The 144,179-nt window shown below is 47.5% G+C and overlaps 2 protein-coding genes across 2 annotated transcripts; both read right to left on the reverse strand.

Moving 5' to 3' along the window:
- Nucleotides 1-6,390: 6,390 nt before the first annotated feature.
- On the reverse strand, nucleotides 6,391-9,713 carry LOC141173620 (uncharacterized). The gene is made up of 2 exons (XM_073657920.1): nucleotides 8,985-9,713; nucleotides 6,391-6,496 (listed from the first exon to the last, which is right to left on the reverse strand). The coding sequence occupies exons 1-2, from the start codon at nucleotides 9,711-9,713 to the stop codon at nucleotides 6,482-6,484; spliced, it is 744 nt and encodes a 247-aa protein (XP_073514021.1). The 3' UTR covers nucleotides 6,391-6,481.
- Nucleotides 9,714-15,720: 6,007 nt separating this feature from the next.
- LOC141174599 (4-galactosyl-N-acetylglucosaminide 3-alpha-L-fucosyltransferase FUT6-like) lies at nucleotides 15,721-99,732 on the reverse strand. Its single transcript, XM_073659539.1, has 2 exons — nucleotides 99,671-99,732; nucleotides 15,721-16,837 (listed from the first exon to the last, which is right to left on the reverse strand). The coding sequence occupies exon 2, from the start codon at nucleotides 16,774-16,776 to the stop codon at nucleotides 15,721-15,723; it is 1,056 nt and encodes a 351-aa protein (XP_073515640.1). The 5' UTR covers nucleotides 16,777-16,837; nucleotides 99,671-99,732.
- Nucleotides 99,733-144,179: the final 44,447 nt, after the last annotated feature.

A 144,179-nucleotide genomic window follows, 5' to 3' on the forward strand; every position in this document is an offset into this window, starting at 1 on the left:
ACCGGCATGGGACACAGCCCTCGTACCCCGATCTTTGGGACGAGAGGTAGGTTGCAGACAAGGAATGTCTCAACCCGGCCAAGGACCTGGATCAAGAAGGCCCGGGAGCTTTAGAGTGTGGCTCCCTAGCAAATGGGTCCCGGGGAGGATGCAGACGGAGCGGAGCACGCCACCTGTCCTCGCCTACCTGATCTATTCAGAGGGATTCCGGCTGTAAGAGGGGTACCGGCCCCCGACACCCGACCTTGTACTCTACGTCCAGGACGGGAAAGCCCGGTTAGGCCCTGAGGATCCCGCCGGGCATCGGATGGAGAGGAATTGCCACTCGAGCCCTACACCTGAGCGGAGCTCAGAGGGAGACCCGGCCTATCTACACACGCACAGACGGGAAAGGGTAAAGTCTGTAGTGCAGGAACACTCTGGTGTAGGGTCGCTACCGAACACTGGACTTCCTCGGAGGTAGTCGGACCCCTGTCCCTGGTGGCCGCAGGACTCCGCGAGGAGCAGGTAGTCACCTTCCCGCTAACATCTCTGAGTGAGTAAAGCCTTGGAAGTTCACCCCTATGGCCTCCGGACTGTTCATTACGTGCCATACCACGCGACGCGGTGCCCGTACTCCCCGCGCTTCTGCTACCCCCCTTCATCCTGTTTGCCTGCCCTGAGGCCTTGCTCCGCCTGTGGGGAGCAGTAATAACTTTAGCCGCCATGACATCGAGCCTCAGTGGACTGCTAGCGGCGCTGGTGGCCCTTCACCAGACACCACAGGTGGCGTAGTCGTTAATTCAGCCACTCAACCCGGAATAGCCCACACCATCTCTTTCTAATGTGATGGCCCTGAGCAAGGGTCAGGCCCGGGCCACGGCTGCATCCCATCTCTTCAACGCAGGGCCCGACACCGAGTCCCCCAACACCCAGGGTAAAACACGGGCTTTCTGAGTAGAGGCGTCACAAATGCGCACTGAGCGATCTGTAGTAGATCACTCAGTGCGCATAGGCTGACATGGTTCTCAGTAGGGCGAGCCCTATTTAGACAGTACGATGCACTGCTGAGAGTTCTTCTGCACTGCACAAAATATCATTTCAGTTGGTGAATTACGTGATCAGTAGACTTTTTACTCTGAAAGAGTATAGTAAAATGAGTGTTCTTAGGAATGTTTCATAGTTTCATGGTTTTAGCCTAACATGTCGATCCAGTTGAAGGCAAAAAAAACATGTAGTAGACACTAATAGCTCCATATAGGGGAATAATTTCTTCTCGACTACACATGCGGCAATTAGACTAGTTTCCTGTATCAATGCCCCATCACAGATTCTAATGGCCATAACGCATAATATATGTTTCGAGAAAAGTATCCACCCTCTTTGAACTTTTGTAGTAAATGAACCATGACAACATTATGTGGCGAAGAGTTCCATAGTCTTACTCCTCTTACAGTAAAGAATGGCCATCTATGATGATTGACCCTTCTTTCCTCTAGACGTATAGAGGATAGTGTTGCTATCACAGAACTAGGTGTAAAAAGATCCTTTTAGAGATTTCTGTACTGTCCCACATATATTTGTACATTGTAATAAGTTCACCTCTAAACCTTCATTTTTCCAAACAGAATAACCCCAAGTTTAATACACCGGAGACCAAAAAAATGTACACAGTATTCTAAGTGTGACCGCACTAGTGACTTGTATAGAGGAAAAACTATGCTCTTGTCATGAGATTCTAGGTCTCTTTTAATGCATCCCATTATTTTATTTGCCTTGGCAGCAGATGCCTGGCACTAGTCACTAAAGTGTAGTTTGCTGTCCACCCATACACCCAAGTCTTTTTCAGTGACAGTTTTACCCAGTGTTTTACAATTTAGCACATAATTGTCAATTTTATTTCCTCTGCCCAAGTGCATAACCTTACATTTATTTATATTAAACTTCAATTGCCATTTCTCAGCCCAAGCCTCCAGCTTACATAAATCCCTCTGTAATATTAAATTATGCTCCTCTGTGTTGATTAGCCTGCATTGTTTAATATCATCTGCAAATATTGAAATTCTACCTTATATGTCCCCTAGAATAAATATGTTAAAAAGAAGAGGGCCCAATACTGACTACTGTGGTACACCCATTATTGTTTATTTCACGATAATCTTATAGATTTTTAATAAGGTTCGACAAAGTTTTGAGATACAAAAAACAAAACAAAGGCAATGGTAAGTAATATATTAAATGCCAAAATGGTAAAGCCGGTATTAGGCTGTATCACACTCATAATAGACAATAACCCTTTCACATAGCTTTCCCTTTTGCTCTATATTAGCATAATAGGCACTGTACCAACTATAATGTCTTCAAGGAACAGGCTCATAGCCTCTATCAAAGATTTAGGGATCGCGGATATCCCCATCAGGTATTGGACAAAGCATACAGTAATGCAAGCAGTAGTGATAGACGCTCCCTCCTAAATAACAATAGTAGGAAACAGGGAATGGAGATGTCAAGGATCATTGGTACCTTTGATAGCCAGTCCCAGAAAGTCTATCAAGTTTTGAGAAGACACTGGGGCATACTACTAGCAAATCCAAACCTGAGGGGACTAATTCCATCCTCTCCACGCATTACCTTTAGAACATGCAGAATGATTGGTGATCGCTTAGTACATATCCTCTGTCAGAGGACACCAAAAAGAACAACTTGGCTTGATAGGAGACCATGCGGTCATTTCCGTTGTGGGAATTGTTGCCATTGTGGATGGATGGAGTCATGCAAAGCTTTTGGGAGTGTGTCGACTGGTAAAACATTCTCTATAAGAGACTTTTCAAATTATAAAACCTCAGGAGTGGTCTACAAGTCCAACTGTATCTGCCCTTTAGACTATGTGGGTAAGACCATGAGGGAATTTCGCAGGAGGGTAGGGGAGCATTTAGGTGACATCCGAAATAAACGCGACACCCCAGTGGCACATCACATGAAGGAAGTTCACAAAGACCGTCGAGGCGAGATATCTTTTTGTATAGTGGAAGTGTTCAGACCTAAAATCAGAGGAGGTAACCTAGACAGAGCAATCTTAAGAAAATAATCAGATTAGATCTTTAACTCCTGGCCCCGAAGGAGTTAAATGAATATCTGTCATACACGTGTTTTCTCTAACCCCCTTTGTTACCCTGCCCACGGTCCCTCCTCTCCTCCCTCTCCATTATCCTCTTTGGTTGGGTTTCTCCGTTCTGAACAGTGTTTTTGGCTAGTATCGTCCTGTGTTTTGCCATCCTCATTTATTCCACTTTATAAGTGGTTGCTCTATTATGGCTCTTTATGCAAGAAATGCCCAGAGTGAATCATTGTGCTGAAAGGCACCTATCCTCCCGACTTTCTTTGTATATACATCAGAAAACGCTTATTTTAGTGTTATACATATCCTAGTTAACAAAAATAACCCCCTCCCAAACCCCCCCCCTTTTCCCTATATATATCCCAGTACCCATTCCTAATAAGGAGCATTAACTCATGTTTACAATATATAAGAATATCTTTTGTTTATAGGAGCCAATTTATACAGTACTTTTGTCGCTTTATCATGTGGACACGTATCGGAAGAATAGTTATGTATTATCAGATTTTTAGTTGTATTAGATAAGGACATACAGATATTTGGCATTCAAAAGTATTTAGTGTCATACTAGATCCTTTATCCTATTATAAGATCATTGGTATTTCTTTTTGTCCAGTCTGTGTTTCATAAGTTGCTGGAAAAAAGATTTTTTGACATCCTTTCCCCTGCCTGTCTGCGCTCCATGGTAGAACGCATGTTACTTTTCCACCGCCCTCATTTGCCTCTGCATCATTTCCTGGTGCGTTTGTGTGCTTCGGGTTGGAGAGCACATAATATCAGTCTGGCGGAGGAATACCTCCAGCTCTCTATAATCTACACCACTTGCGCCGCCCCGCTGGCGTGCGCTCCACGCTGGAATGCACACATCATGGGAGGGCGTGATTGCTTTCCTGCGCTTCAGGCTGAAGCGCATATCTATCACTTCCGGCATGGCACGCCGGTATATGCGCGCAGTGAGAGAAAAAACTCTTGTGTTTACACACCGGACATGCACACTTTAACTTTTGGGGACAGGGGAGTCCATTGACTATATGGACAAGTTCTCCTTTAGGGGTGTATAAGAATAATCTACCTACTAACAAGGAGGATATTTAAACATGGCCTTTGGTATAGCTCCAGAGCCAGTTATCCTGCAACAGCTTTCATCATGCAGCTCCATCTTCTATGAATACATAATATCTACATCTGCCTCCTGATGAACCAAACACAGTTGGGGAAACGCGTCGAGGCGCTATTATGATACAAGATAAGTCTATCAATTTTCTTTTTTCAGAATGTTTATATCTCCTATATATTTTTATTAGAAATAGGAGCTACTATGTATTAGAACAGGCAGTCACCTTTATATTGTGTTTAGATCACTTGGTAGGGTACAACAGGGATAGACAGGGACAGCCGCCGTTGAGTGGGAGCGCCAAGCACGCAACAATAGGGTGCCAACCCCCACGTTAGGCAGGATTTAAATAGTGGCTTATCAGGGCTATTTAAGGCCATCATATTACTCTGGGAGTTGTATTGTCTTCGATTAAGACAACATAATATTTTAATACACGGGATTTTTTGGTGTATTTTTTAATCAATGAAATAAAAGTTTATTGTTTTAGAGGTAATATATGTTCACTATATTAGTATAATAGGGTTACTTTTGCGCAAGTGATGTTATCTTTGATCAATATTCATTATTATTGTAAACCATTGTAATGTCACCTACAGTATATTATTTCTGCTTTATAATGGATTAATGGTCACTGTTCATGATTTGTTTTTTGCACTTTGAAAAGATCATATTTTTCTCTATGTGATATCTGACCAGGACATGATATATATTATTTATAAAATCATTTATTGGATTTGATTATAGGATGGGATTGTTGGCTTATCATGGCCACAATACTGTGCATTTGTGTACCTTTTTAGATGATTTTAAATGTACCGTATTTTTCGGACTGTAAGACACACTTTTTTCCTTCAAAATTTTGGAGGAAAGTGGGGGGCTGCGTCTTATAGTCCAGATGTACAGCCCGGCTGTGGATAGTAGGAGCGGGGACAGGAGACAGGAGCTGCCTGCGGTGGCTGACACTGTGCAAAAAAAATTAATATTCATTGCTCCCCACACCCATGGGTGTGGGAAGCACCGGATATTCATTCTCCTTAATAGCGTGCACAGTGTCAGCCGCAGTCACCGACTTCCTGCAGCTGCTGCGGCTAAAAAACAAACGGAGAACAAAAGAGTAATTAGCAATAAAACAAAATCTTTATTAGTGATTCATAGTCACAGTGATAAAAGGATATATGAAAGAAATAATAACAAAACAAGGGGATCAGGAACAGACAGTGCCAGAAGCAGGACAACCCCTGGCAATAAAATTACTGAGCAATCCAAAGTGCAAAAATGCAGATAAATATACAGGCAGAGGGACACTCCATAGGTATATAATTACCAATAAAGGTAATGGATAAATATCACAGTTCACCCATTAAGGAATAAAAAGTCAATATGACTCAACCATAGTATGTGCAAAAATCGCTGAGTAGCGACAATAAAGCAAAGATCCAAATTAAGGGTAAGTTATATGGCTGCCCTATGCCACACGATGTTAAGTAAGGAAGTATACAAAAAGTACCCGGACCTAGTTAAAATCACTCACCCAATGGCAAGGTGTCCGGGAAACAGGAAGCTCACAGGGTGCCTGGGGAGCCACAGAACGTACTACAGGTGAAAGCGCGCCCCGACGCGCGTTTCGCTCTTCTTTATCAAGAGGCGCTGTGTGTATGCCCGACAGGACCTGATTATATACGCCCACCCTTGGTCACGTGATGCAAAAGAGGGAAACACATTGGTATGTAGCGGTGCGTGTACCCGGAGCCACGCCCCCCGCCGCCCGCGTCACAGCCGTCAGGTCACGAGCGCGCACCAGGCAGCGCGCCTAGGAAGCGCTCCCGGGGGCGCGCCAGGGACAGAAGACAGCCGGACACGGGCACGGGTCAGCCAGGAGCCGGGAGACAGGCACCCCACCAATGTGAAAAAGAAGATAGATATAAGAAATACAGACAGAGGATGGTGAGCAAATACAAAATAGTAAAATACACCTTAAATAAGACAAGATGCTCTCAGACACAAATGAATGAGTAAGATAACTTAATCGAGCATAATTATAATAAAGATCCATAAATTAACTCTAGATAATTACAATAAGTGCCCAATAAGGGTAAATATATATAAGTCCAGAGATATATGTGGAGACAAGTCGACATAGGACCATTTCCCACAAGGATCAGAAGATGATAATCGAAGGGCTCTTGCGAAATGCTCCATGTTATCCGCCATAAAATGCCTTGAACAGAGAATTGAGGAAGGTCCATATGGCGCACACAAACAATGAGTTAATAGCCACGAGTCTAAAAAGGTAGAGAACAACAAAGTTAAAAGCAAATAATAAAAACAGACTAAAAACTAGAGCACGGACTTTAGATCAAGAAAAATAAACACTGAGGGAGAGAACAAGCCAAGCAAAAAAGGGCCCAATCACAAAAATGAGGAGAAGCTCAAATTTTCATTAAGGCCACGCGGTGCCAAGGTGTCCAGGGTGCTAATCCACCTGGCCTCTTTTTGTGCAAGGCAAAGTTTGTAGTCACCCCCTCGAGAGCCCAGATGTACCGCATCTATTCCCCGCACCAAAAGGCTGCGTGGGTCACAATTGTGAACTTGTTTAAAATGTCGCGGTAAAGTCCTGAGCTCACGGGGGTCCGACACAGATTTAGCTGCGCCAATGTCCCGCACATGCTCCCGCACCCGGATCCTCAATTCCCTTGTCGTGAGACCTACATAGATTTTCTGACAACTACACGTGGCATAGTAAACCACGTGTGTTGTACCACAGGAAATGTATCTGAGGATCCGGTAAGTGCGGGAGCCATCTGAGCTCGCAAAAGACGAACTGCGAAGGACATTGGCGCAGGCCCTGCAATGGCCACATGGATAGGACCCAACCCTGGGACCGCGCGACCCGAAAGGATTAGCTACAGGTGGGACATAGTGACTTGAAGTAACCAGATCACCCAGATTTCTGGCACGTCTGGCAGTCATGAGTGGGAATTGTCCCACCACATCCCTCAGGGAGGGCTCCGCACCAAGAACATTCCAATGTCGTGAGAGGACCCGCCTCATAGAAACCCACTCATGATTATAAGTGGAAATGAAGCGGGTCCTCTCAGGAGGCCCGGAGAGAGGTGATCTCGGAAGAGGATATAGTAGAGAACTGCGGGGGGTGCTGCGGGCCCTACCGTAGCCACGGCCGATGCAGCGGTTACTGTAGCCTCTCTGTTTAAAACGTTGTGTCAGAGCTGCTGCCTGCTTTTCAAAGTTGGCTTCCGTCGAGCAAATGCGCTTAATCCTAAGGAATTGTCCGACCGGGACGGCCCTAATAGTAGAGGAAGTATGACCAGAGGCCGCATGCACCAAAGAGTTCACCGTTGTGGGCTTCCTGTAGACGTCCGTCTGGATGAGGGAGTGTGAGTCCACCACCAGAGTGACGTCCAGGAAGTCCAAGCGTGTAAGGCTATAAGTGTAAGTCAATTTGATGCCCCACTCATTGGTGTTAAGCCGCCCCATAAAGTCATCAAGCTCCTCCGCCGAACCCCGCCAGAAAAATAGGACATCATCGATATACCTGAGCCATGCCACGACCCGGTCTGCGCCCCGCACACCATCGCCCCCAAAAATATCCCTCTCCCACGTGCCAAGGAAGAGGTTTGCATACGATGGTGCACAGGCCGCCCCCATGGCCGTCCCACGTCGCTGCAGGTATATCGTGTCCTTGAAAAGAAAATAATTATGGCAAAGGATAAAGCGGAGGAGCTCGAGAATAAATTCCCGTGAAGGGCCGCTCAGGTCGGAACCCCCAAGGAAAAGCTCGACGGAAGTCACACCAAGATCGTGATCAATGCAGGTATACAGACTCTCCACATCGGCCGTGACCATGATAGTGCCAGGTTCCAGAGAGATGCCATCAACCCTAGTAAGGACGTCCGTCGTGTCCCGCACATAGGACGGGAGGGTCCCCACCAGTGGTCTTAAATGACTATCAACATATTGTGAGATAGGACCACATAAACCACCCAGGCCGGACACGATCGGACGTCCAGGAGGGTTAATGGCATCCTTATGTACTTTGGGGAGTAAGTAAAAAGTAGCTGTTTTAGGGGAACGTACAGTCAGAGCCTCCACAGTTCTCTTATCTATAATACCTCTCTCACAGGCCCGGGCCAGAATACCCTGCAAGGTGGCGGAGAAGGAGGCAGTGGGATTGTATGACAGCCTAGAGTAAGTCTCCTTATCTCTCAGCTGTCGCAGGGCCTCCCTCTCATATTTGTGGTGGGGCCACAGGACGATATTCCCTCCCTTGTCCGCCGGCTTAATGACTGTGTCCTTAAGAGTTTGAAGTTGTCGAATCGCTTGGCGTTGGGCGGAGGTTAAATTGTCAAACTTTCTCCGTGTGGAGAGTTTTTTGAAATCCTCCGCCACTAGATTAACGAAAATTTCTACTGCTGGACAAATAGACAAGGGAGGAAACCTCGTTGACTTAGGATTCCTAACCTGTGGTAACCCACCTGAGGGAGGGTTAGTTTGTTCAGATAAAAGATCCTCCAGATGTTGTAAAGCCTCCTCCTCCGTCACCGCTGGGACATGATCACCATCCGGCCTAAAATGGAGTTTTTTTAGAATCAATTTCCGAGCAAACAGGTGGAGGTCCTTGAGGGCCGTAAAATAGTCAAAAGAGTTAGTAGGAGAAAATGACAGGCCCATAGCAAGGACCTCCATCTGTGTCTCGGTTAGGATATGATTGGTAAGGTTCATGACACAGAGCCCCCCACAGGGATCACCAACCTGAAAAGGAACCGTCCGTTTCCTCCTATTATTCGGTCTCGTCTGAACACTTCCAGTAGGTCGAGTCACAGAACCCCCCTGAGAATCCGCGCCAACAACTGGTACCTGGCCCTCACTAGAGGTTCCCGAGGCAATCGAGGTGGACCTAGATCGTGTAAAAGAATTATTGCGGGATCTTGATCTTAGATTTTCCACCGGTGATCTCCACCGGTACACTCTATGAGTGGACATATCCAATGTATCACGTTGAAATTTTTTTATTTTCATAGCTTGAATTTCTTTGACAAGTTTCTGACAGTCCGCATCAATTTCCTCCTGGAGTTTCTTAAGGTCATCACTCGACAAATCCTTCTTAAGCTGTACTTGTAGAACATCAATCTCAGATTCTAACTCACGAAGGGATTTTTCACTTTGCTCCCTAAGGAGACCCAGGAAACCAAGTGAACAGTTGTTAGCCAAGGATTCCCAGTTAGTTTTGAAGAGGTCATCTTCAATTTTGAAAGAGGGGAAAATCTGTATCCTCAGGCCTCTCGGAATCAGAGATTTCTCAATATATTTAGTGAGGAAAGCATGGTTCCACCAGGTACGGCATCTCCGCTTAATTAAGGCCTTAAAGCTGGCAATTCTCTCCCTCAGTGTCTGATCTGTGTCCGGCACCACCAGACCCCCATTGCTGGATAACTCATCTAACTGCGCAAGCCAAGTGGTATCTCGTGCACGAAAGTCCATTATGGGCCAAATGAAAACTGTAAAAATACAGAAAAGCATATATGAGACAAAAACTGGCCAATTATATACAAAAATGCAAAACCCGGTGCTAAGACAAGTAGTCAAGCACCGAGTTCAAATTGCCTACTCGTGTCCAATGTAGAAAACAAACGGAGAACAAAAGAGTAATTAGCAATAAAACAAAATCTTTATTAGTGATTCATAGTCACAGTGATAAAAGGATATATGAAAGAAATAATAACAAAACAAGGGGATCAGGAACAGACAGTGCCAGAAGCAGGACAACCCCTGGCAATAAAATTACTGAGCAATCCAAAGTGCAAAAATGCAGATAAATATACAGGCAGAGGGACACTCCATAGGTATATAATTACCAATAAAGGTAATGGATAAATATCACAGTTCACCCATTAAGGAATAAAAAGTCAATATGACTCAACCATAGTATGTGCAAAAATCGCTGAGTAGCGACAATAAAGCAAAGATCCAAATTAAGGGTAAGTTATATGGCTGCCCTATGCCACACGATGTTAAGTAAGGAAGTATACAAAAAGTACCCGGACCTAGTTAAAATCACTCACCCAATGGCAAGGTGTCCGGGAAACAGGAAGCTCACAGGGTGCCTGGGGAGCCACAGAACGTACTACAGGTGAAAGCGCGCCCCGACGCGCGTTTCGCTCTTCTTTATCAAGAGGCGCTGTGTGTATGCCCGACAGGACCTGATTATATACGCCCACCCTTGGTCACGTGATGCAAAAGAGGGAAACACATTGGTATGTAGCGGTGCGTGTACCCGGAGCCACGCCCCCCGCCGCCCGCGTCACAGCCGTCAGGTCACGAGCGCGCACCAGGCAGCGCGCCTAGGAAGCGCTCCCGGGGGCGCGCCAGTGACAGAAGACAGCCGGACACGGGCACGGGTCAGCCAGGAGCCGGGAGACAGGCACCCCACCAATGTGAAAAAGAAGATAGATATAAGAAATACAGACAGAGGATGGTGAGCAAATACAAAATAGTAAAATACACCTTAAATAAGACAAGATGCTCTCAGACACAAATGAATGAGTAAGATAACTTAATGGAGCATAATTATAATAAAGATCCATCAATTAACTCTAGATAATTACAATAAGTGCCCAATAAGGGTAAATATATATAAGTCCAGAGATATATGTGGAGACAAGTCGACATAGGACCATTTCCCACAAGGATCAGAAGATGATAATCGAAGGGCTCTTGCGAAATGCTCCATGTTATCCGCCATAAAATGCCTTGAACAGAGAATTGAGGAAGGTCCATATGGCGCACACAAACAATGAGTTAATAGCCACGAGTCTAAAAAGGTAGAGAACAACAAAGTTAAAAGCAAATAATAAAAACAGACTAAAAACTAGAGCACGGACTTTAGATCAAGAAAAATAAACACTGAGGGAGAGAACAAGCCAAGCAAAAAAGGGCCCAATCACAAAAATGAGGAGAAGCTCAAATTTTCATTAAGGCCACGCGGTGCCAAGGTGTCCAGGGTGCTAATCCACCTGGCCTCTTTTTGTGCAAGGCAAAGTTTGTAGTCACCCCCTCGAGAGCCCAGATGTACCGCATCTATTCCCCGCACCAAAAGGCTGCGTGGGTCACAATTGTGAACTTGTTTAAAATGTCGCGGTAAAGTCCTGAGCTCACGGGGGTCCGACACAGATTTAGCTGCGCCAATGTCCCGCACATGCTCCCGCACCCGGATCCTCAATTCCCTTGTCGTGAGACCTACATAGATTTTCTGACAACTACACGTGGCATAGTAAACCACGTGTGTTGTACCACAGGAAATGTATCTGAGGATCCGGTAAGTGCGGGAGCCATCTGAGCTCGCAAAAGACGAACTGCGAACTCTCTACTATATCCTCTTCCGAGATCACCTCTCTCCGGGCCTCCTGAGAGGACCCGCTTCATTTCCACTTATAATCATGAGTGGGTTTCTATGAGGCGGGTCCTCTCACGACATTGGAATGTTCTTGGTGCGGAGCCCTCCCTGAGGGATGTGGTGGGACAATTCCCACTCATGACTGCCAGACGTGCCAGAAATCTGGGTGATCTGGTTACTTCAAGTCACTATGTCCCACCTGTAGCTAATCCTTTCGGGTCGCGCGGTCCCAGGGTTGGGTCCTATCCATGTGGCCATTGCAGGGCCTGCGCCAATGTCCTTCGCAGTTCGTCTTTTGCGAGCTCAGATGGCTCCCGCACTTACCGGATCCTCAGATACATTTCCTGTGGTACAACACACGTGGTTTACTATGCCACGTGTAGTTGTCAGAAAATCTATGTAGGTCTCACGACAAGGGAATTGAGGATCCGGGTGCGGGAGCATGTGCGGGACATTGGCGCAGCTAAATCTGTGTCGGACCCCCGTGAGCTCAGGACTTTACCGCGACATTTTAAACAAGTTCACAATTGTGACCCACGCAGCCTTTTGGTGCGGGGAATAGATGCGGTACATCTGGGCTCTCGAGGGGGTGACTACAAACTTTGCCTTGCACAAAAAGAGGCCAGGTGGATTAGCACCCTGGACACCTTGGCACCGCGTGGCCTTAATGAAAATTTGAGCTTCTCCTCATTTTTGTGATTGGGCCCTTTTTTGCTTGGCTTGTTCTCTCCCTCAGTGTTTATTTTTCTTGATCTAAAGTCCGTGCTCTAGTTTTTAGTCTGTTTTTATTATTTGCTTTTAACTTTGTTGTTCTCTACCTTTTTAGACTCGTGGCTATTAACTCATTGTTTGTGTGCGCCATATGGACCTTCCTCAATTCTCTGTTCAAGGCATTTTATGGCGGATAACATGGAGCATTTCGCAAGAGCCCTTCGATTATCATCTTCTGATCCTTGTGGGAAATGGTCCTATGTCGACTTGTCTCCACATATATCTCTGGACTTATATATATTTACCCTTATTGGGCACTTATTGTAATTATCTAGAGTTAATTGATGGATCTTTATTATAATTATGCTCCATTAAGTTATCTTACTCATTCATTTGTGTCTGAGAGCATCTTGTCTTATTTAAGGTGTATTTTACTATTTTGTATTTGCTCACCATCCTCTGTCTGTATTTCTTATATCTATCTTCTTTTTCACATTGGTGGGGTGCCTGTCTCCCGGCTCCTGGCTGACCCGTGCCCGTGTCCGGCTGTCTTCTGTCCCTGGCGCGCCCCCGGGAGCGCTTCCTAGGCGCGCTGCCTGGTGCGCGCTCGTGACCTGACGGCTGTGACGCGGGCGGCGGGGGGCGTGGCTCCGGGTACACGCACCGCTACATACCAATGTGTTTCCCTCTTTTGCATCACGTGACCAAGGGTGGGCGTATATAATCAGGTCCTGTCGGGCATACACACAGCGCCTCTTGATAAAGAAGAGCGAAACGCGCGTCGGGGCGCGCTTTCACCTGTAGTACGTTCTGTGGCTCCCCAGGCACCCTGTGAGCTTCCTGTTTCCCGGACACCTTGCCATTGGGTGAGTGATTTTAACTAGGTCCGGGTACTTTTTGTATACTTCCTTACTTAACATCGTGTGGCATAGGGCAGCCATATAACTTACCCTTAATTTGGATCTTTGCTTTATTGTCGCTACTCAGCGATTTTTGCACATACTATGGTTGAGTCATATTGACTTTTTATTCCTTAATGGGTGAACTGTGATATTTATCCATTACCTTTATTGGTAATTATATACCTATGGAGTGTCCCTCTGCCTGTATATTTATCTGCATTTTTGCACTTTGGATTGCTCAGTAATTTTATTGCCAGGGGTTGTCCTGCTTCTGGCACTGTCTGTTCCTGATCCCCTTGTTTTGTTATTATTTCTTTCATATATCCTTTTATCACTGTGACTATGAATCACTAATAAAGATTTTGTTTTATTGCTAATTACTCTTTTGTTCTCCGTTTGTTTTCTACATTGGACACGAGTAGGCAATTTGAACTCGGTGCTTGACTACTTGTCTTAGCGCCGGGTTTTGCATTTTTGTATATAATTGGCCAGTTTTTGTCTCATAGCTGCTGCGGCTAACAGTATGCCTGCTATTAAAGAGATTGAACATGGGCGTGGGGAGAAGTGAATATTCATTCTCTTTAGTAACGGGCACATGTGATCACCCGGCCGCTGCAGGAGCGGCGGCTGACACTGTGAACACTATTAAAGGGGTTGTCTGGTCAAAAGTGATAAGTCTGCAGTCACTCTGTGTGACTGCAGACTTATGAATCCCCTCAGCACACACACTGTACATACCCCCAGCCAGGAGAATGAATATTCACTACTGCCCATGCCCATAGTCCGGGCATGGGGAGCAGTGAATCTTCCGGCAGCTGACTTCAGCGTGTGAGGGTGCATGGCAGTGATGCTGTCAGCAGAACAGGATGCAGTGCTGGAGCAGAGGGGAGGTGAGTAGAATTCTTTATTTTTTTATGTGAGCAGCATGATGGGGTTGCCATGCATACCTGGATGGGGGTGCCATGCATACCAGGATGGGGATCAGGGTACCATGCATATAAGGATGGGGGTGCCATTCATACCAGGATGGGGGTGCCATGCATTCCAGGATGGGGGTTCCATGAATACCAGGATGGGGGTGCCATGCATACCAGGATGGGGGTGCCATGCATGCAAGGATGGGGATGGGGGTGCCATGCATACCAGGATGGGGGCATATATATACCAGGATGAGGGATATTAGCACAGAATTGGAGGACATTACCCCTATAACAGTGTCAGCAGCAGACCCCCTCCCCCATAACAATGCATCATGACCAAATCTTTTGCTTCAATTTTTTTTTAGATTTTCCTCCTCTAAAACCTAGATGCGTCTTATGGTCTGGTACGTCTTCCAAAAAATATAGTAAGTCTTTTTGTGATTTGTTAACAAAATAATATTTTTGGTATCCTCCTCTTGCTCTATACACTTCTTTATTTTTTTGGTGCAGCTCAAACCAGCAGCGTGACCATGCCACTGTTCTGAATTATCCATATTCAGGAGCACATCTCACCCCGGTGAAGCAATGCGATCCTAAAAATACATCTTAAGAAAACACCTTTAAAACTTTGATGTATTTTACAAATACACTTAGCTATTTCCCGTTTTCTATATATTTTATATAAGTGTCTAGTGAGACACAAAAAGTGTCTAAAACCTTAATTAAATGTGACACATGGATTGCGTGCCAGAATTCTGTCTCAATTCGCCAAATTTTAGTTATTAAATGAGCTCCATAGTGTATTTTTCTCACTAACAATTGTAGTTTGCGTTTTATAGCGCTGTTCTATTCTAATGTATTTCAACAAAATGATCCACACCTGCATATCTCTTCAATCTTCCAATGTAGGTTTCCTAAAAACATCAGTGACAATGTGGTCGTTAGGGAGAGTAGTAATGTGGAAATTCAAAAATCCAATTTTTTTCCATATTGAGTTTTAGATTTAGATCATTGTTGTTTTGATCTCGCATAAGCTGGTCTAGTTGGTTAATGGATCCCTCCCAGACGAACCACACGTCATCAATGTACCTCATCTACCCATGTACCTTGTCAATCCCCATAATATTGTCATTTTGGCAGATCTCTCTTTCCCAGGCTCCTAAAACCAGGTTTGCATAGGAGGAAGCGCATGAGGCCCCCATCACCATGTATTGCAGTTGCAAGTATACTTTTTATGAAAAACAAAAATATTGTGTTCCAAGACAAATTGAAGCAGGAGGTGGGGAATAGAGCTGGAGTGACACAGGTTTCAGATCTAAAAAATAGCTCTTCATCCTCATTTGTATATCAAGTCAAACTCTGATTTTATAGTAACAGAGTAACGTACTGACTATGTCAATGTACTGCTGGACTTGTCTTTCAAAGAGCTACATGCGTATATAAATAGTTTGGGGGTTGAAATTCTGCTGACAGAGTTCCTTTAATTTATTATACTTTATAAGTTAACATATTCAATAACAATAGAATAAAATGTTAAAAGAAAAAAACAACAACTCATATGATCATTTGTACCATGCTCCAAGTTTTGAAATAGTTATGTGTGCGGGAGCCTCTTTTAGTGCCTTACATACTCTGCAGTAATGAGTCTGCCAATTAGTACTTCCGAAGGGATGAAGTCTGGATCTCCATGAAAAATACTGTTGGTAAGCTTTCTCATCACTGTCCAACTTCAGGATATATTTAGCAAGCTCTTCAGCTGAGGAGAAGTCATCTACGTGTATAAAAGAGTCTTTTGGAATAAAGCGTTCATAGTTTTTTCGAGTAGTACCAAGTACAATAGGTACGCATCCAAACGACAATGAGTTCTTCCAGAGTTTCTCTGTAATATAGTCTTCGTGAATAGAGTTTTCAAATGCAAGATAAAACTTGTACTGTGACAAAGTTTGTTGATGTTCATTTCTTGGCAGGGGTAAATGCTGTCTACCATAAATGTCTACAGATACAAATTTCTTTAATTCCTGATAATAGCGCACTCTTTTAGAACTTGGGTTCCAGTTACTTACTGCCCAGGCCACCAGCTTGGTCTTTGGAGGAATTTGGAAGGTATCATCTTCTTTATTCGGATCTAGCCAACCGTAAGGTGAGAAAATATCTGAGTTAGCTCTGTAAGACATTGTGAGATTGATAAGATCATCCATGAAATTCAAGTTTGGGCTATGTGATGGAGATTCCAAGTTAAACCAAACCCAGTACTGATTAGGTGGTCTTGGCATCTGGGGTAATTGTTTTCTGGAATTGCAAACATCTCTGTGATGCATAACAATTGCATCTGCAGAAGAATACAATGATCTGTTAGCTGTATAAAAGCATCCAGAAATATCAGTGTATGGTGGACATTCATTAAGTGGAAATACATCACCAAATGGCCAAGTCCAAACAAGGATGATCTTAGTATTGTTAGCTGTTTCCTGGTGGATACTTGTATATGAAAACTCACTGCTTACCAATGAGCGATTTGCATAGTTATAGAGTGAAAAGAAAATGGTTGCGAGGAACAGTTGTGCAAAAAAAATTATAAAAAAATTCTTGTATGTCAGAGTTTTCCCTTGGTTCTCCATTTATTTAGGCAGTATAAATGGAAGTGCTTGTATCTGGAGATGAAACCAACAAGTATCATACCTATTGGAAAAAGGAACAAAATATAATTATATCTCAGAAACATTGATTTAAATCATAATTTTTTTTAATTTTAGAAGGTTCAGCTTCTCTTTTTACAAGAATATTATCTCATCTTGACATCCCCCTTTGTGTTCTACTAGTGCATGTAGATGTTATATAGGAGGACTCTTGCTCGGGATCATCTCTTTGAGCCATAGTAGAGAGCTACTAAAATACAGTTGCTCTTGATCTAGTGGAGCTGGACCATACAATTTAAATGGATCATCTGTGAGAGTTTGACTGACCTAAAGATGATCATGTAAGTATTATGCACACCACAGAACCTGTACAAATGCATGTAAGGTGTGTCCAGATTTAACTTTTGGAAGTACCTGTAAATGTAGATGGTGCCCGAAGCAGTAAATTAGACTAATTGGTTGATGATGATAATGATAGCAGATGCTGTCAACCTCAGCACCTCTACACCAATGCCATACAAAATGCTGTTTGTCAGGGGAAGGTGCTAGAGGAAGATATAACCCCTAATCCCTTTAGCAATGTTTATAGTGATGACTGTAGCCCCTACAAGCTGGAATAATTCTTAGAGGGTGCACAAGATGCTGATTACAGTACCCCATCATAGAGGTGTTGGTAGGGGCCCTTGCAGCAGGACAGAGTGAAAATTTTATAATATCACTTGGTAGTGGCTCAACTTGAAAGTTGTGCACTCCAATGCAAAGTTTCCAAAGTCTTTAAAGGGGTTATCCAATCTAAAATGAAAAGTCTGCAGTTACTCTGTGTGACTGTAGACTTGTGAATCCTCCCAGCGCACGCTATGTGTGCTGTGAGGATTCACTCTTCTTTGCCCTGGGAACAGCAGTCAGGAATGTGATATGCATACTCTCGGGCAGAACCCGTCTAATTAACACAGCCTCTCTGTAGACTTTTCATTTTAGATTAGACAACCACTTTAATAGAAATGACCCTGACATATATGGGAAAGGGACCTTTTGGGCCCCACTTGGCTCCAGGGACCAGATGCAACTGCAACCTCTGCATCCACTTTAGTAATAACCCTGCCACTGGCAGGAACAGGATGTTCCTGGGACTGTGAGAGACTAGTAGCTTCATCAGGAGAGTAGACCGAAGGCAATCCTTCAGGAGAGCTGATGTCTCCAATGAAGAGTAGTGGCCATGATGACTGTAGTGACCAGGTGCTGACTGTTAATACTGCAAAAGTTTCAGAATCTGAGGGTATCCAGTCTGGACCTCCGGTTGCCACAACCTTGAGGAGCTGTGAAGTAGACCTTGACATTAGAGTGCAAGTTTTTAGAAGGCAAGGCTGGATCAAAAGCAAATGCCAATGTAGCTGGATGGAGTTGATAATGGATGCACCATAGGTAGATCTGGACTGTATGTGGACTGGTTCTACAGACTGCAACTAAACACTGAGCCTCCCTAGAGTATCCCTGTGAGTAAAGTGCCTCACTTGCTGCAGAACAGTTACCTTGTACTGAACACTGACCCTCGTATGTTGTCCTGACAGCAAGCTCATGAGAAACTTTTCAAGTATCATATGTAGTGAGCGAGCACTAAAATGCTCGGATACTCGTTGCTCGAGTTGAGAAAATTGGAATGCTCGAGTGCTCAACCCAAGCAACGAGCCCAATGTAAGTCTATGGGAAACTCAAGCATTTTTCCGGCGGCCCTCCCACGGAGGTCTGCAGGTGGCTAAATTGATGGGAACAGTGCTCAAATGACATGGGAACAGCATGGGGAAGAACCCTGTAAGCATCTCTGACTCCCAGGTCATTGCTGTGAACAATGTTGTCAGAGTATTACGCCACTTTTATGGACTCACAATAAAACATACAAAAATGAAACCAAAATGGATTTTCCTGAGAAAAATGTTAAGGAACATCGTTTCCAGGGTAATGACTTGTATACTGTAAAGGCAAACTAAATATACAAAAAACAAAAATGCTCCTCCACACCTTGGGCTATGTTCACACGTAGAGTTTTTGATGCGTTATTGCACTTTTGCATTGCTTTCAACTGTGAAAAATACATTCACCGGTAAATGTAATTTTAACATTTTATTACCTTATCTGGACATGTGGTGTGTGAGGCATGATCAGATGCATCCTGTTTCATTTATGAAGGAGGGACTCTGAAAGTCACAAAGCCTATTTTTATAGGGCCTTCAGGCTACCCTTACTATTGTTAAAGGGCCAGCAGTCGGCCCTCACTATTGTTAGAAGGCCATCGGTTGGCTATGTTTTGTTGTTCCCATTATTAAGGAACGGGTTTCCTATACTGTTATAGCGTATGCAGTGACTTCAAGGCCTGGCCAAAATTTGGAAAAACCCCAATACCCCTTTGCAGAAAGATAGGGGGCCTGATTTTTTAAAAAAATTCCCATTATTAAGGAACAGGTCTCCCATAGTGTTATAGCAAAATTTGGAAAAAACCCAATACACCTTTGAAGACACATAGAGGGACTAATTAAAAAAAATAATTTACCATTATGAAGGAGCGGGTCACCTATAGTGGCAATGCCCATGCAGTGACTGTAAGGCCTGCCTAAAATTGAGAAAATCCCCAATACACCTTTGAAGACACATAGAGGGCCTGATTTAAAAAAATAATTTCCCATTATTAAGGAGTGGGTCTCCTATACTGTTATTGTGTATGCAGTGACTGAAAGGGTTGCCATTATTAAGGAGCGGGTCTCCAATAGTGGTAATGCCCATGCAGTGACTGTGAGGCCTGCCCAAAAATGAGAAAATCCCCAATACACCTTTGAAGACACATAGAGGGTCTGATTTAAAAAAAAAATAAAGGAGCGGGTCTCCTATACTCTTATTGTGTATGCAGTGACTGAAAGGGTTGTCTAATTTTTTGAAAAAAAAGGGCTACCAAAAATTAGGACACACTGCCAATACCCCTTTGAAGAGTCATAGAGGAGGGCCTCAGTAATACACCTTTGAAGACACATAGAGGGTCTGATTTAAAAAAATAATTTCCCATTATAAAGGAGTGGGTCTCCTATACTGTTATTGTGCATGCAGTGACTGAAAGGGTTGCCTAATTTTTGGAAAAACCCCAATACCAATTTGAAGACACATAGAGGAGAGCCTCAGTAAAAAAATGTTCCCATTATAAAGGAGCGGCTCTCCTATACTGTTATTGCCTATGCAGTGAATGCAAGGGCTGCCAAAAATGTGGACGCATCCCAATAGGCCCCAGGGCAGTTAAAGAGATGATCTTTGATGTTGGTGTTGTAGTGCAAGGCAGGTGACGCAGCAATTAAGTCAAGGACACAGCTGGGTGCAGTCTTCAAGTGTTTACTCACAGTTTTTACGGTGTTCCAGATTACAACGGCTAGCCAGGTTATAACAGCCCACTGAGTCCTGTGTCCTCCGGGGAAGTGATCCAGCCAACTCTCAGATAACTTGGGTGCACTTGATCGGGACCCCTTTCTTGTGTATCTTCCCGGGTTGTCTCTCTGCGCTGGATCTCGCCCTCCTGCCCTGCTCCTCACACATAGTGTCCCGAGCCAGTGGCCCCGGGCCTTGTCAAGCGACGTCTTCTCTGTCCCCTTGGTCCTATATGGCCACCTTTTCAGAGAATGTGTGTGGTTTGGGCTACGGCACTTAGAGATACTGCAGCCTCCGGTTTGCTAGCTGAGTCTTGCAGTCCTCCACAAGTCTGGGGCCGGTCCCCTACTGCGACCTGATCCCTTCATGGTCAGCGTGAACTCGGGTGCACGGGTGGACTCTGCACTTCCCGTGCCCCTACGATCCCATCTCTGTCTCTGGAGCCCTTCTCTGATTCCCTCGCTCCTCTCTTCACTCCCTGTGACAGACTCCTGTCACCAACTGCTCTGACTGACTAACTCTCTGTTACGCTCGCGCCCGGACTGACTGGCGTGAGCGTGATTAGTGATCCCACTGTACCATGAACAGAGGAGAGCCTGGAGGGGCGTAACTAAGTATCAACCCGAACCGACCAAGGTCGCACAGCGGCTTAGTCGACTCCGTGGACCAAGGAGGAACCGAGCAGAAGGACCAGGTGCGACTCCAGGTCAGACCCCGGCCACAGGGAATGCTGGAACAGGCAGGTTAGACTGGCATACAGGCAGGTGGGTATTGGCAAGTATGGCTGGTATGCCGACAGGTGGGTACTGGCAAGTACTGCTGGTGTGCAGACAGGTGGGCACTGGCAAGCACAGCTGGTATGCAGACAGGTGGGCACTGGCAGGTTGGAGCACAGGCTGGATAGGGTCCAGTACAGACTGGGAGACAGGTACAGAGCCGCAGATGCGGTAGACAAGCAGAGTAAAGCGAAACCGCCGGAGCGGAGGACAAGGCAGAGCAGAGAGGAACTGCTGGTGCGGTGGACAAGGCAGAGCAGAGAGGAACCGCCGGAACGGTGGACAAGGCAGAGCAGAGTGAAACCGCAGGTGCAGTGGACAAGGCAGAGCAGAGCGAAACCGCAGTTGCTGTGGACAATGCAGAGCAGAGCGGAACCGCCGGAGCGGTGGGCAAGGCAGAGCAGAGAGAAGCCGCCAGAGTGGTGGGCAAGGCAGAGCAGAGAGAAGCCGCCGGAGTGGTGGGCAAGTCAGTGTTAAGATCTACTACAAGCACTAAGGAAAGAAAGGAGATCTGTCCCTACAATAGAACTAAGCTAGATCCCTATGATGTAACGGGGAGCCTGATCCTGCGATCAGACCCGCTAAAGTCCTCGGCTAGTCTGTACGAAGACCTATAGATGCAAGGGAGGGATCCCTACAAGAACTAGGGACTGGGATAAAGTTGGACACCTCCTAGCAGAAATTGTAGCAGTAAAAGACAAACACACAACATAGAACATAAAGGTCCGAAGACCTAGCTAAACTGACTGAGAAAGGTAACTAAGCACCAGGCTAACTTAAGAGTAGAAATTACAATGAAGTCCAGCAAGGCCAGGAGGGCGGAGCAGGATTAAATAGGCAAAAAAGGTCATGTGACCAGCAAGATAGAAAAAACCTAACAGGAGAGTTCTAACAGTCAAAGCAGAGAAAAACCACTGGCGCGATGAGCAAGGCAGAGCAGAGAGAAGCCGCCGGAGCGGTGGGTAAGGCAGAGCAGAGGGAAGCCGCTGGAGCGGTGGGCAAGTCAGAGCAGAGAGATACCGCTGGAGCGGTGGGCAAGACAGAGCAGAGGGAAACCGCTGATGCGGTGAGCAAGCAGAGCGAAACCGCAGGTGCGGTGGACAAGGCAGAGAGGACAGAACTCTGTTCACATGGAACAGACTGGAAAATACAGGAAGATGGCTAGAACACAGGAGGAAGATACAGAGGAAGGGAAAAGGGACAAGCAGAACCAGATACACACACGGTACTTACTATGAAGTAGCGAGTGGACACAAAACTCACAAACAGAAGTACAGAGACAACGAGTTAGAGTTAGGTGCAGGTTCAGATACTGCAGGAAAATGGAAGGTACGGACATAGAGACAAACAGGTAACAGGCTAGGATACAGTTCAGACAGGAACTGCTGCTGCAATGAGAAACAAGAACGAGCCTGGGTATACAGCCCCCAGAGTGGCGGAAACAGACTAGAAGTTACAGGTAACAGGCCTGGGTATACAGCCCCCAGAGTGGCGGAAACAGACTAGAAGTTACAGGTAACAGGCCTGGGTATACAGCCCCCAGAGTGGTGGAAACAGACTAGAAGTCAGAGATAACAGGTCTGGGTATGCAGCCCCCAGAGTGGCGGAAACAGACTAGAAACAGGACTGGACCTGGCAATTCAGTAGCAAAGACTAACTGAGTGAAGGTGTTGCTCAGGCCCCTCCTTCTGGGTGGAGGGGGTTTAAATATCCAGTGACTCACAGCAATAGGCTGGGGACGCATTAGGAGTGCACCCATGGCAGCTATAAGAATCAGGAAGTAACCGGGCCGCCGCCCTAAGCAATCAGACAAGAGACATGCACACAGCATGAACTGGAGCAAGATTTGCAGGCTGGACTCACAGGTAAGATTGCGGTCTTGCATAGTGGGAGGCGGTGCACTATGCAAGCACGCCACCAGGGATGTTACACTCTCTGTTCCTCACTCAATGCACTCTTGCTCCTAGGACCCTTCTAGTTCTTTCTACCCTTCCTTTTATACTCTGTGTCATGTGACCCACGTCACCAACTGTCACTTTACGTGGTCCCCTCTACCTTCAGTCCTCCCTTCAGTGCTCCCCTAAACTCCTTCCTCCACCCACCTATTCTACTTAGTTCCATCCTCCAGACAGGGACCGGGTCTGTGCTCTCCCTCAGGAGCAATCTTGCCCTTCCCTAATGGAGCGGTGTAGTGTTGGATGTGAGTGTGTGGGTCCCGGGTAGTGCTCCCTCCTTACCCGAGAGTGGTGTACCACACCTCTGGCTGAGATGCAGTACCTCTGTGGCAACTGGACCCGCAGGGGCACCACATTCTCCCCCCCCCAACCGTAAAACACAGCACATCCGTGGGCTGGAACAGAGTATAAAAACAAGAATTTAAGACATGCAAAAATTTTTAGAATGCATTCACAGGTAAAAACGGTAAATAAATAACTTTTCTTCCCTTTATGGGAGGCACTTTTTTTAAAGGTTGCATATAACTACTGGGTATATAAAACATTATAAGATCACTTTAAATAACACTTTGTCAAGCAAGTTCAGTAGGCTCCAGTGAGATCTCTTCCAGGGTGTTCATCTCACTGTTTCAAGTTCAATATGGGGGACCCGTTCTAAAACCCCCAACGTAGGCCCTGGGCGTGTCTGCAGGGCATAGCTGATGCCAAACGAGTTTTTGTTCAATGGCCTATAAAACCAAGAAGAAGCACATTAAGAAGTGCCAACTTTATACAATAAAAGTTCGGGCTGTTCAACGTCCACAACCACAGCATCCTTTGTTTACCGGGTACTACACAGTTATTTGCTTATAACTTTCCATATAAACACCCAACCGGGTAACTAGTCACAGTTTCTTCCTATGCAATCCCGCAGTTCAAATTCTTATTGCCCCTTCCGGGGTACCTTTTTCCAGGGTAGCACCTAGTCTTCCCTGTCATTAACTGGCGCTTCCTGTTTATTGGCTGCAACCAAGGCTGAAGCTACTGCTCGCTGTCGGTAGGGGTCAGCGGCACCGGATGTCAGGGGCAGGTCCTCCGTGCTCGCCTTCCTCACATTGAGCACATACCACCCCCTCTCTCCTCGATGCCGGGTGTAGGTGACTCGATCACCAGGGTACAAGTCACGGTCAGGGTGTCCTTGTTGAAGGTGGGATTCCACGTCCCTCCTGGTAACAAAGAGATCCTGGGCAGCAATGGGCTCTCTGATGAAACCCCACCCCTTTCGTAGGTCAAATTTTACTACAGTGCCCAGCACTCTCACACCCCGTTTGGCAGGTGCGGCCTTACGGGCCCTGGCTTTGGCCTTCATGTTCCTTTCTTCCAAAGCCTGCCACCTTGTCTCCTGCTCCTTCTCCTCCGCTTCCAGCATTCGAATCTGCTGCCGGCAGAACTCTTCCTGCTTCAGGGTCTCCTCCGATGTCTCCTTTACTTGAGACTCCCCAGGGAACCCCATTAGGTCGCCATCCGAGTTCTCCCATCTGTACTCCACCCTTCCTGTACAGAAGACCCGGGGCGTAGGCGCAGGTATCAATGGGGCACCTAGCTGATCCTCCACTCGTGCGGACCAGTCCCACGTGGCGCTCTTGTACACCCAGCCTGGTGCAGGGGCTGCTGGTGACCCCAGGGGCCCAACTAAGGTCTCTTCAGCTACCAGGGCATGGACGTTACCTGCTGCGGCTGCCTCTCCGGTGCTTCACGTCTCCTTCGTTCCCTCCGGGGCTGGGGCAGTTGCTGCCGATCACGACAGCGACCACTGCCGGGTGATTTTTTCTAGCAGCGCATCCTTCCATTTCCCCACTGCCGCCTTCTGGGCCTGCTCCATTTGCTGGCCCAGCTCCTGCATCTCAGTCTGCAGGAACCAGAAATCTACCAGGGATAGCTGCTTCAGGACTCCTTCCAGGTTACTAGGGGAGTCTTCTGCTTCCACACCACGGACTGGAGGCTGCCATTTCCCGCCATTACATGTACCGGGTTAGCTGTCGCTCCTGCGCAGCTGCCCGTGTATCTGTCCTTCTCCCAGGACTTCTTCTTCCCTCTCCCCTTTCGTGGGCGGATCGTTCTCATTTTGCTGTCAGCCACACTAGGAGGCGGGTCCTCCTGGCCGATGGACAAGTCTATTGATATGATCGTCATTGCAACGGGCGGGGAAGGCTCTTCGCGCCATTCTCTAACCCAGCCCACGATGGAAGGTTGCTTATCTTCTTTGGACATATGCATGGTGCCTGCTCTTTCTGGGCGGGTGCCGCTACTCAGTCTCAAACACAGTCTCTGAGCGCATGAGACCCGGTGTAACGGGTCGGTACATCCTGTTCGTGACGCCAAGTTGACACGCCCCCTAGGGCCGTGGGGTACTCGGTAGCCGGGCCGGTCGGTTCTTTTTGGGGTAGTCACGGTGGCAGTGACCCGGTCCGTGGCCCAGGGTGGTCAATAAATAAAGAAAAAAGGAGAATAAAGTTTTGGGGATAAATTTTGTGACGCCACCCGTGGTACACGGCTATAGGTGGCTGCCGCTGCTGTTCAGATCCACTGGTGCCATTGGTGATGCAGCAGAGATGGTTCAGCTCTCCACGGGTAGAGCTAGGCCCCAGGGCAGTTAAAGAGATTATCTTTTATGTTGGTGTTGTACTGCAAGGCAGGTGATGCAGCAATTAAGTCAAGGACACAGCTGGGTGCAGTCTTCAAGTGTTTACTCACAGTTTTTACGGTGCTCCAGATTACAATGGCTAGCCAGGTTATAACAGCCCACCGAGTCCTGTGTCCTCCGGGGAAGTGATCAAGCCAACTCTCAGATAACTTGGGTGCACTTGATCGGGACCCCCTTCTTGTGTATCTTCCCGGGTCGTCTCTCTGCGCTGGCTCTCACCCTCCTGCCCTGCGCCTCACACACAGTGTCCTGAGCCAGCGGGCCCGGGCCTTGTCGGGCGACGTCCGCTCTGTCCCCTTGGTCCTATATGGCCACCTTTTCAGCGAATGTATGTGGTTTTTGGCTATGGCACTTAGAGATACCGCAGCCTCCGGTTTGTAGAGTTTCCCCTAAACTCCTTCCTCCACCCACCTACTCTGCTTAGTTCCATCCTCCAGACAGGGACCGGGTCTGTGCTCTCCCTCAGGAGCAATCTTGCCCTTCCCTAATGGAGTGGTGAAGTGTTGGATGTGAGTGTGTGGGTCCCGGGTAGTGCTCCTTCCTTACCCGAGAGTGGTGTACCACACCTCTGGCTTAGATGCAGTACCTTTGTGGCAACTGGACCCGCAGGGGCACCACACAGTGAATGCAAGGGCTGCCAAAAATTTGGACGCATCCCAGTACTTCTTTGAAGACACATAGAGCAGGGCCTCAGTAAAAAAAATGTTCCCATTATAAAGGAGCGGGTCTCCTATACTGGTATTGTGTATGTAGTGACTGCAAGGGCTGCCAAAAATTAGGAAACACTCCAATACCCCTTTGAAGAGTCATAGAGGAGGGTCTCAGTAAAAAAAATGTTCCCATTATAAAGGAGCGGGTCTCCTATACTGCTATACTGTTATTGCCTATGCAGTAAATGCAAGGGCTATAAAAAATTAGGACGCACTCCAGTTGCCCTTTGAAGAGTCATAGAGGAGGGCCTCAGTAAAAAAAAATGTTCCCATTATAAAGGAGCGGGTCTCCTATACTGTTATTGCCTATGCAATGAATGCAAGGGCTGCCAAAAATTTGGACGCATCCCAATTAGAGTTGAGCCTCCCCCGTAGTGTTCGGGTTCGGTTTGGTTCGTCGAACACCAGTGTGTTCACCAAACTGTTCATCGAACTGTTCATCGAACACTGTCGAACACCGTTAAAACCAATGGCAGGCAAACAAAACACATAGAAACACATAGAAAACACCTTCAAAGGTGTCCGAAAGCTGACAAACTGCTCAGAAGACACAACTAACACATGGAAAAGTGACAAGTACATATAGTCATGCGAAAAGAAAAGAGGTGGAGGAGTAAAAGGAGGGGGAGACACAGATATAGGCATGTCATGCCCTTCTAAAATCAAGAAAGGCTGGAGTAAAAATCTAAAATCAGCCTACCAACACCCAGACGTCATGACAAGAAAATTAAAAAAAGAAATATCTTTAGGTAGAATAGCGGTTCCATTCAGAACACTTTCCTTACAAGACGTAGTGGTATTCCTGTTGTGAGTTGTGCCAAAAACGGAACCCAATACATTCCGACTAATCCACCATTTGTCATATCCAAGGGGCAGGTCAGTAAACGACAACATCGACGCGGAGCCAAGTACAGTAGTATATACTGTACATCCTTTGACAAGGCAATCAGGCGGATCAAGAAGTTGGGAAGGGTCACCCTAATGGCCAAAACAGACATTGATGTGGCGTTCCGGTTACTTACTACCTGTGCCTCCGAATAGTGTCCACCTATTGGGCTGCTTCTGCAAAGGAGCATACTATATAGATCGCTGTTTGCCCATGGGGTGGTCCAGATCCTGCTCACTATTTGAGGCGTTTAGTTGCTTCCTCGAATGGGTTGTAATGGACGTTTCTAAGGGGGCACATATTATCCATTACCTCGACAACTTCTTATGCCTGGGCCCAAAAGATTCGCCACAGTGTGAATACACGCTGTAGTCCACCAGTGAGAAGGAGAGAGCAGGAGGGAGAGCGGACACCACAGAGCCGAGGGGTTAGATGGAGAACGGAAGAAGGAAAGAGGGCGAGGGAGGTAAGGGAGTACAGTGGAAGGCCGACCCTGCTCCCCCACGTTCCTGCTGGGCGGGGAACAGCCCTGGGAAGAAAAGCCGCTTGCGCATCCCTTTGAGGTTACGGGTGCGAGTGGTCAGAGGGACTACGCTGGAGTGCGAAGCCGACACGGCCAGTCCGTTCCTGCCCGTGCGACCTCCGTGTCGCCGGGTTTGTGCCAGAGCCGCAGTGGACCCTGACGGCCAGCCCCCCTCTCCCAATACTGGTGCCTGTCCGCTGGTGGATCGAGCACCCTCGTGGTGCGGGGGGATTAACATCTGCAGAAGAAAGACCATCTTCCAGCCAAACTAAGATGTCTACTTCTTTTCGTGGACAATGTGATACGATCCCTTTCTTACGGACACGCCCATCGCTACAAATTCCAGATGAGGCACAAAAACAGCAGGTGCTTCAACGGATATCAAGTGCTCCTTCAAGTGGGCTCTCCTCCACCTCAACTTAACATCACAAATACTCCAGTCCTCAGAGGTGTCACCCCAATCGCACTTGCTTCCTCACAGCTCCCAAGTCTCCAGCTGCCCATCTGAGTATGGGGTAACACAGATGGTTGAGTCTGCAGAGCTGTTTACTCATACTATAGCCTGGGAAAAGGAGCTTCTGTTAATCCAGACGAGGAAATGATCTGCACTGATGCCCAGAATCTTTATGAGTCGGATCCAGGACCAGATGAAGAAGGTTCTGAGCATAATGTAGACCCTTGTTCCCAAACTGTAACTTCTGTTGGTGGAGACAATGATGAAGATGATGATGAGACTCAAATTCCTGATTGGAGAGACAACTTGACTTTTCGGTCAGGGCAGGAAGAGGTTGGCTCTGAGGACGACGGGTGTGAGAACACACAGGGTGATGATGACGAGGTTGGAGATCCCACTTACTGTCAACCCACAGTCAGCCAGTCGATGAGGTCAGCAGAGGAGGTGGAGGAGGATGCTATTGACGACGAGGTTAGGTTGCGCCTTCCTGGACAGAGACGGAGTACTGGAAGCACGTCAACAACTGCATCCTCAACCACAACTCTGCCTCTGACCACAAGTCGTGGTGGCTCTTCAGGTCGCATGGGCTCTAAGCCTTGCATAACCTGGGCATTTTTTCAGATCGATAAGGATGACCAAACTCGTGTTATCTGTAATATTTGTCACCAAAAGCTAAGTAGAGGCTAAAAAATCCATAGTTTGAGTACTTCATGCATGAACCGTCACAAGGATATGAAGCATAAGTTGCAGTGGGAAGCTCACTGTGCTACAATGAGGCCTAGCGGGCCGGGACAACCACCGTCTGCCCCATCTTGTGCATCCGCAGACCTGCCACCTCTTTACCCGCAACAGCCAGTGTGATTGGCAGGTCATCATTTCATTTGAAAGTGGAAACACCAGCTGGTGTTGAGCGCTCTCCAACATCGAGAGCACCACCTTTGGATCAAGGCAACCTAACTTTTCCGCCTGCATCTTCCTCACAGACCGGCAGTTTGCCGGGGACACCCTACTCAACCCCGTCTAAGCACAACAGCCAGCCCTCGGTCCCTCAGATGTGGACAAGTAAAAGACCATTTCCTCCTAGCCATGACAAAGCTAACAGGTTGAATTTCACCATCTGCAAGCTGTAGGCTACAGAAATGCTGCCTTTCCGCCTGGTGGACACAGAGGATTTTCGAGACCTTATGTCCATTGCAGTGCCCCAGTACCAGATGCCCAGTCGGCACTACTTCTCAGAGAAAGGTGTGCCTGCGCTACACCAGCATGTCGCACACAACATCACCGCTTCTTTGAGAAACTCTGTGTGTGACAGGGTGCATTTCACCACAGACACTTGGACGAGTAGGCATGGACAGGGGCGTTACATGTCGCTGACTGGGCACTGGGTAACTAAGGTGACAGCAGGACAAGGGGCTGCTGTCCAAGTCTTGCCGTCCCCACGAGTTGTGCGTCAATCCTCTTTATCTAGAAGTTCCTCCACTGCTTCTGCCTCCTCAACCTCCTCTCGGTCCTCCACCTGCACCCAAAGCCTGTCTGGTAATACCACCCGCTTTCTAACTGCGCAGAAGTAATCCTGCACACCTCCTTACTATGCTGGCAGCGGGGCTCAACGGCATCAGGCGGTGTTTACTTTGAAATGTCTGGGAAATGTGAGTCGCACAGCTGAGGAGTTGTGGTCAGCTCTGGAGACCCAGTTTCATGAATGGTTGTCTTCACTGGACCTGAAACCAGGGAAGGCCGTGTGCGACAATGCTGCAAACCTGGGTGCGGCCCTTCGCCGGTGCAATGTCACACACGTGCCTTGCATGACTCACGTGTTGAACCTGGCTGTCCAGCAATTTTTAGCCTACTATCCCGGACTAGATGGCTTTCTGCAGAGGGCACGGTCGCTGTGTGCTCACTTCCGCCGTTCGCATCCCGCAGCTCAACAACTTACATCTCTACAGAAGTCGTTGGGCCTGCCAGTTCACTGGCTAAAATGCGATGTGCCGACACGGTGGAATTCAACTCTGCACATGTTTCAGCGACTGTGGCAGCACTGACAAGCCCTGGTGCAATATGTTCTGACGTATAGCCTGGGCCAACGAGATCCAGAGGTGGGGCAAATCACGCTGCAGGAGTGGTCTCAGATCAGGGACCTATGCACCCTTATGCACAGTTTTGAAATGACGACGAAGATGTTTAGTGCTGACGATGCCATTATCAGCATTAGTGTTGAGTCACCCCCGTAGTGTTCGAGTTCGGTTCGTCGAACACCCGTGTGTTCGCCGAACTGTTCGTCGAACTGTTCGTCGAACACCTTCGAACACCGTTAAAACCAATGGCAGGCAAACAAAAACACATAGAAACACATAGAAAACACCTTCAAAGGTGTCCAAAAGCTGACAAACTGCTCAGAAGACACAACTAACACATGGAAAAGTGACAAGTACATATAGTCATGCGAAAAGAAAAGAGGTGGAGGAGTAAAAGGAGGGGGAGACACAGATATAGGCATGTCATGCCCTTCTAAAATCCAAAAAGTGAGAAGCCGACATGTTCAGTCCGCTCCTGCCCGTGCCACCTCCGTGTCGCCGGGTTTGTGCCAGAGCCGCGGTGAACCCTGACGGCCAGCCCCCCTCTCCCAATACTGGTGCCTGTCCGCTGGTGGGTCGAGCGAGCCCCCCTGTGTTGGAGGCAGCTCTAAGCTTTTTAATTTAAATTGTCTCTCTAATTTGAATGAATACACTTTAAATCCATTTACAAGGATCTATTGGAGGGCAAGTCTCATGCCAGCAGCCGCGTAATTCCAGCTCCAGTATCGTCCACTAAAGCTGCTGCAGTTAAAAAGCTTTTATAAGGATCGAGCTCGGCTGTCCACCGCAAGGCATCCTACTGCCAGTCCCAGCCCCTATGCCTTGGGGTGCCTCCTGATGCTCTTCACTGAGTATCCCGTGGTCCCGAAGCATTTCCTTTGAAAAATTGAAGTGTCCAAACTACAGGTGGTGAAGCTTGCTTAACAGGCGGGATAATCCGCTGACTAGCAGACACTGCTACTAGGCACAAAGTATTTCCTGGGCTAGATGCAGTTAAAAATTTGTAATTAGATACTCTCGTTGGATGCTGAGAAAGCATTCCATAGAGTCTCCTGGCACGCCATATATGATTCTCTTAAAAAGCTTGGGGTAGGGGTCTAGGGGACCCTTTTATAGCCAAAATCACGGCCCTGTATCACAATACGTCACCTAGGCTGAAGATAAATGGAACTGTAGCACCCTGAGGGCTCGGTTGCTACAGAGGTATTGCACCTCACCCAGAGGTGTGATATCTCACTCTCAGATAAGGATGGAGTGTGGATCAGGACCCGACACCTGCATGCATTACACCACATTGCCGTGGGGCAGGGCGACCAATATGCCTCTGAGATGGGCACGACAGTCCCTGTCCCTGGCTGGAGTGGGGGGAGGGAACACTGAGGAAGGGGAACCCTGTAGTGCAGGAGCAGGGAGGAAGCAGTTCCTGGGTGCATTGAGAAGGGAGTATAAAAGGTGGGCACCATCTTAGTTCAGTGCAGAGAAGTCTGAGCAGAAGTGGCAGGGAGCAGGGGCTCTGCATGAGCTCTGCTCCGGAGGCGGGCCTAGTAACAGAGGCCCAGGGTCTGTTACTAGGCCCGCCTCCGGAGCAGAGGGAGAAGGAAGAGGAGCGGAGAAGGCTCCAGGAACGAGGAATGAAGGGATCCCAGGGGTGCGGACGGGCGAGTCGCCACCGCACGCCCGAATCCACCTGCGTGGAGGGGTCAGGCCAAAGGGGGAGACCGGTCCCCGAAACTCGTGGAGGCAGGAAACGACCCTCAGCTAGAAACCGGAGGCTGTGACATTTTATGTGGCGCAGCCCCTCGCTACACCCGCTAGGAAGGCACCACATAGGGTCAGGGAAACTGGTGCCAAGTTTACCAAGAGGAGGCCCGAGGCAGCCGGACAGAAGGGTTGGTAAGAAAGGCCAGACAAAGGACACACAAAGGGGGTCCTGTGAAGCGCTCCAAAGTTATCTGGGAGTTGTCTGAGCCCCTCACCTGGTGAGCACAGTACGACGTGGGCAGCCGTTACCTGCAGACGTGGTCTGGATAATAAGAACTGTGAGTAAAGGCCCTGGACTGCATCACTGACTCCGTGTCGTTACTGCTGCTGCCCTGCACCATCACCCCCATCCTCCGCATACACTGCCCTGAGGCTATACTCCTCCCGTGGGGAGTTATGCTACGCTCTGCTGCACCCACAACACCAGCCTCAGCGGTCTGCCCTGCAGCGGCGGTTCACTCTGACCGCAATCCACGGGTGGCGTAGTCGGACATTTAAACATCAAAACCACATAAATAGTTCCGCCACTGGTTTGACCACCCTGAGCCACGGAACCGGGTCGCCGCCACGAAGACTACAACCACCAGCATCCACCAAAAAGGGTCCGGCTCCGGGTGTCCCAAGGCCCAGGGGGTGCATCAGAACATTTTCATCACCTTTCACAATCACCAATGGGACAAGGCAGGGATGTCCTCTGTCCCCTCTCTTATACATCCTAGTGACGGAGCACCTGCTCTCATCAATTCGCCATAACCCCAATATTAGGTGGATTGAGGTGGGAGGCACCGAGTACAAGTGCTCTCTATTTGCTGATGATGTCCTAGTATATATCACTCAATCACATATATCCATCCATGCTGTTATGGCTGAAATAGATCACTTTGTTACATGGTCAAATTTTAAAATCAATGCAGCGAAGTCTGAGGCCCTCGATGTCTCCCTCCCCAAATCCATATAGGATTCCATCCAGTGCAACTTTCCCTTTGCCTGGCCCTCACAGGGTATCAAATACTTAAGAATTCCTATTCATAGAGACCTCTCTCATCTATGTTATCTTAATTTTGGGTCCTTTATTGAACAACTCCATACAGACCACGGTTGGCAAGTTAGAACTGTAAGATTCACTACGTGAACCACTGGTGTTTTGTGGAAAAGCACATGTACACTGTGTTCCAAATTATTATGCAAAAAGTGTTTAGGAGTGATAAGGGAAGAATTTGTTTGTTTGTCAGTTAAACTCATTGATGGTGATGTGTGTCAGGGCTCTTTATATCACTGTAAGCAATTGCAGACACCTGTGCTAATTAGTTTGGCAGGTGTGTCCAATGAAAGGCAAGACTACTTAAGAAGGCTGTCTCACATTATTAAGCAGCCTACATTTTCTGCCAAAATAGGAAAGAAAAAGGATGTGTCGGCTGCTGAGAAGCAACAAATTGTGGAGTGTTTAGGTCAAGGCATGACTACAATCAACATTGTGCGATGATCAGGATGAAGTGTCTTGGCAATCAAGAAGTATGTAGCTGATTCACAGTATACACGTGTGCGTGCTGATAAGGGCAAATTGAGGACTCTTTCCTACAGGCAATTACGTCAGGTTGAAAGAGCAGCGGCAAAAAAGCCTTGTCATAGCAGCAGACAAGTTTGTGAAGCTGCTGGTGCCTCCAATGTCCCCCGAACAACAAGATGCAGGGTCCTTCAGAGGTTTGCAGCTGTGCATACGCCATCCTGTCGACCTCCTCTATTCACTTCACACAAGCAGAAACGGCTACAGTGGGCCAAACATTACATGAAGACTGATTTCAAAACTGTTTTGTTCACGGATGAGTGCCGTGCAGCGCTCGATGGTCCAGATGGATGGAGTGGAGGATGGCTGGTTGATGGACACCCCACGCAAACACGGCTACAGCGCCAACAAGGAGGAGGTGGAGTAATGTTTTGGGCTGGAATCATGGGGAGAGAGATTGTCGGCCCCTTTAGGATCCCTGAAGGCGCTAAAGATGAACTCCATAATGTATGTGGATTTTCTCAAACAGCACTTCCTGCCATGGTTCAAGAAGAAGAACCGTGTATTTCACAGCAAGATCATTTTTTTGCATGATAATGCACCATCTCATGCTGCACATAAAACATCTGCATCTCTGGCTGATATGGGCGTAAAAGGGGACAAACTTATGGTGTGACCCCCATGCTCCCCTGACCTCTACCCCATTCATAACCTCTGGAGCATCATCAAAAGGAGTGTCTATGATGGCGGGAGGCAGTTCACATCTAAGCAACAGCTCTGGGAGGGTATTCTGTCCTCATGCAAAACAATTGAAGCAGAAACCATCCAAAACCTGACAAATTCAATGGACGAGAGAGTTCAGAAGCTCCTTTCGAACAAGGGGTCCTATGTGAAAATGTAACATCACCTAGAATAAAGTTTTGAGTTGAAAACTGTTTGATTTCATTTTCTAATAACCTGCTAATGCTTATAATTTCAAAAATGACCATTTTTTTGGTCTTTATTAAAATGAAAAGGTTGATCGAAAAGTTTGGGGGATCTAAGAGTGTGGCAACCCAGTAGTCATGATTACTGACAATATGAGGGTCATGTTACAGGTAGTGCAGCAAGAAGGCACTTATGTGTCTTGCGCATCTCGGAGCCCCAAAATTATTTTCCGGGCTAGATGCAGCTAAAAATTATTATTAATTTTAAATATGGTGGAGCTTAGTATAGATGGCCTAATAGGATCAGTGCTGCACACTGCTACAAAGCCCAAATTATTTTCCAGTCAAGATACAGATAAACATGATTAGTAATTTTAAATCTGGTGGAGCTTATTATAGATGGCCTAATAGAATCAGTGCTGCACACTGCTACAAAGCCCAAATTATTTTCCAGCCAAGATACAGATAAACATGATTAGTAATTTGAAAGCTTAAAACGGTTGGTAGGGTGATTTTAACCAATCATCAAGATTTTATTCTCCCCAGGATGACACAGGGGTAGAAAAGTCGTTTCGGATCCATGATTTGTTCATCTTTATGAACGTGAGTCTGTCTACATTATCAGTGGAGAGCCGCGTGCGCTTATCTGTCAGCATACCACCAGCAGCACTGAACACACGTTCAGACAGAACGCTGGCTGCGGGGCATGACAAGATCTCCAAGGCGTAAGTGGCTAGCTCCGGCCATTTATCCAGATTGGAAGCCCAAAAAGAGCAAGGGTCCAGTGACACAGTCATGGCTTCAATGTTTACTTGGAGATACTCCTATACCATCGTCTCTAGGCGTTGACTATGTGTCAGACTTCTTGTCTCCTGTGGCCTTGCAAAGGATGGGCTAAAAAAGTGGTGAAATGATTCCGCAAAATTGATGTTACCAGCAGATACTGTGGTTCTGTTACGGTTTGAGTGCTGAACACTTGACGGTCCCACGGTTGGCAAGTTGGAACTGTGAGATTCACTACGTGCACCACTGGTGTTTTGTGGAAAAGCACATGTAAGATTCTACAACAGTCTCTGCTGATACTCCTGCATGCGTGCATCCCTTTCTATGGCAGGAATAATTTCTGCAAATTTACTTTTGTACCGGGGATCTAACAGTGTGGCAACCCAGTAGTCAGGATTATTTCTAATTCTCACAATTCGAGGGTCATGTTGCAGGTAGTGCAGCAAGAAGGCACTCATGTGTGTTGCGCATCCAGGAGCACCAAGTCCTTGTTGTGTTGGTGGCGAGGTAACAATCATGCTTCCTTCCTCTGTCCTCTCCCCCCAACCTCGCACAACAGAAATGTGATCAAGGTCTCCCTCATCTGATGAGTCTTCCATCAGTTCGTCCTCCACTTCTTCCTGGGCTCCTGCACCTTCCTCACTAGTTTGGCTGCTACCATGTGCCCTGGTAAAACCATCTCCCCCACCCTCACATGCCTGCCGCCTTGGTGCTGCCGACTGTCTGGACCTTGCAGATGTTAGCCCTTCCGCATACAACTCCTCCTCCTCTACTTCCTCCACCTCCTCTTGTGCCACCACCTGACTCCGAATTCTGTTTAACATGTGCTCCAGCATGTAAATCACCGGAATAGTCATGCTGATAATGGCATCGTCAGCACTAAACATCTTCGTCGCCATTTCAAAACTGTGCAGAAGGGTGCATAGGTCCCTGATCTGAGACCACTCCTCCAGCGTGATTTGCCCCACCTCTGGATCTCGTTGGCCCAGGCTATACGTCAGAACGTATTGCACTAGGGCTTGTCGGTGCTGCCACAGTCGCTGCAACATGGGCAGAGTTGAATTCCACCGGGTAGGCACATCGCATTTTAGCCGGTGAAGCGGCAGGCCCAACGACTTCTGTAGAGATATAAGTCGCTGGGCTGCGGGATGCGAACGGCGGAAGTGAGCAAACAGCGACCGTGCCCTCTGCAGAAGGCCATCTAGTCTGGGATAGTGGGCTAAAAATTGCTGGACAACCAGGTTCAACACGTGAGCCATACAAGGCACGTGTGTGACATTGCCCCGGTGAAGGGCCGCACCCAGGTTTGCAGCATTGTCGCACACGGCCTTCCCTGGTTTCAGGTCCAGTGGAGACAACCATTCATGAAATTGGTTCTCCAGAGCTGACCACAACTCCTCAGCTGTGTGACTCACATTTCCCAGACATTTCAAAGTAAAAACCACCTGATGACGTTGAGCCCTACTGCCAGCATAGTAAGGAGGTGTGCAGGATCCCTTCTGCGCAGTTAGAAAGCTTGTGGCATGACCAGACAGGCTTTGGGTGCAGGTGGAAGACCGAGAGGAGGTTGAGGAGGCAGAAGCAGTGGAGGAACTTTGACATAAAGAGGATTGACGCACAACTCGTGGGGATGGCAAGACTTGGACAGCAGCCCCTTGTCCTGCTGTCACCATAGTTACCCAGTGCCCAGTCAGCGACATGTAACGCCCCTGTCCATGCCTACTCGTCCAAGTGTCTGTGGTGAAATGCACCCTGTCACACACAGAGTTTCTCAAAGAAGCGGTGATGTTGTGTGCGACATGCTGGTGGAGCGCAGGCACACCTTTCTTTGAGAAGTAGTGCCGACTGGGCATCTGGTACTGGGGCACTGCGACGGACATAAGGTCTCGAAAATCCTCTGTGTCCACCAGGCGGAAAGGCAGCATTTCTGTAGCCAAGAGCTTGCAGATGGTGAATTTCAACCTCTTAGCTTTCTCATGGCTAGGAGGAAATGGTCTTTTACTTGTCCTCATCTGAGGGACCGAGGGCTGGCTATTGTGCTTAGACGGGGTTGATAAGGGTGTTCCCGGCAAACTGCCGGTCTGTGAGGAAGATGCAGGCGGACATGTTAGGTTGCCTTGATCCAAAGGTGGTGCTATCGATGTCGGACAGCGCTCAACACCAGCTGGTGTTACCACCTCCAAAGAAAATGATGACCTGCCAATCACGCTGGCTGTTGCGGGTAAAGAGGTGGCAGGTCTGCGCCCCAAAACAGGTGTGACTGCTGTCCCCTCAGTCACAGAGGATGAAGAGGCCGCGGATGCACAAGATATGACAGACGGTGGTTGGCCCGGCCGGCTAGGCCGCATTGTAGCACACTGAGCTTCCCACTGCAACTTATGCTTCATGTCCATGTGCCGGTTCATGCATGAAGTACTCAAACTATGTATTTTTTGGCCTCTACTTAGCTTTTGCTGACAAATGTTACAGATAACACGAGTTGGGTCATCTTTATCGATCTGAAAAAATGCCCAGGCTATGCAAGGCTTAGCACCCATGCGACCTGAAGAGCCACCACGACTTGTGGTGAGAGGCAGAGTTGTGTTTGAGGATGCAGTTGTTGACGTGCTTCCAGCACTACGTCTCTGTCCAGGAAGGCGCAACCTGACCTCGTCGTCACTAGCATCTTCCTCCACCTCCTCTGCTGACCTCATCTCTTGGCTGACTGTGGGTTGACAGTAAGTGGGATCTCCAACCTCATCATCATCACCCTGTGCGTTATCACACCCGTCGTCCTCAGAGCCAACCTGTTCCTGCCCTGACAAAAAACTAAACTTGTCGCTCCAATCAGGTATTTGAGTCTCATCATCGTCTTCCTCATTGTCTCCACCAACAGGAGTTACAGTTTGGGAATGAGGGTCTACATTATGGTCAGAACCTTCTGCGTCTGGTCCTGGATCCGACTCATAAAGATTCTGGGCATCAGTGCAGATCATTTCCTCGTCTGGATTCACAGAAGCGCTGGAGTCGACCTCTGATTCCCAGGCTATAGTATGAGTAAACAGCTCTGCAGACTCAACCATCTGTTCTACCTCATACTCAGACGGGCAGCTGGAGATTTGGGAGCTGTGAGGAAGCAAGTGCGATTGGGGTGACACCTTTGAGGACTGGAGTATTTGTGATGTTGAAGTTGATGTGGAGGAGAGCCCACTTAAAGGAGCACTTGATTTCCGTTGAAGCACCTGCTGTTTTTGTGCCTCATCTGGAATTTGTAGCGATTGGCATGGCCGTAAGAAAGGGATCTTATCACATTGTCCGCTAAAAGAAGTAGACATTTTAGTTTGGCTGGAAGATGGTCTTTCTTCTGCAGATGTTACTGTTGCTTTAACACCTACCCCACGGACACAACCTTTTTTCCCCTTCCCAACACGCCTATTCCCCTTTCCACCAGCAGCAGGCCTTTTTCCACTCATTTTGGTGGTTAACTAATTCACAACTCTGGAGTTGTTTGCACAAAAAAACAATGGATGGGAACCGAGCAGAGCTGAGTGGCCAAACTGTGGTATTAGGCCAAAACTAGTGGCTGGGTTAGATGCAGAAAAAAATTATATGCAATTTGCAACCTGATGGAGGTCAGTCTAGATGGACTAATAGAACAAGTCCCACACACAGCTAGAAGCCCAAATATTTTTTCAGAGGTAGATGCAGAAAAAAATTGTATTCAGTTTGCAACCTGATGGAGGTCAGTATAGATGGACTAATAGAACAAGTCCTACACACAGCTAGAAGCCCAAATATTTTTTCAGAGGTAGATGCAGAAAAAAATATATTCAGTTTGCAACCTGATGGAGGTCAGTATAGATGGACTAATAGAGAAAGTCCCACACACTGCTAGAAGGCCAAATATTTTTTCAGAGCTAGATGCAGACAAAAAATTATTTTTAATTTGCAACCTGATGGAGGTCAGTATAGATGGACTAATAGAGAAAGTCCCACACACTGCTAGAAGGCCAAATATTTTTTCAGAGCTAGATGCAGAATAAAATTATATTCAGTTTGCAACCTGATGGAGGTCAGTATAGATGGACTAATAGAACAAGTCCCACACACAGCTAGAAGGCCAAATATTTTTTCAGAGGTAGATGCAGATAAAAATTATTTTTAATTTGCAGCCTGATGGAGGTCAGTATAGATGGACTAATAGAGAAAGTCCCACACACTGCTAGAAGGCCAAATATTTTTTCAGAGCTAGATGCAGACAAAAAATTATTTTGAATTTGCAACCTGATGGAGGTCAGTATAGATGGACTAATAGAGAAAGTCCCACACACTGCTAGAAGGCCAAATATTTTTTCAGAGCTAGATGCAGAAAAAAATTATATTCAGTTTGCAACCTGATGGAGGTCAGTATAGATGGACTAATAGAACAAGTCCCACACACTGCTAGAAGCCCAAATATTTTTTCAGAGCTAGATGCAGAAAAAAATTATATTCAATTTGCAACCTGATGGAGGTCAGTATAGATGGACTAATAGAATGATGCTATGCCCAAAAGATTTTACTTCACTAGGTGCAGTAAAAAAATTGGTATTCTATACACAGGTGGTATATCTTGCAACACAGATAGGCTACTCCACTGACTAACACACTCTGCAATAGGCCAAAAAGGAATAGCTTTGCTAGATTCAGCCAAATGCTGTGAAAAAAACTTGCACAGCACTGGCACAGACCTGCCTGGCAAAAACTGATAGGAACTGATGTAACCTAGTCCTGAAAAGGACTGCAATTACAATTAGTCTTTACTCCCACAATCTATCTATTTAAGAGCACAGACCTGCCTGATAAAAGTCGTAGGAAATGCTGTAACCTAGTCCTTAAAAGGACTGCAATTACAACTATTCCCTACTCCCAAGCTATCTGTAGATTTGTGCGAAAATTGGCTTGAAATTAACAAGGTATAGCGCACACAGCAACAGCGGTGCCGTCTAACACGCAGCTGAAGCAGTGAGAAAATGGTGGCGACGGGGAAAATGGCTTGGTCTTATAGGGCAAGGACATGTGACATACACTGCCAATGACACATGCCCTTGCTTGTGTGAAAAAAAGCACTTCGCTCCGTGTGTGCGCTGCTGATAGGCTGACAGATTGCACCCCCCCACTGTAAATGTGGGAAAGAGAAAAAAAAATGGAGATCTTCATTATTCCTGCAGAGATCCATCCCCTGCCCCTCCCCCCACCCCGCTGTACACTCAAACTGCGTATTAACATTAATTTTCATCATTACTGAGAAAAAATCCAGTTATGATTTTGGTGCACGAACAGTTATCGAACATAACCTCGAACAGCCGAATTTTTCTCAAATCGTTCGTGTTCGCCGAACGGCTCGAACACCGCCCAAAACAGCTCGAATTTGAGATTGGCGAACAGTTCGAGTCGAACAACGCTCATCTCTAGTCAGCATGACTATTCCGGTGATTTACATGCTGGAGCACACGTTAAACAGAGGAGGTGGAGGAAGTAGAGGAGGAGCCGTATGCGGAAGGGATAACATCTCCAAGGTCCAGACGGTCGGCAGCACCAAGGCGGCAGGCATGGAAGGGTGGGGGAGAGGGATTAACCAGGGCGCATGGTAGCAGCCAAACTGTTGAGGAAGGTGCAGGAGCCGAGGAAGAAGTGGAGGACGAACTGGCGATGGGCATGGAAGACTCATCAGACTACGTCCTGGTGTAATAAGCCTCCACTGGTGGTAATTTTGGATTGAGGGACTAATTCGCTTATGCATAGCGCCCCGAAGAAGGCGATCGCAAATGCAGTAGACAGTAGTGTTGCTTCAAATTGTGAGTGTCATGTTAATGGTGTTAGGGATATGATGTGAGAAATCAGTTTTAGTGACACGGGACGGAACGTCTACACTCCTGACTTGGCTGACCCCTTTTCCACCCTTTTATGGATTGTCTGATGATGAATCTCTTTGTCACATCTCCCCAATTCAGTAGTTGGAAGTGAAATGCTACTCCGGTCAGACACCGCTGCGCTGACGCCCCTGATATGCCCCTCATCATTAGCTGTTGGAGAAATTCTATGCCTGCCACGTCGACGGGGCAACTGACGCTCTGATAAATGGCATCAACTATTCGCCACTAGATCCCATAGGGAGGGTGGCAACTGTTGCCCGATGGGTGGGCGTTGGGGAGGAGCTCTGTGAAAATCTGCCAATTGAATTGTGATAAAGCGTTAGCAGCAGCGTTAGACCCCTCAGCATCGTGGCTAGCGTGGACCCATACATTGTGTTTTAGGCACAGGAATGCTAGCCGGCGTAGTAGGCCTAGCACTGGGAGAGACAATGATGCCATCTTATTAATGCAGTGCGCTAGGCTGGTGTTTTTTGTTATGAAGTGTATATTTTTGTTAGCCAGGCGCGCGGCCCATATTTCTATTGCTACCACTATTGGGAAAAGTTCCAGGAGTGTCTGTTTTTTTGTCAGCACTTGTGCTGCCCAATACTGAGGCCATAAGCTTGGGCACCATTGGTTATTTAGTATCGCTGCATATCCGTACAGATGGGCTACTCCAATGAGTAACAGACACTGCTACAGGCCCAAAAGGTTTTACTTGGCTAGATGCAGTAAAAAATTGTTATTAAATACAAAGGTGATGTAGCTTGGTACAGATGGGCTACTACAATGAGTAACAGACACTGCTACAGGCCCAAAAAGATTTACTGGGCTAAATGCAGTAAGAAATTGTTATTAAATACAAAGGTGGTGTAGCTTGGTACAGATGGGCTACTACAATGAGTAACAGACACTGCTACAGGCCCAAAAATATTTACTGGGCTAGGTGCAGTAAAAAATTGGTATTAGATACACAGGTGGTGTAGCTTGCAACACAGATAGGCTACTCCACTGGCTAACACACACTGCTAGAGGCCCAAAAGGATTGGCTTAGCTAGATTTAGCCAAATGCTGTGAAAAACACCTGCACAGCACTGGCACAGACCTGCCTGGCAAAAAGTGCTAGGAACTGCTGTAACCTAGCCCTCAAAAGGGCTGCAATTCCAACTAGTCCCTACTCCCTAAACCTATCTGTCTATGTAAGAGCAAATTCGCTTGCAATTCACACAGTTACAAAGTATAGCGCCCACAGCAGCAGCGGTGCCGTCTAACACTCAGCTGCAGCAGTGAGAAAATGGTGGCGATGGGGAAAATGGCTGGGTCTTATAGGGCAAGGACATGTGACATACACAGCTAATGACACATGCCCTTGCTTGTGTGAAAAAAAAGCACTTCGCTGCGTGTGTGCGCTGCTGATAGGCTGACAGACTGCACCTCAACACTGTAAATGCGGGAAAGAAAAAAAAATGGAGATCGGCATTATTTCTGCAGAGATCCATCCCCTGCCCCTCCCCCCGCCCACTCTACACTGAAACTGTCTATTAACATTGATTAACAGTATTACTGTGAAAAAATCCAGTTACGATTTTGGTGCACGAACAGTTATCGAACATAACCTCGAACAGCCGGATTTTTTGCAAATCGTTCGGGTTCGTCGAACGGCTCGAACTCCGCCCAAAACAGCTCGAATTTGAGATTGGCAAACAGTTCGAGTCAAACACCGCTCATCTCTAATCCCAATACCCCTTTGAAGACACATAGAGGAGGGCCTAGGTAAAAAAATGTTCCCATTATAAAGGTGTGGGTCTCCTATGCTGTTATTGCATATGCAGTGACTGCAAGGGTTGCCAAAAAATTGGACGCACTCCAATACCCCTTTGAAGAGATGTAGAGGGGGTCCTCTTTCAATAAATTGCTACCAATGCTAAGGAGTGGCTCTCCTATACTGGTATTGCCCATGCACTAAGTGCATGGGCTGAAACACATTTACCCCTGCAGGGTATACATGAACATACTGTATATCATACAGAATGTTAGAGGTAGGCCTCTAAAAAACATTCCTACGGACATCATAAACACCCTTAAAAAAAGTTATGTTGGTATTGCAACACGGTCACCCTGGTGATATTTTGGTGGAGGATGAGGAGAAGGAGAAAGAGGAGGACAACAGAAAATAGACAAAATCAGGAAGCGTATACCAATGTCTGGGTGTGAAGAGATGCATGGGAATAGCCCTCCCAAAAAAAAGCCACTGGATTTGAGTTTATGTTACGCTGCTGTCATCCGGTGGTGTTGAGAAGTCTGGCCCAATCCAGCCTTTGTTCATTTTTATGAGAGTCAGCCTGTCAGCATTTTCTGTTGACAGGCAGTTGCGCCTATCAGTTATAATGCCCCTGGCTGCACTAAAAACCCGCTCTGTTATTTAAGGAACAGCTTTTCGAGTTATTTAGATGCTTAAATGTTTCATCTAGGGAATTCACCTTATCCTCTAATCATCACAAAACATCTTCAAGAACTTCAAGAATAGATTTGATTCTCACAAATATTTCATAATTTCATACATTTTCAGAGGCCTTAATGGGCAACATAACCTGGTCAGATCATGCCCAAGTTTCCTGTAAAATAAAAATGTCAGTTTCCAAAAACAGCTTCAGGGAATGGAAGGCAACTCCTTTATTTTAAACTGTCCACTATACAGAATAAAAATTGAAGATGCCATAGAACTTTACTTTAAAGAAAATTCCCTACCTGACACCTCTACTTCTTGTTTGTGGAATGCTTATATGGCCATTATTCGTGGTCTGCTTATACAAATTAAAGCAATACACCAAAAGAAAACGAAAGAAAAAATTTGAGGAGTTTCTAGGAAAATCAATGATGAGGAAATAAAACAACAAAACAACCCATCATGTTACACTCACTCTATTCTTCAAATTAACAACAGAATTTAAAACACTTCTTATCAAGGATTATGATAAAAATAAAAATCTAGAATGAATTACTATTATTCATTCAATAAAATGTCAAAGTTGATGGCGAATAGAGTGAGAGAGCACCGTATTAAATCTAGAGTAAAGAGTATTAGAACTGCAAACTCCACCGTTTATTATCCTCAGTGTATTGCAAATCAGTTTCAAAAATTTTATTCCACACTCTATAATCTGATAGATGACCCAAATACTCCACAACCCAACACCGATAACATCAATAAATTTCTCTCTTACGTAAACTTGCCTCATCTTGACCCTAGACAATCCAACTCTTTAAATTCACCACTTGATAAGGAAGAAATCGCTTTCGCAATTTCTAAATTAAAAGATAATAAGGCCCCAGGTCCAGATGGATACCCAAATGAATACTACAAAATTTTTAAACATCATTTAATACCACCACTATTATCTTTCTTCAATTCTGCTGCTAACTCAAGTTCTTTTCCAAAGGAATCTCTACATGCTAATATTATTGCTATCCCCAAACAAGATAGCTAATACAAAATTATAGACCCATTTCCTTCCTAAACTGTGATGTTAAAATATACGCTAAATGAATCCCCAAAAGGCTAAAAGACATTATCCGTACATTAATACGTTCTGACCAAATTGGCTTTATTAAAAAAAAGACAGATCTCAGATGGGGCAAGAAGAATTATAAATATTTTGTCTATCATAGAAAATAAGAAAATTCCATCTATCATTCTATCACTAGATGTGGAAAAAGCTTTTGAAATTTGGATTTGAAGGCTATATACTAAATTCCATATTAGCTTTATATTCTTCTCCCACAGCAAAAGTCATAGTTAACAACCATTATTCTTCCCCTTTTCCTTTATCTAATGGAACCTGTCAGGGCTGCCCCCTTTCCCCATTATTATTATTCTACTAGTGTAACGCTTTTTTGAATCAATCTGGTCTAATTATTACATTAAAGGCATTCCATCAGGCATGAGGCAACACAAACTAGGACTCTTTGCGGATGACATCCTTATTTCCATTGCAGATCCTATAAACTCCCTTAGAGAAATTTCTGTGCTAATCAATAGGTTTTCTTTAGTTTCCTATTATAAAATAAATGAGAAAAAGTCTAAAATTCTTAGCTTCCACTTGGATAAGGATTCACGGAATGATATAAAAGGTGAATTTCCTTACTTCGTGGGAAAATTCTAACATCACTTTTTGGGGCATTAAAATCACAAACCATTTAAGGAATATTGTTGAAGTAAATTTTGGAGAAGTCATTATAGAAATTCAATCTATCCTTCATAAATACAATAAAGTAAATAACTCTTGGCTAGGTAGACTAATCAGTTATAAAATGATGACCCTCCCAAAATTGCTGTATGTGCTTAGATCTCTTTCTGCTCCTGCTATCTTGATTCAGAAATTCCATAAACAGTTGTCAAAATATATAACCTCCTAGAATGTTAAAAACTCTTCTGTTCAAGAGTAGGAGCAATGGATGCATAGCCCTTCCAAACATCCAAGCGTATTATGAGGCAAACATTATCCTACAGAGTAGCAACTGGTTTCAAACTAATAATAAACCAAACTGGGTCTTTTTGAAGAGGAATTATATGGACTTATATGGAAACTCAGATATGTCATCCCTTATTATGTTACACCTACTTGATTCTTCTCTTCCATTACCAGAACATCCAACACTATTCTCAACAATTCTCCAATGGAAAAAACTATATAAGTTGGTATCAGATAATTTATCCATATTTCCCCCTGAGAAAGTTCTCATCACTATTTTTCACATGATTTTTTCAAAGTTTCCAATGAATAAAACTAGGGATTAGTATATAATTGTTCCTTCTTGCTATCGAGTCCCAATAAAGACTCCATCACAAAACTTCCAAGCTTTAAAAGCTTCTTATTGTCTTCCAGATGAGGAACTTTTCAACCTATGGGATCTTAGAAAATATATAAGAAAAAAATTCTCACTACCTTTTAGCTCTCCCAAGAGCTTTTATTACATTGTTAGAAAACCCCTCATCTGACTTAATTTGGAACATGAAAAATCTTTACATTTTCTTTAACTCAGATCTCGAGTTTAAAAAACCTAAATCGATTTCAAATTGGGAAACAGACCTAAATAAAAAAAATCTTCTTATAACTGGCAACAAGCTTTTAAGCTCATGTACAAATTTAATGTTAATGGCAATATACATGAGAACTACTTTAAAATACTCTCTCATTGGCATCTCACTCCTGTTAAAGAAGCCTTCCCAACCTTGTCTGATCTATGTTGGAGAGATTGTGGAAAAACTGGTAGTATTATACATATTTTTGGTCTTGTCCAAAAATAAGGCCTTTATGGGAAGAGATCAATAATCTACTATATAAAATAGAGAACAGGAAGATACTTATCTCTCCTTATCTTTCTCTTCTCTCTCTTGAAACTGATTCCCTTCCTAGGGAAATGAGATTTATATATCTCCATATTTTTGCAGTAGCTAAACTGCTCATTGTAATCAAATGGAAATCTCCTGTTATCCCTACCATTAATGATATCATTGATAGAGTGTCAAGACATAACACTTTTGAACTGACCTTTGCCCTAAAAAACAATACTCTTCCAAAATATGAAGCCAGATGGTCTCTATGGAACCTACTCTTTCCTTCGAATGTAGATTACCTTTCTTATAATTAATCCTAACTGTTAGCCAGTTTTTTTTTCTAAAACATGAAATGTGTTTTACGTATACTATAATGCACATTGTATTATTTGTGTTAAAGGGAATCTGTTAAAGTGAAAACATAAAAAAAGCCGCTCTGACAAAACGCTAGTGGCAGGGCAGGCCAGGACCTCCAAGGCATAGAGAGCCAGTTCATGCCACGTGTCCACCTTGGATACCCAATAATTATAAGGCACAGGGGAATCACGGAGGAAGTTGTTACGCTCGGCAAGGTACTCCTTCAGCATATTTGAAAACTTTTCCCTCCTCGTGAGAGTACCATGCACATCAGGACTTGTGTGCTGAGAGGGTCTGAGAAAACTGTCCCACACCTTTGACAATGTTCCCCTACCTCTGCTGCATTGTATTTGTGTCTCCCTCACCTGTACTCCTTGTCCAAGGAACTGTGACCTCTGCCACCAGCGTTTCCAAATGAGAATTTTTTTATTAATTCCGTAACAAGGTCCTTCTGGTTCTGGAACATTTTACTAGACCTCTCCGCTGCGGGAAGGAGAGATACTAAGTTCTCCTTGTAGCATGGGTCTAGAAGTGTCACCAACCAGTAATGACTGTCGCCCAAAATTTGGACAACGCGAGGGTCACGGGAAAGGCAGCGTAACATAAACTCAACCATGTGTGCCAGACTGCTAACAGGCAAGACTTCTGTGTCCTCACCAAGAGGACAATTGACCCTGCTCTCCTCCTCATCCTCCTCCTCCTCGTTCTCCCTCTCCTCAGGCTATCCACTCTGAACAGATGGTAAGACAGTTGTGTGGGTAGTATCATCTATAGCGCAGGAAACTAGCTCCTGTTCTTCCTCATTCTCTTCCTCATTGTCACCCAATCCGAGTTGGGATGAGATGAGGCTGGGTTGTGTGGAATCACCCTGTGTGGTTCCTTGCTCCATCTCAACGTGCTCCGCCTGCAATTCCTCCTCTTTAATTGTGAGCAGCTACCTCCATAAACAACTAACAAACAAAGCAGCACACTGTAACGCTAAGTATGTGAACATGAAATATATGAAATTCATGTGTACCTGGCCAATATGAATTGGCCAATTTATGCACTAAGATTTCTCATTGATTTATTTTTTCTACAGCAGTAATGCTATACAAATTTCATACATTTCATGTTTGCATACTTAGCGTTACAGTGTGCTGCTTTGTTTGTTAGTTGTTTATTGAGGTAGCTGCTCCTAAGTAAGCACCTGTTCACACCTATTTCTTGTTTTGGAAGTGCTGGCCAGTTTTTTCTGTTTCTATGTATAAACTTTTACTGAGCACTCCGCCTCTATGCCACAGGTGATTTTAATTGCAGCAGGATCTTATTATCCCACACACAAGCAGACATAGTCTCTTTGAGAGGTATTTACATTGAAAGAGTCCTGGTATTTTGAGAGACGCCTTAACGTGGCTACCAGGTACACATGAATTGGCCAATTTATTCGCTACGATTTCTCATTTATTTCTTTTTTCTACATACTATTCAAATTTCATATATTTCATGTTCGCATACTTAGCATTAAGTGTGCTAATTATGGCGTTGACGCGCCCCCAGGGCCGTGGGGTACTCGGCAGCTGGGCCTCTGGCTGCTGATGGTGGATATCACGGTGGCTGGCCCGGTCCGTGGCCCAGGGCGGTCAACAAAAAAGGGGAAATATTATTTGTAAGGGGTTTGTAGTTTTAGAAAGTGTTCGTGACTAGTGTTGAGCGATACCTTCCGATATCGGGAAATATCGGATCGGATTGGATCGGACCGATACCGAAAAAGTATCGGATATCGCCGATTCCGATACCGGAAACCAATGCAAGTCAATGGGACAGAAATATCGGAATGAAAATAAACCCTTTCTTTCCTTGTAGGTTAATTCTACATGAAGGAAAGCAACTAAGAATAATGTAGAATGTATTGGGGGAGGTGGGGGAGACAATAAAGGCATAGAGGTTTAGCCCAATCAAATGGAATAGCAGGAATTAATATTTTTTTAAGACGTTCTGAGTTACGGAAATATTGACTATGTTAAGTATTTTTATATTTTGTCAGATATTTATGTTTCACTACTTCCATGCTCTTCACCTTCTTTTTTACTTCTCCCACACTTTCTCCTTCATCATCCTCAGCATCTTTTTCATCCACTTCTTCTTCACCTTCTTCATCTAATTCTTCTTCACCTTCTTCGCATTATTCTTTTATTTTACATTCTTCATATTCTACTTCTTCATCTTCTTCATATTCTTCTTCTTCATCATATTCTTATTTGTGGCAGGCATTCCTGTAGTTGTTATCTATAAAAGGTTGGACATTACACCTTTCGTTCTGCCCGTCACAAAAGATTTACAACAGGATTTGTCCGCGGTCAGTTTGGCCTGCAGCAGCAGGTCTTTTCCAGGGGCACCACGAGGAGGAACGGACTCACCCCCATACACTGCTTAGTCATCTTCTGCTTATAATTTAGATATTATTTTTTGCTCTGATTTTTAGTCTTATGCTTAATGTTCTTACGCTTTTTGTTCTGCAGCTTCTTGTATTTCTGCTTCTTGGTTTTCTGTCTCTTGTTCTTCTGTATCTTGGTGCTTGTCTTCTCTTCTTTGTCCTCTTGGTCAACTTCTTCAGGGTCATCTTCTTGGTCTTCTTCGGGGTGGTCTTCAGGGTCGTCGTCTTCGGGGGTCCTCGTCTTCGGGGTCCTCGTCTTCTTCGGGTTGGTCTTCTGGGTCCTCGTCTTCGGGGTTCCTCGTCTTCTTCGGGGTGGTCTTCAGGGTCCTCGTCTTCTTCAGGGTGGTCTTCAGGGTCCTCGTCTTCTTCGGGGTGGTCTTCAGGGTCCTCGTCTTCAGGGTCGTCGTCTTCGGGGTCCTCGTCTTCTTAGGGTTGGTCTTCAGGGTCCTCGTCTTCAGGGTCCTCGTCAGGGAGATCTAGAGTGATTACCAAGAACCATTTCAAAAAGCTTGAACTTGGAAATGTAGCAGAAGGTACAAGAAAGCTGAGGAACTACCGAGGACCAGCTGACGGTACTGGAACCCAGATAGGTAGCAGAAGGTACCCATGTAAAAAAAAGTTCAAGGCCGCGAGCCGGCCGCAGTTACCAAAACCCACAGTCCTACAGGGGGTGCTTGTCCTATTGGCACTATGGAACCAGCCTTCATTGCCAGATCCCGCAGCCCACATAGGAGTCACCTAAACTTCAGGCACCATAGAGTCGGCTAACCCGACCGCAACACGACAGGACAACGCATTGGAGGCAAAGTGACGTTGACACTACCCGGAAACAGCTGGCGTGCTGGAACCAGGCTGGGCAGGAGGGAGTACCCATGCCAAAGTCACTGCCGAGAACCAGCTGACGGTACTGGAACCCGGATGGGTAGCAGAAGGTACAAGAGCCAATGGAACTGCCGAAGACCAGCTGACGGTACTGGAACTCGGTTACTAAGCAGGAGGTACCTGTGCCAGAAAGCACTACCAAGGACCAGCAGACGTTGGTGGAACTTGGATACCGAGAAGGAGGCACCTAATCCAAAGGCACTGCCGAGAACCAGCTGATGGTACTGGAACCCGGATGGGTAGCAGAAGGTACCCATGTAAAAAAAAAGTTCAAGGCCGCGAGCCGGCCGCAGTTACCAAAACCCACAGTCCTACAGGGGGTGCTTGTCCTATTGGCACTATGGAAACAGCCTTCATTGCCAGATCCCGCAGCCCACATAGGAGTCACCTAAACTGCAGGCACCATAGAGTCGGCTAACCCGACCGCAACACGACAGGACAACGCATTGGAGGCAAAGTGACGTTGACACTACTCGGAAACAGCTGGCGTGCTGGAACCAGGCTGGGCAGGAGGGAGTACCCATGCCAAAGTCACTGCCGAGAACCAGCTGACGGTACTGGAACCCGGATGGGTAGTAGAAGGTACAAGAGCAAATGGAACTACCGAGGACCAGCTGACGGTACTGGAACCCGGATGGGTAGCAGAAGGTACAAGAGCCAATGGAACTGCCGAAGACCAGCTGACGGTACTGGAACTCGGTTACTAAGCAGGAGGTACCTGTGCCAGAAAGCACTACCAAGGACCAGCAGACGTTGGTGGAACTTGGATACCGAGAAGGAGGCACCTAATCCAAAGGCACTGACGAGAACCAGCTGGAGGTGCTGGAACCCAGGGTAAATACTAAAAACAGAGTGGAGCCAGAGGTGTAATTGGAGCAAGTTTTAAATCAGTAGTACAGTGGATGTGGACAAAGCAGGAGAATTTGCCGGACACACAGCAGGGGAACAGCTGACGTTACTGAACCCCAATAACACTGGAGCAAGCGTTGACTGTGCAGACGGCACTTCTGAGCAGCAACTAGCGGCATTGGAGCCCAGCGTAAATACTAAAAACAGAGAAGCCAGAGGTGTAATTGGAGCAACTTTAAAATCTGTAGTAGTGAGAATGTGGACAGAGCAGGAGAAATTGCCGTCCCCACAGCAGGGGAACAGCTGACGTTACTGAACCCCAATAACACGGCAGCAAGTGTTGACTGTGCAGACGGCACTTCCGAGCGCCAACTGGCAGTGTTGGAGCTCAGGGATAATACTGAAAACAGAGGAGCCAGAGGTGTAATTGGAGCAACTTTAAAATCTGTAGTAGTGAGAATGTGGACAGAGCAGGAGAAATTGTCGTCCGCACAGCAGGGGAACAGCTGACGTTACTGAACCCCAATAACATAGCAGCAAGTGTTGACTGTGCAGACGGCACTTCCGAGCGTCAACTGGCGGTGTTGGAGCTCAGGGATAATACTGAAAACAGAGGAGCCAGAGGTGTATTTGGAGGAGGTTTTAAATCAGTAGTACAGTGGATGTGGACAGAGCAGGAAAAATTGCCGTCCGCACAGCAGGGGAACAGCTGACGTTACTGAACCCCAATAACACGGCAGCAAGTGTTGACTGTGCAGACGGCACTTCCGAGCGCCAACTGGCGGTGTTGGAGCTCAGGGATAATACTGAAAACAGAGGAGCCAGAGGTGTAATTGGAGCAACTTTAAAATCTGTAGTAGTGAGAATGTGGACAGAGCAGGAGAAATTGCCGTCCGCACAGCAGGGGAACAGCTGACGTTACTGAACCCCAATGACACGGCAGCAAGTGTTGACTGTGCAGACGGCACTTCCGAGCGCCAACTGGCGGTGTTGGAGCTCAGGGATAATACTGAAAACAGAGGAGCCAGAGGTGTAATTGGAGCAACTTTAAAATCTGTAGTAGTGAGAATGTGGACAGAGCAGGAGAAATTGCCGTCCGCACAGCAGGGGAACAGCTGACGTTACTGAACCCCAATGACACGGCAGCAAGTGTTGACTGTGCAGACGGCACTTCCGAGCGCCAACTGGCGGTGTTGGAGCTCAGGGATAATACTGAAAACAGAGGAGCCAGAGGTGTAATTGGAGCAACTTTAAAATCTGTAGTAGTGAGAATGTGGAAAGAGCAGGAGAAATTGCCGTCCGCACAGCAAGGGAAAAGCTGACGTTACTAAACCCAAATAACAAGGCAGCAAGTGTTGACTGTGCAGACGGCACTTCAGAGCGCCAACTGGCGGTGTTGGAGCTCAGGGATAATACTGAAAACAGAGGAGCCAGAGGTGTAATTGGAGCAACTTTAAAATCTGTAGTAGTGAGAATGTGGACAGAGCAGGAGAAATTGCCGTCCGCACAGCAGGGGAACAGCTGACGTTACTGAACCCCAATAACATGGCAGCAAGTGTTGACTGTGCAGACAGCACTTTCGTGCGCCAAATGGCGGTGTTGGAGCTCAGGGATAATACTGAAAACAGAGGAGCCAGAGGTGTAATTGGAGCAACTTTAAAATCTGTAGTAGTGAGAATGTGGACAGAGCAGGAGAAATTGCCGTCCGCACAGCAAGGGAAAAGCTGACGTTACTAAACCCAAATAACAAGGCAGCAAGTGTTGACTGTGCAGACGGCACTTCCGAGCGCCAACTGGCGGTGTTGGAGCTCAGGGATAATACTGAAAACAGAGGAGCCAGAGGTGTAATTGGAGCAACTTTAAAATCTGTAGTAGTGAGAATGTGGACAGAGCAGGAGAAATTGCCGTCCGCACAGCAGGGGAACAGCTGACGTTACTGAACCCCAATAACATGGCAGCAAGTGTTGACTGGGCAGACAGCACTTTCGTGCGCCAAATGGCGGTGTTGGAGCTCAGGGATTATACTGAAAACAGAGGAGCCAGAGGTGTAATTGGAGCAACTTTAAAATCTGTAGTAGTGAGAATGTGGACAGAGCAGGAGAAATTGCCGTCCGCACAGCAGGGGAACAGCTGACGTTACTGAACCCCAATAACACGGCAGCAAGTGTTGACTGTGCAGACGGCACTTCCGAGCGCCAACTGGCGGTGTTGGAGCTCAGGGATAATACTGAAAACAGAGGAGCCAGAGGTGTAATTGGAGCAACTTTAAAATCTGTAGTAGTGAGAATGTGGACAGAGCAGGAGAAATTGCCGTCCGCACAGCAGGGGAACAGCTGACATTACTGAACCCCAATAACATGGCAGCAAGTGTTGACTGTGCAGACGGCACTTCCGAGCGCCAACTGGCGGTGTTGGAGCTCAGGGATAATACTGAAAACAGAGGAGCCAGAGGTGTAATTGGAGCAACTTTAAAATCTGTAGTAGTGAGAATGTGGACTGAGCAGGAGAAATTGCCGTCCGCACAGCAGGGGAACAGCTGACGTTACTGAACCCCAATGACACGGCAGCAAGTGTTGACTGTGCAGACGGCACTTCCGAGCGCCAACTGGCGGTGTTGGAGCTCAGGGATAATACTGAAAACAGAGGAGCCAGAGGTGTAATTGGAGCAACTTTAATATCTGTAGTAGTGAGAATGTGGACAGAGCAGGAGAAATTGCCATCCGCACAGCAAGGGAACAGCTGACGTTACTGAACCCCAATAACAAGGCAGCAAGTTTTGACTGTGCAGACGGCACTTCCGAGCGCCATCTGGTGGTGTTGGAGCTCAGGAATAATACTGAAAACAGAGGAGCCAGAGGTGTAATTGGAGCAACTTTAAAATCTGTAGTAGTGAGAATGTGGACAGAGCAGGAGAAATTGCCGTCCGCACAGCAGGGGAACAGCTGACGTTACTGAACCCCAATAACATGGCAGCAAGTGTTGACTGTGCAGACGGCACTTCCGAGCGCCAACTGGCGGTGTTGGAGCTCAGGGATAATACTGAAAACAGAGGAGCCAGAGGTGTATTTGGAGGAGGTTTTAAATCAGTAGTACAGTGGATGTGGACAGAGCAGGAGAAATTGCCGTCCGCACAGCAGGGGAACAGCTGACGTTACTGAACCCCAATAACACGGCAGCAAGTGTTGACTGTGCAGACAGCACTTTCGTGCGCCAAATGGCGGTGTTGGAGCTCAGGGATAATACTAAAAACAGAGGAGCCAGAGGTGTAATTGGAGCAACTTTAAAATCAGTAGTAGTGAGAATGTGGACAGAGCAGGAGAAATTGCCGTCTGCACAGCAGGGGAACAGCTGACGTTACTGAACCCCAATGACACGGCAGCAAGTGTTGACTGTGCAGACGGCACTTCCGAGCGCCAACTGGCAGTGTTGGAGCTCAGGGATAATACTGAAAACAGAGGAGCCAGAGGTGTATTTGGAGGAGGTTTTAAATCAGTAGTACAGTGGATGTGGACAGAGCAGGAGAAATTGCCGTCCGCACAGCAGGGGAACAGCTGACGTTACTGAACCCCAATAACATGGCAGCAAGTGTTGACTGTGCAGACGGCACTTCCGAGCGCCAACTGGCAGTGTTGGAGCTCAGGGATAATACTGAAAACAGAGGAGCCAGAGGTGTAATTGGAGCAACTTTAAAATCTGTAGTAGTGAGAATGTGGACAGAGCAGGAGAAATTGCCGTCCGCACAGCAGGGGAACAGCTGACGATACTGAACCCCAATGACACGGCAGCAAGTGTTGACTGTGCAGACGGCACTTCCGAGCGCCAACTGGCGGTGTTGGAGCTCAGGGATAATACTGAAAACAGAGGAGCCAGAGGTGTAATTGGAGCAACTTTAAAATCTGTAGTAGTGAGAATGTGGACAGAGCAGGAGAAATTGCCGTCCGCACAGCAGGGGAACAGCTGACGTTACTGAACCCCAATGACACGGCAGCAAGTGTTGACTGTGCAGACGGCACTTCCGAGCGCCAACTGGCGGTGTTGGAGCTCAGGGATAATACTGAAAACAGAGGAGTCAGAGGTGTAATTGGAGCAACTTTAAAATCTGTAGTAGTGAGAATGTGGACAGAGCAGGAGAAATTGCCGTCCGCACAGCAGGGGAACAGCTGACGTTACTGAACCCCAATGACACGGCAGCAAGTGTTGACTGTGCAGACGGCACTTCCGAGCGCCAACTGGCGGTGTTGGAGCTCAGGGATAATACTGAAAACAGAGGAGTCAGAGGTGTAATTGGAGCAACTTTAAAATCTGTAGTAGTGAGAATGTGGACAGAGCAGGAGAAATTGCCGTCCGCACAGCAGGGGAACAGCTGACGTTACTGAACCCCAATAACATGGCAGCAAGTGTTGACTGTGCAGACGGCACTTCCGAGCGCCAACTGGCGGTGTTGGAGCTCAGGGATAATACTGAAAACAGAGGAGCCAGAGGTGTATTTGGAGGAGGTTTTAAATCAGTAGTACAGTGGATGTGGACAGAGCAGGAGAAATTGCCGTCCGCACAGCAGGGGAACAGCTGACGTTACTGAACCCCAATAACACGGCAGCAAGTGTTGACTGTGCAGACGGCACTTCCGAGCGCCAAATGGCGGTGTTGGAGCTCAGGGATAATACTGAAAACAGAGGAGCCAGAGGTGTAATTGGAGCAACTTTAAAATCTGTAGTAGTGAGAATGTTGACAGAGCAGGAGAAATTGCCGTCCGCACAGCAGTGGAACAGCTGACGTTACTGAACCCCAATGACACGGCAGCAAGTGTTGACTGTGCAGACGGCACTTCCGAGCGCCAACTGGCGGTGTTGGAGCTCAGGGATAATACTGAAAGCAGAGGAGCCAGAGGTGTAATTGGAGCAACTTTAAAATCTGTAGTAGTGAGAATGTGGACAGAGCAGGAGAAATTGCCGTCCGCACAGCAGGGGAACAGCTGACGTTACTGAACCCCAATGACACGGCAGCAAGTGTTGACTGTGCAGACGGCACTTCCGAGCGCCAACTGGCGGTGTTGGAGCTCAGGGATTACAGTTCAGGTGGTAGAAACATGAACAGAACAGGAGACCTGGATACTGTTGCCAACCAATTATTTATTCTGGAAGAGGACTGGCAAATTTATGAGAGATCCAGGCCTTGTTCATTTTGAGAAAAGTAAGCCGGTCAACGTTATCGGAGGATAGTCACATGCGACTGTCTGTTAGTACACCACCTGCGGCACTAAAGACGTGTTCCGATAATATACTAGCAGTAGGGCAAGCTAGCACCTCCAATGCATACTGACTAAGCTCTGGCCATGTATCCATCTTACAGACCCAAAACTTGAAGGGAGAAGAGCCGTCTGGGAGTACACTAAGAGGGCAAGACATGTAGTCTGTCACCATCTGACGGAAACGTTGCCTCCTGCTGACTGGAGCCCTCTGTGATGGTGTAGACATTTGTGGCGGCGGGGACACAAAACTTTGCCACATTTCGGCCATACTGGTCTTGCCTTGTGCTGAGGCGCTGCTTCTGCTCCCTCTTTGTGCAGAGCTTCCTCCACTGCCTCACGCACTGAGCTGCTTTGTAAAGCACTAGCAGCACTGCTCTCGGTTGGAATGGAGAACATGATGGAATGCACCAGTGCGTCTTGGTACTCCCGCATTTTACGCTCCCGATTCAACGGTGTTATGAGGCTTTGTAAGTTGTCCCGGTAGCGAGGATCTAGGAGGGTGGACAGCCAATAATCAGCCGTGTTGAGAATGTGGGCGATGCGGCGGTCGTTTCTCAGGCACTGCAGCATGAAATCAACCATGTGCTGCAGACTGCCAACTGGCCAAGAAACGCTGTCCCCTGTTTGAGGCGTGATCTCTGCCTGCTCTGCATCACCCCACCCTCGCTCTAGATACTGACTACTAGAGCATTGTGTACCTCCCTCCTCTGGACAGATGTGTTCCTCATCCATTGACTCCTCCTCATCCTCCTCACAAAGTGTCCCCTGCCTAGGCCTTTGTGAGGAACCACGTTGCGCAGACTGTAGAGAAGCAGATGGCATTTGTGACTCCTCATCCTCCACCTCTTCCAAAACCTCATCCCTTAGTGCTTGCAGTGTTTTTTCAAGCAGGCAGATAAGGGGGATAGTCATGCTGACTAGTGCATCATCTGCACTCGCCATCCGCGTGGAATAATCGAAGGCACGCAAAACGTGGCAAATGTCCTTCATAGAGGCCCACTCAGTGGTGGTGAAGTGTGAACGGCGCGCACTGCGACTTGTTTGCGCCTGCTGCAGCTGGTACTCCATTACTGCTGCCTGCTGCTCACACAACCTCTCCAACATATGTAACGTTGAATTCCACCTGGTGGGTAGGTCACATATGATGCGATGTTCCGGAAGACGTAATCGGCGCTGCAGAGCTGCAATGCGTGATCTTGCATTGCTCGAACGCCGCAAGTGAGCGCACTCTATGCGGACCTTGTGAAGCAGTGCATCAAGATCTGGATAGTCCCTCAAAAAACTCTGCACGACCAAGTTGAGCACATGTGCCAGACATGGGATGTGAGTGAGGTTGCCTAGGCCCAGAGCTGCCACCAGATTTCGGCCATTGTCACACACTACCATGCCTGGCTGGAGATTCGCTGGCACAAACCACACGTCGCTCTGCTGCTTGATGGCATTCCAGAGCTCCTGCGCTGTGTGGCTTCGATTCCCCAAAGAAATTAATTTTAATACGGCCTGTTGACGTTTGGCCACAGCTGTGCTCATATCGGTCATCATAACAGGTAACCGTTCACGGGTCGATGTGGAGGTAGACCGTGACGGCTCCTGCAGCACTGATTCAGAGGAACTGGAGTATGAGGAGGAGTCAATGTGTACAGACTGGATTCCTGCAATCCTTGGGTTGGCAGAACACGTACAGCGCCACTCTCAAGATTTGTACCCAGCTCCACAACATTTACCCAATGGGCAGTGAGGGAAAGGTATCGTCCCTGTCCATGCTTACTGGTCCACGCATCGGTGGTCAGGTGGACCTTGCTACTGATGGCGTTTTGTAGCGCATGTTTAATTTTTCCCTCCACATGATGTTGCAGGGCAGGGACGGCTTGCCTGCTGAAATAAAAGTGGCTGGGCACGTTGTATTGTGGGACTGCCAATGCCATAAAGTTACGGAATGTGTCAGTCTCCACCAGCCTGAATGATAGCATTTCAAGGGCCAGTAGTTTAGCAATGCCAGCATTCAGAGCCTGTGCTCGGGGGTGGTTTTCCGAGTATGGGCGCCTTTTCTCCCATGCCTGTGCTAACGATGGCTGTAGACTGGCCTGGGAGTGTGAGGATGACTGGGAAAGTGGTGCTGTGGGTGGAATTACACTGTGTCTCTGTACAACAGTGCCAGAGATTCTTCCATGGCGATCCTGTGAGGAAGCCGAACCAGCTGTGTGTGAGCTGGAGGAAGAGGCTACAACACGAGCTGAAGAGGTGGTAGGTGGCGCTGTAGGTTGGCCTAGGTCTTCAGTGTGTTTTTGTAACTCCACCACGTGCTTGGTCCGCACATGTTTCCACATATTTGTGGTATTGAGGTTGCTGACACTTTTCCCTCTTTTCACCTTCTGATTACACAGCTTGCATTTGACAAAGCAAATGTCATCTGCAACTGTGTCAAAAAAGGACCAGGCACTGCAAGTCTTGGGAGCGCCCGCTTTGGATTTTGGAAGAGCCATGCTCCTAATGGGTGCCGAAGTGGAGGCTACAGGCAACCAAGTCTGCCCCCTCCCTCTCCCTCCTTTTTGGGCTGTTCGGGGAATCTCTTCCTCAGAGCTGCTCCCACCACCTTCCTGTCCCTCACGCCATGATGGGTCAAGGACCTCATCATCTACACCACCCTCTTCAAACAACTGCTTCTCCGGGGTAGTCTCGACAGCACAGTACGCACCAGAAAGTGGCACCTGAGTCTCATCATCAGATGCGTACTGAGGTGTGCTGCTGACCATAGGCACTGGCCCACCCGCCTCTTCAGATTCAGAGAGACAAAACGGTTGCGCATCACTGCATACTACCTCTTCTTCAAATTCTCAAATTCTGCTTGGCTGGCCCCCTCTTTCCAAGCCAAGAGATTCAGAGAACAGAAGTAGAGATGGCTCCTGTCCGGGGCTCTCTGACTGCCTGGGCAATTTGGCAGGTGGTGAAGAGACAGATGGGTGCTCTTCAGTGCTCAGGACCTGAGAAGATCTGGAACTAATTGAAGTCGATGCGTTAGCTGCCATCCATCCGACAACGGCTTCAATTTGGTCCTCCCGCAACAGTGGGGTACGGCTAGCTCCTACAAAGCTGCGCATAAAGGACTGTTCCCTGGTAAAACTGGGGGATGCTGAGTCACTGGTGCCCGCAGCAGGCACAGAATCCCCACGTCCTCTCCCTGCAGGCACAGAATCCTCACGTCCTCTCCCTGCAGAAACTCCACGCCCACGCCCACGACCACATGCCTTACTCCCTGCCTTCTTCATCTTGGTAGACTGATAAAGATAGGCAGAAAAGTACTAAGGGCTTAGTGTGCTTATTCCTGGACAGCTGCTAACAGGTATAAGAAACACTAATTTTATAACGTGTGGACTAGACTTTAATATGAGCTAATATGGCCTACACAACTGTAAAGTGGAGTGTTTGGTGAACTTTATTTAGGTTTTTTTTTGTCACAAAAAGACACTGGATGTGCCTAAAGATGTAATAACGATAGTATCACAAACTTTTTGTAGCTATTACAATGTAGGAAGGTAACCTACAATGCAATAGATGAGGCTACAACAAATAGGCTAATACTAATCTGGCTGGGGCTGCAGGGCCCAATGCTGCAGAAAGGCTCCTCTAACTACTCCTATATAGTGTGTTTGGAACCAATTTAGCTGAATACGGATGGAACCACCACACTAATAGGAGAAATCAGGAAAAATTATGAATTGGCAAAAAAGGACAATGTATGAGGCAGTGACACACACTGAGTGCACTACAACCAGACGTGGTTGAAGCACACACTACAGGGTGAGCTGCACTCACACACAGAGACGTTGCAGAAAGCGGTGAACAGCACAGAGAACTGTGCACTAGCACTGCAAGGCACAGCGATTTATAAAGTAGCTTGGGTAAAGCAGAATAGACCAAATAGGTAGCTAAAACTGTCCCTCAGAACAGCGTCCTATCCCTAACTGAATTCACAGCAGAGTGAGCTCAAAATGGCGGCGGCGGCTTTTATAGTGCATCATGACATCATTTCAGCAGCCAATCAGAGCCATGCCATTAGTTAAGATGCCTACATGCCTAACAGGATGTGCCCACACTTCTTAGGATCCTCATTGGCTGAATAAAATGAAAATGGCTCATTGCATTATGGGAACTTCCGATTCCGGTATACGATATTGCAAAAGTTTCGGAATTAAGTATCGGAATTCCGATACCGCGAATATCGGCCGATACCCGATATTTCAGTATCGGAATGCTCAACACTATTCGTGACGCCACCTGTGGAATGCGGCCGAAGGGAGCCGCCGAAGCGGAGCAGTCCTCTGAAGCTGATGTCACTGCAGTAGGGATGGTGTGGCTCTCCACAGGAAGAGCTAGCTTCAGGGCAGTGTAGATAGTGTCGGTTGCGCTGGGCATTGTAGTGCAGGGGGAAGATGGCGCAGCTGAAATAATGGATGGAGGCAGTGCGGTGCAGTCATCCGAGTCTTTACTCACAGTTGTCAAGTTCCTCAGGTTGTGCTGTCCAGCTTACAGCCTCCCACGTCACGCTGCGTTCACCAGAACGGGGGTTCAGCTCTTCCTCAGGTAATTTAGGAGCACCTGACTGAACCCCGCTTTCTTGTGTTCCTCTCTAGACCTTCTTCACGCTGGGTCTTCTCCCTCCTGCCCTTCGCTTCCCCACTCAGTCCCACTCGGGTGCTCTGAAGTCCCTCCTGTCTAACTGGAGTTCCTGGACCTGCTTGACCCTCACAGAGATTAGAATGATGCTTTGGCAACTGGACTATGTAAGCCAGAAGCCTCCGGTTTTTCCAGCCGAGACCTGGAGTAACACGGCTGGTCCAGGGGCCGGTCCCCTTCTTGTGGCCTACGATAGCTCTGTCTTCTGACAGATTCGGGGCGTACAGGTGCCGTCCTGCACTCGCCGTACCCCCTAGGATCCCTTTAACAGAACGGAGCCTACTCCTCTGCTTCCCTCCTGGGCCTCTAGGACTGGGCCCTACCAGTGGAGCAGAGCTCCTAAAGAGACTCTGTTCCCAGACTGACTGTCCTCTCTCACTCCTCTCACTTATCTGAACTGCCACCCTAAAATGGCTTCCCTTTATATACCTACTACTATGGTGCTCCCCTAAACTGCTTCCTCCACCCACACCCACTACTGGTCCCCCCTACCTTTGGGTTCCCCCCACTCCAGCCAGGGACAGGGCTCAGCACTGCACATACATCTTGCCCCTCCAGCCGGCCTGGAGCAGTGTAGTGTTGGATGCAGGTGTTGGGGTTCCGGGCAGCACTCCCTCCTTACCTGAGAGAAGGAGACACCACACCTCTGGGTGAGGTGCAGTACCTCTGTGGCGACTGAACCCTCAGGGGCGCCACAGCGTCATCGCCACTCACCATCTTGGTGGAGTCCTCAAAGTTTTGGAGTACGGCACAGATGTCTGACATTCATGTCCACTCCTGAGGTCTTATTGTCACCCTGTCTCTGTGTACTGGAGGTAGGGGGCATAAGCTGACCCTAAGCTGGGGCCCTGACTAATCCCTCTACCTGGAGGCACTGTCAAAGGTACAGAGGTCCAGGCCGCCAGCGTAACCCCTACCTCCTGAGGATCCCTGCACCTAAGTAATCTAGTCCTGAGAAGGACCCCTGATCACAACAAAAGGGGACAGGTAATAATATGCCCACACTCAGTACTTAGATGAACGAGACAGTACAAGGGTAAAACCAAAACCACCTTGCATACAAAAACTACACAACTACAACAGAGGGAACACCAACGGGAAAGGAGACAAATGATAAAGCGAGGAAGGGAAAAAACGCTCCAAACACACTTAGCTCTGAAACTCCAAATACCACGATCCGCTCTGTTAGTCTGCATGAAATGCTTTCGCCGACACTTCCCCAACAGACCGGCAGGCATTTGAAGGAGTCCCACTACAGCAGCATTGACTGCAGCTGGGCGAGGCTGACCTCGTCTAGCACAGAGAGAGAGAGAGTTAACTCCCTCACTGCCGAAAAACACAAAGCACCAAAAACTCAGCTGCGAGAAGTCAGGCTGTGTAATCGTGACGATCTTCGTGGCGACACACCCGTGACAGTACCCCCCCTTCTACGAGGGGCCTCCGAACCCTCAGGGCCAGGTTTATCCGGGTGAGTCGTGTGGAAGGCCCGAACTAATCGGTCTGCGTTAATATCCGACGCAGGAACCCACATCCTCTCCTCAGGACCATACCCCTTCCAATGAACCAGGTACTGAAGGGACCAGCGATTAAAGCGTGAATCGATGACCCTCGATACCTGGAACTCCAAGTTACCATTGACCACCACTGGAGGGGGAGGTAAAGGTGACGGTACCACCGGCGCCACATACCTCTTAAGCAACGATCTGTGGAACACGTTGTGAATTTTAAACGTAGGGGGGAGGTCAAGACGGAATGCCACCGGATTAATTATAGAACTGATCCTATACGGCCCGATGAACCTGGGACCCAGTTTCCAGGAGGGAACCTTAAGTTTTATATTCCTGGTAGACAACCATACCCGATCGTTCACACTTAGGTCCGGACCAGACACTCTCCTCCTATCAGCCATACGTTTGTATCGGTTCCCCATAGTATTCAGATTCTTCAGCACCCCTCTCCATACTGAAGCGAGTGATGAGGAAAATCGTTCCTCCTCAGGAACCCCCGAAGAGCCCCCCCTACTGAAAGTACAAAACTGGGGGTGAAAACCATATGCCCCAAAAAACGGGGACTTACCAGTGGACTCGCTCCGCCTATTATTAAGAGCAAACTCTGCCAGAGGTAAGAAAGAAGCCCAGTCCTCCTGGTTCTCTGACACAAAACACCGGAGATATGTCTCCAAGCTCTGGTTCATACGTTCCGTCTGACCATTGGTCTGAGGATGAAAAGCCGATGAGAACGATAAATGCATCCCCCGCCGTGTACAAAACGCCTTCCAGAATTTGGACACAAACTGAGACCCCCGATCTGACACCACCTCGGAGGGTACCCCGTGAAGCCTCACAATCTCCCCAATGAACACCTGCGCAAGAGTTTTAGCATTAGGAAGAGCAGGAAGAGCGATAAAATGTGCCATCTTGCTGAACCTGTCCACTACAACGAGTATGACCGTTTTACCCGAAGACGGAGGGAGGTCCGTAATAAAGTCCATAGACAGGTGAGTCCAAGGACGCTCCGGGATCTTCAAAGGTAAGAGGGCCCCAGACGGACGGGTATGTGAGGTCTTAGAGCGCGCACAAACCCCACAGGACGCGACAAAAGTTACCACCTCCTTATGTAAGTTAGGCCACCAAAACCGACGCGAGAGGAGATCCACAGTTGCTTTACTCCCCGGGTGTCCTGCAAAAACTGAGTTATGGTGTGCCTCGATCACCTTTTGTCGCAACTGATCTGGAACAAACAGTCTCCCCGGAGGTCCAACAGGGGCATCCCCCTGAGCCTCCAATACCTCCTCCTCAAGCTCAGAGCATACTGCCGAAACCACCACCCCCTCCTGAAGGATAGGAATCGGGTCGTCCGTATTCCCGGCCTCAGGGAAACTACGAGATAAGGCATCCGCCTTTACATTTTTTGACCCAGGACGATATGTAACGACAAAATTAAACCTGGTAAAAAACAATGACCACCTAGCTTGTCTGGGATTCAGACGTTTCGCGGACTCCAGATATAGCAGGTTCTTGTGATCGGTGATGACGGTGACCAGATGGACTGCCCCCTCTAAAAAATGGCGCCACTCCTCAAAAGCTAACTTAATGGCCAAGAGTTCCCTATTGCCGACATCGTAATTCCTCTCAGCGGACGACAATTTTTTAGAGAAAAAGGCGCACGGATGCCACTTACCAGGGGACGAACCTTGTGACAATACTGCTCCCACCCCTACCTCGGAAGCGTCTACCTCTACAATGAATGGCTGTGACGCATCAGGTTGAATGAGTATGGGTGCCGAGGCAAAACATTTTTTCAAGGAGGAGAATGCTTGACAAGCCTTGTCAGACCACCTAGAAAAATCCGTCCCCTTTTTAGTCATGTCTGTGAGAGGCTTAACCATGGACGAGAAATTACGAATGAACTTCCGGTAATAATTAGCAAACCCCAGGAAACGTTGTAGTGCCTTAAGATTCTCTGGCCGATCCCACTCAAGAACTGCCCGCACTTTCCCAGGGTCCATACGAAAACCGGACGCTGAAACCAGGAAGCCTAAAAACTGGAGTTCCTGTACGGCGAACACACACTTTTCCCATTTGGCATACAGTTTATTATCCCGCAAGATCTGTAACACCTGCCTAACGTGCTCCTGATGAGACACCAGATCCGGCGAGTAAATTAAGATATCATCCAGATATATGACAACAAACTGTACCACCAGGCGGCGAAAAATGTCATTAACAAAGTGTTGGAACACCGCCGGGGCATTAGTCAGACCGAATGGCATGACAAGGTTCTCATAATGCCCCTCCGGAGTGTTAAACGCCGTCTTCCACTCATCCCCCTCCTTCATCCTAATCAGATTGTACGCCCCCCTGAGATCCAACTTAGAGAACCATTTGGCGCCCACGATCTGATTAAAGAGATCGGGAATAAGTGGGAGCGGATACGGATCTCGGACCGTAATCCGATTAAGTTCACGGAAATCCAGGCAAGGGCGTAGGCCTCCATCTTTCTTCTTAACAAAGAAGAACCCCGCGGCCACCGGTGAAGATGAAGGTCTAATATGCCCCTTAGCCAGACTTTCTGAAATATAATCCTTCATGGCCTGCCTCTCAGGACCAGAAAGGTTATACAACCTAGCTTTAGGTAACTTGGCCTCAGGGAGCAGTTTTACAGAACAGTCATACTCGCGATGAGGAGGTAGTTCCTGACACCCTTTCTCCGAGAATACATCCTCAAAGTCCGCCAGAAATGGAGGTAAGACCCTAGGAGTAACCGCACCGATGACCATATTCATGCAGTTTTTATTACAGAATTTACTCCATTGGCTTATCTCTCTGGATTGCCAATTAATAACCGGGTTATGCTTAGTTAACCAAGGAAGGCCCAACACTATAGGAGTGGGAAGACCCTCCAACACGTAGCAAGACAACAGTTCTTTATGTATCGCCCCCACTTGAAGTTTTACGTTATGCACAGCTTGCAAAAAACTTCCCTGACCGAGAGGCCTGGCATCGATCGAGAATATGGGGATGGGTTTAGCCAACTCACTCAAACGCATACCTTGAACCCGGGCAAACCGAGCGTCCACCAGATTAGCCCCGGCCCCACTATCCAGAAGAACAGATATCCTCTCAGTTCTCGTACCCACCACCTCCTCCGCCGGTACGAGAAACTGAGACGAACCTAGGGACGAAATACCTACTCCCAGATTGCCGTCCACCACACAACCTGGGATCAACAGTTTTCCGACGACTCTTCACTCTGCAAGGGACGGGATGGACACCCCCCAATATAATGTCCCTTTCTCCCGCAGAAGAAACACCTTCCTGTCTTATGGCGCACCACCGGTCCCCTCCCCCGAAATGATGTCCCTCCTAATTGCATAGGCTCCTCTGGACTGACCAGGGGAACCACCATATGAGGGGACCTTGTAGGAGGTGGAGTCATCACAGGGGGTGGAGTTATCCCGCACCTCTCCCGAAGCCGTCTGTCAATGCGAATAGCAAGGGCCATAGCGGCTTCCAGTGACGCGGGAGAGTCATACTGTGCCAACACATCCTGTAATTTGTCGGATAAACCTTGACAAAACTGGCTCCTAAGAGCTGGGTCATTCCACTGGGTGTCAGTGGCCCACCTACGGAACTCCGAACAGAATTCCTCCGCCGGACGATCTCCCTGCCGGATCCTACGTAACTTAGATTCAGCAAGGGAGATCCGATCCGGGTCATCATATACAAGACCCAGAGCAGCAAAAAACCTATCCACTGACTGAAGAGCCGGGGAGCCCGGGGGAAGAGAGAACGCCCAAGATTGTGGGTCCCCTTGTAGGAGCGAGATGACAATTCCCAGCCTTTGTTCTTCACTCCCCGATGACAAAGGCCGCAGCCGAAAGTACAACTTGCATGCCTCCCGGAAAACAAAAAACTTGTCCCGCCCCCCAGAGAACCTGTCAGGGAGAGCTACTTTAGGTTCTGGTCCGGCTTGCTCCTGAGGATACAAAACCTTGGACCTAACGTCCGCCAGCTCCATGGACAAACTCTGCAACTGCCGAGCTAGACCGGCTACTGGATCCATGGTAGCTGGAGAAAATCTAAGTGGTCGGTGAAAATGTCACGCTGTCTCTGTGTACTGGAGGTAGGGGGCCTAAGCTGACCCTAAGCTGGGGCCCTGACTAATCCCTCTACCTGGAGGCACTGTCAAAGGTACAAAGGTCCAGGCCGCCAGCGTAACCCCTACCTCCTGAGGATCCCTGCACCTAAGTAATCTAGTCCTGAGAAGGACCCCTGATCACAACAAAAGGGGACAGGTAATAATATGCCCACACTCAGTACTTAGACGAACGAGACAGTACAAGGGTAAAACCAAAACCACCTTGCATACAAAAACTACACAACTACAACATAGGGAACACCAACGGAAAAGGAGACAAATGATAAAGCGGGGAAGGGAAAAAACGCTCCAAACACACTTAGCTCTGAAACTCCAAATACCACGATCCACTCTGTTAGTCTGCATGAAATGCTTTCACCGACACTTCCCCAACAGACCGGCAGGCATTTGAAGGAGTCCCACTACAGCAGCATTGACTGCAGCTGGGCGAGGCTGACCTCGTCTATCACAGAGAGAGAGAGAGTTAACTCCCTCACTGCCGAAAAACACAAAGCACCAAAAACTCAGCTGCGAGAAGTCAGGCTGTGTAATCGTGACGATCTTCGTGGCGACACACCCGTGACACTTATGTGTGGAGGCTGACCTGAATATCGACGGGCGTTTTGAAGCTGGTACTCAACAACTGCCCTGTGCTGCTCACAAATCCTTCCCAACATCTGCAAGGTTGAGTTCCAACGCGTGAGAACATCGCACACCAGTCGGTGAGCTGGAAGTTGCAAATGCTGCTGACGCACGGCAATGGCGGCAGAAGCTGTAGCTGACTTTCTAAAGTGGGCACACACGCGGCGTACTTTGACAAGCAGATCAGCCAGATTTGGGTAGGTTTTGAGCAACCGCTGAACCACTAGGTGGAGCACATGGGCCAGACACGGTACGTGTGTGAGCTTGCTTCAGAGCCACCACCAGGTTCCGGCCATTGTCACACACCACCATGCCTGACTGTAGGTTCACGGCTAATGTTCTGGGACACGTGCTTGTGTAATGCAGGGATGGCACACAGGGAGAAATAGTGGCGGCTGGGTACCGACCCATGAGGTTGCAGAAAGATTCTGTCTCCACGAGCCTAAAAGGCAACATTTCAAGTGCAAGCATTCTTGAAATGTGGTAGTTTATTAGTGTGGCCTTTGGATGGTTAGCTGTGTATTTGCGCTTGCGTTCTAAGGACTAGGGTAGGGACAACTGAACGCTGTGCTGGGACAAGGTGGTTGATGACGGTGGTGGTTGCAAATGGGTGCAACGACAGGTGGAGGGCTGGAGGCATCTTCGCCTGTGCCACGAATGGGGGATTGGCGTGCACGCACAACAGCAGAACAGGCAGTGGTGGCATGCGCAGACACTGTTTCTGGACCCTGGCATTTGGCCCACCTAGTCAGGTTCTTTGCTGTCATGTGCCTGAGCATGCTGGTGGTCAGGATGGTAGTTTTGCTGACCCTGCTGATGCTGACCTGGCAGATGTTGCAAATGGCCTTTTTGGGGTTATCTGGATTGTCTCTAATAAAGCCAGACTCGGAAAGACCTAACATTTAGATTGGTAACTTCCCTCGTGTTGGTGTTTCGGCAAACGGTTGCCCGCTTTGTGTCTGTGGCCACGTCACTGCTTATTCCTGCCTGTTGTGGAGCTACGTCTTCCTCACCCTCTGTGCTGCTGTCCTTGTTATGCATGTCACCTTATCAGGTTGTGTCAGTGACTTCATCGTCCACCACCTCGTCTTCCACTTACGCACCCTGGTCGCCCTTCTGACTTTCTGGCAATTTTGTCTCATTATCATCATCCACCTCTTGCAACAGTAATTGCACTTTCCCACCGTTGCCTTCATGTGACCATGGCTGCTCAAATATTTGGGCATTGCTACATGCGATCTCTTCTTGCCCCACTTGAAGATGGCCGGGCAAGAGGCTTGAGTCTATAAATGGAAAAGTGAATAGCTCTTCGGAGTGTCCAAGTGTGGGATCAGTTGTCTCCGGGCACTCGGCAAGGTGGGAGGAAGGAGGATCAGGGTGAGGAATATGCGGTCCAGGCTCACAGCTACTGTGACTTGACTGTGTGGAAAACAGGGTGGTGGTGGTGATGGCAAAGTGACTGGCAGCATTATCTGTAGTGATGGACAAGCACTAAAATGCTCAGGTGCTCGATGCTCGGGTCGAGCACATTGGAATGCTCGGGTGCTCGACCCGAGCAACGAGCCCAATGCAAGTCTATATTAAACTCGAGCATTTTTCAGGCGGCTCCCCCTGGCAGTCTGCAGAGGGCCTAAAAATTGCCCAAATCGACGGGAACAGTGCTCAAATGACATGGGAACAGCATGGGGAAGACCCCTGGAAGCATTTCTGACTCCCAGGTCACTGCTGTCAACAACGTTATCAGAGGTATTATGCACTTTTAAGGACTCACAATAAAACATACAACAACGAAACCAACATGGATATTCCTGGGAAATATGTAAAGGAACATCCTTTCCAGGGTAAATACTTGTATATAAGGCAAAATAAATTAGCAAAAATACTCCTCCACACCTTGGGCTATGCTCACACTTAGCATTTTTGATGCGTTTTTGCACTTTTGCATTGCTTTCAACTGTGACAAATGCATTCACCGAGAAATGTCATTTTAACATTTTACAACCTTATCTGGCCATGTGGTGTGTGACACATCATCAGACACATCCTGTTTCATTTATGAAGGAGGGACTCTGAAAGCCACAAAGCCTATTTGTATAGGGCCATCAGGCGGCCTTTACTATTCTTAAAGGACCAGCAGTCGGTCCTCACTATTCTTAGAGAGCCATCAGCCGGCTATGATTTGTTGTTCCCATTACTAAAGAATGGGTCTTCTATACTGTTATTGCGCATGCAGTGAGTGGCAGGGCTGCCCAAAATTTGGACGCACCTCAATACCCCTTTGAAAATTTGGACGCACCCCAATACCCCTTTGAAGAGACTTAGAGGAGGGCCTCCTAAAAATGTTCCCATTATTAGGAAGTGGGTCTCCCATACTGTTTGCCTATGCAGTGAATGCAAGGGCTGCCAAAAATTTGGACCTACTCCAATGCCCCTTGGAAGAGACTTAGAGGAGGGCCTCCTGAAAAACAATGTTTCCATTATTAGGAAGTGGGTCTCCCATTGTGTTTGCTTAGTGTCACGGTCTCCACACTTTCCTGGTCTGCTTTGCTACTGTTATGTGGAGGCTGTCAGTCTGTTTGGTTTTGCTGGGTCGGTACTGCAATCATCTGTGTTCACTTCCCTTGATTAGTCTTCTACTTAAGCATGCTAGCTCCTTCGCCCAGTGTCAATTGTACACTTGCTATTGCCTGTGTAGGGCTGATCTCTCTGTGCTCTGTGCCTGACCCAGGCTGACTATTTTCCCTTACCTGGATTTTGACCAATTGTCTGTTATCTGACTACTCTTCTGTCTGCTCCCTGTGTACTGCCTTGTCTTTCTAATTTTCCTGACACCGGATTGCGTAGTGGATTACGTCTCTGACTTCTCCTTGTTGTACTGCGTCATTTTCCTGGACTTGACTTTGGATCGTTTGACCTCCCTCTATTTATCCAGTAAGTAGTACTTCCATAATAATTCTTTCAGTAATATTAGTCTCTTCTCTCCTCTTCTGAGACTGTTATTTCTGTACAGTAGTGACTCACGTCACACTTAGGCTATGTGCCCACGATGCAGAAATGAAGCAGAAAATTTCTGCAGCATTTCTGCATCTCCCTGGCAGAAAAAACGCATGCAGATTGTGCATGCGTTTTTCCTGCAGAATACATGCGGATTCACATGCGTATCCACATGCGTTAACGCATGTGTTTCCGCATGCGGACTGACAAGCACTTTCCAGGCGATAGCATCACTTGGAAAGTGCTTGACAACTAGGTCACACTGTATACATCCATGCAAACAGCATGCATTTATACAGTGTGACCATAAAAATAAAAAAATAAAGCTATACTTACCTCCGATGCCCCGCCGCGTGAGCTGTCGCGCTCCTTCCTGGTTCCTTCCTGGCTTGCCGGCATCTCGCGAGACAGCCTGCGGTCACATGACCGCGACATCATCTCAGGTCCTGGAAGGAGAAGCGCTGCAGGGGCCGCCGGCCAGGTGAATATAAACTTTATTTATTATTTTATTCTTTTTTTTACAGGTACAATGGTACCCAAGTCTGGATGAGAGTCTCCTCTCCTCCAGACCTGGGTACCATCCGCACATTGAACCGCATATTATCCGCTTGTACTAATGTACAGACACGGATTCTATGTGTCTCAATGCAAGTCAATGGCGGCCATTCTGCTGCGCTTCCGCAAAATTAATGAACATGCTGTGGATTTATGAGCGCTGCAGAAACGCTGCGGAAAAATCCGCAGCATGTGCATTGACATTGCGGAATGCCATTGGGAACCATGGGGTGCGGATTACCATGCGTTTTTGATGCGTTTCCGCTGCGATAATTCCGCAGCGGAAACGCATCGTGTGCACGCAGCCTTAGGCAGTGAATGCAAGGGTTGCCAAAAAATTGGAGGCACTCCAATGCCCCTTGGAAGAGACGTAGAGGTGAGATTGCCTCCTGAAAACAATGTTTCCATTATTAGGAAGTGGGTCTCCCATTGTGTTTGCCTATGCAGTGAATGCAAGGGTTGCTAAAAATTTGGAGGCACTCCAATGCCCCTTGGAAGAGACGTGGAGGTCGGAGGGCCTCCTGAAATCAATGTTCCCATTATTTCGAAGTGGGTCTCCCATTGTGTTTGCCTATGCAGTGAATGCAAGGGTTTCCAAAAATTTGGAGGCACTCCAATGCCCCTTGGAAGAAACGTGGAGATCAGAGGGCCTCCTGAAAAAATGTTCCCATTATTAGGAAGTGCGTCTCCCATAGTGTTGGCCTACGCAGTGAATGCAAGGGCTGCCAAAAATTGGGAGGCACTCCAATGCACCTTGGAAAAGACTTGGAGGAGGGCCTCATAAAAAAATGTTACGCCTGCAATGCATCCTCTTTGATTGTGAGCATAGAGCATTTCAGAAGACAGAGAAGTGGGATGGTGACTCTAATTATGGTGTCATCGCCGCTCACCATCTTGGTGGAGTCCTCAAAGTTTAGGAGGATGGTACAGATGTCTGACATCCATGTCCACTCCTGACTTCTTATGTGTGGAGTCTGAACTGAATACAGACGGCCATGTTGATGCTGGTAATCAACAACTGCCCTCTTCTGCTCACAAATACTTCCTAACATCTGCAGTGTAGAGTTCCAACACTAGGGGGACATCACACAGCAGTCAGTGAGCCGGAAGCTCCCAATGCTGCTGATGCACAGCAAGGGCGGCGGAAGCTGTAGCTGACTTTCTAAAATGGGCACACAGGTGGCGTACTTTGACAAGCAAAGCCCGCAGCTCCGGGTAGCTTTTGAGAAACCACTGAATGACGGGGTTAAGCACATGGGTCAGGCATGGTACATGTGTGAGCTCACCTCGCCTCACAGCCACCACCAGGTTCCGACCATTGTCACACACGACCATGCCTGGCTGTAGGTTCAGCAGTGTGAGCCACAGATCTGCCTGCTCTTTCAGAGCTGTCCACAACTCTTTAGCATTGTCCAGTTTGTCACCTAAGCATATTAGCTTCAGCACAGTCTGTTGCCGCTTGGCCAAGGCAGTGCTGCAGTGCTTCCAGCTTGTGACTGATGTGGTCATTTTGGAGATCGGAGCTGAAGAGGAGAAGAGAGCTGAGGAGGATGAGGTGCAGGAGCTGTAGACTGTGGGGGCAACCCTGATTGACCTAGGGCCCGCAATCCTCGGTGTGGGGAGGATGTGTTCCACCCCAAGGTCCGACTGAGTTCTGGCTTCCACTAGGTTAACCCAGTGTGCCATCAGCAAGATGTACCGTCCTTGCCCACAAGCACTTGTCCACGTGACCATGGTTAGGTGGACTTTCCCTGTAACTGCATTCTTGAGGGCACGGCTAATGTTGTGGGACACAAGCTTGTGTAATGTGGGGACAGCACACCGGGAGAAACAGTGGGGACCGAGTACCGAGGGACAGTCGCTGCCATCAGGTTGAGGAAAGCTTCCGTCTCCACGAGCGCAAGCAGTCGCGAAATGTGGGAATTTAGTAGTGTGGCCTGTGGGGCGTTGGCTGCGTATTTGCGCTTGCGTTCCAAGGACTCGGGTATGGACAACTGAACGCTGCACTGGGACAAGGAAGTGCTTGCTGATGGTGCTAATTGAGAGGGTGCAACGACAGGTGCAGGGCAGGAGGCATCTTTGAATGCACTATGGACAGGGGATTGGCTTGCACGCACAACAGCGGAAGAAGCAGTGGTGTCACCCACAGACACAGTTCCTGGACGCTGGGGTTCAGCTCACAAAGTCGGGTGCACTGCTGCCATGTGCCTGATCATGCTGGTCGTGGACAGGCTACTAGTTTTACTACCCGTGCTGATGCTAGCCTGGCAGGTGGTGCAAATGGCCTTTTTGGGGTTATCAAGAAAGAAAGAATTGTGAGGTGTTAGGGAAGCATTAGAACAACTAGACAGGGAGGGGATTAAGGTTATAACACACAAACCTTTTATTGTTTAATACGCTCTCTAACGCCACGACGCGTTTCGATAGCAAAAGCTATCTTCCTCAGGTAGAGGAATAAAAGGTTTGTGTGTTATAACCTTAATCCCCTCCCTGTCTAGTTGTTCTAGCGCTTCCCTAACACCGCACAATTCTTTCTTTCTTGATTGCTAATCTCCCCTGTGGAGAGCTGTGGAAGCTGCTGTGTTTACAACTAGCTTACCACAAGGCCTGCCGTGATGTCATTGTGGAACTCCCAATTCGGTTACACAGTCCCAGTCATGTGACCGCTGAAGCAGGAAGAAACTCCTTGCAGCAGTCCGTGTTAAGCTGCGGTCATCATACGGACTCCTACCTGGAAGCGTTTTCCCTTGTTGCGCGGGGCTCCTTGGGACAACAGGACCAGTTGAGTGGTCACAACATCTCCCCCTTCTCCCCCCCAAACCTCAGGCTCTTCACCATTGGCACTCCAACTGTTTTTGTTTTCGGGGTTATCGGCAGAGTCTTTACAAAACAACCACACTCGGGAAGACCTAACAGTTGTACTGGCAAAGTACGTCGTGTTTGTGTCACGGGGAACGGTTGCCCGCCTTCTGTCTGAGGCCACCACACTGCTTCTTCCTGCCTGTTGGGGTGCTCTGACTCCCTCCCCCCGTGTGCTGCTGCCCTTGCTCTGCATGTCCTCCTGCCAGGTTGGGTCAGTTACTATATCATCCACCACCTCGTCTTCCACTTTCACACCCTGGTCCTCCTCCTGACTTTCTGGCAATTGTGTCTCATCATCATCCACCTCTTGTGACACTTTCCCACTGTTGCCTTCATATGACCGTGGCTGCTCAAATATTTGGGCATCGCTACATGTGATCTCCTCTTGCCCCGATTCAAGTGGACGGGACAAGAGGCCCGAATCTATAAATGGAAAAGTAAACAGCTCTTCGTAGTGTCCAAGTGTGGGATCAGTTGTCTCTGGGCACTCGGCATGGTGGGATGAAGGAGGATCAGGGTGAGGAATATGCGGTCCAGACTCATGGCTACTGAGACTTGACCATGTGGAAGACAGGGTGGTGGTGGTGGTTGTGGCTAAGTGACTGGAAGCATTATCTGCTATCCAACCAATAACCTTTTGACACTGCTCTGTGTTCAATAGTGGTGTTCTGCGGTCCCCTATTAATTGGGACAGGAAGGTCGAGCGAGAAGATGTGGGTGTTTGTTGTGGCACAATTTCAGCTTGCCCACGGCCTCGGCCTCTGCATGCACCATCACCATCACGTCCAGTTCCCCGTCCCTTGCCGACCTCATGTCAATAAGTTCACTGACACACTGCAACAAAATTTCAATGGAGGCCAGAAATGGCCAATTATGGCGCAATTATATATGATCCGTGTGACGGACAAACCACAGTTTTAAATAGCTGGACTGTAGGTAACTATTTTTAACAGCGCCAACCTCGTGTCCATAAGTTCACTAACACACTGCAATAAAATTTCAACAGAGGCCAGAAATGGCAATATTTTCAGCGCAATTATATGTGATCTGTATGATGGAGAAACCACAGCTTTAAATAGCTGGCCTGTAGGTAACTATTTTAACAGCGCCGACCTCGTGTCAATAAGTTCACTGACACACTGCAACAAAATTTCAATTGAGTCCAGAAATGGCAATTTTTTCAGCGCAATTATTTGTGATCCGTGTGTCAGACAAACCACAGTTTTAAATAGCTGGACTGTAGGTAACTATTTTTAACAGCGCCGACCTCATGTCAGTAAGTTCACTGACACACTGCAACAAAATTTCAATGGAGGCCAGAAATGGCAATATTTTCAGCGCAATTATATGGGATCCGTGTGATGGACAAACCACAGTTTTAAATAGCTGGACTGTAGGTAACTATTTTTAACAGCGCCGACCTCGTGTCAATAAGTTCACTGACACACTGCAACAAAATTTCAATGGAGGCCAGTTTTAAATAGATGGATTTTTAGCGCTGTAATATGGAAAGGACCTAGCTGTATTCTGCAGTGCCAACAAGAAAATGGCACAGATAAACGATGTTCTCTGGATTACTTTTTAAGCAAATAATTGGGATTAAGATAAAAAATAAATTATTCCTGGCCCCTGATATCTGGGCCTATTTCTACTCTCTTGCTATGTGCACTGCAGTCTGCTATATACCCTGCCTGCCTAGCACTGATATCTCTGCAGCTGGATTAGTCCTCAGAAGGACTGTTAATTGAGAAGATATGTGTCTCTAATATAGTCTGGTATACCTACACTAACTAGAAACAAGAAAATCTCTCCCTGGCTCAGCAGCACCTCTCCCTACACTGTCTGATTCCAGGGTGACTGTGACGAGCATGGAGGCACCAGGTCTGATATAGACCTCATGATGCTGTGCGGCCAGCTAATCACTGTAAAGACCAAACCCAACACGGCTGCGGCATTAGTGTGTGGCAGACAATCCCTGCATGGTGATTGGCGCTCTAAAGAGCGCCAAACATGCAGGGAGGAGACCCGAGCTCCCACCGAGCAACATCGGAAATACTCGGCGAGTGCCGAGCTTCTCGAGCAGTGAGATGCTCGGGTGAGCACCGAGCAGTAGCGAGCATGTTCGCTCATGACTAATTATCTGCCATCCAACCAACAACCTTTTGACACTGCCCTGGGTTCAATAGTGTTGTGCTCCGGTCCCCTAGTAATTGGGTGCTTGTTGTGGCACAATTTCATCTTACCCAGTGCCTCAGCCTCTGCATACACCATCACCATCACGTCCACTTCCCCGTCCATTGTCACGCGCATTGCCCATTTTGAATGGAGTAAAATATTTTACACGTCCCCTACAAATTGCTGGATTTGTATCGCAGTAATATCTGATATATCTTACAGGATTCCCACGGTTTTAAGCACCGGCCTTGTAGTTTATTATTATTGTTCAGTGACCACGTGTAATTAGGCTCACCAACACACTTTTGCTAAACTGTAAATGGAGTATAATATCTTGCACGTCCCCTACCAATTGCAGGATTTGTATCACATTAATATCTGATACGTCTGACAGGACGCCCATGGTTTTAAGCACCGGCCTTGTAGTTTACTATTATTGCTCAGCGACCACGTGTGAATAGGTTCACCAACACACTTTTGCTAAACTTTAACTGGAGTATAATATCTTGCACGTCCCCTACAATTGCTGGATTTGTATTGCAGTAATATCTGATACATCTAACAGGACGCCCACGGTTTTAAGCACTGCCCTTCTAGTTTAGTATTGCTCAGCCACCACATGTGAATAGGTTCACTACCACACTGCTTCCAAACTGTAAATGGAGTATAATATCTTGCCCGTCCCCTACAAACTGCTGGATTTGTATAGCAGTAATATCTGATATGTCTGACGTACACCCACGGTTTTAAGCACTGCCCTTCTAGTTTAGTATTGATCAGCCACCACGTGTGAATAGGTTCACCAAAACACTTTTGCTAAACTCTAAAATGAGTATAATATCTTGCACGTCCCCTACAAATTGCTTGATTTGTATCACAGTAATATGGGATCACATCTGATGATGGATACCTGGCTGTATTCTGCAGTGCTAATAAGCAAATGGAGCAGTAAAATTTTGGTTGTATTGCTTTTTAAAGAAATAATCTGGATTAAGAGCAAAAACAACAAATTAGCCCTGATATCTAGTCCAATGGATATCTGTAACAGGCAACAGCAGCAGACAGCTCGAGCATTGAGCACCTGAGCATTTTAGTGCTTGCCCATCACTAATGTTGAGACAAACACTTTTAAAAAAGTGTTAAAAATAATGATAAAGTGGACAAGCCCTTTAAATGTTTAAATTAAATCTTTATCCTGTTTTAATGCTTCTGATATATTTGGAGTATCAGTGATTATATGTTTCCTCTTTTTTATTAAGCTATAAAGCTCTCACATCTTACACACCTATGTTGTCTTAGAATAGATGATGACAGGAGGCTGCCCTGAAGAGAGAGGCCCGGCGTGTTGACACACGTAAAATCAAAACTTCTGCTGCCGTCTGCTGGTTTGATCAGAGATAGCAAAGAATGAAGACAACTAGTAAATTTTAAAAGACATCAGACAAATGTATGTGGGGTGTATAATGTTTATCTGTCTCTGGTGTAGTGAAGAAGGAGAAGTGAATTTAGAGGAACATTTCCAGCAATGTATACATTTATGTAACATATCACCTACCAGAAATGCCATTGCTCAGTCTGATGATATTGTCACCTGCTGTAGATTATCCAACTCATATGAAAATATATATAATGTTTTCCAATATTGCTTTAGTGCTACAGGTGCTTCTCACAAAATTAGAATATCATCAAAAAGTTTATTTATTTCAGTTCTTCAATACAAAAAATGAAACTCATATATTATATAGTCATTACAAACAGAGTGATCTATTTCAAGTGTTTATTTCTGTTAATGTTGATGATTATGGCTTATAGCCAATGAAAACACAAAAGTCATTATCTCAGTAAATTAGAATACTTTATAACAGCTTGAAAAATGTTTTTAAAATCCGAAATGTTGGCCTACTGAAATGTATGTTCAGTAAATGCACACAAGCCTGTGGTACTGCTGATGTGTTATGGAAGCCCAGGTTGCTTTAATAGCAGCCTTCAGCTGGTCTGCATTGTTGGGTCTGGTGTCTCTCATCTTCCTCTTGACAATACCCCATTGATTCTTTATGGGGCTAAGGTCAGGTGAGTTTGCTGTTCAATCAAGCACAGTGATACTGTTGTTTTTAAACCAGGTATTGGTACTTTTGGCAGTGTGGATAGGAGCCAAGTCCTGCTGGAGAATGAAATTTCCATCTCCTAAAAGCTTGTCAGCACAGGGAAGCATGAAGTGCTCTAAAATTTCCTGGTAGACGGCTGCGCTGACTTTGGTCTTGATAAAATACAGTAGACCTACACCAGCAGATGACATGGCTTCCCAAACCATCACTGATTGTGGAAACTTCACACTAGACCTTAAGCAGCTTGCATTGTGTGCCTCTCCACTCTTCCTCCAGGTCATGAGTGGCTTGACACAAGGAATGCGACACTTGTAGCCCATGTCCTGAATAAGTCTGTGTGTGGTGCCTCTTGAAGCAATGACTCCAGCAGCAGTCCACTCCTTGTGAATCTCCCCCAAATTTTTATTTTTGAATGGCCTTTTCTTAACAATCCTTTCAAGGCTACGGTTTTCCCAGTTGCTTGTGCATCATTTTCTACCACACTATTTCCTTCCACTCAACTTTCCATTAATATGCTTGGATACAGCACTCTGTGAACAGCCAGGTTCTTTAGTAGTGTTGAGCCACCCCCGTAGTGTTCGAGTTCGGTTCGGTTCGTCGAACACCCGTGTGTTCGCCGAACTGTTCGTCGAACTGTTCGTCGAACACCTTCGAACACCGTTAAAACCAATGGCAGGCAAACAAAAACACATAGAAACACATAGAAAACACCTTCAAAGGTGTCCAAAAGCTGACAAACTGCTCAGAAGACACAACTAACACATGGAAAAGTGACAAGTACATATAGTCATGCGAAAAGAAAAGAGGTGGAGGAGTAAAAGGAGGGGGAGACACAGATATAGGCATGTCATGCCCTTCTAAAATCCAAAAAGTGAGAAGCCGACACGTTCAGTCCGCTCCTGCCCGTGCCACCTCCGCATCGCCGGGTTTGTGCCAGAGCCACGGTGAACCCTGACGGCCAGCCCCCCTCTCCCAATACTGGTGCCTGTCCGCTGGTGGGTCGAGCGAGCCCCCCTGTGGTGGAGGCAGCTCTAAGCTTTTTAATTTAAATTGTCTCTCTAATTTGAATGAATACACTTTAAATCCATTTACAAGGATCTATTGGAGGGCAAGTCTCATGCCAGCAGCCGCGTAATTCCAGCTCCAGTAGCGTCCACTAAAGCTGCTGCAGTTAAAAAGCTTTTATAAGGATCGAGCTCGGCTGTCCACCGCAAGGCATCTTACTGCCAGTCCCAGCCCCTATGCCTTGGGGTGCCTCCTGATGCTCTTCACTGAGTATCCCGTGGTCCCGAAGCATTTCCTTTGAAAAAATTAAGTGTCCAAACTACAGATGGTGTAGCTTGCTTAACAGCCCGGATAATCCGCTGACTAGCAGACACTGCTACTAGGCACAAAGTATTTCCTGGGCTAGATGCAGTTAAAAAATTGTAATTAGATACTCTCGTTGGATGCTGAGAAAGCATTCCATAGAGTCTCCTGGCACGCCATATATTATTCTCTTAAAAAGCTTGGGGTAGGGGTCTAGGGGACCCTTTTATAGCCAAAATCACAGCCCTGTATCGCAATACGCCACCTAGGCTGAAGATAAATGGAACTGTAGCACCCTGAGGGCTCGGTTGCTACAGAGGTATTGCACCTCACCCAGAGGTGTGATATCTCACTCTCAGGCAAGGATGTAGTGTGGATCAGGACCCGACACCTGCATGCATTACACCACATTGCCGTGGGGCAGGGCGACCAATATGCCCCTGAGATGGGCACGACAGTCCCTGTCCCTGGCTGGAGTGGGGGGAGGGAACACTGAGGAAGGGGAACCCTGTAGTGCAGGAGCAGGGAGGAAGCAGTTCCTGGGTGCATTGAGAAGGGAGTATAAAAGGTGGGCACCATCTTAGTTCAGTGCAGAGAAGTCTGAGCAGAAGTGGCAGGGAGCAGGGGCTCTGCATGAGCTCTGTTCCGGAGGCGGGCCTAGTAACAGAGGCCCAGGCCTGGAAGAGGGAGAAGGAAGGAAGAGGAGCGGAGAAGGCTCCAGGAACGAGGAACGAAGGGATCCCAGGGGTGCGGACGGGCGAGTCGCCACCGCACGCCCGAATCCACCTGCGTGGAGGGGTCAGGCCAAAGGGGGAGACCGGTCCCCGAAACTAGTGGAGGCAGGAAACGACCCTCAGCTAGAAACAGGAGGCTGTGACATTTTATGTGGCGCAGCCCCTCGCTACACCCGCTAGGAAGGCACCACATAGGGTCAGGGAAACTGGCGCCAAGTTTACCAAGAGGAGGCCCGAGGCAGCCGGACAGAAGGGTTGGTAAGAAAGGCCAGACAAAGGACACACAAAGGGGGTCCTGTGAAGCGCTCCAAAGTTATCTGGGAGTTGTCTGAGCCCCTCACCTGGTGAGCACAGTACGACGTGGGCAGCCGTTACCTGCAGACGTGGTCTGGATAATAAGAACTGTGAGTAAAGGCCCTGGACTGCATCACTGACTCAGTGTCGTTACTGCTGCTGCCCTGCACCATCACCCCCATCCTCCGCATACACTGCCCTGAGGCTATACTCCTCCGGTGGGGAGTTATGCTACACTCTGCTGCACCCACAACACCAGCCTCAGCGGTCTGCCCTGGAGCGGCAGTTCACTCTGACCGCAATCCACGGGTGGCGTAGTCGGACATTTAAACATCAAAACCACATAAATAGTTCCGCCACTGGTTTGACCGCCCTGAGCCACGGAACCGGGTCGCCGCCACGGAGACTACAACCACCAGCATCCACCAAAAAGGGTCCGGCTCCGGGTGTCCCAAGGCCCAGGGGGCGCGTCAGAACATTTTCATCACCTTTCACAATCACCAATGGGACAAGGCAGGGATGTTCTCTGTCCCCTCTCTTATACATCCTAGTGACGGAGCACCTGCTCTCATCAATTCGCCATAACCCCAATATTAGGTGGATTGAGGTGGGAGGCACCGAGTACAAGTGCTCTCTATTTGCTGATGATGTCCTAGTATATATCACTCAATCACATATATCCATCCATGCTGTTATGGCTGAAATAGATCACTTTGTTACATGGTCAAATTTTAAAATCAATGCAGCGAAGTCTGAGGCCCTCGATGTCTCCCTCCCCAAATCCATATAGGATTCCATCCAGTCCAACTTTCCCTTTGCCTGGCCCTCACAGGGTATCAAATACTTAGGAATTCCTATTCATAGAGACCTCTCCCATCTATGTTATCTTAATTTTGGGCCCTTTATTGAACAACTCCATACAGACCACGGTTGGCAAGTTAGAACTGTAAAATTCACTACGTGAACCACTGGTGTTTTGTGGAAAAGCACATGTACACTGTGTTCCAAATTATTATGCAAAAAGTGTTTAGGAGTGATAAGGGAAGAATTTGTTTGTTTGTCAGTTAAACTCATTGATGGTGATGTGTGTCAGGGCTCTTTATATCACTGTAAGCAATTGCAGACACCTGTGCTAATTAGTTTGGCAGGTGTGTCCAATGAAAGGCAAGACTACTTAAGAAGGCTGTCTCACATTATTAAGCAGCCTACATTTTCTGCCAAAATGGGAAAGAAAAAGGATGTGTCGGCTGCTGAGAAGCAACAAATTGTGGAGTGTTTAGGTCAAGGCATGACTACAATCAACATTGTGCGATGATCAGGATGAAGTGTCTTGGCAATCAAGAAGTATGTAGCTGATTCACAGTACACACGTGTGCGTGCTGATAAGGGCAAATTGAGGACTCTTTCCTACAGGCAATTACGTCAGGTTGAAAGAGCAGCGGCAAAAAAGCCTTGTCATAGCAGCAGACAAGTTTTTGAAGCTGCTGGTGCCTCCAACGTCCCCCGAACAACAAGATGCAGGGTCCTTCAGAGGTTTGCAGCTGTGCATACGCCATCCTGTCGACCTCCTCTATCCACTTCACACAAGCAGAAACGGCTCCAGTGGGCCAAACATTACATGAAGACTGATTTCAAAACTGTTTTGTTCACGGATGAGTGCCGTGCAGCGCTCGATGGTCCAGATGGATGGAGTGGAGGATGGCTGGTTGATGGACACCCCACGCAAACACGGCTACAGCGCCAACAAGGAGGAGGTGAAGTAATGTTTTGGGCTGGAATCATGGGGAGAGAGATTGTCGGCCCCTTTAGGATCCCTGAAGGCGCTAAAGATGAACTCCATAATGTATGTGGATTTTCTCAAACAGCACTTCCTGCCATGGTTCAAGAAGAAGAACCGTGTATTTCACAGCAAGATCATTTTTTTGCATGATAATGCACCATCTCATGCTGCACATAAAACATCTGCATCTCTGGCAGATATGGGCATAAAAGGGGACAAACTTATGGTGTGACCCCCATGCTCCCCTGACCTCTACCCCATTCAGAACCTTTGGAGCATCATTAAAAGGAGTGTCTATGATGGCGGGAGGCAGTTCACATCTAAGCAACAGCTCTGGGAGGGTATTCTGTCCTCATGCAAAACAATTGAAGCAGAAACCATCCAAAACCTGACAAATTCAATGGACGAGAGAGTTCAGAAGCTCCTTTTAAACAAGGGGTCCTATGTGAAAATGTAACATCACCTAGAATAAAGTTTTGAGTTGAAAACTGTTTGATTTCAGTTTCTAACAACCTGCTAATGCTTATAATTTCAAAAATGACCATTTTTTTGGTCTTTATTAAAATGAAAAGGTTGATCGAAAAGTTTGGGGGATCTAAGAGTGTGGCAACCCAGAAGTCATGATTACTTCGAATTCTGACAATATGAGGGTCATGCTGCAGGTAGTGCAGCAAGAAGGCACTTATGTGTCTTGCGCATCTCGGAGCCCCAAAATTATTTTCCGGGCTAGATGCAGCTAAAAATTATTATTAATTTTAAATCTGGTGAAGCTTTAGTATAGATGGCCTAATAGGATCAGTGCTGCACACTGCTACAAAGCCCAAATTATTTTCCAGTCAAGATACAGATAAACATGATTAGTAATTTTAAATCTGGTGGAGCTTATTATAGATGGCCTAATAGAATCAGTGCTGCACACTGCTACAAAGCCCAAATTATTTTCCAGCCAAGATACAGATAAACATGATTAGTAATTTGAAAGCTTAAAACGGTTGGTAGGGTGATTTTAACCAATCATCAAGCTTTTACTCTCCCCAGGATGACACAGGGGTAGAAAAGTCGTTTCGGATCCATGATTTGTTCATCTTTATGAACGTGAGTCTGTCTACATTATCAGTGGAGAGCCGCGTGCGCTTATCTGTCAGCACACCACCAGCAGCGCTGAACACACGTTCAGACAGAACGCTGGCTGCGGGGCATGACAAGATCTCCAAGGCGTAAGTGGCTAGCTCCGGCCATTTATCCAGATTGGAAGCCCAAAAAGAGCAAGGGTCCAGTGACACAGTCATGGCTTCAATGTTTACTTGGAGATACTCCTGTACCATCGTCTCTAGGCGTTGACTATGTGTCAGACTTCTTGTCTCCTGTGGCCTTGCAAAGGATGGGCTAAAAAAGTGGTGAAATGATTCCGCAAAATTGATGTTACCAGCAGATACTGTGGTTCTGTTACGGTTTGAGTGCTGAACACTTGACGGTCCCACGGTTGGCAAGTTGGAACTGTGAGATTCACTACGTGCACCACTGGTATTTTGTGGAAAAGCACATGTAAGATTCTGCAACAGTCTCTGCTGATACTCCTGCATGCGTGCATCCCTTTCTATGGCAGGAATAATTTCTGCAAATTTACTTTTGTACCGGGGATCTAACAGTGTGGCAACCCAGTAGTCAGGATTATTTCTAATTCTCACAATTCGAGGGTCATGTTGCAGGTAGTGCAGCAAGAAGGCACTCATGTGTGTTGCGCATCCAGGAGCACCAAGTCCCTATTGTGTTGGTGGCGAGGTAACAATCATGCTTCCTTCCTCTGTCCTCTCCCCCCAACCTCGCACAACAGAAATGTGATCAAGGTCTCCCTCATCTGATGAGTCTTCCATCAGTTCGTCCTCCACTTCTTCCTGGGCTCCTGCACCTTCCTCACTAGTTTGGCTGCTACCATGCGCCCTGGTAAAACCATCTCCCCCACCCTCACATGCCTGCCGCCTTGGTGCTGCCGACCGTCTGGACCTTGCAGATGTTAGCCCTTCCGCATACAACTCCTCCTCCTCTACTTCCTTCACCTCCTCTTGTGCCACCACCTGACTCCGAATTCTGTTTAACATGTGCTCCAGCATGTAAATCACCGGAATAGTCATGCTGATAATGGCATCGTCAGCACTAAACATCTTCGTCGCCATTTCAAAACTGTGCAGAAGGGTGCATAGGTCCCTGATCTGAGACCACTCCTCCAGCGTGATTTGCCCCACCTCTGGATCTCGTTGGCCCAGGCTATACGTCAGAACGTATTGCACCAGGGCTTGTCGGTGCTGCCACAGTCGCTGCAACATGTGCAGAGTTGAATTCCACCGGGTAGGCACATCGCATTTTAGCCGGTGAAGTGGCAGGCCCAACGACTTCTGTAGAGATGTAAGTCGCTGAGCTGCGGGATGCGAACGGCGGAAGTGAGCACACAGCGACCGTGCCCTCTGCAGAAGGCCATCTAGTCTGGGATAGTGGGCTAAAAATTGCTGGACAACCAGGTTCAACACTTGAGCGATACAAGGCACGTATGTGACATTGTCCCGGCGAAGGGCCGCACCCAGGTTTGCAGCATTGTCGCACACGGCCTTCCCTGGTTTCAGGTCCAGTGGAGACAACCATTCATGAAATTGGTTCTCCAGAGCTGACCACAACTCCTCAGCTGTGTGACTCACATTTCCCAGACATTTCAATGTAAAAACCGCCTGATGACGTTGAGCCCTACTGCCAGCATGGTAAGGAGGTGTGCAGGATCCCTTCTGCGCAGTTAGAAAGCTTGTGGCATGACCAGACAGGCTTTGGGTGCAGGTGGAAGACCGAGAGGAGGTTGAGGAGGCATAAGCAGTGGAGGAACTTTGACATAAAGAGGATTGACGCACAACTCGTGGGGACGGCAAGACTTGGACAGCAGCCCCTTGTCCTGCTGTCACCATAGTTACCCAGTGCCCAGTCAGCGACATGTAACCCCCCTGTCCATGCCTACTCGTCCAAGTGTCTGTGGTGAAATGCACCCTGTCACACACAGAGTTTCTCAAAGAAGCCGTGATGTTGTGTGCGACATGCTGGTGGAGCTCAGGCACACCTTTCTTTGAGAAGTAGTGCCGACTGGGCAGCTGGTACTGGGGCACTGCGACGGACATAAGGTCTCGAAAATCCTCTGTGTCCACCAGGCGGAAAGGCAGCATTTCTGTAGCCAAGAGCTTGCAGATGGTGAAATTCAACCTCTTAGCTTTCTCATGGCTAGGAGGAAATGGTCTTTTACTTGTCCACATCTGAGGGACCGAGGGCTGGCTATTGTGCTTAGACGGGGTTGATAAGGGTGTCCCCGGCAAACTGCCGGTCTGTGAGGAAGATGCAGGCGGACATGTTAGGTTGCCTTGATCCAAAGGTGGTGCTATCGATGTCGGACAGCGCTCAACACCAGCTGGTGTTACCACCTCCAAAGAAAATGATGACCTGCCAATCACGCTGGCTGTTGCGGGTAAAGAGGTGGCAGGTCTGCGCCCCAAAACAGGTGTGACTGCTGTCCCCCCAGTCACAGAGGATGAAGAGGCCGCGGATGCACAAGATATGGCAGACGGTGGTTGTCCCGGCCGGCTAGGCCGCATTGTAGCACACTGAGCTTCCCACTGCAACTTATGCTTCATGTCCATGTGCCGGTTCATGCATGAAGTACTCAAACTATGTATTTTTTGGCCTCTACTTAGCTTTTGCTGACAAATGTTACAGATAACACGAGTTGGGTCATCTTTATCGATCTGAAAAAATGCCCAGGCTATGCAAGGCTTAGCACCCATGCGACCTGAAGAGCCACCACGACTTGTGGTGAGAGGCAGAGTTGTGTTTGAGGATGCAGTTGTTGACGTGCTTCCAGTACTACGTCTCTGTCCAGGAAGGCGCAACCTGACCTCGTCGTCACTAGCATCTTCCTCCACCTCCTCTGCTGACCTCATCTCTTGGCTGACTGTGGGTTGACAGTAAGTGGGATCTCCAACCTCATCATCATCACCCTGTGCGTTATCACACCCGTCGTCCTCAGAGCCAACCTGTTCCTGCCCTGACAAAAAACTAAAGTTGTCGCTCCAATCAGGTATTTGAGTCTTATCATCGTCTTCCTCATTGTCTCCACCAACAGGAGTTACAGTTTGGGAATGAGGGTCTACATTATGGTCAGAACCTTCTGCGTCTGGTCCTGGATCCGACTCATAAAGATTCTGGGCATCAGTGCAGATCATTTCCTCGTCTGGATTCACAGAAGCGCTGGAGTCGACCTCTGATTCCCAGGCTATAGTATGAGTAAACAGCTCTGCAGACTCAACCATCTGTTCTACCTCATACTCAGACGGGCAGCTGGAGATTTGGGAGCTGTGAGGAAGCAAGTGCGATTGGGGTGACACCTTTGAGGACTGGAGTATTTGTGATGTTGAAGTTGATGTGGAGGAGAGCCCACTTAAAGGAGCGCTTGATATCCGTTGAAGCACCTGCTGTTTTTGTGCCTCATCTGGAATTTGTAGCAATTGGCGTGGCCGTAAGAAAGGGATCTTATCACATTGTCCGCTAAAAGAAGTAGACATTTTAGTTTGGCTGGAAGATGGTCTTTCTTCTGCAGATGTTACTGTTGCTTTAACACCTACACCACGGACACAACCTTTTTTCCCCTTCCCAACACGCCTATTCCCCTTTCCACCATCAGCAGGCCTTTTTCCACTCATTTTGGTGGTTAACTAATTCACAACTCTGGAGTTGTTTGCACAAAAAAACAATGGATGGGAACCGAGCAGAGCTGAGTGGCCAAACTGTGGTATTAGGCCAAAACTATTGGCTGGGTTAGATGCAGAAAAAAATTATATTCAATTTGCAACCTGATGGAGGTCAGTATAGATGGACTAATAGAACAAGTCCCACACACAGCTAGAAGCCCAAATATTTTTTCAGAGGTAGATGCAGAAAATTTTTTTATTCAGTTTGCAACCTGATGGAGGTCTGTATAGATGGATTAATAGAACAAGTCCCACACACAGCTACAAGCCCAATATTTTTTCAGAGGTAGATGCAGAAAAAAAATATATTCAGTTTGCAACCTGATGGAGGTCAGTATAGATGGACTAATAGAGAAAGTCCCACACACTGCTAGAAGGCCAAATATTTTTTCAGAGCTAGATGCAGATAAAAATTATATTTAATTTGCAACCTGATGGAGGTCAGTATAGATGGACTAATAGAACAAGTCCCACACACAGCTAGAAGCCCAAATATTTTTTCAGAGGTACTGTAGATGCAGATAAAAATTATTTTTAATTTGCAACCTGATGGAGGTCAGTATAGATGGACTAATACAACAAGTCCCACACACAGCTAGAAGCCCAATATTTTTTCAGAGGTAGATGCAGAAAAAAATATATTCAGTTTGCAACCTGATGGAGGTCAGTATAGATGGAGTAATAGAACAAGTCCCACACACAGCTAGAAGCCCAAATATTTTTTCAGAGGTAGATGCAGATAAAAATTATTTTTAATTTGCAACCTGATGGAGGTCAGTATAGATGGACTAATAGAGAAAGTCCCACACACTGCTAGAAGGCCAAATATTTTTTCAGAGCTAGATGCAGATAAAAATTATATTCAATTTGCAACCTGATGGAGGTCAGTATAGATGGACTAATAGAGAAAGTCCCACACACTGCTAGAAGGCCAAATATTTTTTCAGAGCTAGATGCAGATAAAAATTATATTCAATTTGCAACCTGATGGAGGTCAGTATAGATGGACTAATAGAACAAGTCCCACACACAGCTAGAAGCCCAAATATTTTTTCAGAGGTACTGTAGATGCAGATAAAAATTATTTTTAATTTGCAACCTGATGGAGGTCAGTATAGATGGACTAATAGAGAAAGTCCCACACACTGCTAGAAGGCCAAATATTTTTTCAGAGCTAGATGCAGATAAAAAATATTTTTAATTTGCAACCTGATGGAGGTCAGTATAGATGGACTAATAGAGAAAGTCCCACACACTGCTAGAAGGCCAAATATTTTTTCAGAGCTAGATGCAGATAAAAATTATATTCAATTTGCAACCTGATGGAGGTCAGTATAGATGGACTAATAGAACAAGTCCCACACACAGCTAGAAGCCCAAATATTTTTTCAGAGGTACTGTAGATGCAGATAAAAATTATTTTTAATTTGCAACCTGATGGAGGTCAGTATAGATGGACTAATACAACAAGTCCCACACACAGCTAGAAGCCCAATATTTTTTCAGAGGTAGATGTAGAAAAAAATATATTCAGTTTGCAACCTGATGGAGGTCAGTATAGATGGAGTAATAGAACAAGTCCCACACACAGCTAGAAGCCCAAATATTTTTTCAGAGGTAGATGCAGATAAAAATTATTTTTAATTTGCAACCTGATGGAGGTCAGTATAGATGGACTAATAGAGAAAGTCCCACACACTGCTAGAAGGCCAAATATTTTTTCAGAGCTAGATGCAGATAAAAATTATATTCAATTTGCAACCTGATGGAGGTCAGTATAGATGGACTAATAGAGAAAGTCCCACACACTGCTAGAAGGCCAAATATTTTTTCAGAGCTAGATGCAGATAAAAATTATATTCAATTTGCAACCTGATGGAGGTCAGTATAGATGGACTAATAGAACAAGTCCCACACACAGCTAGAAGCCCAAATATTTTTTCAGAGGTACTGTAGATGCAGATAAAAATTAGTTTTAATTTGCAACCTGATGGAGGTCAGTATAGATGGACTAATAGAGAAAGTCCCACACACTGCTAGAAGGCCAAATATTTTTTCAGAGCTAGATGCAGAAAAAAATTATATTCAGTTTGCAACCTGATGGAGGTCAGTATAGATGGACTAATAGAGAAAGTCCCACACACTGCTAGAAGGCCAAATATTTTTTCAGAGCTAGATGCAGAAAAAATTATATTCAGTTTGCAACCTGATGGAGGTCAGTACAGATGGACTAATAATGAAAGTCCCACACACTGCTAGAAGGCCACATATTTTTTCAGAGGTAGATGCAGAAAAAAATATATTCAGTTTGCAACCTGAAGGAGGTCTGTATAGATGGATTAATAGAACAGGTCCCACACACAGCTAGAAGCCCAATATTTTTTCAGAGGTAGATGCAGAAAAAAATATATTCAGTTTGCAACCTGATGGAGGTCAGTATAGATGGACTAATACAACAAGTCCCACACACAGCTAGAAGCCCAATATTTTTTCAGAGGTAGATGCAGAAAAAAATATATTCAGTTTGCAACCTGATGGAGGTCTGTATAGATGGATTAATAGAACAAGTCCCACACACAGCTAGAAGCCCAATATTTTTTCAGAGTTAGATGCAGAAAAAAATATATTCAGTTTGCAACCTGATGGAGGTCAGTATAGATGGACTAATACAACAAGTCCCACACACAGCTAGAAGCCCAATATTTTTTCAGAGGTAGATGCAGAAAAAAATATATTCAGTTTGCAACCTGATGGAGGTCTGTATAGATGGACTAATAGAACAAGTCCCACACACAGCTAGAAGCCCAATATTTTTTCAGATGTAGATGCAGAAAAAAATATATTCAGTTTGCAACCTGATGGAGGTCAGTATAGATGGACTAATACAACAAGTCCCACACACAGCTAGAAGCCCAATATTTTTTCAGAGATAGATGCAGAAAAAAATTATATTCAATTTGCAACCTGATGGAGGTCAGTATAGATGGACTAATAGAATGATGCTATGCCCAAAAGATTTTACTTCACTAGGTGCAGTAAAAAAATTGGTATTCTATACACAGGTGGTATATCTTGCAACACAGATAGGCTACTCCACTGACTAACACACTCTGCAGTAGGCCAAAAAGGATTAGCTTTGCTAGATTCAGCCAAATGCTGTGAAAAAAACTTGCACAGCACTGGCACAGACCTGCCTGGCAAAAACTGATAGGAACTGATGTAACCTAGTCCTGAAAAGGACTCCAATTACAATTAGTCTTTACTCCCACAATCTATCTATTTAAGAGCACAGACCTGCCTGATAAAAGTCGTAGGAAATGCTGTAACCTATTCCTTAAAAGGACTGCAATCACAACTATTCCCTACTCCCAAGCTATCTGTAGATTTGTGCGAAAATTGGCTTGGAATTAACAAGGTATAGCGCACACAGCAATAGCGGTGCCGTCTAACACGCAGCTGCAGCAGTGAGAAAATGGTGGCGACGGGGAAAATGGCTTGGTCTTATAGGGCAAGGACATGTGACATACACTGCCAATGACACATGCCCTTGCTTGTGTGAAAAAAAGCACTTCGCTCCGTGTGTGCGCTGCTGATAGGCTGACAGATTGCACCTCCCCACTGTAAATGCGGGAAAGAAAAAAAAAAAATGGAGATCTTCATTGTTCCTGCAGAGATCCATCCCCTGCCCCTCCCCCCCACCCCGCTGTACACTCAAACTGCGTATTAACATTAATTTTCATCATTACTGAGAAAAAATCCAGTTATGATTTTGGTGCACGAACAGTTATCGAACATAACCTCGAACAGCCGAATTTTTCTCAAATTGTTCGTGTTCGCCGAACGGCTCGAACACCGCCCAAAACAGCTCGAATTTGAGATTGGCGAACAGTTCGAGTAGAACAACGCTCATCTCTATTCTTTAGCAATGACCTTTTGTGACTTACCCTCCTTGTGGAGTGTGTCAATGATTGCCTTCTGGACATCTGTCAAGTCAGCAGTCTTCCCTATGATTGTGAAGCCTATTGAAACAGACTAAGGTACCTTTTTAAATGCGTAGGAAGCCTTTGCAGGTGTTTTTTGTTAATTATTATAATTTAGTGAGATAATGACTTTTGTTTTTCATTGTCTGTAAGACATAATCATCAACATTAACAGAAATAAACACCTGAAATAGATTACTCTGTTTGTAATGACTATATAATGTATGAGTTTCACTTTTTGCATAGGAACATAGTTTTTAAGGTTGAAGGAAGACTAAGTCCATCTAGTTCAACCCATAGCCTAACATGTTGATCCAGAGGAAGGCAAAAAAAAAACCATGTGGCAAACACCAAGTTCCACATTGGGGAAAAAAATTCCTTCCTGACTCCATACAATCAGACTAGTTCCCTGGATCAACGCCCTATCAAGGAATCTAGTATTTATAACCTGTAATATTATACTTTTCAAGAAAGGCATCCATGCCCTTCTTAAATTTTAGTAGTGAATCACTCATTACAACATCATGCGGCAGAGAGTTCCATAGTCTCACTGCTCTTACAGTAAAGAATCCACGTCTGTGATTATGATTAAACCTTCTTTCCTCCAGACGTAGAAGATGCCCCCTTGTCCCCCTCTCAGGCCTCAGAGTAAAAAGATCAGTAGAAAGGTCTTTGTACTGTCACCTCATATACTTGTACATAGTAATAAGATCACCCCTAAGCCTTCGTTTTTCCAAAGTAAATAACCCCAAGTGTAATAACCTGTCTTGGTATTGCAGACCCCCCAGTCCTCTAATAACCTTGGTCGCTCTTCTCTGCACCCTCTCTAGTTCAGCTATGTCTTTCTTATACGCCGGAGACCAGACTGTACACAGTATTCTAAGTGTGGTCGCACTAGTGACTTGTATAGAGGTAAAATTATGTTCTCCTCATGAGCATCTATGCCTCTTTTAATGCATCCCATTATTTTATTTGCCTTTGAAGCAGCAGCCTGACACTGGCCACCAAACGTAAGCTTGTCGTCCACCAATACACCCAGGTCTTTTTCAGTTACAGTTTTGCCCAGTGTTTTACAATTAAGTATATAATTATACATTTTATTTCCTCTGCCCAAGTGCATTACCTTACATTTATCCCCATTAAAGCTCATTTGCCATTTATCAGCCCAAGCTTCTAGTTTACATAGATCCTCCGGTAATATAAAATTGTCCTCCTCTGTATTGATTACCCTGCAGAGTTTAGTGTCATTTGCAAATATTGAAATACTACTCTGTATACCCCCTACAAGGTCATTAATAAATATGTTAAAAAGAAGCGTGCCCAATACTGACCCCTGTGGTACCCCACTGTTAACTGAGACCCAGTCTGAGTGTGTTCCATTAATAACCACCCTTTGTTTCCTATCACTGAGCCAGTTCTTAACCTACATACATATATTTTCCCCTATCCCCATTGATCTCATTTTATGTATCAACTTTTTGTGCGGAACTGTACCAAAAGCTTTTGAAAAGTCCATATACACAACATCCACTGCATTTCTTTGGTCCAGTCCGGAACTTGCCTCCTCATAAAAGCTAAACAGAGTAGTTTGACAGGAACGGTCCCTCGTAGACCCATGTTGATATTGGGTCATGAGGTTATTCTTCTTCAGATACTCTAGTATAGCATCTCTTAGGAAACCCTCCAGGATTTTACCCACAGTAGAAGTTAAGCTTACTGGCCTATAATTTCCAAGTTCGTTTTTTTCCCCTTTTTGAATATTGGCACCACATTTGCTATACGCCAGTCCTGTGGTACAGATCCTGTTATTATGGAATATTTAAAGATGAAAAATAATGGTCTATCTATGACGTTACTTAATTCCTGCAGTACTCGCGGGTGTATCCCATCCGGGCCCGGGGATTTGTAAACTTTGGTGATTTGTAGACGCCGCCGTACTTCCTGCTGGGTTAAGCAAGTGACATTTAATGGAGAATTTTTGTCATCACTAATCATGTTTTCTGTCATGCGATTTTCTTGTGTAAATACTGTTGAAAAAAAATCATTTAGTATATTGGCTTTTTCCTCATCCTCATTCACCCAGACTATTTTTAAGGGGACCAACACTATCATTTTTTAGATTTTTACTTTGTAGTTAAAGAATATTTTGTGACTATTTTTACTTTCTCTGGCAATGAGTCTCTCTGTCTCAATCTTTGCTGCCTTGATTTGGTTTTTACAGAATTTATTTAATTTTCTGTATTTATTTAATGCCTCATCACTACCTACTAGCTTTAGTTCTCTAAATTCTTTTTTTTTGTCACTAATTGCGCCCCTTACAGCTCTATTTAGCCATAGTGGTTTCCTCCTATTTCTAGCATGTTTATTCCCATAGGGTATATATTGTGCACAGGTCCTATGCTAATAAATGTCTCCCATTTGCTTTGTGTAGTTTTATATCTCAGGATATCGTCCCAGTTTATTGCACTAAGATCATCTCTCAACCGTTGGAAATTTGCCTTCCTGACATTTAGTGTCCTTGTAACCCCTCTACTACACATCTTATTAAAGGATGAATGAAAACATATTATTTTGTGATCACTATTACCCAAGTGACCCCCAACTCGTATATTTGATATGCGGTCTGGCCTCTTGGTTAATATTAGGTCTAGCAGTGCCCCCCTTCTTGTTGGGTCCTGAACCAGTTGTGAAAGGTAATTGTCTCTCAAAGTTGTCAAAAACCTATTACTTTTGCTTGAACTACAGGTTTCTGTCCCCCAGTGTATTTCAGGGTAGTTGAAGTCCCCCGTAATAATGACTTCTCCTTGAGTCGCTGCTTCATCTATTTGCTTTATGAGGATATTCTCCGCTGCTTCCATTATTTTTGGAGACTTATAACAAACCCCTATCAGTAATTTATTATTTTTTCCCCCACCCCTTCATCTCCACCGACAGAGACTCTACATTTTCATTAGATTCACAAATATTCTCACGCAAGATGGGTTTTAAGGATGATTTTACATATAAACACACACACACCCTCGCTTGTTTGTACAGTCATTTCTGAACAGACTATAGCCCTGTAAATTTATTGCCCAGTCATGGCTCTCGTCCAGCCATGTCTCAGATATCCCCACCATGTCATAATTATTTTCCAACAAAATGAATTCTAATTCCTCCATTTTGTTGGTGCGGCTTCTGGCATTAGTGTACATGCATTTTATGTATCTCTCTGTACCTCTATTCCTTCTTACGATGTTGACTCTTCTAACCCCACCCCCAATTTCTTTATTTGTGCCTAGGTCACTATCTGCACTATCTTCCCCACCTATAAAATGAATACCCTCCCCCACAATCCCTAGTTTAAACACTCCTCCAACCTTCTAGCCATTTTCTCCCCCAGCACAGCTGCACCCTCCCCATTGAGGTGCAGCCCGTCCCTAACGTAGAATCTGTAGCCAACTGAGAAGTCGGCCCAGTTCTCCTGGAACCCAAACCCCTCCTTCCTACACCAGTTCCTGAGCCACTTATTTATCTCCCTAATCTCTCGTTGCCTCTCTGGCGTGGCACGTGGTACAGGTAATATTTCAGAGAATACCATCTTGGAGGTCTTTGCTTTAAGCTTGCAGCCTAATTCCCTGAAATCATTTTTAAGGACCTTCCACCTACCTCTAACTTTGTCATTTGTGCCAATGTGCTCCATGACCGCTGAGTCCTCACCAGCCCCTCCCAGTAATCTGTCAAGCCAATCAGCGATGTGCCGGACTCGAGCGCCAGGTATGCAGCACACTGTTCAATGATCCCTGTCTTTGTGACAGATTGCCCTATCTGTTCCCCTAATAATTGAGTCCACCACTACCAGCACCTGCCTGGCCTGCCCTGCTCTCCTATTCCCCCCCTTACTGGAGCTGACACTCCTCCGGCTTTCAGAGGACATGCCTTGCTGCAGCAGTGCTACCCCTGTACCGACACCCCCCTCATCTGCCAACTTTGAAAACTTATTGGGGTGTACTAGATCAGGACTAGCCTCCCTGGCACTCTTCCCTCTACCCCCCCCTTCTAACTGTCACCCAGATAGCTGCCTCACTGTGCTGCAGCTCCCTATTATCACCCTCCCCCACATCTACCCCAGTGAGCAGCTGCTCAGTGGGCAGCAGACTCCTTTCCATATTGTCAATGGATCTCAGTGTTGATAGCTACTCATTTAGATCCAGTACTTGGGCTTCCAAACGCACAACGTGCACACATCTCGCACAGCTGTATGCATCCGGCTGTTCAAGGATTGCATACATGTGGCAAGATGTACACTGGATAGCATTGTCAATAATGGAGCTCATTTCCTAATGAGGATTGCCCTAGACCGAAATGTTAAGTAACTTTTTGTATTGAAGAACTGAAATAAATTAACTTTTTGATGTGGAAACTTTTAAAGCTGCTGTAAAATGTTTATTTTTTTTTATACTTTGCCAGTATAGCACTAACATTTCATGCAGTGTCGTACATAGGTTGTCATTTTTCACAACCGTCTCTGTCCTCTGAGGGGCTCACAATCTAAGGCTATATTTACACATCCATGTGAGTGTTACCTTCTCAGAGAAATGGACCAAATTTTTTTTCAGGTGTCATCCTAGTTTTTTCCGTTTATTATTCTCATCCTTTGTTTTCCCACTTTAGCAGGTAGGTAGACTGTCTAACCGTTATATTTTATAGATTGTTAGCAATGGATCAGTTAAATATGGATCAAACTCGGATGGAACTCTGAAGTTCCAGACACTGATGCAAAATACTGACCAAATACTGATGTGTGAATAAGGCCTTATGCCACTTTCACATGATCAGTATTTGGTCAATATTTTACATCAGTATTTGTAAGCCAAAAATCTGGAGTGGAGCAATCAGAGGAAAAGTATAATAGAAACATGTCACCACTTCTGTATTTATCACCCACTCCTGGTTCTGGCTTACAAATACTGATATAAAAAACCTCATTTAATACTGAACATGTGAACATGACCTACTGTGAAAATTTGTTGCATAATACATTTTGAAAGTTTAAACCCTAATCTTCACCCACTTGCCCTTATTGACAGTTACTCAATGTCAATGTTACGGGTCCGGGTGGTGGAACCTCTGTGCTTTGGTGCAAGGAGGGACCAGAGGGGCGTGACTAAGTGCCTACTCGGCCTCACCCAGGTCACACGTTGGCTTAGTCGACTCCGTGAACCAGGGAGGGATCGGGCAGGTGAACCAGGTGCCACTCTGGGACCGACCTTGTGTGAGAGCAGGCCACTCCCACGGGTCAGATGGCAGGAGCTGACCGGTACAGCGGATGAGCACTGCAGGCAGGCTGGCGGGTGGTCCAGGTAGATAAGCAGGCAGGTACGGCTGATAGCCAGACAGGTGCTCCGGGTAGGCAAGCTGGTGGGCACGACAGGTTACTTGGCAGGTGCTCCGGGTTGGCAGTCTGGCGGGCATGTCTGGTAACTGGCAGGTGCTCCAGGTAGGCAGGCTGGCGGGCACGACAGGTTACTGGCAGGTGCTCCAGGTAGACAGGCTGGCGGACAAGGCAGGTAACTAGCAGACTGGTGGGAAGAACTATTAGACATTCTAGCGGGCTGGACTGTAGACAGACTGGCAGGCTGGACTGTTAGACAGACTGGTGGGAAGGACTGACAGGCAGCGGGACCTGAGGGCTGAAGCAAGTGTCAGCACACGGAACAACAACCTTGCACAGGCACCTCCATTTTGGAGGAGGTCCCTTATAAAGGGGAAGTCCTCCGGCCATTGGCTGGGGACTCTTTAGGACGGTGCGCGCGGCCCCTTTAAGAGGGAGGGAGGGCGCGGTGCGCCCTAAGCACAGTGCCCGCACAGCAGCAGCAGGATGAGAGCAGGAAGACGCCGGACCGGGACCGCAGCGGTGAGGGGAACGGTGTCTCTGCCCGGCAGGAGGCAGAGACGCCGATGCTACAGTCCCTCTGCTATGCTGCTGCTGAAATCTCGCAATGCTCAATGCAAGCTGCAGCTGTTGGTCAAGCGCGATGAGTGGGTGTTGACTGAATACACTTGGACTCATGAGTTATCTCACTCTTTATCTAGGCTCATAAAAGGGTCATTTTAATACCATTATTATACAGCCATTCTGACATGTTTATACTGCATACAAGGCTATATGCTTAATTTAATACTGTTGGTTTGGGATAACTGACTGTCTTTAACAAAGAATCCTTCATTCCAACATGCATGCAACATTCTTATTTTTATACTTCTTGGATCCATGAAGCTACTAGAGGTGGTCCCTCTTTCTGACCCCCTTTATACCCAGCATGAATCGTAGATCTAGAGGACCAACAGCATCCACTGAGGTCAGCGAAGGAAATGAGTAATTACGCATGTAATCAGAGGCATGTTGTTAATGGTGTAAGGATATAATTAGATGAGTCTTTTTTTTCTTTTCTTGGTCATGGGAAAAAAGGGTCAAAATGGTAAAAAAGAGAACACATAAGTAAGTATATCCTAAGGACATTTGCACACAAGGTGATTGTGTGGTGTTTTTTTTCACACCATGGAAGCAAATTCACTGCCAAAGATTTGCAGTTTCGCAAAGGCATTCCTCTATGTGACTGCAGACTTGTGAATCCTCAGATTGTGTGTTCACAGAATTCTCTGGTGCCGGCTCCAGCAGCAGGAGTTCATGTGACTGCAAGTAGGCGATATGTGTAGTCCCAGCCACATTCCAACTAGACAGTTTCCAGCCTTGCTCAATATACTTGCATGGAGCGATGGCGTGACCATCAAGTCATCTAGAATGTGGCCAGGAGTATGAATATCGCATATTTGCAGTCACATGACCGCCACTCCCAGCACCAGCATTGGAGAATCCTCACACCTCATAGTGCACGTGATGTGAAGATTCACAAGTCTATAGTCACATAGTGACTGCAGACTTGTAGGTTAAAACCAGACAACCCCTTTGTTGGGGGTTTCCAGGTACTTTAAAATTGATGGTCAATCGTTATGCTAAGTCATCAAAAGTAAGCTGATAGGGTCCGGGACTATTGGCACCACTGCTGATCAGCTCTATAAAGGAGCCATATCAATCACATTTCTTTTAGTACTTTAGTTTTAGTCCCATTGAAGTAAATAGGAGCACAGCAGTTATTAAAAGTAATGCATTTTTTTCTGTATGGAGGAGTATAAGCAAGTAAGCTCAATAGTCCCTACAGTTGGATTAATCTGACAATTTACATGTCCTTTATATTTCTGACTTTATTTAAAGTGAATTCATGCCTCCTATTTTAAATGAATTGTAGCAAAATTATTTGAGCGTTCCTCCTCTACGTTTTATAATTGCATTACAAATCATCCCTAAAACATAAAACAACAAGCAAAAAGATTGCACAATATAAAACATAGACACACGCAAGTCTAGCAATGAACAGCAATAGAAGAGGACGGAGTATAAATAAAGCAGAGGTGTGCTTGTTACATATACATTATATAATGTTCTGAGCAGTCACAAAGATGAAAGCCTATGAGCGGGTGGTGGCTTCACAGAGGTCCTACGTACTGGTGGTAACACACAAGTCTATACATTGGTATTATACCAGTGCTGTATGAACAATACGCAGGACATGAGTCAAGCATTCAGTTTGTTGTCTGTTCTGGCTGTTAATGTTTTATTACATGTTTTGTTATTATAAATGGAAAACCTTAATACAGATATAAAAGCTGTGGAAGAAAAAAACGTTTTGTCTCTTTCTCGCTCTCATTTTCTGTCTCTCTCTTTAATCTCTCTTCTTTATTTCTCTCTCTCATTCTCTGTCTCTTTCTCTCCCCTTCTCTCTATTTCATTTTGTCTCTCTTTTTCTTGTTCTCTCTCTCTTTCTCTCTTTCTTTCTCTCTCACTTTCTCTGTCTTACTCTCTATTCTGTTTTCTTGATGTATTCCTTTGTTATGTCATGTTTATTAAAACTAGTAATTTAATTTAAAAAAAATAATAACAATTTAAAAAAAGAGCTGTTTTAATGTAAAGACCAACATACAATTCTCTTCTAATATTTATAGTATTATTAATAACTTAACTTAAAATAACTTATCCTTAATATAAGAAATGAAAAAGTGGGGCGGGCTGCTTAGGGTGTAGTGGTTTTACGCTGACGAGGCAAGCAAGAAAAACAATCATTTTCCATGGTCTATTACGATCTTCCTTTATTTGTCACAGGGCTCGGCTAAAGAACTCCTTTGTCAGATACGTGCTAAATATATTTATTAGAATTACAGTTTTATTAGATGTCTCTTTGACACTAAAGAGTTTCAATGTCTAGCCTTGGTAGGTAGTAAGTGTAGTGTACTTCATTGTTAATATAATTTGTAAAAAAATCTTATTTTGTTATCATTATTTTTACTACTAAATTAACAATTTAATTAAAACTTGAAAATATAAATATATTTTTATACATTATAATACTCTGGGGGTATGATTTAAAGTGAAAATATCACAATTTTGTAATTCTTTTTAATGTGTACTGAAAACTTTTAAAATTCTGTTATTATGTGAGAGAAATTATAATTTTATTGATTTGAAATCCAATACCAAACACAGAATGAGACACCAGAAGATCCTGATCACATGTAAAGTTAGAACTGCTATTAAATGGTATAAAATTGTAAATAATCCATATAAAAAAGATATTCCGGAGCACTCCAAATTTGGTGCAAAAGTAAAAAAGTATTTATTTACCTAGTCATACGCAACCTTTTAGCGTTTTTCAACCAAAGAACAAGTTATAGTTAATTTGTAGTTTTAGTTATTAGCAATGTTAATATTGTATGAAATACAATTCTTAATATACAAAAGAATCCAAACTCATAAAAAAATCTAAATATTGATCCAACTGAAGTGTTTGGAAAATCCAGTAATTTAGGATTATTGATAAATTGTGATTATCTATAGAGTTTATAATAACAGGAGCACGTACCTGTATGACAGACTCTGGAGCTGTGTGAATAGTGAAACAGGTAATCACGAGGAAACTAACTCAGCAGGACCTAAAGGAGGAAACTCTTGTATAAAAGTTGTTTAACCATTCAAGCCAAGCCTTCTAGCACATTGGTTGGAATTTTACAGAACTGCATTATTCACCCATCATTAACTTGTGTCTCTCCTTTGCAAGTAATTGCACTGTGATTATAAAAGGAGTCGATCTGGTTCATTTGAGACGTAGCAATGATGAAAGTCTCTTTTAACTTTTATGCAAGTCTGTGAATTTTGATAACTTAGTTGTAATAATACAGATAACTCAAATAATTCAATGTCTTCCGGAGAAGATGTGCCATTGCCTTCAGTAACTGGTATGACAGTCATGAACATCAAAGCTATAAGCCCAAGTACAAAACAACTGCTCTAGCTTATGGATTTTAACTCAAAGACATGGTGGTGTCAATAGTGATGGATGTCATGATAAAGTGACATGGACCCATAGAGGCCTAAATGTTAAAAGTAAGTAAGTCAATTGCAAACTTTATTTTTTATTATGAAACACAGTTTAAGAGGAAGGTTGAAACTTTTAAAAGGTTCCTGTAAATCCTTTTAATATCTGGATTTTGATTCCAAGATTGCAAAATGCATATCAATCATTCTTAGGTAGGCTGTTTTTTATACTTAGCATTGTTTTCTAGGGTCTATCGTATGTTGAACTTCTTTTTATGGACATACACCGCAAAATGTTGCCATATAATGTATTTATCAATAAGAAAGTGTGATCCATCTCACCCACGTTGAAGTAGCCAGTGAATTCTCACACACTCCTGCTCGATAGCAATAGGCAAATGATTAATGATGGAATTGAATGAAAGCCAAACATTATATATTATATATATATATATATATATATATATATATATATATACACACAGTTATATGAAAAAGTTTGGGCACCCCTATTAATCTTAAGCTTAATGTTTTATAAAAATTGGTGTTTTTGCAACAGCTATTTCACTTTGATATATATAATAACTGTTGGACACAGTAATGTTTCTGCCTTGAAATGAGGTTTATTGTACTAACAGAAAATGTGCAATCTGCATTCAAACAAAATTTGACAGGTGCATAAGTATGGGCACCCTTATCATTTTCTTGTTTTAAATACTGCTACCTACTTTTTACTGACTTACTAAAGCACTTTTTTTGGTTGTGTACACTCATTGAGCTTTGAACTTCATAGCCAGGTGTATGCAATCATGAGAAAAGCTACTTAAAGTGGCCACTTGCAATTTCTTCTCCTGTTTGAATCTCCTCTGAAGAGTTGCATCATGGGCTTCTCAAAACAACTGTCAAAAGATCTGAAAACAAAGATTATTCAACATAGTTGTTCAGGGGAAGGATACAAAAAGCAGTCTCAGAGATTTAACCTGTCAGTTTCCACTGTGAGGAACATATTAAGGAAATGGAGGAACACAGGGACAGTTCTTGTTAAGGCCAGAAGTGGCAGGCCAAGAAAAACATCAGAAAGGCAGAGAAGAAGAATGGTGAGATCAGTCAAGGACATTCCTCAGACCACCTCCAGAGAGCTGCAGCATCAACTTGCTGCCGATGGTGTCACTGTGCATCGGTCAACTATGCAACGCACTTTGCACAAGGAGAAGTTGTATGGGAGAGTGATGCGAAAGAAGCCGTTTCTGCAAGCACGCCACAAACAGAGTCGGCTGAGGTATGCAAAAGCACATTTGGAGAAGCCAATTTATTTTTGGAAGAAGGTCCTGTGGACTGATGAAACCAAGATTGAGTTGTTTGGTCATACAAAAAGGCGTTATGCATGGCGGCAAAAAAACACAGCATTCCAAGAAAAACACTTGCTACCCACAGTAAAATTTGGTGGAGGTTCCATCATGCTTTGGGGCTGTGTGGCCAATGCCGGCACCGGGAATCTTGTTAAAGTTGAGGGACGCATGGATTCCACTCAGTATCAGCAGATTCTTGACAATAATGTTCAAGAATCAGTGACAAAGTTGAAGTTACGCAGGGGATGGATCTTTCAGCAAGACAATGATCCAAAACACCGCTCCAAATCTACTCAGGCATTCATGCAGAGGAACAATTACAATGTTCTGGAATGGCCATCCCAGTCTCCAGACCTGAATATCATTGAACATCTGTGGGATCATTTGAAGAGGGCATGCTCGGCGACCATCAAACTTAACTGAACTGGAATTGTTTTGTAAAGAGGAATGGTCAAAAATACCTTCATCCAGGATCCAGGAAATCATTAAAAGCTACAGGAAGCTACTAGAGGCTGTTATTTTTGCAAAAGGAGGATCTACTAAATATTAATGTCACTTTTCTGGTGAGGTGCCCATACTTATGCACCTGTCATATTATGTTTGAATGCAGATTGCACATTTTCTGTTAGTACAATAAACCTCATTTCAAGGCAGAAACATAATGTGTCCAACAGTTATTACATATATCAAACTGAAATAGCTGTTGCAAAAACACCAATTTTTATTAAACATTAAGCTTAAGATTAATAGGGGTGCCCAAACTTTTTGATATAACTGTATATTTATATATATATATATATATATATATATTAGCTATTGAACCCGTTCTATGCCCGGGTGGAGAGCATTTTTATTGGTATGTGGTCTCCCATGCTGGTATGTGCTGCCCCCATCCTGGTATTTGTGCTGCCCCCCTCCTGTACCCACCATCCTATCCTGGAATGCATGGCACCCCTGACCCCCAATCCTGGTATGCATGGCACCCCTCACCCCCAATCCTGGTATGCATGGCACCCCTCATCCCCAATCCTGGTATGCATGGCACCCCTCACCCCCAATCCTGGTATGCATGGCACCCCTCACCCACAATCATGGTATGCGTGGCACCCCTCATCCCCAATCATGGTATGCGTGGCACCACTCATCCTCAATCCTGGTATGCATGACACCCCTCATCCCTAATCCTGGTATGTGTGGCACCCCTCACCCCCAATCCTGGTATGCATGGCACTCCTCATCCCCAATCCCGGTATGCATGGTATCCCTCATCCAGGTATGCATGGGCCCCTCACCCACATCCTGGTATGCATGGCACCCCTCACCACCATCCTGGTATGCATGGCACTCCTCATCCCTATCCGGGTATTCATGGCATCCCTCATCCCCAATCCCGGTATGCATGGCACCCCTCATCCCCAATCCTGATATACATGGCACCCGTCATCCCCAATCCCGGTATGCATGGCACCCCTCATCCCCAATCCCGGTATGCATGGCACCCCTCATCCCCAATCCCAGTATGCATGGCACCCCTCATCCCCAATCCCGGTATGCGTGGCACCCCTCATCCCCAATCCTGGTATGTGTGGTCCCCTCACCCCCCAATCCTGGTATGCATGGTCCCCTCACCCCACAATCCTGGTATGTGTGGCCCCCTCATCCCTTTCACGCTGTACACACATACAAAAAAATAAACAGTTATACTCACCTTTCTTCTCTGTGCTCCAGCGCTTCTGCGTCCTGTTCTGCCGGAGGCCGGGGGGAGAAGTGTGGCGCCGGAGCACCGCGCTGTCCAGCGCCATTTTGCTGAAGACACACTGCAAATGTGTCTTCAGTAAAATGGCGCCGGATAGCGCTATGCGCATGCGCCGATCACTCCTGCCCCGGTCTCCGGCGAAGAGAGAGGCGCGGCGGCAACGCTCCTCCCGGTCAGGTAAGTATGTAAGTATGACGCCGGAGATTGAAGTATGCATTCAGTGTCTACGCATACCGTGATCTCCGGCGCCATACACTCCTCTTACCTGTAACGGCTGGATGTGATCTTCTGTCTGGAGCCAGTCTGTGCGTCACGCATGCGCAGTCTATAGAAGCTTCAGACAGAGGGACGCTTAGCCGATTATATTATAGATATTTATATATTTAAGATTATAGCGCCATTTATTCCATGTCGCTTAACATGTGAAAGGGGTATACATAGAACAAACAGCTACAATAATTTGAACAATACCAGTCAGCGACTGGTACAGGAGGAGAGAGGAGAGGATATAAGTATAAGTGAGTACACGAACCTGTATTCACAGTATGATATATATAAAACGCTCAGCATGGATGAGTACACCACACTGTATTCTCACTACATTATACATACAGCGCTCAGCGTGAGTACATAACCCTGTATTCTCAGTACTTTATACATACACCCCCTGTATTCGCAGTACGATACATCTACAGCGCTCAGCGTGAGTACACCCCCCTGTATTCTCAGTACATTATACTGTATACAAAGGGTTCAGAGTAAGTGAGTACACCCCCTGTATTCTCAATACATTATACATATGACGCGCCCCCTGGGACATATTCCTTTTTGAGGGGAATACCCGGCACCGGATCAGATGGGGGGTTGTAGTCTCCGAGCGGCTGTGACCCGGTCCCGTGCCCAGGGCGTCAAGCTCAGTGTGATGTGGCAGTTCTACAGATGTTACTAAAGTTCTTTTGTGTCGACTACGCCACCCGTTGTGATGCGGTCACTGTGGCCGCCGCTGCAGCAGGGTCCGCTGAGGCTGATGGTGGGTGCGCAGCTTGGTGAGATAACCCCCAACGGGAGGGGTATAGCCTCAGAGGGGACAGGCGCAGAGGATGGGGGTTGTGGTGGTGTAGTGCAGACGGCAGTGAAGACAGAGTCGGGTTGTGCAGTTAAGGGTGTTTACTTACTGCAGATGTTGTACTGGTCACTCCAGCTGCTAGTGACCACCCGAGCCGTGCTGCGTCCACCAGGTCCTGGATCCAGCCAACCCCCAAACAAGTCCGGAGCGTGGCCCTGAGCTCTCCCTCTGTCCTTTCTTCAGCCGTCCCCACCAGTGATCCACCTAGGTCCAGCTCCCTCGGGCCTTCTGTTGGGACACCCTTGGCCCTGGGTTCCCTGACCCTTCATGTGGTGTGCCTTCGGGGTGAATGTGGTGGGTGACCGTGACAGACACTGCCCACGGTCTCCGGTCTCTGGCTGGGGATTGTTTTTACCCCCACCAGCTTGGGTTCCGGTACCCTGATGCTGACTCCTCACCCGGTGCTCTGATTTGGGTTCTTGGGTCCCTTCTCTTCTGTGCTCTGGGTCTTTCTCTTTTCTCCTCTCTCACTCTGGGTCTTGGTCTTTCTTCTCTCCTCTGCTCCTGACTTGTTCTCTGCAACTGACTCTCTGCGTCTGACCCTGATCTTTGATGGTGCCCACCTTATATACACCCTCTATGTGTGAGCTCAGGTGACCAGCACCCAATGAGCTCCTATCTTTACCCAGGCTGCTCCCCCTATCTGCCCCTACACTACATGGGATGTTCCACCCCCCTCCCACTCCAGCCAGGAACAGACTCGGTCGTACCTGCACATTTCTAAGTGGGAGTACCGTCGGCCTGTTCCTCGGAAATGGGATGTGTGTAGTGCATGCAGCCTACCGAGCTCAGTTCCACTCTCCATCCTTGCCCGGGAGTGGAATATCACACCTCTGGGTTGAGGTGCAATACCCCTGTAGCAGCCGAATCCTCAGGGTGCTACACATACAGCACTCAGCATCACTGAGTACACCCCCCTGTATTCTCAGTACATTATACATACCGCACTCAGCGTAAGTGAGTACACCCCTGAATTCTTAGTACGTTATACATACAGCACTCAGCGTAAGTGAGTACACCCCCTGTATTCTCAGTACGTTACATCTACAGCGCTCAACGTGAGGAGATGACGTGCCCAGGGGATGGGGAAACGACTCGGCGCCCGGGCCTTGTTGTTGCCTGATCTCGGGGGATGTCGCGGTAGCCGACTCTCGGGCCCGTACCCTGGGGTCACTCTTAAAAGAAGGGGGAAAGTTGCTTGGGATAGGAGAATGTTCGTGACACCACCTGTGGTGTCTGGGGAGGATCACCAGCGCTGCGACAGTCCTCTGAGGCCAGTGTTTGGGCAGCTTAGTTGGTGCGGCTCCCCAGAGGTGGAGCGGGGCCTCAGGGCAGCGTAAGTGTAGGGATGCAGGACAGAGGAGACCCAGTCGGGTCAGAGGAAGAATAGACACACTCGCAACAGTTCACTTCAGTACCTTTACTGGTGGTGTTTCTGGCACGGTCCAGGGTACTTCAGGGTGAAGGGTGAATATCAGGACTCTCCCCAGTGAGCGGGTGTGGGGCCTCCTGTTCCTTGCCTTTCCTTGATAAGTTTCTGACCTGCCTGGAGCTAGGCCTAACTTGGTCTCTGTCTGGCACCTGCTGATCTTGTGGTAGGGCCTTCTGTTGGAGATCACACTCCCTGGTCTCTTGGGCCTCCGTGACTCCTGACCCTGGTATGTAATCAGCTTTTGGTGTTCCTGGGACATATAGTTTGCCAGGGGTTCTGGTTGTTTCTGCTGGATGTAAGGAAACCCTGCAGACGCGGACCCGGTGTCCGGTAAATGGTTTTGGGGTGAGCTGGTTAAGCTACTTTGTCCCCCTCTGTTGCTTGCTTACTCCACTCACCTTCGGCCACGCTCGGGGCCCTCACTAGGCTTCACACTGGCAGTAGGCCTCGCTACTCTTCACCGCTCTTTTGACGTCAGCACGCCCTAGGCTCACTAACTCGAGCTCTCTGAGTCTGGACTGAACTGACTGAGCTCCACTGCAGGCTAGCTTCCTCAGGAGCTCCTCTCAATAGACCACCGACTTCACTTCTCTCCACTGAGCTGCCTGGCTCCACCCTCCCTTTATATCCCTATCCGGGCTCCCTCTGGTTGTCTGAGGTGGTAGGGTGGAGGTGTGTGAATGCTATGAGGGCCTCTTGTGGAGAAGTCCGTCTATGCATCCCTCTGGGAGCTGTGGCACCAATGCGCAGCAGGGCGCCACATTCCCCCCTAGCAAAGCTCAGTACTCCCGGACTGAAGTAATTTTTATAACAGGTAACAACAATAACTCTTCCCTTTATGGGAGGCACTTTGCTTGAACGTTGCATAATAAAACATTATAAATAATAAATATATACATACATACAATAAGCAACCTCAGAATTTAAGTCTGTTCCGGTGAGGTCCCCTGACAGGGTGTCCATCTCACGGGTAAAGTACAAGGTAGCTTGAGGGACCTGTCCAAAGCAAACCCTCAACATAGGCCCTGGGGAGGCTACAGGGCATGGCGATCCTGAGTTGGACCTCCACTTCTGCCACGCTAGACAGGTTTTTGTTCTGAGGTCACCTAAAGGGGCACTCCAGGGAGTGCAATTATTTACAGCAAACAGTTTTTGGGCTGCACACAGTCCTCAGCCACAAAGTTCTTTATGTACCCTTACAGGTAACTGGAGATAACAAGGGAAGTGTCCACATCACTTAAATTGTCCATTAGTAAGGCAAAGCACATGTCAAGATATACATACACGAAATTACACAAGACAATACCCCAAGGGCAACTATCTACACTGTCAGAGTTTCCTTCTCTATTCTCTGTATCTGACAGGGGTCTGACCTCATGTGCTACGTGACGACCTACATGGTACTGGGATGCGTGAGGCACTAGTGTTTGCACTACCTCCCATTCCATCAGTTCTAAGTGTTGGGGGACTGCAGGGTTGCCTTAAGCTCTCTACGGGACTGGCAAGTATACCATTGGCTGGGCCTTCTTGCTCTGCTCCAACCGGGGATCCTTCTTCCAGGGATTCTTATTGAGCAGGCTCTTCTGAAGCACTTACAGGCTCTACTTGCTGTGGAGGGTCTTCTGGCTGTTGAAAGAAGTGGATCACAGGTATTATTACTGCTCCTCCTAGTTGAGGCCAATCTGCCAGGAAATCTCCTAAGTCAGTTTGGAGTACTGCTTCTTTAGGCTCCTCCGGTATGGTCAGAGGCAATTCTTCTTGGGGCTTTAGCAGGTCTGGACACAACTTCAGATGGTCTCTAGATACCGTTGCAGTTGTTATTCCTCCGTCTTTGCTAATCAAACAGGTCTTCTTGTTATCAAATCTTGAATTAAACACAGTGTAGGGTTCTCTCTCCCACAGGTCATCAAGTTTGTGGTTTCTCCTTTTCCTCTTTAACACTTTGGCACCCCAGGGGGTCTGGTTGCCACAGTGGTAGAAATACCATGTCTGAGAGCGAGCATGAGTTTTCCTGGTCAGGAGCACATTTGCATGCAACGCCTCCTGCCCCAGTCCAGGGAGGGGAGGAACCTGCCCTTTATAAACTGGATCTGGGGCGGGGTTAGTTAGTTAGTTCCAGAGGAAGGGACAGAGGAGCAGCAAGGAGCTCTGTAGGAGCCAGGAGCTGAAGGCTAGGGACTGGAAGCTAGCAGAGCTCGTCCTGGTCGAAGACGCAGAGAACCGGACACTGGAGTCCGAGGCTGTGAGGATATCCACATCCAGCAGCAGAAACCACCTGGCAGGGGATTTCAGGTCCTCTGACCATAGAAAGCCCGGAGGCTCAGTCACACGCAAGGGACCAGCACCACCATCGAGGAGTGAAAGGTACCAAAGGCCCCAAGTCACCAGCCATACGGGTGAGCACCACACGGTACACTCAGGGACGTGGGCTGCTACACGACTACAGCAAGGTAGCCAGGAAGAGTGCAGTCAGACGGGAAGGCCTACACCTCCACCTGGCCAGGGGGACTCTTGTTCGCTCACAGACTGACCAGGCTTCTAATGTTAGCCAGTACTCCCGGCAGGGCCTTCTTTATTACCAACAGTAAAGACCCTGAACTGCACTGCACGGACTCTGAGTCATTTCTGCTGTGCTCAGGCACCACAACCCTCACCATCTATACCCGCTGCCCGGAGGCTATTCTCCTCCCATGGGGAGTTATACTACCCTCTGCTGCGCACACAACATCAGCCTCATCGGTCTGCCCCACAGCGGCGGTTCTCAGTGACCGCAATCCACGGGTGGCGTAGTCGGACATTTAAACATTACAAAATCCAAAGAAACAGATCCGCCACTGGTTTGACCACCCTGAACCGCGCGACCGGGTCGCCGCCACGGAGACACTACACAGAGACCCGGCTCCGGGTATTCCCCCACACATGGCCCAGGGGGCGAGTCAACACCACTTCTCCTGGTGTGAAGGGTTCTGCGGGCGCACTTTTATTGTAGTGGGCTTCCTGCTTGTCCCTTACCCGAGGGAGACTGTCTTCGACACAGGCCTGTACTCTTCTGTACTGCTCCTGTCTGGTCGTGTCCCAGTCCTCAGTGGACATATCTGCTTCTGGTTCTACTACACCAAGCTCCAGGCCAATGGGCAACTTCCCGGGTCTTGCTCGCATGAGATATGCTGGAGTACAATTGGTGGAACTCACAGGTATGTGGTTGTACAGATCTACCAGGTCAGGTAGTAGGTCTGGCCACTGATTTCTCTCCTCTAGTGGTAAGGTCTTCAGCAGGTCGATGGCGATGTTATTCATCTTTTCACAGAGACAATTGGTTTGGGGGTGGTACGGTGTAGTCCGGATCTTTTTACACCCTTACAGATGGCAGAACTCCTTAAACAATTTGGCTTCAAAGGCTGAGCCTTGATCTGTCAGCACCTGCTCCGGGTATCCATGGGGCCTGCAGAAGTATGCCTGAAACGTCTTTGCCTCAGTTTCTGCTGTCAGATCCTTGACGGGGGCGACCACCAGGAACCGGGAGTAGTGATCCACCATGGTCAGGGCATAGGAATATCCTGACCTGCTGGGTGACAGCTTGACATGATCCAGGGCCACGATCTCTAAGGGTCGAGATGTCTTGATGGGTTGCAGGGGTGCCTTCTGGCTGCTGTAATCTTTTCTTCTGAGGCTACAGGGTCCACAATTCTGGCACCATCTCTCTATGGAATTGCGCATTCCCACCCAATAAAACCGACCTTTCAGCAGGGTTTCTAGCTTCTTCCAGCCAAAGTGCCCTGCTTGATCGTGGTAGGCCTCCAACACCATCTGGATGTCCGTCCTGGGCACTACGATCTGCCATACCATCTCATGGGTCCTCGGGTTGACGTGCCTTCGGCACAGCTTCTCTCTATAGATGAACAGCCGGCTTCTCTCATTCCACAGTTGCTTGGCTTGTGGAGACGCATCCTTCTCCAGGGAGGAACCTTCCTGGGTTATCAGTTCTTTGATACAGCTGACAACCGGGTCGCTGTCCTGGGTCTCCTTCCAGCTGTGGTGAGGCAAAGGGTTTAACGTTTTACTGCGATGCCTCCTGGAGGCTCGTTGCTCGTGGACCACTCCATTACAGCGGAAGGCAGGTAGCTCAATCTCCTCCAGGTCATCCACTTCTTCTTCAGTGTCCGACTGGTGAGGCATCCTGGACAGGGCATCGGCGTTGGCGTTCTTGCGGCCCGCCCGGTACTTAATAGTGAATTGGTAGATTGACAGCCGAGCCATCCATCTTTGTTCCATGGCTCCTAGCTTGGCTGTTTCCAGATGAGTCAAGGGGTTATTATCAGTGAAGGCAGTGAACTTACTGGAGGCTAGGTAGTGCTTGAACCACTCGGTGATTGCCCAGACCAGGGCCAGGAACTCCAACTTGAAGCTGCTATAGTTCTCTGGGTTCCTCTTGGTCGGGCGGAGCTTCCTGCTTGCATAGGCTATCACCTTTTCTCAGCCATTCTGCTTCTGACATAACACAGCTCCTAATCCCTCGTTGCTGGCATCAGTGTACAGCAGGAACGGTTGGCTGTAGTCAGGGTAGGCTAGGATCTCTTCGCCGGTCAGGATCTGCTTCATCACCTCAAACGATTCAGCTTGCTCCTTACCCCACTGGAACGGGAGGTTTCTGCCTCTCCCGGACTGTCCTACCAGGAGATCTTGCAAAGGCGCCGCTTTCTTAGTATAGTCCTTCACAAACCTCCGGTAATACCCGACTAGTCCCAGGAACTGACGTACCTTCTTGAGGCTCTTCGGCTCCGGCCATTTCTGAATGGCAGTGACCTTCTCCGGGTCTGGTGCTACTCCTTCTGGACTGACAATGTGCCCCAGGTACTGTACCTTTCGCTTGAGCAGGTGGCACTTTGAGGGCTTCAGCTTCATCCCATACCGGGACAGCGACTCAAATACCTCTGCCAGGTGCTTCAAATGGTCCTCGTACGTTTTGGAGTACACTATCACGTCATCCAGGTATAGTAGTACAGTCTCGAAGTTGCGGTGTCCCAGGCAGCACTCCATCAATCTCTGGACGTTCCGAGGGCATTGCAGAGTCCAAACGGCATACTATTGAACTTGCAGAGTCGCATCGGGGTGGTGAAGGCCGTCTTCTCCCAATCCTCCTCAGCAACAGCTACTTGCCAGTACCCACTAGTGAGGTCAAGGGTGGAAAAGTAATTTGCAGACTTTAAGGCAGCCAGGGATTCCTCTATACGGGGTAAAGGGTATGCATCTTTATGTGTAATGCAATTTACTTGTCTGTAATCTACACACATTCTCATGCTTCCGTCCTTTTTCCTGACTAGAACTAGGGGAGCTGCCCAGGGACTACAACTATCCCTTACTACCCCTGCCTTCTTCATGTCGTGCAACATCTCTTTCGCCTTCTGGTAGTGTGCTGGTGGTATAGGCCTGTAACGTTCTTTGATGGGTGGATGGTCGCCTGTGGTGATATGGTGTTGAACCCCCTTAATCCTCCCAAAGTCAAGTGGGTGTTTACTGAATACCTGCTCGTATTCTTGAACCACCCGGTGTACACCCTGCTTCTGATGGGCAGGAGTGGTGTCTGTCCCAACATGGAGCTGTTGACACCAATCCTCCACCTGGGTTCCAGGGTCATTATCTTCCACTTCGTCTGGTGAGGTTAAGGACTTCGCCGTGTGTATGGAGTTGTTATCTACTGTGTACAGTTTGGCAACAGTAGCGTAGCGTGGTAATCTAACTTCGTCCTCCCCATAGTTTAGGAGGCGTACGGGCACCCTCCCATTGCGTACATCCACTACCCCTCTGGCAGTCAAGAGTGTAGGTCTATGCTCCGAGCTAAGGGGCTCTACTACCGCCTGGTAGCTCCGTCCTTTGAGACCTATTGCTGCTCTACACCAAATCAGCATTTCACTCATCGGGGGAATCACAATGGGTACCGGGTCTGTCACCCGTACATTACGAATTTCACCGCCTGTTAGCTTTACCTGTTGCTTGTACATAAGGGCTCTGCTCTCTTTCTGGAGCGCCCTTCTCTGCCCTGGTCTGGCAGTGTCAGCTATCTGTTGGAGCAAGAACAACACTTCTCCCAAACAGTTACTAACAATATTTGTGCCAAGTAACATATACAAGTCTGTATCATCAGGATTAGTCTCTACTACAATTAGTCCCTGGTCCTTCAGTTCCACTCTTCCCACCTTTACTGCCACATCCTTAACCCCGACTAGGTTAAGGGGGATGCCATTTGAGGCATGCACGGAAAGATTTGGATCTGGTGGGTGAAGTTCGTCTATGGACCAGAACCTTTTGTAAAGGACATCAGACATGATGGTCACCTGAGATCCTGTGTCCAGCAGAGCAGGTGTCGCGATGCCGTCCAGCACGATGGACAGGAAAGGTCTTCCTCCCACGAACCTGCGGTACCAGTTTGATGGGCCTGAGGGGTCTACTCCTGGGTGTTGGCCCTCGGCCCCAGGGTTTGCTCTTTTAAAGGACAGCGCCGGATGGCGTGACCTGATTTATGGCAGCGGTGTCAGACAGGGTCCTTCGGCAGGCGGCATTGGTCGCTGGTCCTCCCAGGGGGAGGCGTTGTCCTCCTCCTCCTTCTCATCCAGGGGACATCCTCAGGGCTGTTGGCTAGCAGAATCCTTCCTTCTGCCTCGGGCTCCGTCCGCAGCTGCAGGGCACTCAGTACAGTGGTCAGGGTTTTGCTCAACTGAAGCACTTCAGAGCGCAGGCTGTCCAGCTCACTAGGGGACGTTGCATGCACCTTGGCTTCAACAGCCACCAGGGAAAAGGTGGACGCCGTGGGCACTGGGGTGGCCCCACCATGGTAACATTGGGTTGCAGTTGTTTCCAGGGGCTGCAGTCCTTTTATAGCTATGTCCTTAAGGGTGTCAAAGGTGGCATCTGGATGATCCAGGGATCACCAAAGCACAGTCCTGCTCTCCTCTTGAGACCTCAGTCCCCGGATAAACTGTTCCTTCAGCATTCTATTTTCATCATTGATGCTGGTTGGACTAACCTGTTTCAGAGCTCGCAGGGCCCCTTGTAAACGCCAGGCATAGTCTCGAACACTGTCCTCCGGTTGCTGAGAGCAGTTGTAGAACCTCATCTGGAGGTCTGTCTCAGTAAGATTCTCAAAGACAGTCTGTAACTTTTTAAAGATTGCGGACACTGAATCCTGGTCTGCGGCCGACCAGGTTTCTACTTCTCGCTTCGCAGCACCAGTCAATTGTCCCAATACAACAGCGGCTCTTTGCTTGCCTGTCATAGAGTACATGTTAAGTATACCCCATATTTTCCTTTTGAATCCAGACAGGGTATCTGGTTTGCCGCTGTACTAGGGGAGCCACTTCGCTCCAGGGATGTACGTAGGGCCATGGGTATGACAGCGGTTACAAACCCTGCTGGTGGAGCGGCTGCTCCGTCCTGCTCGACGCCGGTTGATCATCAGGGCCGTTAACCGGTACTCCGGCGTTGTGCTGTTCTTCTGACATTCTGGCGCCCCCCTAGCGAACCGTGGCCTACCTTCTTTTCTTTCCTTCCGGTAGGCCGCAGCTCCGCAGGTGACGGTCTTCCTTCAGGACCTTGCGTCGCTTGCGTCCTACGTCAGAGCGTTCACCGGGGCTCCTTCCAGGACCTTGCGCTTCCTGGTTTGACGTCGAGGCGTGGGGCGTGTCCGGAGCTTCGCGCGCTTCAGCAGGTACGCCTCTCAGTTTCCCGCGGTTACGCCCTTCTTCCCGCTCGGCGGCACAACAATGGCTGCAATCTTCGCCACAGTTAAATACACAGTTCTGATTAAAGGCGCACAGTACCCGGTGGCAACGGGCACAACACTCCATCGTTGCAGCGGGCACGGAATCCTGTTTGTGACGCCAGGAAGAGATGACGCGCCCAGGGGATGGGGAAACGACTCGGCACCCGGGCCTTGTTGTTGCCTGATCTCGGGGGATGTCGCGGTGGCCGGCTCCCGGGCCCGTACCCTGGGATCACTCTTAAAAGAAGGGGGAAAGTTGTTTGGGATAGGGGAATGTTCGTGACGCCACCTGTGGTGTCTGCTGAGGATCACCAGTGCTTCGACAGTCCTCTGAGGCCGGTGTTCGGGATAGCTTAGTTGGTGCGGCTCCCCACAGGTGGAGCGGGGCCTCAGGGCAGCGTAAGTGTAGGGATGCAGGACAGAGGAGACCCAGTCGGGTCAGAGGAAGAATAGGCACACTCACAACAGTTCACTTCAGTACCTTTACTGGTGGTGTTTCTGGCACGGTCCAGGGTACTTCAGGGTGAAGGGTGCATATCAGGACTCTCCCCAGTGAGCGGGTGTGGGGCCTCCTGTTCCTTGCCTTTCCTTGATACGTTTCTGACCTGCCTGGAGCTAGGCCTAACTTGGTCTCTGTCTTGCACCTGCTGACCTGGTGGTAGGGCCTTCTGTTGGAGATCACACTCCCTGGTCTCTTGGGCCTCCGTGACTCCTGACCCTGGTACATAATCAGCTTTTGGTGTTCCTGGGACATATAGTTCGCCAGGGGTTCTGGTTGTTTCTGCTGGATGTAAGGAATCCCTGCAGACGCGGACCCGGTGTCCGGTAAATGGTTTTGGGGTGAGCTGGTTAAGCTATTTTGCCCCCCTCTGTTGCTTGCTTACTCCACTCGCCTTCGGCCACGCTCGGGGCCCTCACTAGGCTTCACACTGGCAGTAGGCCTCGCTACTCTTCACTGCTCTTTTGGCGTCGTACGCCCTAGGCTCACTAACTCGAGCTCTCTGAGTCTGGACTGAACTAACTGAGCTCCATGGCAGGCTAGCTTCCGCAGGAGCTCCTCTCAACAGACTACCGACTTCACTTCTCTCCACTGAGCTGCCTGGCTCCACCCTCCCTTTATATCCCTATCCGGGCTCCCTCTGGTGGTCTAAGGTGGTAGGGTGGAGGTGTGTGAATGCTATGAGGGCCTCTTGTGGAGAAGTCCGTCCATGCACCCCTCTGGGATCTGTGGCACCAATGCGCAGCAGGGCGCCACATACACACCCTGTATTCTCAGTACGTTATATATACAGCGCTCAGCGTAAGTGAGTACACCCCCTGTATTTGCAGTACGTTAAACATACAGTGCTCAGCGCAAGTGAGTACGCTCCCCTGTATTCTCAGTACGTTATACATACAGTGCTCAGCGTGAGTACACTCCCTGTATTTGCAGTATGTTATACATACAGCGCTCAGCATAAGTGAGTACACCCCCCTGTAATCTCAGTACATTATATATACAGCGCTCAGAGCGCTCAGAGTAATTTAATACACCCCCCTGTATTCTTAGTGTGTTATATAGACAGCGCTCAGCGTGAGTAAGCACACCCCTCTGTATTCTCAGTACGTTATACATACAGCACTTAGTGTAAGTGAGTACACCCCCCTGTATTTGCAGTATGTTACATCTACAGCGCTCAGCATAAGTGAGTACACCCCCCGTTCTCAGTACGTTATATAGACAGCGATCAGCGTGAGTAAGCACCCCCCATGTATTCTCAGTACATTATACATACCGCACTCAGCGTAAGTGAGTACACCCCCTGTATTTGCAGTACATTACATCTACAGCGCTCACCATAAGTGAGTGCACCCCCTGAATTCTTAGTACGTTATACATACAGCGCTCAGCGTGAGTACACCCCCTGTATTTGCAGTACGTTATACATATAGCGTTCAGCGCAAGTGACTACACCCCCCTGTATTCGTAGTACGTTATACATATAGTGCTCAGCGCAAGTGAGTATACCCCCCTGTATTCTCAGTATGTTATACATACAGGGCTTAACGTAAGTGAGTACACCGCCCTGTATTCTCAGTATGTTATACATCCAGTGCTCAGCGGAAATGAGTACACCACCTGTATTCTCAGTACTTTATACATACAGCGCTCAGCGTGAGTACGCCCCGATGTGTTCTCAGTGTGTTATACATACAGCTCTCAGCATAAGTGAGTACACCCCCCATATTCTCAGTAAGTTATACATACAGTGCTCAGTGTGGGTACACCCTCTGTATTCTCAGTACTTTATACATACAGCGCTCAGCATAAGTGAGTACAACTCCCTGTATTCGCAGTGCGTTACACGTTCAGCGCTCAGCTGTATTCTCCCTGTATTCTCAGTACGTTATACATACAGCGCTCAACGTGAGTACACTCCCTGTATTCTCAGTACCTTATACATACAGTGCTCAGCGTAAATGAGTACACCCCCTGTATTCTCAGCACATTTTACGTACAGGTAAACAATTAGGAAAGGGAAAAGAAGGGAAAAGGCTGTGAGTGACTCTTTATTAAATAATTATATTAAAACCTAGTAAATCATACATCCCATTAGAGATGTATAATGGATCATGATTATATAAATTGAGTCATGATCCACTAAATTCCTGATAGAGTCAGACAGTAAATCAAATTATTAGTAAAAGAAGCCCCTAGCCAAAGTCCCTTATAATTGATGGCTGGGTTTATGCTTACAAAATAGATGCCATAGAGTATATCAAAAGTGTGCTGAATTGTGCTAGCATCCTCAGCCAGGAGAGATTTTATTAGATAAAGGCTCATATGGCCAGTATGAATTCAATGATGAAAAAATATCCTAGCCCATAGGATTCACTCCCCATATTATATATAAAGTGACTTCAAAAGTGTGGCAGGTCTAGTATATATAAGTATAATGAGCCCTTGCACAGAGGTTATCAGGGCACACTATTATACCTGTTGCACAATCTGTGTGATTGATCCTTAATAAATCTACTCCCAGCTCCAGTAGTGCTGTCGGCAGTGAGATAACTCTGGCAATATAACAGGTTTAGCCAGTTTAGGAAGACAAGCGGCTCAGCTATGCCACTGACAGTCTCTCACACACTGTCCGCGCAAGAATTAACGGTCAGCGGGAGAAGCAAGTGATCTATCTTCCCTAGGGACGAATCCTGATAGTTTTGTCAGACAGTATCAAGCCATATCTGACTGCACTACAGAGTGCGGTATTACAGGGTTGCATGAAATAGATTTACCCCAATTCAGCTGTCGACAGACCGCTGACCTAGTTGAAACTGTCTCTCATGTTGACATACAAGTGTTGACAGCGCGGGAGAAGCCGATAGTGGCACATGCAGCCGCATTTGATATCTACATCAGCAGAAAGCGTGTTGGATCTCCTGTACAACCAGGAGATTGTGACTCAGATCACTAAAGTTAACAAATCCCTGGGCCCGGATGGGATACACCCGTGAGTACTGCAGGAATTAAGTAACGTCATAGATAGACCATTATTTTTAATCTTTAAAGATTCCATAATAACAGGGTCTGTACCACAGGACTGGCGTATAGCAAATGTGGTGCCAATATTCAAAAAGGAGACAAAAACCGAACTTGGAAATTATAGGCCGGTAAGCTTAACCTCTACTGTGGGTAAAATCCTGGAGGGTTTCCTAAGAGATGCTATAATAGAGTATCTGAAGAAGAATAACCTCATGACCCAATATCAACATGGGTTTACGAGGGACCGTTCCTGTCAAACTAATCTGATCAGTTTTTATGAGGAGGTTAGTTCTGGACTGGACCAAGGAAATGCAGTGGATGTTGTGTATATGGACTTTTCAAAAGCTTTTGATACGGTTCCACACAAAAGGTTGATACATAAAATGAGAACAATGGGGATAGGGGAAAATATATGTATGTGGGTTAAGAATTGGCTCAGTGATAGGAAACAAAGGGTGGTTATTAATGGAAAACACTCAGACTGGGTCTCAGTTAACAGTGGGGTACCACAGGGGTCAGTATTGGGCCCCCTTCTTTTTAACATATTTATTAATGACCTTGTAGGGGGCATACAGAGTAATATTTCAATATTTGCAGACGACACTAAACTCTGCAGGGTAATCAATACTGAGGAGGACAATTTTATATTACAGGAGGATCTATGTAAACTAGAAGCTTGGGCTGATAAATGGCAAATGAGCTTTAATGGGGATAAATGTAAGGTAATGCACTTGGGCAGAGGAAATAAAATGTATAATTATATGCTTAATTGTAAAACACTGGGCAAAACTGTAACTGAAAAAGACCTGGGTGTATTGGTGGATGACAAGCTCACATTTAGTGGCCAGTGTCAGGCAGCTGCTGCAAAGGCAAATAAAATAATGGGATGCATTAAAAGAGGCATAGATGCTCATGAGGAGAACATAATTTTACCTCTATACAAGCCATTAGTGCGACCACACTTAGAATACTGTGTACAGTTCTGGTCTCCGGTGTATAAGAAAGACATAGCTGAACTAGAGCGGGTGCAGAGAAGAGCGACCAAGGTTATTAGAGGACTGGGGGGTCTGCAATACCAAGACAGGTTATTACACTTGGGGTTATTTACTGTGGAAAAAAGAAGGCTTAGGGGTGATCTTATTACTATGTACAAGTATATGAGGGGACAGTACAAAGACCTTTCTACTGATCTTTTTACTCTGAGGCCTGAGACGGGGACAAGGGGGCATCTTCTACGTCTGGAGGAAAGAAGGTTTAATCATAATCACAGACGGGGATTCTTTACTGTAAGAGCAGTGAGACTATGGAACTCTCTGCCGCATGATGTTGTAATGAGTGATTCACTATTAAAATTTAAGAAGGGCATAGATGCCTTTCTTGAAAAGTATAATATTACAGGTTATAAATACTAGATTCCTTGATAGGGCGTTGATCCAGGGAACTAGTCTGATTGTCGTATGGAGTCGGGAAGGAATTTTTTCCCCCAAAGTGGAGCTTAGTGTTTGCCACATGGGGTTTTTTTGCCTTCCTCTGGATCAACAAGTTAGGCTATGGGTTGAACTAGATGGACTTAGTCTTCATTCAACCTTAAAAACTATGTTACTTGCTTCTCCCGCTGACCGTCAATTCTTCCGGTATTCTCAGTACGTTATACATACAGCGCTCAGCATAAGTGAGTACACCCCCGTTTTTTCAGCACGTTATACATCCAGTGCTCAGCGTAAATGAGTACACCACCTGTATTCTCAGTATTTTATACATACAGCACTTAGCAGTGAGTACGCCCCCCTGTGTTCTCAGTGTGTTATACATACAGCTCTCAGCATAAGTGAGTACACCCCCCGTATTCTCAGTAAGTTACACATACAGCGCTCAGTGTGGGTACACCCTCTGTATTCTCAGTACTTTATAGATACAGCGCTCAGCGTAAGTGAGTACAACTCCCTGTATTCGCAGTGCGTTACACGTACAGCGCTCAGCTGTATTCTTCCTGTATTCTCCCTGTATTCTCAGTACGTTATACATACAGCGCTCAGCATAAGTGAGTACACCCCCCTGTATTCTCAGTACATTATATATGTTAGAACCCTCCTGTTTGTTTCTTCCATTTTGTGTTTTGCGGTCATGTGACCATCTGCCTTTATATTCCAGCTCCACCCTTTTGGCTGTGCTGGACTTCAGTGTTTGACTGTTTCTCTAGCCAGGTGCTTCTGTGCCTTTCTCTGTCAGTTCGTTTGGTCCTTCTGGGACCTCTAGTACTTTTTTGTCTGTTTGTCTTTTTGTGTTCTGCTACAACTTCTCTGTTTAGGAGGTGTCCCATTTTTGTCCCAGTCCTTAGTTCTTTTAGGGACCCCTCCCCTTATGCTATAGGTCTTCGTTCAGACTAGAAGAGGACTAGGCGGGTCTGTTCGCTAGGAACAGGCAGCCTGCTACATTGTAGGGATTCAGCTTAGTTTTACTGTAGGGACAGTTTTCCCTTATCTTTCCTTAGTACATGTTGCAGATCATAACAATATAGACAGCACTCAGCTTAAGTAATACACCCCCCCGTATTCTTAGTACGTTATACATACAGCGCTAAGCATAAGAAAGTACACCTCCCTGTATTCTAAGTACTTTATATATACAGCGCTCAGCTTGTGTACAACTCGCTGTATTCTCAGTACGTTATACATACAGAGCTCAGAGTGAGTACATCCCCTTGTATTCAAAGTGTGTTACATCTACAGCGCTTAGCATAAGTGAGTGCACCCCCTGCATTCTCAGTACATTATATACACAGCACTCAACTTAAGTGAATATGACGCACCCAGAGGATGGGGACGACTCGGCACTTTGCCTGGTTTGGGGGTTGTCGCGGTGGTCGGCTCCCGGGCCCGTACCCTGGGGTCACTCTTGAAAAAGGGGATTGGAACTTGGATAAAATAAATAAACAGTTCGTGACGCCACCTGTGGTACCTGGTAATGATTACCAGCGCTGCTTCAGACCTCCGGGGGTGTTGGGATGCCAGCTGAGGTGCTGCTCCCCACAGGTGGAGCGGGCCCCCAGGGCAGTGTGGATTTTGATGGTGGGTGGTGCTGGGATTTGTGGTGCGGCTGGTGAGATGGCGCAGCTAAAATAATTCACGGAGGCAGTGCAGTGCAGTCATCCGAGCTTTACTCACAGTTCTTGTACAAGGTTCTCCGGTACACTGTACGGGTGTCCGCCTACGCGTCGCACTGCGTCTACCAGACCAGGGGTTCAGCTCTTCCTCAGATATGTCAGGAGCGCTCGACGGAACCCCGCTTTTTTTATGTTCCTAATTAGACCGACTTCTCACGCTGGGTCTTCTCCCTCCTGCCCTGCACTTCCCACACCCTCAGTCCCGCTCGGGTACTCTGAAGTCCCTCTGGGCAACCTGGAGTTCCCGGACCTGCTTGACCCTCACGGTGACTAGGATGAGACTGTGGCGACTGCACCATGGAAGTGCAGAAGCCTCCAGTTTTTCCAGCCGAGACTTGGAGTAACACGGCTGGGACAGGGACCGGTCCCTTCTTGCGGCCTGATCCCTCTGACACCGGGCAGATTCGGGGCGTACGGGTGCCGTCCTGCACTCACCGTACCCCCTGGGATCCCTTCTATAGAACGGAGCCTTCCGCCTCTGCTCCCCTCCAGGGCCTTTGTCACTAGGCCCAACTTGTGGAGCAGAGCTCCTAACGAGACTCTGCTCCCTGACTGACTGTCCTCACTCACTGAACTTCCACCCTAACCTGCCACCCTAAGATGGCTTCACTTTTATATACCTCCTACAATGGTGCTCCCCTACTCTACATCCTCCACCCACTACTGGTTCCCCCTATCTTTGGTTCCCCCGACTCCAGCCAGGGACAGGGCTCAGCAGGAAACACATTGCCTCTTGCCCTTCCAGCCGACCTGGAGTAGTGTAGTGTTGAATGCAGGTGTTGGAGTTCCGGGCAGCACTCCCTGCTTAAGTGAGAGAAGGAGACACCACACCTCTGGGTGAGATGCAGTACCTCTGTGGCGACTGAACCCTCAGGGGCGCCACACCCCCCCCTGGTAAAACACAGCACGTCCGCGGGATGGAACTGAGCAAAAACATGGTATATTAGACATACAATTTTTAGAATGCATTCGCTTATAAGATATGGGAGGCACTTTTCTTTGAACATTACAGGTTATCAAAACATTATAAAACACTTTTCACTGGCATATACATTTTTCAAACATCTTGCAGTAAGATCCCAAACAGGATATCCATCTTACTGGTAAAAGGTGCAAAAGTAGCAGCATGAGGGACCCGTCCGCAAGCCCTCAACGTAGGCCCTGGGCGTGGCTGCAGGGCATAGGTGATCCTGGTGCTGGACCACGTCTTCGGCCACGCCAAATGGGTTTTTGTTCTGAGGTCTGCGGTTGCAATATAAAACCAATAGAGAGCACTTTAAGAAGTGCAAACTATATACAAAGTCAGTCCTTGGCTGCTCACAGTCCTCAGCCTGAAGTCTGTATACCCTCACGGGTAATTATGCACACATGAAACAAACTTTATATTTCTGTACCCTTAGGGGTGACTATTTACACAGTGTTCAGTCCCACTCGCTGTACTCAGTAATGGGGTCCCCGCCTGGGGTACTCTTGATTCTTGCTGGCTGACCCAGCTGGGTCATCAGCCATGAACTGCGGGGGCGGGTTCTCCTCTTCCTCAATCACGCGGTATACTTGGAGGGCATACCACCCGCGTTCCCCGTGGTGTCGAGTGTAGGTGACACGATCACCGGGGTACAAGTTCCGGTCGGGATGGCTCTGCTCCAAATAGGGCTCAACATCCCGCCGGTTTACGAAGATATCCCTGTTGAAGTTGGGATCACGGATGAAGCCCCACCCAGCCTTCAAGTCAAATTTCACGACCCGTCCCTCTTCACGGGGGCTGGGTTGGGCTGATTCTGCTTGCCAGACCAGGGCCTTCGGAGCTTTATTCCGGGGCTCCATCCGCTCGCAGCGCGCCCACCGGGTGCGCTGCTCCTTCTCCAGCAGTAGGAGCTCCCGCCTACAGAACTCCTTTCTCTGCAGGGCTTGGGCTTGGGTCTCCTGCGGGAACTCCATCAGGTCCTCCCCCCCGGTTGTCCAAGCTAAACTCTTCTCCGCCGGGGCAGGCAACCGGGGACGCTGGTGTTGGGAGTAGCGGGTGCTGCTGCTGGTCCTCGAACTGGGTGGTCCAATCAAAGGAGGGCGCGCCGTACACCCATTCAGGTGCTGGAGGTGGCGGTTCCGGGAGGGAGCCGAGCAGGAGGTCTTCGGAGTCAGCGCCCGGGGGTGGAGGTTCCGGGCTTAGCTGCTGCTCCAGGGGGTACATGGCGAGGTACGGGGAGTGCTGGTGTAGGAGGCCCAGGAGCAGGTCGGCGCTTGCAGCGCCCGGGACAGGGGAAATCTTCCTACCTGCTCCTGTGCTGCACACGGCCTCCTGGTGTTCATCTGGCTCCGCCAGGGCTGGAGCGCTGCTGCTGGTACCCAGGGATGGCTGCCACCGAGCTGCTAACTTCTCCAGCAGCTCCTTCTTCTACCTGGCGACCGCTGCTTGCTGGGCCCATTCCACCTGCTGGCTCAGCTCCAGGATCTCGCTTTGGCGGAACTCAGCATCCTCCGGGGAAAGTTGGTTTGTCGCTCCCTCCAGGGTGAGGGGGGGCACTTGCTGCTGCAGGCCAGAGGCGGAGGCTTGATCCTTGCTTCCGTCCATGCTGGCTGCCAGGTGCGGTCTGTCTAGACTGGTGAAGACCACACCCTGTCTCCATTCTCTCTCTCCTCCTTCCCTCCCCTTTCGGGGGCGGTCCCATGGCAGCCTGCTGTCGGTCACTCCCTGAGACCTCCTCCCTGCCTAGACGGACACATCTATGCGGACAGTCACAGTTGCAAGGGGCAGGTTGTGCTTTTGGCGCCATTCTGGGACCTGGCCCAGGATGGGAGGTTCCATATTGTTGTTTTTGATCACGCACATAATGGCGCCCGTTCTTCTGGGGCGGGCGCCACATTCAATTTTGAACAACAGTCCATATTAGGCACACAGTACCCGGTGGCAACGGGCACAAAATCCTGTTCGTGACACCAGGAAGAGTATGACGCGCCCAGGCGATGGGGACGAGTCGGTACACGGGCCCTTGCCTGGTTTGGGTGTTGTCGCGGTGGTCGTACCCTGGGGTCACTCTTGAAAAAGGGGATTGGAACTTGGATAAAATAAATAAACAGTTTGTGTCGCCACCTGTGGCACCTGGTAATGACTACCAGCGCTGTTTCAGACCTCCGGGGGTGTTGGGATGCCAGCTGAGGTGTTTCTGCTCCCCACAGGTGGAGCGGGCCCCCGGGGCAGTGTGAAGTTTGATGGTGGGTGGTGCTGGGACTTGTAGTGCGGCGGGAGAGATGGCACAGCTGAAATAATTGACGGAGGAAGTGCAGTGCAGTTATCCGAGCTTTACTCACAGTTCTTGTACAAGGTTCTCCGGTACACTGTATGGGTGTCCGCCTCCGCGTCGCACTGCGTCTACCAGACCAGGGGTTCAGCTCTTCCTCAGATATGTCAGGAGCGCTCGATGGAACCCCGCTTTCTTTATGTTCCTAACTAGACCGACTTCTCACGCTGGGTCTTCTCCCTCCTGCCCTGCGCTTCTCACACACTCAGTCCCGCTCGGGTACTCTGAAGTCCCTCTGGGCAACCTGGAGTTCCCGGACCTGCTTGACCCTCACGGTGACTAGGATGAGACTGTGGGGACTGCACCATGGAAGTGCAGAAGCCTCCAGTTTTTCCAGCCGAGACTTGGAGTAACACGGCTGGGCCGGGGACCGGTCCCTTCTTGCGGCCTGATCCCTCTGACACCGGGCAGATTCGGGGCGTACGGGTGCCGTCCTGCACTCGCCGTACCCCCTGGGATCCCTTCTATAGAACGGAGCCTTCTTCCTCTGCTCCCCTCCAGGGCCTCTGTCACTAGGCCCCACTTGTGGAGCAGAGCTCCTAACGAGACTCTGCTCCCTGACTGAATGTCCTCACTCACTGAACTTCCACCCTAACCTGCCACCCTAAGATGGCTTACCTTTTATATACCTCCTACAATGGTGCTCCCCTACTCTACATCCTCCACCTACACCCACTACTGGTTCCCCCTACCTTTGGTTCCCCCGACTCCAGCCAGGGACAGGGCTCAGCAGGAAACACATTGCCTCTTGCCCTTCCAGCCGGCCTGGAGTAGTGTAGTGTTGAATGCGGGTGTTGGGGTTCCGGGCAGCACTCCCTCCTTACCTGAGAGAAGGAGACACCACACCTCTGGGTGAGGTGCAGTACCTCTGTGGTGACTGAACCCTCAGGGGCACCACAAATACACCCCCTGTATTCTCTGTCCATTATATACAGTATACAGCACTCAGCGTGAGTGAGTACACCCCCTATATTCTCAGTACTTTACATAGATAGTGCTCAGTGTAAGTGAGTACACCCCCCTGTATTCTCAGTACGTTATACATACAGCGCTCAGCATAAGTGAGAACATCCCCCAGTATTCTCAGTACTTTATATATACAGCACTCAGCGTGAGTGAGTACACGCCCCTGTATTCTCAGTATGTTATACATACAACACTGAGCGTGAATGAGTACACCTTCTTGTATTCTCAGTACGTTATACATACAGGGCTCAGCGTAAGTGAGTTCACCCCCCTGTATTCTCAGTACATTACACAGACAGCGCTCAGCTCGAGTACACCCCCTGTATTCTCAGTACGTTATACATATAGCGCTCAGCGTGACTACATCCCCCTGTATTCTCAGTACGTTATACATACAGCGCTCAGCGTGAGTACATCCCCCTGCATTCAAAGTACATTACATCTACAGCGCTCAGGATAAGTGAGTACATCCCCCTGTATTCTCAGTACATTATATATACAGTGCTCAGTGTAAGTGAGTACACCCCCCTGAATTCTCAGTATGTTATATATACAGTGCTCAGTGTAAGTGAGCATGTGAAGCCCAGCAGCGCTTGGTATCACAGATCCTAGAAGTGTGCATGAACGGATTCCTCCACAAGAGGCCCTTACAGCATACACACACCTCCACCTTCCACCTCAGACCACCAGAGGGAGCCCGTTAGGGATATATAAAGGGAAGGTGGAGCCAGGCAGCCCAGAAAGTGATTCAGCAGTTCCTGCTAAGACACAGAAGGAGTGAGTGCAGTCGAGCCAGAGCCTAGCAGTTCCTGCAAAGTTGAGTTCAGTACAGTCTGTAGAGTGAGTCCAGACTAGAACTCACAGAGCTCAGGATGGAGAGCTAGGAGTGTGCCGATGCTCTGAGAGCGGCGAAGAAGAGCAGCGTCCCGACTGCAGTGTGTGAAGACTAGTGAGGGCCTCGCGCGGGGCCAAAGGCGAGTGGAAAGTGAGTACATAAGGGGCAGAGGAGCTTAACCAGCTCACCCCGAAGAATTTACCAGACACCGGGTCTGAGTCTACGTAGATCTTCATGACCAGTAGAAAACGACCGGAACCCTGGCGAACTACATGTCCCAGGATCACCAAAAGCTGATACGTACCAAGGTCAGGAATAGAGATGAGCGTTGTTCTACTCGAACTGTTCGCCAATCTCAAATTCGAGCTGTTTTGGGCGGTGTTCGAGACGGTCGGCGAACACGAACAATTTGAGAAAAATTCGGCTGTTCGAGGTTATGTTCGATAACTGTTCGTGCACCAAAATCATAACTGGATTTTTTCTCAGTAATGATGAAAATTAATGTTAATACGCAGTTTGAGTGTACAGCGGGGTGGGGGGAGGGGCAGGGGATGGATCTCTGCAGGAACAATGAAGATCTCCATTTTTTTTTCTCTTTCCCGCATTTGCAGTGGGGAGGTGCAATCTGTCAGCCTATCAGCAGCGCACACACGGACCGAAGTGCTTTTTTTCACACAAGCAAGGGCATGTGTGATTGGCAGTGTATGTCACATGTCCTTGCCCTATAAGACCAAGCCATTTTCCCCGTCGCCACCATTTTCTCACTGCTGCAGCTGCGTGTTAGACGGCACCGCTGTTGCTGTGTGCGCTATACCTTGTTAATTTCAAGCCAATTTTCGCACAAATATACAGATAGCTTGGGAGTAGGGAATAGTTGTGATTGCAGTCCTTTTAAGGACTAGGTTACAGCATTTCCTACGACTTTTATCAGGCAGGTCTGTGCTCTTAAATAGATAGATTGTGGGAGTAAAGACTAATTGTAATTGGAGTCCTTTTCAGGACTAGGTTACATCAGTTCCTATCAGTTTTTGCCAGGCAGGTCTGTGCCAGTGCTGTGCAAGTTTTTTTCACAGCATTTGGCTGAATCTAGCAAAGCTAATCCTTTTTGGCCTATTGCAGAGTGTGTTAGTCAGTGGAGTAGCCTATCTGTGTTGCAAGATATACCACCTGTGTATAGAATACCAATTTTTTTACTGCACCTAGTGAAGTAAAATCTTTTGGGCATAGCATCATTCTATTAGTCCATCTATACTGACCTCCATCAGGTTGCAAACTGAATATAATTTTTTTCTGCATCTAGCTCTGAAAAAATATTTGGGCTTCTAGCAGTGTGTGGGACTTGTTCTATTAGTCCTTCTATACTGACCTCCAGCAGGTTGCAAATTGAATATAATTTTTTTCTGCATCTAGCTCTGAAAAAATATTTGGGCTTCTAGCGGTGTGTGGGACTTGGTCTATTAGTCCATCTATACTGACCTCCATCAGGTTGCAAATTAAAAATAATTTTTTTCTGCATCTAGCTCTGAAAAAATATTTGGGCTTCTAGCGGTGTGTGGGACTTGGTCTATTAGTCCATCTATACTGACCTCCATCAGGTTGCAAATTAAAAATAATTTTTTTCTGCATCTAGCTCTGAAAAAATATTTGGGCTTCTAGCAGTGTGTGGGACTTGGTCTATTAGTCCATCTATACTGACCTCCATCAGGTTGCAAATTGAATAAAAAAAATTTCTGCATCTAGCTCTGAAAAAATATTTGGGCTTCTAGCGGTGTGTGGGACTTGGTCTATTAGTCCATCTATACTGACCTCCATCAGGTTGCAAATTAAAAATAATTTTTTTCTGCATCTAACCCAGCCAATAGTTTTGGCCTAATACCACAGTTTGGCCACTCAGCTCTGCTCGGTTACCATCCATTGTTTTTTTGTGCAAACAACTCCAGAGTTGTGAATTAGTTAACCACCAAAATGAGTGGAAAAAGGCCTGCTGCTGGTGGAAAGGGGAATAGGCGTGTTGGGAAGGGGAAAAAAGGTTGTGTCCGTGGGGTAGGTGCAGAAGAAAGACCATCTTCCAGCCAAACTAAAATGTCTACTTCTTTTAGCGGACAATGTGATAAGATCCCTTTCTTACGGCCACGCCAATCGCTACAAATTCCAGATGAGGCACAAAAACAGCAGGTGCTTCAACGGATATCAAGTGCTCCTTTAAGTGGGCTCTCCTCCACATCAACTTCAACATCACAAATACTCCAGTCCTCAAAGGTGTCACCCAAATCGCACTTGCTTCCTCACAGCTCCCAAATCTCCAGCTGCCCGTCTGAGTATGAGGTAGAACAGATGGTTGAGTCTGCAGAGCTGTTTACTCATACTATAGCCTGGGAATCAGAGGTCGACTCCAGCGCTTCTGTGAATCCAGACGAGGAAATGATCTGCACTGATGCCCAGAATCTTTATGAGTCGGATCCAGGACCAGACGCAGAAGGTTCTGACCATAATGTAGACCCTCATTCCCAAACTGTAACTCCTGTTGGTGGAGACAATGAGGAAGACGATGATAAGACTCAAATACCTGATTGGAGCGACAACTTTAGTTTTTTGTCAGGGCAGGAACAGGTTGGCTCTGAGGACGACGGGTGTGATAACGCACAGGGTGATGATGATGAGGTCGGAGATCCCACTTACTGTCAACCCACAGTCAGCCAAGAGATGAGGTCAGCAGAGGAGGTGGAGGAAGATGCTAGTGACGACGAGGTCAGGTTGCGCCTTCCTGGACAGAGACGTAGTACTGGAAGCACGTCAACAACTGCATCCTCAAACACAACTCTGCCTCTCACCACAAGTCGTGGTGGCTCTTCAGGTCGCATGGGTGCTAAGCCTTGCATAGCCTGGGCATTTTTTCAGATCGATAAAGATGACCCAACTCGTGTTATCTGTAACATTTGTCAGCAAAAGCTAAGTAGAGGCCAAAAAATACATAGTTTGAGTACTTCATGCATGAACCGGCACATGGACATGAAGCATAAGTTGCAGTGGGAAGCTCAGTGTGCTACAATGCGGTCTAGCCGGCCGGGCCAACCACCGTCTGCCATATCTTGTGCATCCGCGGCCTCTTCATCCTCTGTGACTGGGGGGACAGCAGTCACACCTGTTTTGGGGCGCAGACCTGCCACCTCTTTACCCGCAACAGCCAGCGTGATTGGCAGGTCATCATTTTCTTTGGAGGTGGTAACACCAGCTGGTCTTGAGCGCTGTCCGACATCGATAGCACCACCTTTGGATCAAGGCAACCTAACATGTCCGCCTGCATCTTCCTCACAGACCGGCAGTTTGCCGGGGACACCCTTATCAACCCCGTCTAAGCACAATAGCCAGCCCTCGGTCCCTCAGATGTGGACAAGTAAAAGACCATTTCCTCCTAGCCATGAGAAAGCTAAGAGGTTGAATTTCACCATCTGCAAGCTCTTGGCTACAGAAATGCTGCCTTTCCGCCTGGTGGACACAGAGGATTTTCGAGACCTTATGTCCGTCGCAGTGCCCCAGTACCAGATGCCCAGTCGGCACTACTTCTCAAAGAAAGGTGTGCCTGCGCTCCACCAGCATGTCGCACACAACATCACCGCTTCTTTGAGAAACTCTGTGTGTGACAGGGTGCATTTCACCACAGACACTTGGACGAGTAGGCATGGACAGGGGCGTTACATGTCGCTGACTGGGCACTGGGCAACTATGGTGACAGCAGGACAAGGGGCTGCTGTCCAAGTCTTGCCGTCCCCACGAGTTGTGCGTAAATCCTCTTTATGTCATTTTTCCTCCACTGCTTCTGCCTCCTCAACCTCCTCTCGGTCTTCCACCTGCACCCAAAGCCTATCTGGTCATGCCACAAGCTTTCTAACTGCACAGAAGGGATCCTGCACACCTCCTTACTATGCTGGCAGTAGGGCTCAACGTCATCAGGCGGTTTTTACATTGAAATGTCTGGGAAATGTGAGTCACACAGCTGAGGAGTTGTGGTCAGCTCTGGAGAACCAATTTCATGAATGGTTGTCTCCACTGGACCTGAAACCAGGGAAGGCCGTGTGCGACAATGCTGCAAACCTGGGTGCGGCCCTTCGCCGGGGCAATGTCACACACGTGCCTTGTATGGCTCACGTGTTGAACCTGGTTGTCCAGCAATTTTTAGCCCACTATCCCAGACTAGATGGCCTTCTGCAGAGGGCACGGTCGCTGTGTGCTCACTTCCGCCGTTCGCATCCCGCAGCTCAGCGACTTACATCTCTACAGAAGTCGTTGGGCCTGCCACTTCACCGGCTAAAATGCGATGTGCCTACCCGGTGGAATTCAACTCTGCACATGTTGCAGCGACTGTGGCAGCACCGACAAGCCCTGGTGCAATACGTTCTGACGTATAGCCTGGGCCAACGAGATTCAGAGGTGGGGCAAATCACGCTGGAGGAGTGGTCTCAGATCAGGGACCTATGCACCCTTCTGCACAGTTTTGAAATGGCGACGAAGATGTTTAGTGCTGACGATGCCATTATCAGCATGACTATTCCGGTGATTTACATGCTGGAGCACATGTTAAACAGAATTCGGAGTCAGGTGGTGGCACAAGAGGAGGTGGAGGAAGTAGAGGAGGAGGAGTTGTATGCGGAAGGGCTAACATCTGCAAGGTCCAGACGGTCGGCAGCACCAGGGCGGCAGGCATGTGAGGGTGGGGGAGATGATTTTACCAGGGCGCATGGTAGCAGCCAAACTAGTGAGGAAGGTGCAGGAGCCCAGGAAGAAGTGGAGGACGAACTGATGGAAGACTCATCAGATGAGGGAGACCTTGATCACATTTCTGTTGTGCGAGGTTGGGGGGAGAGGACAGAGGAAGGAAGCATGATTGTTACCTCGCCACCAACACAACAGGGACTTGGTGCTCCTGGATGCGCAACACACATGAGTGCCTTCTTGCTGCACTACCTGCAACATGACCCTCGAATTGTGAGAATTAGAAATAATCCTGACTACTGGGTTGCCACACTGTTAGATCCCCGGTACAAAAGTAAATTTGCAGAAATTATTCCTGCCATAGAAAGGGATGCACGCATGCAGGAGTATCAGCAGAGACTGTTGCAGAATCTTACATGTGCTTTTCCACAAAATACCAGTGGTGCACGTAGTGAATCTCACAGTTCCAACTTGCCAACCGTGGGACCGTCAAGTGTTCAGCACTCAAACCGTAACAGAACCACAGTATCTGCTGGTAACATCAATTTTGCGGAATCATTTCACCACTTTTTTAGCCCATCCTTTGCAAGGCCACAGGAGACAAGAAGTCTGACACATAGTCAACGCCTAGAGACGATGGTACAGGAGTATCTCCAAGTAAACATTGAAGCCACGACTGTGTCACTGGACCCTTGCTCTTTTTGGGCTTCCAATCTGGATAAATGGCCGGAGCTAGCCACTTACGCCTTGGAGATCTTGTCATGACCCGCAGCCAGCGTTCTGTCTGAACGTGTGTTCAGCGCTGCTGGTGGTGTGCTGACAGATAAGCGCACGCGGCTCTCCACTGATAATGTAGACAGACTCACGTTCATAAAGATGAAAAAATCATGGATCCGAAACGACTTTTCTACCCCTGTGTCATCCTGGGGAGAGTAAAAGCTTGATGATTGGTTAAAATCACCCTACCAACCGTTTTAAGCTTTCAAATTACTAATCATGTTTATCTGTATCTTGACTGGAAAATAATTTGGGCTTTGTAGCAGTGTGCAGCACTGATCCTATTAGGCCATCTATAATAAGCTTCACCAGATTTAAAATTAAAAATAATTTTTAGCTGCATCTAGCCCGGAAAATAATTTTGGGGCTCCGAGATGCGCAAGACACATAAGTGCCTTCTTGCTGCACTACCTGCAGCATGACCCTCATATTGTCAGAATTCGAAGTAATCATGACTACTGGGTTGCCACACTCTTAGATCCCCCAAACTTTTCGATCAACCTTTTCATTTTAATAAAGACCAAAAAAATGGTCATTTTTGAAATTATAAGCATTAGCAGGTTGTTAGAAACTGAAATCAAACAGTTTTCAACTCAAAACTTTATTCTAGGTGATGTTACATTTTCACATAGGACCCCTTGTTCGAAAGGAGCTTCTGAACTCTCTCGTCCATTGAATTTGTCAGGTTTTGGATGGTTTCTGCTTCAATTGTTTTGCATGAGGACAGAATACCCTCCCAGAGCTGTTGCTTAGATGTGAACTGCCTCCCGCCATCATAGACACTCCTTTTAATGATGCTCCAAAGGTTCTGAATGGGGTAGAGGTCAGGGGAGCATGGGGGTCACACCATAAGTTTGTCCCCTTTTATGCCCATATCAGCCAGAGATGCAGATGTTTTATGTGCAGCATGAGATGGTGCATTATCATGCAGAAAAATGATCTTGCTGTGAAATACACGGTTCTTCTTCTTGAACCATGGCAGGAAGTGCTGTTTGAGAAAATCCACATACATTATGGAGTTCATCTTTAGCGCCTTCAGGGATCCTAAAGGGGCCGACAATCTCTCTCCCCATGATTCCAGCCCAAAACATTACTCCACCTCCTCCTTGTTGGCGCTGCAGCCGTGTTTGCGTGGGGTGTCCATCAACCAGCCATCCTCCACTCCATTCATCTGGACCATCGAGCGCTGCACGGCACTCATCCGTGAACAAAACAGTTTTGAAATCAGTCTTCATGTAATGTTTGGCCCACTGGAGCCGTTTCTGCTTGTGTGAAGTGGATAGAGGAGGTCGACAGGATGGCGTATGCACAGCTGCAAACCTCTGAAGGACCCTGCATCTTGTTGTTCGGGGGACGTTGGAGGCACAAGCAGCTTCAAAAACTTGTCTGCTGCTATGACAAGGCTTTTTTGCCGCTGCTCTTTCAACCTGACGTAATTGCCTGTAGGAAAGAGTCCTCAATTTGCCCTTATCAGCACGCACACGTGTGTACTGTGAATCAGCTACATACTTCTTGATTGCCAAGACACTTCATCCTGATCATCGCACAATGTTGATTGTAGTCATGCCTTGACCTAAACACTCCACAATTTGTTGCTTCTCAGCAGCCGACACATCCTTTTTCTTTCCCATTTTGGCAGAAAATGTAGGCTGCTTAATAATGTGAGAGAGCCTTCTTAAGTAGTCTTGCCTTTCATTGGACACACCTGCCAAACTAATTAGCACAGGTGTCTGCAATTGCTTTCAGTGATATAAAGAGCCCTGACACACATCACCATCAATGAGTTTAACTGACAAACAAACAAATTCTTCCCTTATCACTCCTAAACACTTTTTGCATAATAATTTGGAACGCGGTGTACATGTGCTTTTCCACAAAACACCAGTGGTTCACGTAGTGAATCTTACAGTTCTAACTTGCCAACCGTGGTCTGTATGGAATTGTTCAATAAAGGGCCCAAAATTAAGATAACATAGATGGGAGAGGTCTCTATGAATAGGAATTCCTAAGTATTTGATACCCTGTGAGGGCCAGGCAAAGGGAAAGTTGGACTGGATGGAATCCTATATGGATTTAGGGAGGGAGACATCGAGGGCCTCAGACTTCGCTGCATTGATTTTAAAATTTTACCATGTAACAAAGTGATCTATTTCAGCCATAACAGCAGGGATGGATATATGTGATTGAGTGATATATACTAGGACATCATCAGCAAATAGAGAGCACTTGTACTCGGTGCCTCCCACCTCAATCCACCTAATATTGGGGTTATGGCGAATTGATGAGAGCAGGTGCTCCGTCACTAGGATGTATAAGAGAGGGGACAGCGGACATCCCTGCCTTGTCCCATTGGTGATTGTGAAAGGTGATGAAAATGTTCTGACGCACCCCCTGGGCCTTGGGACACCCGGAGCCGGACCCTTTTTGGTGGATGCTGGTGGTTGTAGTCTTCGTGGCGGCGATCCGGTTCCGTGGCTCAGGGCGGTCAAACCAGTGGCGGAACTATTTATGTGGTTTTGATGTTTAAATGTCCGACTACGCCACCCGTGGATTGCGGTCAGAGTGAACCGCCGCTACAGGGCAGACCGCTAAGGCTGGTGTTGTGGGTGCAGCAGAGCGTAGCATAACTCCCCACGGGAGGAGTATAGCCTCAGGGCAGTGTATGCGGAGGATGGGGGTGATGGTGCAGGGCAGCAGCAGTAACGACACGGAGTCAGTGATGCAGTTCAGGGCCTTTACTCACAGTTCTTATTATCCAGACCACGTCTGCAGGTAACGGCTGCCCACGTCGTACTGTGCTCACCAGGTGAGGGGCTCAGACAACTCCCAGATAACTTTGGAGCGCTTCACAGGACCCCCTTTGTGTGTCCTTTGTCTGGCCTTTCTTACCAACACCTCTGTCCGGCTGCCTCGGGCCTCCTCTTGGTAAACTTGGCGCCAGTTTCCCTGACCCTATGTGGTGCCTTCCTAGCGGGTGGAGCAAGGGGCTGCGCCACATAAAATGTCAGAGCCTCCGGTTTCTAGCTGAGGGTCGTTTCCTGCCTCCACTAGTTCGGGGACCGGTCTCCCCCTTTGGCCTGACCCCTCCACGCAGGTGGATTCGGGCGTGCGGTGGCGACTCGCCCGTCCGCACCCCTGGGATCCCTTCATTCCTCGTTCCTGGAGCCTTCTCCGCTCCTCTTCCTTCCTTCTCCCTCTTGCAGGCCTGGGCCTCTGTTACTAGGCCCGCCTCCGGAGCAGAGCTCATGCAGAGCCCCTGCTCCCTGCCACTTCTGCTCAGACTTCTCTGCACTGAACTAAGATGGTGCCCACCTTTTATACTCCCTTCTCAATGCACCCACAAACTGCTTCCTCCCTGCTCCTGCACTGCAGGGTTCCCCTTCCTCAGTGTTCCCTCCCCCCACTCCAGCCAGGGACAGGGACTGTCGTGCCCATCTCAGGGGCATATTGGTCGCCCTGCCCCACGGCAATGTGGTGTAATGCATGCAGGTGTCGGGTCCTGATCCACACTCCATCCTTATCTGAGAGTGAGATATCACACCTCTGGGTGAGGTGCAATACGTCTGTAGCAACCGAGCCCTCGGTGCTACAGTTCCATTTCTCTTCAGCCTAGGTGACGTATTGTGATACAGGGCCGTGATTTTGGCTATAAAAGGGTCCCCTAGACCCCTACCCCAAGCTTTTTAAGAGAATCATATATGGCGTGCCAGGAGACTCTATGGAATGCTTTCTCAGCATCCAACGAGAGTATCTACTTACAAATTTTTAACTGCATCTAGCCCAGGAAATACTTTGTGCCTAGTAGCAGTGTCTGCTAGTCAGCGGATTATCCCGGCTGTTAAGCAAGCTACACCACCTGTAGTTTGGACACTTAATTTTTTCAAAGGAAATGCTTAGGGTACGGGCCTGGGAGCCGACCACAGCGACATCCCCAAGGCCAGGCAAAGGCCTGGGTACCGAGTTATCCCCATCCCCTGGGCTAGTCAAGTACACCCCCCTGTATTCTCAGTATGTTATACATATAGCGCTTAGCATAAGTGAGTACACCCCCCGTATTCTCAGTATGTTATACATATAGCGCTTAGCGTAAGTAAGTACACCCCCTGTATTCTCAGTACGTTATACATACAGCACTCAGCGTGAGTACATCCCCCTGCATACAAAGTATGTTACATCTACAGCACTGAGCATAAGTGAGAACATCCCCCGTATTCTCAGTATGTTGTATAGACAGTGCTCAGCGTGAGTAAACCCCCTGTATTCTCAGTATGTTATACATACAGTGCTCAGCATAAGTGAGTACACCCCCCTGTATTCTCAGTACGTTATACATACAGCACTCAGCGTGAGTGAGCAGACCCCCTGTATTCTCAGTACATTACACATACAGCGCTCAGCTCGAGTATACCCCCTGTATTCTCAGTATGTTATAAATACAGCGCTCAGCATAAGTGGGTACACCCCCATGTATTCTCAGTACGTTATACATACAGCACTCATCGCGAGTACACCCCCTGTTTTCTCAGTACATTATACATAGAGCTCTCAGCATAAGTGAGTACACCCCAATGTATTCTCATTACATTATATATACAATTCTCAGCGTTAGTACATCCCTCTGTATTCCCAGCACGTTAGACATATAGCGTGAGTGAGTACACCCTCCTATATTCTCAGTACTTTATATAGACAGCACTCAGCTTAAGTAAATACACCCACCTGTATTCTCAGTACGTTACACATACAGCGCTCTGGACCACGTCAAGCTGTCACCCAGCACGTCAGGCTACTCGTATGCCCTGACCATGGTGGATCACTACTCCCGGTTACTGGTGGTAGCCCCCCGTCAAGGATCTGACGGCAGAAACTGCAGCAAGGACATTTCAAGCCTACTTCTGCAGGCCCCATGGATACCCGGATAAGGTGCTGACGGATCAAGGCCCTGCCTTTGAAACCGAGCTGTTCAAAGAGTTTTGCCATCTGTACGGGTGTAAGAAGATCCGGACTACACAGTACCACCCCCAAACCAATGGGTTATGTGGAAAGATGAATAACATAGTCATCGACCTGTTGAAGACCTTACCCCTAGAAGAAAGAAACCAGTGGCCAGACAAACTACCTGACCTGGTAGATCTGTACAATCACATACCTGTGAGTTCCACCAATTGTACTTCAGCGTACCTCATGAGAGCAAGACCCGGAAAGTTGCCCATGGACCTGGAGCTTGGAGTGGTAGAGCCAGAAGCAGATATGACCACTGAAGACTAGGATGTGACCCGACAGGAGCAGTACAGGGGAGTACAGGCTGTGTTGAAGACAGTCTAAGTAGGGTGAGAGATAAGCAGGAAGCACAGTACAACAAGAGTGCACCAGCTGAACCCTTGACACCTGGAGAAGTTGTGCTGAAACGATAGAGAAGAAGCCACAAACTTGACGACCAGTGGGAAAGGGAACCTTACACTGTGTTGAATTCCAGATTCGACAATAGAAAAACCTATCTAATTAGCAAAGACGGAGGAAGAACAACTGCAACGGTATCGAGAGACCATCTGAAGTTGTGCCCAAGTCCGCTGAAGCCCCAGGAGGAAGTGCCTCTCACCGTACCGGAGGAGCCTAAAGAAGTAGTACTCCATACTGACTTAGGAGATTTCCCGGCAGATTGGCCTCAACTGGATGGAGCGGTAATAATACCTGTGCTACACTTCTACCAACAGCCAGAAGACTCTCCACTGCAAGTAAGACCTGTAAGTGCCCCAGAAGAGGCTGCTCAGGAAGAATCCCCGGAAGAAGGATCACCGGTAGAAGCAGAGCCAGTAGGCCCAGTGACCAGTGTACTTGCCAGTCCCATAGAGAGGTTAAGGCAGTCTTGCAGTCCACTAACACATAGAGCGGAAAATAGCGCAAGCATCCACACTACACGCATTTCAGTACTACGTAGGTCATCACGTAGCACAAAAGGCCAGACCCCTGTCAGGTATAAGGAGTAAGTTAAAAATACCTGTAGTATAAATAGTTACCCAGTAGGGTATTTCATAATGTTGATTGTATAAACTGAAAGATATGTGCTTATTTAGTTACCCGTAAGGGTATATATATATATATATATATATATATATATATAAAGGACTCAGTGGCTGAGGACTGTGAGCAGCCCAAAAAACTGTCATGTACATAGTTGCACTCCCTGGAGTGCCTTTTAAGTGACCACAGGACAAAAACCCGTTTGGCGTGGCCGAAGACGTGGTCCAGCACCTAGATCACCTATGCCCTGAAGCCACGCCCAGGGCCTACGTTGAGGGTTTTCAGGCGGGTCCCTCATGTTCCTTCATCGGTGAAATGGACACCAGGTCACGGGACTTACTGTGTCTTAATTAATGTTATTTATAATTGTTATTATTGTATTATAATGTTACCTGTAACGTTCAAGAAAAGTGCCTCCCATAAAGGGAAGAAATGTTATTGTTTAACCTGTTTTGAGAAAAATGCTTCAGTCCAGGAGTACTGAGTTTTACTAGGGAGGGATGTGGCGCCCTGCTGCGCATTGGTGCCACAGAACCCAGAAGGGTGCATGGATGGACTTCTCCACAAGAGGCCCTCACACATTCACACACCTCCACCCTACCACCTCAGACCAGCAGAGGGAGCCTGTTAGGGATATATAGGGAGGGTGGAGCCAGGCAGCTCAGTTCAGTTTAGTGGTCAGTCAGAGATTAGTCTATCAGACACAGAGAGGGACAGAGCTCAGAGTTGAGCTGAGAGCATGCTGACGCTCAGAGAGCAACGAAGAGGCAGCGCGTTGGCTGCTGTGCTTAGGCGAGCAAAGGCCTACAGCACGTGTGAAGGCCTAATAAGGGCCTTGAGTGGGCCGAAGGCGAGAGGAGAAGGAAGAAGTAGCGAGGGGTCAGAGGAGCATACCAGACTCACTCCAATATATATACCGGACACCGGGTCTGCGCCTACAGGGACCCTTTACACCCAGTAGGAACCACTGGAACCCCTGGAGGACTACAGGTCCCAGGTTCAACAAATGCTGATTACGGTACCAGGGCTAGGAGTCACGGAGGCCCCAGCATCCAGGGAGAGTGATCTCCAAAGAAAAGGCCCTACCACCAGGTCAGCAGGTGCAAAGAGAGACAGTAACCAAGCTAGGCCTAACTCCAGGCAGGTCAGAAGCTTAGAGCATAAAGCAACGGATCAGGAGGCCCTATACCCGCTCACTGGGGAGAGTCCAAAAGTGCGCCCTTCACCTGGAGTACCCTGGACCATGCCTGCAACATCACCAGTAAAGGTACTGAAGCTTACCCCCGTGTGAGTGTCCGTCTTTCCTCCGGGACCGTCCTGCCGTCACTCTCCCCTGCACCACCTTCCATTACACCCCACGCTGCCCTGGAGCTAGCTCTACCTGTGGAGAGCCACACCATCCCTGTTGCTGTAATACCAGCTCCACAGGACTGCTCCGCAGCGGTGGCACCCTTTAGCCGCATTCCACAGGTGGCGTCACAAACTTTCCCAAATCCCCTATAAACTATTTCCCCTTTTTACTGACCGTCCTGGGTCACGGACCGGGCCAGCCACAGAGATATCCCCCAGCAACCAGAGGCCCAGCTGCCGAGTACCCCACGGCTCAGGGGGCGCGTCATATTCTCATTACATTATATATACTGCGCTCAGCTTTAGTACATCCCTCTGTATTCCCAGCACGTTAGACATGTAGCATGAGTGAGTACACCCTCCTGTATTCTCAGTACGTTATACATACAGCGCTGAGTGTGAGTACACCCACTGTATTCTCAGTACATTAAATAGACAGTACTCAGCTTAAGTGAACACACCCACCTGTATTCTCAGTATGTTACACATACAGCGCTCTGCATAAGTGAGTACACCCCCCTTTGTTCTCAGTATGTTATACATACAGCACTCAGCATAAGTGAGTACACCCCCTGTATGCTCAGTACGTTATAAATACAGTGCTCAGTGTGGATACACCCCCCTGTATTCTCAGCACATTATACATGCAGCGCTCAGCATAAGTGAGCACACACCCCTGTATTCTCAGTACGTTATACATACAGCTCTCAGCGTGAGTACACTCCCCTGTATTCTCTGTACGTTATATATACAGCGCTCAGTGTAAGTGAGTACACCCCCCTGTATCCTCAGTACGCTATACATACAGCGCTCAGCGTGAGTACATCCCCCTGCATTCAAAGTACGTTACATCTACAGCGCTCAGCATAAGTGAGTACATCCCCCTGTATTCTCAGTACGTTGTATAGACAGCACTCAGCCTGAGTAAACCCCCCTGTATTCTCAGTATGTTATACATACAATGCTCAGAGTGAATGACTACACCCCCCTGTATTCTCTGTACGTTATACATACAGCGCTCAGCATAAGTGAGTACACCTCCTGTATTATCAGTACGTTATACATATAGTGCTCAACGTAAGTGAGTACACCCCCCCTGCATTCTCAGTAGATTACACATACAGCGCTGAGCGTAAATGAGTACACTCCCTTTATTCTCAGTACGTTATAAATACAGCGCTCAGCATAAGTGAGTACACCCCCCTGTATTCTAAGTACATTACACATACAGCGCTCAACGCGAGTACACCTCCTGTATTCTGAGTACAATATACATACAGCGCTCAGCATACATGACTACACCCCCTGTATTCTCAATACATTATACATACAGTGCTCAGCATAAGTGAGTACACCCCCTGTTTTCTCAGTACATTATACATACAGCACTCAGCATAAGTGAGTATGTGGCACCCTGCTACCCACAGGTACCACAGGACCCAAAAGGGTGCTTGGACAGACTTCTCCACAAGAGGCCCTCAGTACACACAGACACCTCCACCCTTCCACCTCATACCACCAGAGGGAGCCCTGTTAGGGATAAATATACTGGAGGGTGGAGTTAGGTAGGCAGAGTGTGCTGACACTTTAGAGTAGCGAAGAAGCAGCACATGTTAGCTGCTGTGCTGAGGGCAAGTTAAGGCCTAAAGCCCGTGCTGAAGCCTGAGGGCCTAGAGCGTGGCCAGAGGCAAGGAGAGAAGAGAGAAGTGTTAGGGGGCAGAGGAGCATCTGAGGCTCACCCCAGAACACAAGCCGGACACTGTATCCGCGCCTACAGGGTCCTCTACGCCCAGTAATAATAAGCGGTATACCAAGGGGATTCTAGACCCCTGGTCAACCTGAAGCTGCAACCATCCAAAGAACTAGGAACCACGAAGGCCCAGCGTCCAGGGATAGTGGTAGCCAGAGGAAAGTTCTTACCACGAAGCAGTCAGGTGAGAGAGTGAGAAAGAGTACAGAAGCTAGGCCTAGTTCCAAGCAAGTCAGGAGCTTCAGAGAGAGAGAGAGGAAGAAACAGACAAGGTAGCCTTATACCCGCTCACTGGGGAGAGTCCAGAAGTGCACCCTTCCTACCAAGCACCCTGGACCATACCTGCCATCTACACCAGTAAAGATACTGAAGCGAATCCCCTGTGTGCGTGTCTGTTATTCTCCCCTGACCCGGCTGGGCCACCTCTCACCTGCATCCCTTCCATCAACCCTGCCCCGGAGGCCCGATCCACCTGTGGGGAGCAGAAACATCTCAGCTGCCATCCCATCACCCCCGAAAGTCTGCAGCAGCGCTGGTACCCATTACCAGGAACCACAGGTGGCGTCACGAAACAAAACCGTTTATCATCCCTTAAAGCAACAACCCCTTTTAAGAGTGACCCCAGGGTACGGGCCCGGGAGCCGACCGCCGTGACATCCCAAGAAAGTAAAGGCCCGGGTACAGAGTTCCCCATATCCCCCTGGGCGAGTCATCTCTTCCTGGCATCACGAACAGGATTTCCTGCCCGTTGCCACCGGGTACTGTGTGCCATGTTTGTACTGTGCATTCAGAATTGTGGTGAACATCGCCGCCATTACCGCGTCGCCACGGGGGAAGAAGAGGGGCATAACCGTGGGAACCAGAGAGGCGTGACCATTGGTAGCGCACGAAGCCCATGCCCCGTCTCGCGCTCTGACGTCAGCCGCGAGGGAGACGCAAGGTCCTGCACTGAAGTTGCTCGACGGGCAATCCCTCACTTCCCGTCTGCGGGGCTGCGGCCTACCCGATCGAAGGAAAGAAGGTAGGCTACAGTTTACTAGGGGAGCACAACCATGGCCGACGACCAGCAAAACGCCGGAGCATCGGTTAACGCTCCCGATGCTCAACCCGCGCCCGGCGCTGCTCAGGCCAGAGCAGCCGCCCCACCAGCAGGGGCCATGACTCCAATAATAACCATGGCCCTGCCGTACGTCCCCGGAGCGAAGTGGCTTCCCCAGTATGACGGCAAACCAGACACCCTTTCTGGGTTCAAAAGAAAAATATGCGGTGTATTGGACATGTACTCGATGACTGGTAAACAGAGAGCCGCTGTTGAGCTGGGACAATTGACTGGTGCCGCAGAGCGAGAAATTGAAACCTGGCCAGCCGCAGACCAGGAATCAGTACCTATTATATTCAAGAGACTGCAAACTGTCTTTGAGACAGATCTCCGGATGAGGCTCTACCACTGTGCCCAGAAACCTGAGGACAGTATCCGGGACTATGCCTGGCGCTTACAAGAGGCACTGCAGGCCCTGAAACAGGTTAGTCCAGCCAGCATACATGATGAGAACAAAATGCAGACAGAACAATTCATCCGGGGGTTGAGGTCCCAGGAGGAGAGCAGAACTGTACAGTGGTGGGCCTAAGATCATCCAAATGCCACCTTTGATGCCCTGAATGACATGGCTATTAAGGGTCTGCAGCCCCTGGAAACATCAGATACTGCTATCCAGCGTTACCAGGGTGGGGCCACCTCAGTGCCCGCAGCACCCACTGGTCCTTCATTAGCGGCTAAGGCAAAAGTCCAAACAGCGCCCCCTAGCAAGCTAGACAGCCTGCGCTCTGAAGTGCGTCAGCTAGGTAAAACCCTGACCACCGTCCTAAGCGCCCTGCAGCTACAGACGGAGCCCGAGCCGGATGGAAGGATCCTACTCGCCGACAGTCCCGAGGATATCCCCTGGATGAGGAGAAGAGGAAGGACAATGCCACCCCGTGGGAGGACCAACGACCGACGTCGCCCTCCAGGAAAACTCATCTGCTACCGTTGCCAAAAGTGCAGGCCACCTCACCCGGACCTGTTCTTTCAACGGGCAAACCCTGGGGCCGAGGGCCAACACCCAGGAGTAGACCAACAAGGCCCATCAGGCTGGTACGACTGGTTTGTAAGAGGAAGACCTTTCCTATCCATCATGCTGGATGGCACAGCAACACCTGCACTACTGGACACCGGGTCACAGGTGACCATCATACCTGATGTCCTCTACAAAAGGTACTGGTCCATAGATGAACTCCGACCGCCAGACCCAAACCTCACCGTGTATGCCTCCAATGGCCTTCCTCTTAACCTAGTCGGGGTTAAGGACGTGACAGTAAAGGTGGGAAGAGTGGAATTAAAGGATCAAGGACTGATTGTAGTAGAGTCTAACCCTGGTGATAAAAACCCATATATGACACTTGGTACAAATGTTGTTGGTAACTGTCTGGGAGAAGTGTTGTTTTTACTCGAACAGATTGCTGACACTGTCAGACCAGGGCAGAGGAAGGTGCTCCAGAGAGAGATTCGAGCCTTCCTGTACCAGCAACAGGTAAAACTAACAGGTGGTGAGATTGGTAATGTACGGGTGACAGATCCGATACCCATTGTGATTCCCTCAATGAGTGAAATGCTGATTGATTTGGTGTAGGGCAGCAATAGGTCTCAAGGGACAGGACTACCAGGCGGTAGTAGAGCCCATCAGCTCAGAACACAGACCTACACTCCTAACTGCTAGAGGGGTAGTTGATGTGCGCAATGGAAGGGTACCCGTATGCCTCCTAAATGGTGGGAAGGAGGAAGTCAAATTGCCAAGATACGCCACTGTTGCCAGGCTGTATACTGTGAATAATAATGCCATACACACAGTGGAACCCTTGACCCTACCAGACACGGTGGAGGACAATGAATCCAAAGCCCAGTTCCATATCAACAGCTCCATGTTGGAACTGACGCCACTCCTGTCCATCAAAAACAAGGTGTCTACAGAGTGGTTCAGGAATATGAACAGGTGTTTGGTAAACACTCACTTGATTTTGGAAGGGTCAAAGGGATATAACATCACATACCCACAGGTAACCATCCACCCATCAAGGAGCGTTACAGACCCATACCACCAGCACATTACCAAAAAGCAAAAGAAATGTTGCATGACATGAAAAAGGCAGGGGTAGTAAGGGATAGCTGTAACCCCTGGGCAGCTCCCCTGGTCCTGGTCAGAAAGAAGGATGGTAGCATGAGGATGTGTGTAGATTACAGACAAATTAATCGAATAACACATAAAGATGCATACCCTTTGCCCCGTATAGAGGAATCCCTGGCTGCACTAAAATCTGCCAATTATTTCTCCACATTGGATCTCACTAGCGGGTACTGGCAAGTCTCTGTTGCTGAGGAAGACCGGGAGACGATAGCCTACACCACCCCGATGGGATTATGTGAATTCAACAGCATGCCATTTGGACTCTGCAACGCACCAGGAACGTTCCAGAGGTTGATGGAGTGTTGCTTAGGACACCGGAACTTTGAAACAGTGCTGTTATACCTGGATGACGTTATTGTGTACTCAAGGACATATGAAGACCATCTAAAACACCTGGCAGAGGTATTTGAGGTATTGTCCTGGTATGGGATGAAACTAAAACATTCCAAGTGCCACCTGCTCAAACAGAAGGTTCAGTACCTGGGACACATGGTCAGAGGGAGTAGCACCAGACCCAGAGAAGGTCACTGCCATCCAGAAGTGGCCTGAACCAAAGAACATCAAAGAAGTGCGTCAATTTCTGGGACTTGTCGGATACTACAGGAGATTCATTAAGGACTACACCAAAAAGGCAGCACCTTTACAAGATCTACTAGTAGGACAGTCCAAAAGAGGTAAAAGTCCCCATTCCAGTGGGGCAAAGAACAGGCTGAGTCCTTTGCGTTAATGAAGGAAGCCCTAACCGGTGAGGAGATCCTGGCTTACCCCGACTACAGACAACCTTTCCTGTTATACACAGACGCCAGCAATGAGGGACTGGGAGCTGTGTTGTCCCAGAAGCAAAACGGCAGAGAAAAGGTAATTGAATATGCCAGTAGAAAGCTTCGCCCTACTGAGAGGAACCCGGAGAATTACAGTTCCTTCAAGCTGGAGTTCCTGGCCTTGGTCTGGGCTATCCCTGAAAGATTCAAACATTACCTAGCCTCAACTAAATTTACAGCCTTTACCGACAATAACCCCTTGACACAC

Source organism: Phyllobates terribilis, unplaced genomic scaffold, assembly GCF_046119375.1.
Source record: "Phyllobates terribilis strain yellow unplaced genomic scaffold, ASM4611937v1 Scaffold_13__5_contigs__length_258822181, whole genome shotgun sequence".
NCBI lineage: Eukaryota > Metazoa > Chordata > Amphibia > Anura > Dendrobatidae > Phyllobates > Phyllobates terribilis.

What these genes read in the sequence shown, in the direction of transcription:
- LOC141174599 (XM_073659539.1), bottom strand. Translation starts at nt 16,776, where the DNA reads ATGGAGAACCAAGGGAAAACTCTGACATACAAGAATTTTTTTATAATT.
- LOC141173620 (XM_073657920.1), bottom strand. Translation starts at nt 9,713, where the DNA reads ATGGACTTTCGTGCACGAGATACCACTTGGCTTGCGCAGTTAGATGAG.